This window comes from Sceloporus occidentalis, unplaced genomic scaffold (assembly GCF_023333645.1).
Source record: "Sceloporus occidentalis isolate IW3139 unplaced genomic scaffold, rSceOcc1.0.p SCAF_10, whole genome shotgun sequence".
NCBI classification, from domain to species: Eukaryota; Metazoa; Chordata; class Lepidosauria; order Squamata; family Phrynosomatidae; genus Sceloporus; species Sceloporus occidentalis.
Genome location: NW_028316990.1, coordinates 29,195,067 through 29,339,245, shown reverse-complemented (window position 1 = coordinate 29,339,245; position 144,179 = coordinate 29,195,067). Strand labels below are relative to the sequence as shown.

Below are 144,179 nucleotides of genomic sequence, written 5' to 3'. Positions count from 1 at the left end.
AAGGAGCAAGACCTGGACGACAGGACTTTGAGGAAAAAGCTGGGGAGCAATTTTGACCCTCACTTCATGTCGGTGGTGGCCCCAGCCCCCCAGGTCAACCTCTCCATCTCCGACCCACTGCACAGGCTCAAGGGGCCTTTGCCCAACGAGCTCAAAAAGTTGGACCTTGGGGAGACCCCTTACGGGACCCGGCTCAAGATGGGCAAGAAGGCCCGGCGGAAGTTCTTGCAGTGGCTCTGGGCCTACACCTATTGCCCGGTGCTTTACACCTGGAAGGACCTGGGCGTCCGGTTTTGGCCCCGCTACATCAAGGAAGGGAACTGCTTTGCCGAGAGGTCGTGCTCCTTCCCGGAAGGCATGTACTGTAAGCCGGTCAAGTCGGTCACCAAGACCTTCTTGAGGTGGTACTGCCAAGGATGGTCCAGGCAGAAGTATTGCACTTGGATCCCGGTGCAGTACCCAGTCATTTCTGAATGCAAATGTGCCTGCTAGCCTGAGGGCAGCCCAAGAGACCGCTTCGTTCTTGTCTGTTGCTTGTGGATCTGTGTGGATTACCTTCAGGAGTCCTCAGCCGGAACCCGCTCCAGGGCCTTGAGGCAAGGTGGAGTTGGCCCTTTGTCCACCGATCCCATGAAGGGTCCCATCACAACGGTCTAGGTCTTCTGCTGGTGCCTGGGAACGTTTTGCCACTTTCTTGGCAGATGTGGCAGGTGCTCACCAACGCTTTTGGCAACACCGATGACTAAGGGATTGGATGTTAGAACCCAAGAACTTGGTGGTCTCATGGTAAACCATCTTCCTCTCCCAAGGGACTAAGGGATTGGATGTTGGAACCCAAGAACTTGGTGGTCTCATGATGGTGAACCATCTTCCTCTCCCAAGGTAATGGAGAGACTCACAGAAACACGGACACACCTTCTTCGTAAGGGATTTTTTTGCCTGTTCATTTCTCCATACTCCTTTCCCCCCCCCCCCCCCAGCAGCTCCTTGCACTGTCATATTTTTTCTTCTTCTAATTATTATTTTATCTTATTTGAAAACGGGGGGGGAAGCAAAACCCGAAAGGAGCTGCAGTGCAGGCCAGAGGAAAGCTAAGCACTACGTTAAGATGTTTATTTTTATACCTATATAGCATTCTAACAAAAGGAAAATTACCATCCTTTGTAAATATGGAGAATTTTTAAAAAGGGGGGGTCAGTGGTGTGTGTTTTTTAGTTATTTTTATTGTTGTTAATAATAATAATAATAATAATAATAATAATAATAATAATAAATAATGTGACGATGACGATACAGGACCACATGTTGAACCCAAGAGTTTCCAAACCGATCACTTTCCTTCTGCAAATGGGAAAGGAGCTATTTTTTCCTATCAATATGGTTTATGCCACCCAACCTCCCCAAAATCCTTCAAGATGTTTAATATCTGTTGCCTGGATTTTTTTTTCAGACTAATCTTCAAAACTGTCTAGTTTTTTTTTTAAAAAATATCTGTATATTGATTATAAAAGGGTGGTTCTTTCTCCCCTTCTTGTTCTTGTTTTGGAATACATATAGTAATGTAGAGACGTTAAAAGAATGTTGTTGTTTTTTGTGCACAGTTTATTTATTTTTCATATTTGTGTATAGGAGCTAGAGATTATGCCAGAACATATTGAACATGTTTACTTGAATATTCCTTTTACAACATATCAGTGTACATATCGACCGTGACCGATCAAAACATTTTTAGCAATAAACTCTATCTTTGAAGAAATACTTCCGTGACGTCCGACAGATCTCTGAGAAACGGGGCCAAGTGGGTTATGGACATCTTAAATCTAAATCTGGCGACGGGTCACAAAAACAGAGACCCCACTTTGCAGAAAATCCGAAGGACCCCGTTCATATTAATCCAACTATGCAGTTATGTTAGATGTCAGATAAGCGCTGGGTTCTCAGTGGCCATCATTTGCATTTGGGGTGGCAGAGAAGGATTAAAATATGCTTTAAAAACAAGAAAAAGTGTAGTGATGTTCTTGGTCGTAGGTCTAGCCCCCTGTCATTTGGCAGACTGAGAAGAGATTTTGAGCAGCGTGGATATCCTCCCATCTCATATTTCTCTGGATCTCCCCATGCATTCCCCAGTGTTTGATACTGGAATAGTATAGGCCACATATACTCTTCCCTGGGCCCTTGCACTCTCCGGCGGCTTCATATTTGGTGAAAAAACGCTCCCATCGTCGGTATCGAAGTTACCGCTCCAGCTGTCTTCTTTATTGGTGATGGGGGAGCCTTTCTCTTTGCTTCAGACAGCAAAATGCCGCGGGCCATTCCTGTCTAGAAAATTAGCCATGGTCTGAAATATTACCGGCGCACTTCGTTCTTCCTTGCAGCCGGTGTTAGAGCGGTACATTCTGAAGTACCATCCTGACAGATTTTATAGTTAATGGTTGGATTCGGAGGGTCTGGAAATGCAAGCAGCTGCACTGATCAGTATCACTATCTAGTGCTGGCAGACTTCAGTTCTACTAGGTGCAGGTCTTTAGTAAAGTTAATGGGTCTCGATGGCTCATTTAAGACCAGACCGCTGCATAATACTTGGCCTTATAACAAGGGCAGCTCACAATAGGAAAATCTTTTTCCCTCTCCTCAAATAAACTAGGAGGGAGCAGAAAAGCGGCTGGAAGTGGATAGGTTATGGCAGCTGCCGCACTGCAGAATTAATGCAGTTTGACACCACTTGAACTGTCATAGTTTCATTGGATGGAATCCTAGGTTTGTTGTAGCACCAAAACTCTCAGCCAGAGAAGGCTCGATATCTCACAAAACTACAGATCTCAGAATTCATTGCTACCATGGCTCCATCCTATGGGATGCTGGGATTTGTAGGAGGACAAAAGCTCTCTGGCAGAGAAGGCTCAATATCCCGCAAAACTACAGATCCCAGAATACATTGGCATTGAGCCATGGCAGTTAAAGAGGTGTCAAACTGCATTAATTCTACAGTGTAAATGGAGCTGATGCCAAAGGGTTCTGACACTCATCTGACCCTGTAAGCCCCTTCTCCAGCATAACCTTGCTTCCTGCACATTCTCCATGACCTGGATAGATTATATACCTGAATAAATAACTTATGGGCATTAAGACCCACTGAACACACAAAAACTCAGGAAACATGCTTAGGAGGATTATGGTGTGTGCCTGTCTCATGTGGCATTGCTTGGAAAAGTTTCTTTTTTGGACTACATCTCCCAGAATGTCTGTGCTTCTGGGACCTGTAGTCTGAAAAGGTAGCATTCAAGCTCTAGGCAGGTGCCTCAACAAACTACAAATCCCAGGTTTCCATAAAGCTGAGCCATGCCAGTTCAAGCGGTGTCAACCTGCATTATTTCTGCAGCATGGAATGCTCCCACTTTGTATTTTTCATATTGCAATGCAGGAAGTATAAAAGTGTGAAGTTGAAGGCTTTCATGGCTGGCATACATAGTTTTTTGTGGGTTTTTCGGACTATGTGGCCATGGTATAAAAAGTGATCATTAAAATACCTGAGCAAAATCTCCAGAGCCCATGTGCCAAAGATTAAACAACCAGAAGAGCAACTATTAGCATCTTTGGTCCTGGAAAAGAAATGGCCCCGTGGATATTCTTCCAAACAATTGCTTCTAATCTAATATATAGCTTTTTTGTGTGTTATAATAACTTGTGTTTGCCTTTTAAGGAAGAAAGTTTGTATAATTAATTATAATTATATAAGAGAATAGTTTTTGTTAAATCAGATCCCAAGAATATGTTATATATATATATATATCCTAACCTTTGGGTACCAAGATGGTGGGCTGTCATGTGAAGGATGAAGGAAGCATCTTTTCTATTGTTCCACAGTGTAGGACCCAGAGCAATGGATTCAAACCATAAGGGGAAAAAATCATCTGAATATTAGGAAGAACGTCCCAATAGTAAGAGATGTTCAACAGACAGTTGTGGAAGGAGTATTTTACCAAGACACGTATGGAGTTGCACACAAAAACATATCACAAAAGGCATCCTGTGATAGCGTGATTGGTCACCCTAGTAATTCTTTTTCAGATGTCGTATTTCCCCAACCATACCTCGTTCGAACGTTATCGGATAAGATTCTTGACCTGGTTGTATTATGAGCAAATAAAGTTTAATTTTTAATGTATTTTAAAAAAAAACATGGCTGTGTGCAACAGAGGAGGTAGCACAAGCTATACACATTTTGGTTTTGGAGTCAAATTAAAGCACACTGAAGCCCTAAACTAATAGACCCCATGGCATTACCAAAATGTGGAAATATGAGTGAGTATGCTCCTTTGTATGTAGAGGCCCCCATAGGTCATCATAAGTCGACAGGTGACTTGAAGGCAGACACAAAATCTGGTGAGATGCAGTCTAACTATTTTGTGCATTGCTGAGGAATAACAGTGGGGTAGGACTGCATCCACACTGCAGAAATAATGCAAGTCGATGCCACTTTAACTGGCATGGCTCAATGCTATGGAATCCTGGGATTTGTAGTTTGTTGCAGCACCAGTGCCCTCTACCAGAGAAGACTAAGAGGCTGTGCAGACTGCCCCAAGAAGCAGCCTGCAGATGCCCCGTTTACAGCCAGATCAGGGCTGCATCACCTGCATGCTGCAGCCCCGATCTGGTCTTCCCAGAGCTGCTTTTTGCAGATCCTTTTTGCTCCCTGGAAAAGGCATTTTCATGCTGGCGCCACAGCTTTACGGCACTCCTTTGGCACAGCGTCATGCAGATGCAGTGCCAGAGGAGCGCCATGACACCGTGCATCGTGTGGCTCACATGCTGCATACCTTGTTCTGACCTCAGAATGGGACCCATGGAGGCAGTGGGCATGCCAGGGATGGGAGATCTGGAGCAAGAGGTAAGTTTTTTTTCACTCCCTTGTAAGCCTGTTATATCCCAGTTCTGGTGTCAGGCATGCTCAATGTGGTCCAGACTGCCATACCAGAACTGGGGTTTGGGCCAAGTGTTGTCCAAACAGGGCATGGGCCTTTTGGCTTTTTGGCTCATGCAATCAAAGCCTAAGCCAATTTTATCTGAATTGGAAGCAGTGGCCTGTGGACCTGAGAAGATGCCTCAACAGGTAGGATGTCTCCCAGGGCCAAAGATCCATCATGCAACAGAGAGGCTGACAAGATTCATCCAGCCCAGAAACCATTACCTCTTCTTTCTTCAACATAACGTAAAGGACTATGAGGCTTTGACTAGGAAGCTGAAGGATCTTGCTGCACAGGTTGTTATTTCATCTCTCCTTCCTGTCAGGAAGAGAGAAAAGAGGGCTAAAATGTAACAAGTATCTCCGCAGATGGTGCGCTCAGGAAAGGTTAAGGTTGTTAGACCCTGGGCTGCACTTTCATGAAGAAGGGCTTCTGGCAAGAGATGGGCAGCACATCATCACAGTGGTTAGTAAGGATGCATTTGCTAGGAGCCTTGCAAACATGATCAAGAGATAGGATCCAAACTATTTGACTACATTATTACAAACATCCACATAATCATCTCATTTGTATGAATCTTACTATATCTTCAGAGTACCCTAAACTTCTGTTCCTTCCTGCTCCATCTTATATCTTCTTTTACTCTTCTTATTCTATTTCCCTTACATTCCCTAATTCTCATTTTCCTTTCTCATTCTTTTCCTTCCCTAGTCATTGAAGATGCCAGCCAAAGATGCTGGCGAAACGTCAGGAATAAACTCTTCTAGAACATGGCCACATAGCCTGAAAAACCCACAATAAACTATGTATGCCAGCCATGAAAGCCTTCGACTTCGCAATAATAATAATCTTCCCCCCCCCCCCATCCCTATTCTGCCCCATCCAAAGAAAGCAACAGCCATAGACTGTGTAAACGGTGTAAAGTGGAGGGAAGGCATAAGTGTGTCTAAGCAGGGCTGTCACCATGCCCTCTGCTGGCAGTGCCCTCCTGAAGAGCCCATCCTTCTTCCACTATCATGTCAGATTGGAGACAAGTTGAAACGGGGTCAGATCCTCTGAGAGCACAGTGTCAGACACAGTTTTCTTTGTGTTTGTGTGTGTTTTCATTGGCTTGGCTGGTTAGGATCTGATCCAGTTCAAATCGTTCCAACACAGCATTAGGAGCTGATCTTTCGTTGTCCCCAGAGAATGGAAAAATTACTTTTTGGACTAAAACTCCCAAATCTCCAACAGGAGAATCTGGGAGTTGTTGTGCAAAAGTGTAACTTTTCCAAACCCGGACTATAGCTTTTGGAGCACTGGGGTATGATGAAACAATATAAAATAGACATTGCAATATAACATTGCAAAAACTGCAGGCAAACCTATTTCTAAGAGAAATGGGAAGCGGCACAATATACCAAATAAGAGAAAAAATGGTCACTGTTCTTAATCTTTAACCCTTCTCTGTCTTCTAAGTAGTATCTCAGCTTGCTTAGTCTCAGTTGCGACACAGTCCTCTTGGGAAAAGGTGGAGAGGGGAGTTAAAATGACCTTTCTATGCAATGCAATGTATGGTTTGTGTTGGAAAGGAAAAGGGAAGCTTGTCTCTTGTCTTGTAGAGGAACAACATCTGTGGGGTGGACGCTGAACATCTGTAGGAGGGCGCTTTTTCCCCCCCATCGAGGGAGGGTATTCTGGGAAAATATTTCTGACCTAATCCCAGCAGTATCTGGTGTGGTGGGATTTGGTTACAAATGGCCCCTTAATGTCTTAGTGTGTTTTGTTCTGCTAGGTTTCGGGGGCACGCAGAGACCCCTTGCATTGTGCTAACCTGGGAAATAAACCTTGGACAGAATCAATGGCGAAATTTTATTTAATGGGGGATGGTGGAGGATTTCTATTACCAACCCCGGCCCCCCCTCTCTGGTGCAAAGCAAATTCAGGAAAGAACGGCAGACTCAATCGCCTAAGCAGTTCTCGAGAGAGGTGCCTCAACCCCACCTATGTTGCCTTACCCCTCAAGTTACAAGGAGCCAAGAAATATATATATATATATATATATATATATATATATATTCATATAACAGAGGGAAGAAACTTGGGTGATTATTGTTAATAATCATTATTTATGTCTATTTAAGTCTAGACGTGCAACAACTGGTGCAGAGAGTAAGACCTGTTTATCTCCGTGCCATCGCTGTGCATTTGCAAGAATACACAACTGAAACTTTGCTCTCTCTGTGTGTGTATGTTAAAGCATCATCATCATCATCATCATTAATGCTATATTTCACTTTTCCCCAATCGGGACACAAAGCAGCTTACAAATTAAAAATAAATACAATTAAAAACATACAAAAGCAGGATGGTCACCCTTCGGTAATTGCAAGGGTGGAATCTGTGACTTATGCTGGCAATAGGGTTGCCAAGGAAAATAAGGATTCACTGTAGTTGTTTTTTGGTTTTGTGTGCTTTCAAGTGATTTCCAACTTACGGTGACCGTAAAGCAAACCTATCATGGGGGTTTCTTGGCAAGATTGTGCAAAAGGGAAATTTCGACAGGTGCTGCTTGTCAGGCAGGCTTCCCCAACTTAAATTTCCCTTTCTACACAACCATATAGGAACCCTATCCCTTTTTTCACATTGCAACCCTAGCTGGCAAATTCAGCCATGAGGCCAGTGTGCAACACTTTTGGAAGTGCCCAGTGGTGATGGGAGGACAAAAGATAAATCTGTCTGTATTGCCACAGTGCAAAGGTGCACTGTTTGGTTTGTGACCAGCTCCAGAGTCAGCAGGGCACTTTTCTCTCCTGACAGAGGGTGCATCTACACTGTAGAAATAATGCAGTTCAACCCCACTTTCAGTGCTGTATACCCATCCTATGGTATCCTAGGATGTGTAGTTTCACAAGGCCTTAGCCTTCTCTGCCAAAGGCTGGTGCCTCACAAAACTGCAAATCCCGGGTTTCTGTAGGACGGTGCCATCATGGAAGTTAAAGTGGTGTCAAACTGCATTATTTGCACAGTGCAGATGCACTTAGAGATGACTTTCACTGCTGCTGCACCCTCCAGCAGTCATTGAAGCACCCACAACCATTTTACCCCTGCATTATGTTGTTGTCTTGTCAACTACTGGCGAGTTGTCTCCAACTTACAGTAACCCTATGAATGAGAGGCCTCTAATCTTTTGCTCCTATCTTGCAGACTCAGGACTTGGCATCTTTGACTGAGTCTATCCTTCTGTGATTTTCCTATTTCCTTCTATCTTACCAAGTGTTACTGACTTTTCTAGTGAGTCATGTCTTTTCATGATGTGTCCAAAGTCAGGCTCAGTTTAGTCATCTTGTCTTCGACCAAGAGGTCAGGCTTGATCTGCTCTGCTGTTGTTGTGTGCCTTCAAGTCGATATACTGAAGCCCTAAGGTGAACCTATCACAGGGGTTTCTGGGGCTTAGAGTGCGTGACTCACCCAAGGTCACCCAGTGGGATTCCATGGCTGAGCAGGGATTCGAACCCTGGTCTCCAGAATACCAATCCATCTATTTGTCTTTTTAGCAGTCCACAGTGTCCATAAAACTCTTCTGCAGTGCCACATCAATTAGTTGATTTTCGATCTACCTGCTTTCCTCATTGTCCAGCTTTCACACCTATACATAGAAATGGAAAAATGATGCTGTAGGCAAGCCTCACTTCAGTATCAATAATATTCCTCCATAATCTTTTTCCATCATGTAATGGTTTGAGTGCTGGGCTATGACTCTGGAGACCAAGGTTCGATTTCCCGCTTGGTCACGAAACCTATTGGGTGACCTTGGGCAAGTCATACTCTCTCAGCCTCAGGGCATGGCAATGGCAAATCTCCTCTGAACAAATCTTCCTAAGAAAACCTTGTGATAGTTTGGCCTTAGGGTCGCCATAAGTCAGAAATGATTTGAGGGCACACAACGGCAACAATAATCATACTGAGGATGGAGCAAGCTTGTTTTCTGATGCTCTGGAGATTAGAACATGGAGCAATGGATGCAAACTACAGGAAAAGAGATTCCATCTCAACATGAGGAAGGACTTCCTGGTGGTAAGGACTGTTCAACAGTGGAACACACTCTTTTGGCGTGTGGTGGAGTCTCTTTCTTTGGAGGTCTTTAAACAGAAATTGGATGGCCATTTGTCGGGGGGTGCTTTAATTGTGTATTCCTGCAAGGCAGAGGGTTCACTAGATCACCCTCGGGTTCTCTTCCAATTCTATCTTTTGCTACCTGTTGAGAAGGCTCCTGCCCTGCTCCTCTGCCTCTCTGACACTCCAGTCTGGGTCATGAATTCCCCAGAAACTACCTGCTTGGCATCTTGTCTCTGCCCACCCCTCTCCAACTGCTGCCCCCCTTTCTCCAGCCCAAGAGTTTTTCTACACACTGTCCCATTTGAGGATGAAAGGCAGCTTGGTGCATATGCCCTCTCTGTGGTTTCAAAGTGTGTCTTCTGCAGTAGCAACAGCAACAACAGAAGTGGCCAAGGAGAGAGCTGGCTGGCTGGCTGGCTCTCCTGGCAAAGTCTCTGGGGGTTTTGGAAGCCCCCTCGCCATCACCGGCGCCACTTAGCTGACAGAACAGGATGAGGCAGTTAGCCAGCGGATCAGCAGCTTAACCCCTTCTCCATTGCAAGGAGAAAGAAAGGGGGGGGGGGAGAGGCTAAGAGGGGCCTCCCTGCACCCCCAGGAGCCACAGCATGGGAAAGTCCTTTTTGGATTGCAAGTTGCATCAACCAGCATTGCAATCCCAAAGTCTCTGCCAAGAGGGGTGGGTGGGAATCGCTTGTTTAAAGCAAGGTTTCTACCTATGGCCAGGGTTCCCACATTTGTTGTTGTTGCATGCCTCCAAGTCACTTTGGACTTAAAGAATCATATAAGTTTATCACACAAAGGAGATCGGGAGTTTATTGTCGCTGAAATCCCGAAAGTAAAAAAGATGTAAAATAGTTATGCAAAATGATTTCACTTGACGTTGCACAAAAACCCGCCATTAAAGTGGTCACAAAGAAGCATTAACGCACATCTTTTTACTTTCAGGATTTCAGCGACAATACATTTCTGATATCACTTTATTTGCACAATTGAGTGTGATAATCATTCGCGTAAATACTTGCCAATTTCGGTTTGTTAGTGATTTTGCACCTGGCTTTGGTTAATGCAGTGCTTCTTGGACTCTGGCCTTTCAGGTGTTTTGGGCTTCAACTCTCAGATCCCAGACTATTGGCCAAGATGGCTAAGGCTTCTTTAATGGCGGGTTTTGTGCAACGTCATGTGAAATCATTGGGCTACTGGATCTTGTGTTTCTCATAAAACTGAAACCCAGTAGATTCCCAAGCTTGGATTTTGCCCACCCCTTCTCTGATATGCCCAAATGCAAATGGATGCAGAAATGAAGTGTGTAATATGCCCAGTTCCCATAAATGGATCTTTGCCTAAGGCAATGGTATCTGAAATGCAGGGATGAGCCGTCTCCTTATTGGTCCACAAACTACTCACAGACCAGGTCCTTTCTGGAACATCATCACTGCATATCACTGTATTGCAGCAGCTGTGTGTGGCATTCATTTACTTTGCCATTGCCTCACTTTAGCTGGGGCTGTTTGTTCTAGGAATTACAGGCATACAAGGCAGGAGCGAACAAATAAAACAATTGTCCGACATCAGGCACATTGGATTCACTCCTGTCATCCCTGGCCATTGTCCATGCTATCTGGGGCTGATGGGAGTTGAACTCCAGCACTATCCAGAGGCCCATTGGTTCTCCACCTCTGTCCTACATAATGCCGTTAACATTTGGAATGGCTGCAGTGTGGTGCATGCGCATGTCAGGACTTGTGTATGTGCTCTATGGATGGGTTATAGGTGCAACAACCACCCAGCTCAGATATTAGGTTCGATACCAAACTCCCTTAACCTACCTCCCATGTTGAGCAACAACATCCTTGCTGATAGGGACTAATGGGAATTATAGTGCAGCAAACATACTTTGAGGGTGAGAGCCAGTATGGTGTTGTGGTTTAAGTATTGGGCTACAACTCTGAAGACCAGGGTTCAGTTTCTTGCTCAACCATTAAACTCACTGGGTGACCTTAGACAAGTCACACTTTCTCAGCCTCAGGGGAAGGCAAAGGTAAATTTTCCCGGACAAATCTTGCCAAGAAACCCCATGATAGGCTTGCCTTAGGTCTTGACTTGAAGGCACACAACAACAACAACAACAACAACAACAACAAGTTGGAAATGACTTAAAGTCACAACAACAACACTTTGAGAGTGCCATATGGAAGGCTGTGGCATATCCAGTGGGACTGAGACCCATCCAATGATAACATGAATAACTAATTAAATAAGCATTATATTCATAGAACATAATTGCAGCAAGTGTAAACAGCGACGGGGAAATCAGGGCTGTTTCTTGTAAGCAGCAACAGCTTAAGCATGTGTTAAGGGAGCCCATAGATCCCCCCCAAAAAACCCCTTTGCAATCTTACAGCAGTTTTTAAATTGACAGTTGTTATGCCACTGGCCATGCTGGTTACGGATTCTGGAAGCTGTAGTCCAGAAGGCAACTTTCCCACACTCGGGCTAGGACAGGGCATTTCAGTGTTCCAGATGCGAGTTTTTCCCTTGCATCATGAGACTAATTTCCAAGGCTCTGTGCAAGTAATCCAGCTGCTAAAAGTAATCTGTCCCCTCTGTCACAGCCAGATGGAAAAGGAGGAGGGGGAGAAAGAAAGAGCGGCAAAGGGAGTGGGGGATGACAGAAAGAGAAAATGCAAAGGGATATCCCCACATACTTCTGGGTCCGGCTTTTTGCACCATTCAAATCGCCAAGGTTCCACCTTTCTGCTTTAAATCTTTAGGAACAACTAGAAATCCCATACATTTTTGGACATGGCTCATTATCAAGCCTAGGGCCAGTTAAAACAGCCAAGCAGAGACAGAAAGGGAACCAACCCTATCAGGATCCATTCCCTACATAATACATAATACACGATAAGAATGACTTCTTGTTGTTGTGGGCCTTCAAGTAATTTATGGTTTATGGCCACGCTAAGGCAACTCTATCACGGGGTTTTCTTGGCAAGTTTCTGCAGAGCAGTGTTGCCATTACCATCTTCTGAGGCTTGAAAAAGTGTGACTTGCCCATGGTCACCCAGTAAGGTTCAATGGCCAAGCCAGGATTCAAACACTAGTCTCCAAAGTAGTAGTCCAACACTCAAACCACTATGCCATGCTCGATCTCTATGCAGAATAACCCTTCCCTCCATATTAAACCCTTTACTCTTTGGCATCTAGTTATTAGTGATGGGCAAACATTCCCAGCTTGGCATTGACTCATGTTCTTGTTGAGCACTTGGAAAAAAAATCTACCAATGTCCCAAGAGATCTTTCCTGACTTGTAACATATGTGGAGGAGGCTTGTAGCATGCTTGCCTGAGCCATATTGTATTGCTATCTGGAAATACTCGCTTGAGTTCACCTGTCCTGCACTTATTCAGGAAGACCGTTCATGACACAAAGCTGCTTTGAAATTCAACATTCCTACAATCAAACCTGGAGATAAGAGAATGCCTTTGAACTGGATGGAGGGGGGGAACAACAACATTTACTATAAATGTTCAAGAGAACGGGTTGAGTTAAAAAAAGGAGGAAATATTCAGCCAAACCAAAGATAGGATGTGTAATCATGTAAGCGTGGGCAGAGGGTTGGTGAGGGTTGTGATAGAAAAACAGATACACAAGGCATCATCAGCCACAACACAACCTCACAAACATGACCAAAAGAAATTCTTAAATGTCGAAAAATGAGGCAGAAAAGTGGAAGCATCTGTCATGGGAATGAACTTACAGAAACTCCAGGACAGCTTTTGTATCATCATCATCATCATCATCATCATCATCATCATCATCTTATATGTCAACATTATCCCATATAGGAATTCAAGGTGGCAATACACCTAGAACGAGACAGACATGGATCTAGTATATCCATGTACTAGATACAAATGGAAACCAGTTCCATAATTTTTTGCCAACTGCCTTGCTGTGTTCAAGTTGTTTCTGACTTATGGTGACCCTAATGTGAACCTATTGTGGGGGTTTCTTGAAAGGATTTGTACAGAGGGGTTTTGTCTTTGCTTTCCTCTGAGGCTGAGAGAGTGTGACTTGCTCAAAACCACCCAGTGGGTTTCCATGGCCGAGAAGGATTTGAACCCTCATCTCCAGAGTTGTTGTCTGGTGCGCAAATACTACATTACACAGGCTCTCTTTTTACCAACTGCAACCCATAAAAGAATTATCTCCTCTTATGGCAAAAATCCCCAGGCCTAAATGTAAGTTTTCATGAGGCATCCTATAAAGTTATAGGACAGAGAAAATGCAGCCTGTGGCCCCAGTCCCTTCCTGCAGTCCCAAGTTCTCCAAGAAACTCTCAACGCCTTGGTTGATGCTTTTTCACCCTTCAAATTGCAAGAATACAGCAATAACAAACTCCAAAGCCCATGAAAACATAACAATTTTCCATCATTTGTGTTTTCCAAAACCCAAACAGCAGGAAATAAATCAAAAATCAAACTGGAAGTGGTGTCATGTCACTTCTGGATCACTGCTAACACAGTTTTGCAATGTGCGAGGTGGGATAAGGCAAAACTGGTCTTCACTGCCCTATTGCCAGCAGGAAATGCTATGTTCAAATCAGGGGCTGAAGCTAAAACAAGATTAGAAAAATTCTCCACTATCAGTCACGGGGAGGAAATTTCTCTTGGATAATTCCGCATTGCTCCAAATATATATATGAGATCAAGTAGGGCTTGAATTTTGGAAGAAAATTCAGAATTTGTTAGTACAGGACAGGAGCCAAATGAGGGAAGACTGCAGTCTGCAAATGTAGGTAAGAAAAATCAATGGAGGGATAAGGTGAGGCAGGGCATTTGCATTTGTGTTATCATTATTAAGCAAAGAGATCCTGCGATTATTGTTTCCAACCTCTATTCTCTTCATTAATGCTAATTGCCTCTGCTTAATATGCTTCATTAACTTGAGGCCTTGAAGCTATCCAACAACAACAACCAGCACCTGTACAAGGTGCTGTTCTGCGCATCATATTATGACTGTCTTGTCCGCTCCTATCCAGATTTCTATACAAGAATATATGCATAATGTCCTCTTTGTGGGAAGATTCCTTCCTTCCTTCCTTCCTTCCTTCCTTCCTTCCTTCCTTCCTGCCTTCCTGTGGTTAAATGACCATCTAAGCCAGCTCCCATGAGACACAATATGAGGCTTCTTTGCTCATCTTCTGAAATCATTGTGAAGAGGGGCCTCCATTTCACCCTTTTAATGTCAGTTTTGTCTTAGTTGGTCCCTGGTTCACATCTGGTGCCCCCTTAAAGATCTGAGACCCAGTGTGGCATAGGGATTTCAGCATAGGATTAGGACTCTGGCGATTAGGGTTCGATTGCCTCCTTGGCCATGGAAACCTGTTGGATAACCTTGGCCAAGTTACACCCTTTCAGCCCCAGAAAACCCCATGCTAGGTTTGCTTTAGGGTCACCATAAGTCAGAAACAACCTGAAGACACACAACAACAACATTTGGCTTAAAGCCCCCAACCCACACAGCCAGGCCTGGCCCAAGATATTTTGTTCCTGGAGGGAAATGACTCTGAGTTGCCATTTCCTCCACTCCGTGTACAGAAACTGTTGGAAATGCCAGTTTAATATTGGCAGTGGAAAAGGATCCACCATCACGCATCTCTGACCTTTTCTGTGGTATTGTCTTCCAACAGAGGGAAATGCTCAGTGGGCTCACAAGGATCAACCAAGAGGCGGCCAAGGTTGTCCTTGTCTTGTTCTCCATACAGGTAGGACCCTGATATGGAATTAGGTGGCATTCATGTGATAACAGTATATGGAATGATCTCAATACACTCAGATGTTCAGGGCAGAGTAATTTTAGAAGGGAGAAGGTCAAACAAAAAAGCAAATCACAATACTCCACTGAGAAATGAAGATCCTTGCACTTGGTGTGACATCTTAAATTGTCCCCCATCTGGATTTAGGTGCAAGTTAATTCTCACACATTTTATTTGCTGGGTTTATGGTGGGCTAATGGGGCCATGCAAATTGCCAGCTATGGGAAAAACTTGCTAGAAGAGTGGAATCCTAAATTATTACTCTAAAATATGATGGTTTGCTCTCTGGAAGCTACTCTTGGAACAGCAGAGGAGTAAAGAACTTCCCAAACCTGAGATAAATCTCCCATCTAGCGGCTAAATGCTAAATTACACCAACATGGGGACCACCTTGCCTCTCTGCTGCACATTTCATATATTAATGTATTGAATGTATAAGTATGCTGCACATGGAGGTACATTGCCAGATGTGTGATGAAGGGGAAGGGACAAGAGATGGATTGAGTGACCCTTTGTGAATCCATGCAAAAATAACTTCTCACTGAGGGCCTGATGATACAAACCTGGGAGTTGAAGGGAAACAGAGAAGCAGTTCACCTTTCCATAAACTGAAGAACAATCTCTCAGTCTAAGACTGGAGTCGGGATCTGGGGCCAAATATGGTTTTACTGGGGTCCTGTTATCTGAGGAACACCAAAGGGCCACATCTTCTTGTGTAGGAGAAACTCATTTGGTTGCTACCGCATTCTTTCTTCTATTTTAAGCAACAGAAGTGCTTCTTCTAAGGTTTAGCTAATGGATGGAAACGAAGTCAGAATTCCACCTGTGGAGCTTGCAGTGTGATGGTTCAAGAGGTAAATCACTGAAGAGCATGACTTCGGGGACCCATTAAAGTGTCCCTTAGTGTGTTGGGAAAGGCAGGTGTGAGGAGTAATGTCCAAACTTTCCCTTGTAACTTTGGAGTTTATCACTTGGTGTTTTTATGTACATTTCTGCATCTCTATCTGTATCTCTCTTTGGATCTGCAGAAATGGAGGTGTCAGATTAAATGTTTTCTTGAAGACACTTGCTGTGAAAAAAGTCTTGCTGACATCTGTTTGATGTATGTACCATTTATTATCAGATTTCACACCCTGCAAAAGAGGTCAGGGAAAGAACACCTTGGGAACATCTCGGCTCTCCCAGAAATGTCAGATTAGTCCAATGTGGGCAGAGGGCCCCCTCTAAGGATGCTCCAGAGATTTTTGTCTTGGAATGCAGACAGCAGTAGGTTCCAATAGCTCTTTCACACCCAAAGGTTTATATTAGGTTGACACCCAGACTTTCTCTGGATTGATTAAGTCGTTTTTTTCTTCTGGACATTAAAGTTGGTAATGCTTGGACAGTTTGCACAGTAAAACACACACAACCCGGTTCTACAAGATGTTGTTGTAAGTTTGCAGTAAGGTGTGAGAACCTGAAACATGGAATGGCATTTGTTGTTTTTAGCTGCCCTTGAGGTGTCCTCGAGTCATGGCAACCCTACGGATGAAACATTTCCAAGATCCCCTGTATTCTACTGCCCTGGTCAGGTCCTGTAGGCTCAAGTCCATTGCCTGGGCCTCATGGAGTCTAACCGTCTGGAATATAGTTTTCCTTTATTTCTACTGCCCTCTTTCCCAGCATCATTGTTTTGTCTAGTGAATCATGCCTTCTCATGATGTGGGTAACAGCATTCTAATATAACAAATTCACAAGCAATGGTAAAATAGCAATATCAACATCGTGCAATACACACAGTTGCAGGAAGTTTGCAACTAAGATTTGGAACAAATCCATTTTTTGCCGAAGTGACCATCAGGAGAGGCAATGGATAGGTGAGTAGTTCTAGTGCCACAATGTTTCTGCCAAAATAATAATAATATTTATTTGTATTCCGCTTTTTCACAAAGGAATCAAAGCGGATTCCAACAGTATAATTAAAACATCAAACAATTAAAAATTACAATTAAAAAACCCCAAAACCCCAACCCTTCCCCAATCATAAAAACAGTGATCAATCACTAAAAAAAGATTAAATTTAAAACTGTCCAAAATTTAAAACTGTCCAATATGAATACACTAAAATTTCGGGCAGATTAGCGCTAGAAATGAGTCTTCCTCTAGAGGAGGGGAGGACGAGGGCGATGGTATCAATTAATTTTGATATCAGTATCAATAGAGGGGGAGGCAAGTCTAATGGAGCTAACGTAGTCTGGAAAGGCCTGCCGGAAGAGATCAGTCTTAATAGCCTTTTTAAAGGCTTCCAAGGTGGTAATCTGACAGATCTCATCCAGCAGATCGTTCCAGAGCTTGGGAGCAGCTGATGAGAAGATCCTGTGGGTCACCGTTGAAAGTCTGGTCTTCTTAGGTTGTAGCAGATTCTTCCCAGAGGACCGAAGTGTGCAAGGTGGATTGTATGGAAGTAGGCGCTCCTGCAAGTAGTCGGTACCCAGGCCATGTAGGGTTTTAAAGGTTAGAACCAACACCTTGTACCTTGCCCAGAAAATATAGGTGTTTGAGCAGAAGTAGTGTCACTTGCTGTGCTCTGCACCCCCTAGTGATGCCACTGTAATTGACCACTATACAAATGTGGGATCAGGCAGGTTCTTCATCTGATTTGGCACACTGGAGCAAAAAAAAAGTTGCTAGTCTCCCATATGACACAACCTTTGAAGCCCTGGCTTACAGCATGTAGCAAGATGAAAATATGCTCCCTATGTCTGCCAAAGCAATGTCCTGCCCCACTTTAAAGTACCATCTCACTCTTTTCTGTTTGGGGATGGGGGGAAGAAACAGCAATTCTACCTGTCAACATAAAGCCACCCAGACATATAAACACCCTTCTTTTCATTCTTTTTCTTTTACACCCATTTGTCTGGAGCATCAGCAACAGCAAGCTCCAGGAAAAGAGATTCCACCTCAACATCAGGAGTAACTTCCTGACAGTAAGGGCTGTTTGACAGAGGAACAAACTCCCTCGGAGCGTAGTGGAGTCTCTTTCCTTGGAGGTCTTTAAACAGAGGCTGGATGGCCATCTGTTGGGGTTGCTTTGGTTGAGAGTTCCTGCATGGCAGAATGGGGTTGGACTGGATGGCCTTGGGGTCTCTTCCAACTCTATGATTTTATGGTTCTGTGATTCTATGGAAAGGAAGAGGATGGGTTTGACTATGCCTTTTGTTGCCTACGTTACATCATCAGTCTGAAAATAGCTGCTCAGCCCTTGCTTGTGTACAAGCAACTGATATTAAGCTCCTGTACGTTTTCCAAGACACATATCCTTGGGGCACCTTGATGTGTATGTGTTTCTTCTGGGCTGATCAAAAATTCCTGGAGGAGCCAAAATGTTCTAAAGAGGTGTGCCATCTCTCTCTCTCTCTCTCTCTCTCTCTCTCTTCCCCTCTCCATAATCTTTTTGCAGAACTGAAATCTGAGAATGGATGGCGTTCAGCAAGCAGCCATTAAACTATGGGAGAATAAGCTCAACAAGTGCATGCCGGTTTGGTGATACCATAGAACTAAGTTCATTTACTGATCCTTCTTTGAGCCAGACACTTGAATCAAAGCAACTGATGTGTGTGGATATGACTGGAGGAGTTTGGAAGAATGTCAGTAGAGGTTTGCAAATATGAGGGACGCCAGGGTTTGAACTTTGACCACAGCTTGGGAAAAATATATATTTTTATGAACTACAACTCCAAGAATCCACAAGCCATGTGTATTTATTCATATGTTTGGGTTTCTGCACCAAGGACCTTGCAGTGCGACAGGAGGAGAATCATATGGACTGGTTCTTAGTTTCTTTGACCATTTGGCAGGTCGTGCGACTCTCCTATGTTTGGATTTTCTTTCCCAGTTTATTTTTTAGGTACAGCTCATTTTGGAAGCGCAGACTATAAGTCCGGTCCTTGGAGTACTCTTAACTCCACAGTTCTAAGATTCGATGCCCAAAGTAAACATCTTTCGGTCTATTTGTCTATTGTTCGTCTGTGCCTTGTGTAGCAAGCCTGAGAAGAAGTTATTTGTGACCACACAGCTTTCATCCTGCATCTTTATATAAGTCATAATATACATCATTGCAGTTAAAAATATTTCATCTCCATGGCTCTTCAGTTTTGCAGCATATAGGTACTCACTACTTTAGGTAAAACAGAACATCATTTAAGTTCTGGTGCTTCTGGTACTGACTCAACAAGGGAAACTGGACCTCCATAGCTCTTGGAAGCACTTTCTCTGAACTCTCTCCTTTCATATTTTAGGAGACTGGAGTTTACTAATAGATCTTGTTCTTGGAAGACTGCCGAGATGCATTTGTAGGACATCACAGCTTGTACTTGCAGTGGGGACCCAGCTCACGGCTTGTGCTATAAATCTGCCAGAACTGAAAGCTGGTGTCTCCATTGTTAAGGATCTAAGCTTGACTCACCTCACAGGGTCATTGTAATGATAAAGCATGCCACCACCTATGCCACCTTAACTTAGCTGGAGTAAAGGTGGGGTACAAATATAACACACACACACACAGTCTCTTACATAGTATACTGGGTTGGGGGGACATGTTCTAGGCCCCCCTCATGTTATTGGACTATAGCTCTATTAGCTATCATAGCTAAAGATGGTGGGAGTTGTAGACCAGCTCATCTGGCGGACCACAGTTGCCTGTTCTTCTACTAAAGGAAGAATACTTGGCCATATTTGAAAGGGAAATGTCGATGGAAGAGAAATTTATTCGGTCCATGTTCTTAACCAAATTGACTTAATTTGTGCTTCGTGGCTAATACATGTGTTAGAAAAATCCTCTGAATTTTGCAAGGCAATTCTCTGCTCACATACTGAATATATGCCATTGATTTCTGTCTACTGTCCGCTCTCAATGGTTTTTTGGAAGATGGGAGTGGGACCTTCTGATAGCAAAGTATGTGCACTTTGTCACACAACTATGACATTTGTTTGTATTTTCCATGAGTTTATGATATAACTATATAACTTTGTTGTTAACTCCTAACAAGTTGACTTCAACATATGGCAACTCCATGAATGAGAGTTCTCCAGGTAACCCTATCATCCACAGCTCTGGTCAGGTCTCTCAAGCTCAGGGCACCTGTGGCTTCCTTGACTGAGTCTATCCACTTGTTTTAAATCTTCACACCAGATATTGCCTTTGGGGCTTATTTTGTGCTACTTCCTCTATGTGTGAATGTAAATCAGGTTTTGGCATCTGCTAATCTTAACATCTTTTTTTCTCTTTGCACATGCTTTGCTTCCATAAGATTTTCCCCTTAACCTCTAGCTGGAAGAAGCCTTCTATGAAGCACAAAAGTTTGGACCTAATGAAAGAACTGACTTGATGATATGTTTGGTAGCCAGTGCGAATTTCGGTTTGTGTTAAAGACTGATTTAAGGAAAAGTGAATTCATTCAGGCCTCTAGTATGACAATCCCCTTTGCTTTCAAAAGAGAGAGTGAAATTTTGCAGCCCAATTCTGCTGACTGCAGAGTCACAGGGCCATCTAGTGACCAGAGTTCTCACTACTGGCCAAACCATGCTTTGTAGCAGCTGCTTTCTGATGGGTGGCTGCGCTGTGTTGGTGGGTAATTCTAGCAATAGAGTCCTATTCCTCTGACCAGGTACCCTATCCCACATTTTTCTGGGTTTAAGTGTGGCCAGGATAGATTAGGGATTCTCATAGAATCATAGAATCGAAGAGTTGGAAGAGACCACAAGGACCATCCAGTCCAGCCCCATTCTGCCATGCAGGAACTCTCAGTTAAAGTATGCCCATTGACAGATGGCCATCCAGCCTCTGTTTAAAGACCTCCAAGGAAGGAGACTCCACTACACTCCAAGGAAGGAGTGTGTTCCACTGTCAAACTGCCCTTACTGTCAGGAACCATAAATCAAATTATTTGGTTCCATCCCATTGGGTTAGATCAGTGGTTCCCAACCTGTGGGTCGGGACCCCTTTGGGGGTCGAATGACCCTTTCATGGGGGTTGCCTAAGACCATTGGAAAACACCTATTTAATTACAGTTATGAATTAGCAATGAAAATAATTTCATGGGTTTGGGTCACCACAACATGCGGAACTGTATTAAAGGGTCGCGGCATTAGGAAGGTTGGGAACCACTGGGTTAGATTAAAGTAGTTCAGTTTGGGTGCATCTACGCCAGCAATTCCCAAACTTTGGTCTTCCAGGAATTTTGGGCTTCATCTCCCAGGAGCCCTAGCCAGCTTGGAATTCTGGGAGCTGAAGTCCAAAACATCTGGAGGACCAAAGTTTGGGAACCACTGATCTACACTGTAGAAATAATAAAGACTGACCCCACTTTAACTGCCATGGTTCTATCCTACAAATATGTAGGATATGTGGTTTTGTGAGGCACCAGCATGCTTTGGCAGAAGAGCCTAAAGACCTTATAAAATTACAAATCCCAGGCTTCCATAAGATGTATCTACAGCACTTAAAGTGGGACCACACTGCATTATTTATACAATGTAGATGCACCCTTTGAATGTTTTGTGTCTCATACAGCATGTGAAATGGACACATAGGATTGTTTCACAGACTGCTCACTGACCAATCCCATCTTCATGACCTGCATATATGAGGGTTCAGATGTCCCCTTGCAAATAGACACAGGCAACTGATCTGCCACACACATTGTTGTTGCTAACTGTCCTCGAGTCAACTCCAATTCATGGATGTTGTGCATGCCCACTAGTTTCAGACCATACTTTGCAGTTTTCCAAGTTAAAATGATCTCAATACAACAACCTGCAGGGGGCAAGCGAAGCTTACAGAAGCCCCGTCACAGATATTATTTTGGCAGTGACTAGGTAAAAGTGGACTTCTCTCCCTGTTGCAGGAGCCTCTATCACAGTCATCACTTAGATGCTTACCATAATTCAAATCTACCCGTTTAATCTCCCCGGTGTTGTTTGCACTGGACTGCAAACCTGTATTACACAGTCTCCCGTCTTGGCCAAAGCCTGGGAAAGCTCAGACATTTCTCCAGACATCATGACCAATGGTTATGGGATTCTGGAAGTTGTTGTCCAAAGAAATAGCTCTGGTCTTATGGGTAGTGATTTGAGTTTTGGACTACGACTCTGGAGGTCAGGGTTCGATTCTCCAGTCCGCCACGAAACCCTTGGGAAGTCACACTCTCTCAGCCTCAGTCAATGGCAAACTTCCTCTGGACAAATCTTGCAGGAAAACAACATGTTAAGTAGGCAAGCTTCCCATCGCTGGACTTTTAATTCTCTTAAGTAATTTCTTGATTCTTTTTTTTTCTCGGGGAGGTGCAGCCTGGAAAATGTGAAAGTGCACAAGCGCCCCTCCAGGTTTTTGCCTTGTTGTGTAGTGAATTTAAAATGTCAAGAAGAATTCCGAATAACCTTTCCTAAAAGAAGGAGGAGAGAACTACCGGGTGCAGAATTTTTCCATTGCCACAAATACGTTTGCTGGCATTACCATGGGTGTGCACATATACACATGCATCTTTTCCCAGATATCGGGGTGTGTTTCACATTAGACCTGTTGACATCTTTAAAGACTGGTGTGCCAGTCATTTTTGGGAGTCCCTGGAAGCCCCAGCTTCTTGTTTGAAAAACAAAGCAAAATACTAGCCTATGGAGTGGGACCTAGAGATGAATCCAGAATCAAGTCCCATCCATTTCTGCATCAAAAGAGCCAGCTCCTTTGAAGAAATTGGGGAGAGGGATTGTTTCGCCATGGAGAGAGCAGATTTATCAACTCTTGCAGGCCTTTGTACACTAGAACAGATTATGTGCATTTTTAATCCATAGAGCTGGTGGTGCCAGCACCTTCTGTGTTTTCCAACGGCTATTTCCATGTGATCCTGATCGCAAGGGGTTTGTGTCTTATGTGGGATTTGGGAGGCAAGGGGTGCCGAGTTGGAACTGGCACTGACACACAGAGCTTACTGCAAAAATGACCCAAGGGTACAGTTGGAAAGTGTGCATGGGTGTCGGTCTGTGTTTGTATTCCCTTGTGTATATCTTCTGTGCATTAAATTACTTTCCAGAGCCAACCCTGCTGTGGGGCAGAGGGAGGCAGCTACCTCAGACAATGGAAGAGCAGCACATTATTTATTGTGTGGCCATTGTGTTGTTGCCCCTACTCTCGCCTTCTGCTGCATCCATGGGGATCCTATTAATATTTGTGCAGGTTGCTCATAGATAAAAAGAAGGGGGAAATGTGGATCAGGGTCCACTAGAGGGGGCCATTTGGATTCTAAATATGATTCAAACCTGGAAATGTTAGAAATAGTTTGGAGGAATGCCTTCCCCTGCTTTGCTCCAAAGCACAGCTTGTGGCTGTTGTTTGCCTTTAAGTCATTGCTGACTTATGGCGACCCTAAGGCACTGGGTTTTCTTGGCAAGTTTCTTTAGCAGGGGTTTGCCATTGCCACCCTCTGAGATGGAGAGATTGTAACTTGCCCAGGGTCACCCAGTGGGTTTTCATGGCCAAGAGCGAATTTGAACCCTGGTCTCCAGATTCATAGTCCAATCTTCAAACCACTGCACCATGTTAGCAGATCATTTGCTTTACATGCTGGACTGACCTAAGACAGCTTCTAGAAGCAAGGAATAAGATGGCAATACGCTGCCTGCCTGCCATGAAAGAAGTCAATATGACCAACAAGTGACTCTTTCTGGGATACTGCCAATGAGACACCATCTGTCGCCACACCAGAAGGTCACAGACTTGGTCTTTGAAGGTGCAGGATAATCCATGTGCCACAGCTCCCATCACCTGATCGCCAGGACAATGTCTCCACTCTGGCTAATGCCAGAGCTCTGTTTTCATGCAGATGTTCAGACTCTCACATCTCTAGTTTAAAATGTATTTTATTGGTAATTGTAATGTTTTATCAGTTTCATATATCTATTGCATTTGTTTTTATATATTGTACTGTTTTATAATTTTCTTGTACACCGCTATTATCTATTTGGAATAGTGGTTTATAAATAAAACTATTATTATTATTATTATTATTATTATTATTATTATTATTATTAAAAGGCCTCTGATAATACAAGGATGGGAAATACCTTGAGGAACCATTCTAGATGGTCTACTTAATCAGGGGCAGCCTTGCAGCCAAATACAAAAAAACCTCACAATCCACAAAACAGTGAAATCTTTGTGAAGTCGAAGACACAAAAAAACTATATTGATATCTTAACTGGACCAACGAAAAAGCACAAAAGACATCATGCAACACTTCGCCTGATTAAGAAGCCAGGAAAGCTTTGAAAGCTTGCATGGTGTATTTTGTGCTTTTTACTTGGCCCAGTAAAGGTGTCACTGTTTTGTGGGTTTAGGCTTTTGTTGTATTGTACTTGTCTACATAGTTTGTTTCAGTATAAGGCAGTGTAAGAAACCAGAAAGGTTGCTCCTACTAGAATCCCTCCGCTAGCATGGGAGGTGAAGTCCACATATCCTAGTAAGGGACTCATAGCCCAAAATGTTATTTTTTCCAAGATCTTACATCATCATCATCATCATCATCATCATCATCATCATCATCATCATCATCTCACCTTTCTTCCAATATATGGACTCAAGGCGACTCAAGGTAATAAGAAACTACTTTATATAGAAACAGAACTTTTTTTCCAGCCTCTTCAAATACAGTCACATAGTTCATCAGGACTTGCACTAGTACTGAGCACCTTTGGGCAGGTGGCAAGGCCCCAGGACCCTGTGAGGTACCCACTGTCACTGTTATTGCCCTCTCTGGTGTAATGCTCTGAGATGCACCAGTCTTGCTGCAGTTTACATTTCCCACAATGTCCCCAGATCATTCAGAGGCATTGTGTGAAAGCAGGGCATGTTCTCAGCCAGCAGCAGGTAAGCAGGTGATGGGCATAGAGGAAAGGGGCTACATTAGTCTCATCCCCCCCCCCCCTCAAAAAGAACCCTTGGTACCAACTCTACAGTTCACTTTGAACTTTGTGGGATCATGCTGTTCTTACTTGGAAAGTCACTTTTTAAAAAGGAGCTAGTTGTTCTAATTTGAAATCATGAATTTTAATTGGTATATGAGTGCTCATGAATGTATTTGGAATGGTTTCATAGTGTTGTGCTTCAACTGTGGCTTAAGGGTTTTTAATTGTGTTTTGTATTTTAACATGTGTCACCCTGCATTTAGCATGCAGCCTTGAGGAGAGGTGGGAAGGAAATAAAATTTATTATCATTGTTGTTGTTGTTGCTGTTGTTATTATTATTATTATTATTCTCGGGCAAAAGAGGTGACTAGGATAGTTACAGTTTCAAAAAGCAAGGCTTTGATTAACTGGATGTAAGGTAATGGCATAGTGGTTTGAGTGTTAAACGGTGACTCTGGAGACCTGGGTGCAATTCCTCACTTGGCCACAAAATCCCCTGGGTGTCCTTAGAGAAGCTACATACTCTCAGCCTCAGAGGAAAGTGACAGCAAACCTCCTTTGAATAAATCTCACCAAGTAAATAGGGTCGCCATTGGTCAGAAAGGACTTGAAGACACATGACGACACACTAGCTATTTGGCCATTAGTTACTTCAAAGCTGTGCCTGTAAGAAAATGGGTAAAGGAGTTTGTCGCTGAATGGCAACTCCCAGGTTCCTTGCAGGTTAAGGCTGCTGGGACGTGCACCTCCAGAACACCTCCAGGGTTTCACAACTCCCATTCCTGATTTCAAACATACTGTACTATGAGCACAAGTTCTGTCCCTGCCCCTATGACAATCCTCAATGGATTTTTGTCCAGCTATTTCACAATGAAAGCTAGCTTTCAACTTCTTTTGCTCATCAATCTTATCTAGAATACAGTGGGTCATTGCTGTCCAATAAAGGAATATATCATATTGAAAGATGAGCAGGTGCATAAACTGCTGACATTGTGGATGAACATATAGATTTCTCTGTTGCTAAAATGTATTAGTGATGTTAGAGTAGATGTGGGAACATGGTAAGCATGCAAGGGGTTTCAGGGTGTGTATCTCCGTTGCAAGGTCTGTTATCACAGATTGAGTCTTCCTTAATTTTGGGTTTAGATTTGGATCCCATGTCCAAGATAATTAGGTTTTATTTGCTTATTTATTTATCAGCCACTTTTATATCTTGCCTTTCCCCCAACGAGTTCAAGGTCTCTCACATGGACTTTGTTCTTTCCACCACAGCCAGGTTGACCAAGTGTCCTGGAGGGCAACACACCTCAAAATGGAGGGCATTCCAGAAAAATGGAGGACATGACCGAAGAAAAGCTAGCAATGCTCACAGAAAAAGACATGTCTTGAAAAAGGAGGACCTCTGGTCACCCTGGCAATGATCTTATTAGTTAGGCCACAGTGAGAGAGAATGACTGACCAGGACATCCCATGACTTTCATAATTCAGCAGAGACTTGAACATGGATGTTCCAAGCCTCAGTCTAAGCAAGACGCTACAATGAATGATGAACCACATTTTATCTTCTCACAGCATCTTGGATGCAGGCCTCAGTATGAAAGCCTGCATTTTCTGTACCCACAAAGTCATACAGCAAATGCTACACATGGGCTGCATCCACACTGGAGAAATAACCCAGTTTGGCACCACTTTAACTGCCCTGGCTCAAGGCTTTGCAATTCTGGGAGTTGGAGTTTGTTGTTGAGCCAGGGCAGTTAAAGTTGTGCCAAACTGGGTTATTTCTCCAGTATAGATGCAGCCTTGGTGTTTCAGAACATGATGGACATTTTGAAAAGGTGGTCCATCTTTGCCCGCTTGGTACTCAATTCCTGACTGCTGCTTAAAGATGTCAAGTGCTGGTTGAAACAGAGCAATCCTTAGACTTGGCCTCCAACATCTGGTAATCCAAAGGGCAGACTGCATCTGAATGTGGAAGCAACATTCCTAGCTGATGTAATAGTTATAGGAGTTCATCAAGGAAAGATGCTCTCTGCCAGCAATTGAAATGCAAAGCAGAAACAGGAGAGACACTAGGTTATGTGATAAGTATCTGCCAAAGACCCTGCAGCTTTACTAGCCTCATGTAATAAACTACTTGAGAATTTTTGTGACCCTCTAAGAATTCTTGCCTATGTTAGCGGCTGTTATATCTTGTAGCTGTGTGTTGTAGAAAAGTCCTTTATGGAATAGATGCCCCAGAATCCCAGCCCCAGCATAGCCACTGGGGATTCTGGGGATGATAGTAAAAAAGGAAAAGCAACTTCCCCAAACTATAATGAAATCCAAAATCCACAAAACAATGGGCCAATACAGACAGGCCAAAATAAAGCTGCTTCGGGTCACTTTGGAGGTATGCTGTTTAAATGATGCATGCGTTCTAAGAGTCCAGAAGCTGTGCCAAAGCTGTGTTCTAGTCTTTATGGCTGGAGAGTGGCTTTGGTGTGGCTTCCGGCCTCTTAGGATGCATGCATCATTTAAACAGCATACCTCCAAAGTGACCCAAAACAGCTTTATTTTGGCCTGTCTGTATGGGCCCAAAGGTGGGTTATAGACCGCCGCTTTGAGGAGGTCTGCCACCGCCGCCGTTTGCTCCGTGCGGGAGCCGCAGCAGCCACACCGCATGGCTCCCGTGCAGAGCAAAAAAGGAGCTCCAAAATGGAGCTCCTTCTTGCAGCGCCTCTGTGACATCACGAGGCGCCACTGGCGCATTCGCGACGTCATAGGCACCGCGACACATCTGGACGCTATGCGTCCGATATGTAAACATGGCGGCCCCCATGTGGAAGGGGCGCCGCCATATTGTACGTATGGAATACGTACTAGGGTTAGGGGGGTGCGGAAGCACCGCCCCTTCCTAACCCTAATACGTATTTTTTGGCGGTCTGTAACCCGCCACTGATACCATTATTGGTACCAACCAAAATGCATAAAATACATTGTGCAAGCTTTTGAAGCTCTGTTGGCTTCTTCATTAGGCAAAGGTGTTAAATATCACACATGGGAAAGAAAATGCGACATGTTAGTCACAAGCCTATATTTTGTAAATCATGACAAAACATCATCATGGTTTTTCTTTCTCCTATGTGGTGTTTAACACCTTTGCCAGTGGCACCTTGAAAACTTGCATGATGTATTTTGTGCATTTTGGTTATTCCAGTAAAGGTAGTGCTGTTATGTGATTTTGGATGTTACTGTACTTTCCGGTATGACCAACACAGCTAACCCTAGATATGTTTTCTCTTCCTCTTATGTGGAAGACATAAACTTCTGGCTGCTGATTCTAGACTGTTAGTGCACAGTAAGACAGAAGATGGGACAAATCACTAGATCTTGCACTTCATTCTTAAATGTACTCTATGTGCTCAGCTCATTTCAGAGGGCCAGCTGAAGTCCTGCAGGAATGGGAGGTCATGCCATATTAAATTTCCACGTTTCAGAGAGAGGCCAATAAAAATAGAATGGCCTTCTGAATCCTGGCAACATGTTGAAATACAGATATATGTCCAGATCATCTTGTTTAATGTCCCATTGCTATTAAAGACCCAGCTGCCAGTCCAGTCAAGTTGTAGCTATGGAGTGGGTATGGAGGCACCACTTTGCTTCAGATAGTACAGTGCCTTGGACCCCATTTTCTCTTTAATTTATTTGTTCAAATGGTGATTATGATTATGAACAGTGTAGCTTTGCCTATGGATTAGCAAAGGATGGAGAACATTGGGCTTGCTAGATGTTTTGGACTTCAGCTCCCAAAAGCCCTGGCCAACATGGCTAATAGTAAAGCATTATGGGAATTGTAGCCTCAAGAACCTGGAGGGCCAAATGTCCTCTAGCTCTGGATTGTTGTTGTTAACTGCCATCAAGGCGACTTTGAATTACTGCGATCCTATGAATGAGAGACCTCCAAATCACCCTATCATCAATAAACATAGGGCAATAAACACCAGGACTATCACTTATTGTGGCACACCCATTTCTTTAAGAGCTATCCATATCTTTTAATAATCTACACAACCAAAGGCTTTGCTATAATCTATAAGGTAGACACTGGTTTTCTTTGAAAATTCTTTTGGTGCACTCCAATCTCACATGTTTGCAATATGATCCCTAGTGCTTCTTCCTTTCCTGGACATCTGGCATTTCTTGCTCCATTTACGGTAAAAGGTTTTGAGCATCACATTGTTTGCATAGAAATTAATGCAATGGCTCTGAGACTACTGCAATCTCTGGTGTACCTTTTGTTGGGGACTGGAATGTATATCACACAATTCCAATCTTGTTTTCCAGATTTGTTGAAAGATTATAGTTAGAACTAGAATAGATTCTGTGTCTGCATCTTGAAGCAGCTCTATTGATATGCCATCTGTTGCTGGTGATGTATTTCCCCGAAGTGCTGCTTCCACTTCACTTTAAAATTGCAGGTCCATCTTCAAATGGTTTTACCTTGAATTAACCTGTCATCCTTTCACCTCTTTTATATGGTTCTTCAGTGTATTGTTTCCATCGCCTTTTAATTTTTACTTGGTCATGTAATGTGTTCCCCTGCTGGTCGTAAAGCATCCCCACTCTTGGTTTAAACTCTGGATCAAGCAATACCAAATGGAAATGCAACACATAAGAATAGAAGGTTGGATTTTGATATTATTTGTCTTCTAAAGCAAGTGGTACTTTAAAAGACAAGTTGCTGAACAATTCTTTCCTAGAAGAACAGGGTAACAAGTGCATATTGCAGTGATAGTAGTTCAGTATTTCAGCAGCAGAGCAAGTATTTTTGCATGACAAAGGTCCAAGGTTCAGTCCTCAGCATCTCCAAATAGGAAGATCCTGCTCTGAAAACTTGAAGAGCAACTATCAATCAGTTTAGAAACATTCATCTTGTGACCCCAAGATCCAACAACCTAAATCAGCAGAGCCCTAAACTGAACTGTTATACTCAACTAGAGTAGATTCCTTAATAAATGGCATGCCAATTTATCAAATTCCCATCGATTCAGTGTGCCTAGTTGGGAATAACAAGCAGATTTAGGTAACACGATTAAGGAATTCTGAGCCAAGGAATGCGTCTAGAGTACTAGAACTGAGTGAGGTTGGCAGTCCTTCTGAACAAAACTCCTTGCCTGCATAACCCAGCCGGTAAAATTATTGGTGAGAGCTAGCGTGGTTTGACTACAACTCCGGACAACAAGGTTCAAATCTCTGCTTAGCCATGAAAACCTACTTGGTGATCTTGGGCAAGTCGCACTCTCTCAGCCTCAGAGGATGGCCAAGGCAAATGCCCTCTGATAGATTAGCCTTAGAGACACCAAAAGTCAGAAATAACTTGAAAGCAGACAACAACATTTCTGCAAAATTTCTCCAAGTAGAGGAGAAGTTCCTTGATGTTTTCTCTGGCTTGCCCAGAGTAGCATGAGTAATACAATTTCTTTTGACCTCCTCCTACTTTGTGTGTCCTCCTTTGGCAGAGGAATGCTTTCCTTCCCTATATTCGTGTCCTATGCTGGTGTTCATGGTTGGGGTGGGGACTGCCATGAGTGAGGATTGCCATAAAAATGGGGGAGAAGATTTGAAGAAGATCAGCAAACTTGCCTCTGTTTTCTAGGAAGATGAAGAAAAGGAAATCTTCAGGGAAACGTATGCTGAGAAATTTCCATTCAGCTCTAGCTAAAACAAGTTCCAGGTGTTGCTTCTTAGGTAACCTGACATCCTGAATTTAATACAGTCTTAATCTAGTAACCAAGGCGACCATCCTGCAGAAAATACTGTCTAGATATATGTTTAATGAGGGCAACATTTGCCATCAAATTGCCTATAGGGGTACATTAGTATTTTGTTGTTGTTGTGCACCTTTAGGTCGGTTCCAACTTATGGCAACCCTAAGGTGAACCTGACAACCAGTGTGGTGTAATGGTCTGAATTTTGGACTAGGTTCTAGTAGGCCAGGGTTCAATTCCCAGTCTGTCCTTGAAACCCATTGGGTGACCTTGGGCAAGTCACATTCTCTCAGCCTCAGGGGAAGGCAATGGCAAACCTCCTCTAAACAAACCATGCCAAGAAAACCCCATGATAGGTTTGTCTTAGAGTTGCCAGAAGTTGGAAACAACTTGAAGGCATACCACCCCCACAATAACAAAGGCAAATCTATCACAGAGTTTTCTTGGCAAGATTTGTTCAGGGTGAGAGAGTGTGACTTGCCCAAGGTCACCCAGTGGATCTCCATGGCCAAGTAGGGAATTGAACGCTGGTGCCCAGAGTCGTAGTCCAACGCTTAAACCATTACACCATGCTGGCTCCCTGACAGTGTTTGAAATGTCTGTTCTTCCACCTCCCCGCTTTTTTTTCCTTCTTCTAGTTTGTTTGGGTTTTTTTGAAAGGCCATTGCAACTTGCTCACATCTGGTGTTAGTTGTAGGAGTGACTCCTGAGTGTTTGCGCAAGAGGCATTGACCATGGCTGCTTATGGATCGGATGTTAGAACTTAACTGCATTCCTTGGGATGGTGGAGCTGCGATGATGAGCATCCTGGACTAATTTGTCTGCCACATGGAGATGTTGCCGGCTGGCCTGCTTACTGCTGGCTGAAGAAGGGATGCTGCTGGGTTAAGAGCAGGTCTCAGAATCCTGGGACAGAGCTATAAACCCAGGACAGGTTGCTTGAATAAAGCCTGGGAGCTTAAAGGAGAGAGCTCAGGCCTCCCCGCCTCTGAGCAGCGTTCTCTGGCTGGGTGGCCCTGCCATGGGCAACTTCCATTTTTCCAGCCTCAGTTTGTCCATCTGCAGTGGGAAAATGATGAGCCCGCATGATGTAGTGGTTTGAGGTTGGACTATGACTCTGGAGACTAGGGTTCGAATTCCAGCTTGGCCATGTAAACTCACTGGGTGACCCTGAGCAACTCTCTCTCAGCCCCAGAAGATGACGAGAAGAAATATGTCAAGAAAACCCCGTGATACATTCACCTTAGGCTCTCCATAAGTTGGAGCTGACTTGAAGGCATGCAACAACAACAGGGGGGAAATATAAACCAAGCACTGTTGTTAGGTGAAGAATGAGTATGGGGATTCTAAGAAAATGCAAAGAACTCTTAATGCAGTTTGACACCACTTTAACTGCCATGGTTCCATCCTACAGAATCCTGGGATTAGTAGTTGTTGAGGCACCAGCACTCCAAGAAAGCTAAAGGTCTTGTAAAACTACAAATTTCATAATTGCATACAATGGAGCCTGTGTGGCCTAGTGGTTTGAGTGTTGGATTGTGCCTATGGAGACCAGGGTTGCAATCCTAGCTTGGCCATGAAACAGAGTGGGTGATCTTGGGTGAGTCAAACTCTTTCAGCCTCTGCTTCTAGTTTCGCTGCTTCTAAATTAAGATTTTATTTTTTAATCATGAGACACTGGATATGCCAGTGTCCCAGATGTGCTAGCTTTCCAACCAAAGAAAGGATAATTTCTCCTTTGCATCCATTTTCAGGAAATGTGCCTCTTTCTGAAGCACTCACAGAATGGGTGACCCTGGGTAAGTCACACTCTCTCAGCCTCAGAGGATGGCAATAGCAAACCCACTCTAAATAAAACCCCATGATAGGTTCGTCTTAGGGTTGTCTGAAAGGACTTGAAGGCACACAACAACAACCAAGAGGTATGAAAAGTGGCACCAAACAGCATTATGTCTACATCTGGGAAGATTTTGATTTTTAATAATGAGACACTGGAGATGCCAGTGTCCCAGGTGTACAAGCTTTCCAACAGAGGAAAGAAACGTTTCTCCCTCACATCCCCCTTTATAAAGGAAATGTGCCCTTCTCCGAGACAATCCCAAACTGAGTGATCCTGGGCAAGTCACACTCTCTCAGCCTCAGAGAAGTCACTTGCCAAGAGGACCCCAGGACAAGGTCACCTTGGGGTCTCCAGAAATCAGAAACCACTTGAAGGCCTTCAACACCCCTTATAACCCCTGCCCCATCCTCTCTCTCTCTCTCTTTCTCCCTCCACAGCTGGCATTACCTTACCTATGCACCCTAGCTTTCGCTGGAGGCCAAAATTAAAACTTAGAAAACCCTCCCCCAGCTGACCCCTCCTTTTTCAATTTCCTAGAACCTCCAAGAACCAAACAGCCAAAAAGGAAAGAAAGAAAGAAAGAAAGAAAGAAAGAAGAAAAAGAAAGGTGGTGGGGGAAGGAAAGAAAGAGATTCCCTGTCTTCCTTTGCCTGTCCAAACCAACTGAAAGGACAGCAGTGCTTGATCTCCCCCCAAACTTTGCACCCCCCCAAATCCAGTGGAGAAGGGAAAGGGGGGACCCCACTTTCTTTTCTGCTTTCTCCCCTCCTTGGGCTCCCTTCCTCCTTTCCTAGCCCCCCTGCGTCCTTCTTTGGAATAGAAACAAGATCTGCAACTGGAGTCACTGGAGGGTTAATGGAGTCACTGGAGGGTTAATGGTGAGCTACTGAGAATACAGATGATCATCAGCTATGTAGGTACAACTTTGGAGCCTTCAGAAGGCTGGCTCTAGTGGTGAGTCTCTCTTCCTCTTTTACTCCCTCTGTTTTATGCCTCCTTTTCTGCTGTATTACAGTTGTGTGACTTGCTTCGATGCAGTTTGTAAGGTTTGCTATTTTGTTGCATGATCACTCTGGTTTAGTATGTATCCTTTGCCTATAGGGGTTTGGTACACTTTGGTAGTGCATACATTGTTTCTCAGAAACAAATGCAGATGAAGCTTATTTAGGGTACCTTTTGTGTTTTGGGTTTTTGGAAATGCATTGTTCCAATGGATTCCCTTTCATGGTTGTGAAGGGGGGGGCGGGGGAGAAAGAGAAAGGAGGTGGTCTCCCTTTTAAAAAGTGCCCAAGAGAGGCGCTCCAAGGAGGCAAGGCAAGGCGAGGCGCACTTGGGCTCCTTTTTTGCGCACACCTCCCTGGCTGGGATTAAAGGGCTGGCAATCTGCTTCTCATTTCCTCGGGGAGACCAGGGCCCCCTTTCTGTTCCCCCCCTCCGATCCCCCTCTTTGGATTTATTAAAACCCTTTTTCCCCTCCCTCCAAAGGCAGCCCCTTTGGCATCCCAGCCCCGCGCGCGCAAAGAGTGCGCTTTGCTCCTTGCCAGCCTTCTTCTTCCTCTTCTTCTTCTTTCTCCAAAAGCAAAGGCAAACCCTGTGGATCTGGCAGGGAAAAGAAAGAGGCAAGGCTGGGAAGGGCTGGATCTCCTCTCTGGAGGAGGAGGAGGAGGAGGAGGAGGAGGAGGAGGAGAGAATTGGGATTTTATTTCTTCCACTTCTCCCCCCTTTTTCCTTTTTTTGCAAAAGCAGCCTCCAGCTTGATTTTTGTCTTCTTCCCTTGCTCCTTCCAGCCAAGGCGATCTGGGATTTACTCTTCTTTTTGACATCTCTCCGGCTGAGTCTTTGGAAGTGGGACTCTTGCAACCTGTTCGCAGTAAGTCTCCCCCTTCCCCCCTCCCTTTTACTCCAAGTCCTTCATGCACATGAAGAACTGATGCCACTTTCTCCCCTATTCTTCCTCCCTGCTTGCTTTCTAACTCTGGACATGATTTTATGGAGGGAAGTCTAGAAAAGCTCAAAGGTGCCACAAGATCTCTCTACTTACTGATTCCACAGACTAACAGAGCTATTGCATTCTTTCTTTCAGTGAGTCTCAAAGGTGCTACAAAATCTCTCTACATACCGACTCCACAGACTCACACAGCTATATCTTTGCATTCTTTCTTTCAGTGAGTCTCAAAGGTGCTACAAGAGCTGTCTACATACCGATTCCACAGACTAACATGGCTATATCTTTGATTTCCTCCCCTCTGTTTTCCTTTGCATGGATTGAACATCTGATTTTACACAGAGAGAGACATGCAGACACACACTGCTACTTCTGCCTCCTCCAAGTGAAAGAGTATTTAACAGGGTTTTTAAAGAAATGACTTTCCATCCCTCCATGGCTCTCTTGTTTCTTTCCCTCTCCCCACTGGCTTTCCCTTTTCTTATTTCCTGTTTAATCCTTTCATAGCTTCATCTTGGAATGTCAGTTAAAAGGCACAAGTTGGAAGGCACTTTCCGTAGTTAAGCCTGCCTTAACTCCAAGGGATCTTGGAGGACCTCTGAGACCGGTGCTACAAGATCCCCCTTTGCACACTGATCCCCCAGAGTAACAGGGCTACTATGTCTTTGAATTTCACATACTGTGTGTAGAGAGATCATCTGAGGAAGTAGATTTAAGTCTTGGAAAGCTCCTGCTGCCAATTTCTTTCTTTCAGTTAGTCTCAAAGGTGCGACAAGATCTCTCTACATACTGATTCCACAAACTCTTTGCATTCCACCTACTGTGTGTATGTGTGTGTATGTGTGAGGGAGAGAAATAGTGTGTGTGTGTGTGTGTGTATTATTGTGTAATAGGCTGGCACTTATAAGCATGTAGTCTTTTAAAATAAATGCTCTGCTGCACAGTTTTGATAGGCGGCTTTTCTGCCAGGCGTCCAGGTGCTTTAAGATGGTTGGAACAACAACTTGGTCCTGAAATGAGTTTGGGGGAAGCCAGGAAGGAAAAAAAGCAGGATGGATGTGTGTTCAGAAGAAGAGCTCCAGTAAGTGGGATAGGACCTGTCCTGGCTTTCGGTAGCCACAGGAGATGCTCAGGGCTAGAGATGAGTTGCTCTTTCAAGGACGAATCCTGAACCGAGGTCTGTGCAGATGGTGAAAGCGTGCACGTGCATGCACACACCATCTTGCTCTCGCGCACTTTCTGTTCTTGACTGCATGTGTGAAATTTGCAGCAGGGACACCAGATGTCTCTGGAAAGGTTGCTCCTGGCACTCACGAGTCTGAAATAAAAGAAATGAGCAATCCAGCGAGAGCATTCTCTGCCCTGGTGAGGAGAAGGGGGCTTGGGGTAGACTAGAGCACAGGTGGATTTGTGGACAAACTCCAGCCATTTCTCCTGCAGACAGACCTGATGGCTGCACCCAATAATAGACACCCCTTGGATCTGAACAATAGACACCCCTTATTTCTCCAGCAGAGTAGACATTGCAGACAATGGAGAGAGTATCCTTCTCTAGTATACAATTGTCGTTATCCAGAGCTCTGGAGGTTGTCACTTTTGACTGCATTCTTAACAATTGGGTGCACGCAAAATGTCTTGAATCTGTCTTCAACCCTCCCTCCCCATGGTTGGTGGGGTATTCTGGGAGTTGTAGTCCTAAAAGTAACTTTTCCAAGGTCTGACCTGACTGTCAACAGTCCAGTACAACATGGAACAGCTGGGTCTTCCATCAAACAGTGAGGTCCCTATGCTTGGTGCCATCCATTGAAGGGGGAGGGGGCAGGTTGCCCTGCCACCCTCCCTCCCCTGATGCCTCATTTGTCTGTCCCCAGAACCTGCTGCTTGGGGTGAGGGTGTTGCTGCTTCCAATGTCCATTTGGGATCTGACATACTAAGGCCACTACTTGGGTGGTGGTGCTGTGGCTCCAGATGGCTGTTTGGGGTCTCACATGGCTGCTGGGCAAGTGAGAAAAGGATACAGTCCTCTTACTTGCTTGCCCAATTGCTGCACCAGCCCTTCTGGGATGTCATCCAGTGCGGTCCACATCCCCCACACTCCCTTAGTGATGCCACTGCCGTCTAAGTTTCCCTGGAAAGCAGATGCTTCTCCATCTTGTTCCATTTGCAGATTCCTTGAACTACTGCGCCTGTTATCCCCAGCCAGCTGGGCTGTTTGACATATGGGGCAGAGAAGAAGGGAGTTGTCAGCTTCTTTATTTGGAAGGTGTGGGATGGTGATGTCTATGCTGAGGGGTGGATTCAGTCATATGCATGCATCCTGGTGTATGGTACATGCTTCCTGGTTTATTTGACCAGTGGCTACTGGATTCTTTCCACCTCTGCAGCTCAGCTCTTGTGAGATTTTTAGTCTTTATTTCCAGGCAAGGTAAAACACTGATACAATAAAAGCTCTCTACCATTTGTAATTTGACCTAAGAAAGTTTGCAGATCGCACACATACACATGTATGGTTAACACAGGGTCAGCTTTTGAAGTCGCGGTCTCTTGACAGAAAGAAAAAAACACCTACTATAAAGTCTTGATGCAACCTCCTTGAGAGGTAGTCCCTTGCCTTCTCCTTAAAAAACACTAGCTTCAGAGGTAGTCTGTTCTGCTGTCAAACAACTCATACCATCAGCATGTTTTTCCTAATGCTTTGCCCCAAACACCTTCCTTTGAATTGGATCCCAATCCCATTCTAGCCTTACCCTCTGGGGCAAAAGAAAAGGCATCTGCTCCATCTTCTGTGTGTGGGCCTTTCAAAGAGCTGAGGATGGCTATTCTGTTGCTTTTTTATAGTTTCTTCCAGGTAAACATATCAAATTCCTCAGCTTTTCCTCTGAGGACATAAAAGGTCCTATTCCTCTGTGCCCCTCTCCACCAACAACATTTGACAGTCAGGTCAGAGCTTGGAAAAGTTACTTTTTGGACTACACCTCCCAGAATCCCCCAGAAAGCATGGTGAGAGAGGGTTGAAGAGAGATCCAAGGCATTTTGCTTCCTTGGCTGTAAGGCAATAGGGAACGTATTCATTTATAGAAACCAGCTGCGCAGTTCAGTTTTCAATTTTTGTTCAACCCGTCTGATGCGCGAGTGTTCTGGGAAGTATTCAGGATCACAACTTTTCCAAAGGTGGCATGTTTCCTTGTGTGTTTGACCTCAGAAAGCCTCTATATAGTGTTTCTATTTAATGGGCAGGGTAAATGAAGGAGAGATAGAATGAGAGAAGAACAAATTGGTGCAGGAAGCACGAATAGTGTAGTATATGTAGTAGGTTATTTATATATGATTAATAATATCCAGATTAGTAATATCTTCATCCCCCACCTTTCCTTCAGTGAGTGGAAGGTGGTGTGCATGGCTGTCTTCCTAACTTTTCTTTACAACAACCCTGTAAGGTAGGTCATGCTGAGAGAGTGATAGGTCCAAGGGCACTCAATGAAATACATGACTTACAGTAAACCCCCCTCCTAAAAAAAACCCACCGTGTGGCTTACTGAGTATCAATGATGAGGATTTTGTTTTTAGTATATTAATAGATTGTTTTGCTATGTCAGCATTTTATAGCGTCGTGTTTTTACTGATTGTTTTTGATTATGTATGTCTGCCCTTTGGTGAAACTGTTGTTGTGTGCCTTCAAGTCATTTCCAACTTATGGCAACCTTATTATAAGGTTTTCTTGGCAACTTCTTTGGAGGGGGTTTGCCATTGCCATCCTTTGAGGCTGAGAGAGTGTGACTTGCCCAGGGTCACCCAGTGGGTTTATATGGCCAAATCAGGATATGAATCCTGGTTTCCAGAGTCGTAGTCCAATGCTCAAATCAAACCACGCAGTCAAATAAACATGATTACATCTGAAGAAGTAATATGCATGAAAAGTTGTTGCAGGGGTATTCCACCTGTTCAGTATTTTATTTTATTTAGTAGTCTGTATTTGTTTTAAAACTTTTGGAAGTCCACATATCCATTTCACAACTATCAGGCTCTTTGGGAAACTGTGCGTGACTTCCATACGTATATGCTTTTTAATAACAAAGGAGTGATTTCTCATAGTGTGGGTAAAGGGATAGCGCATGTTCATTGGTATATAAGCATGCACCTGCTTTCCTCCCACATGAGTATCTGAAGCGATGATTGCAAAGATAACGGTGCTTCTGGGTGCATGCAGATGGCATTTCTTTCTCCACTGAGCAATAGCAGAAAAATTCTCAAGACACCTGGGGTTAGGGGCTGGATTTTCAGATCAGAGAGTTTGACATCATAGCAGGTGATGTTAAGGCTTCCAGCTGCCTTAAACAGCAATTGTTCAACAATGGTGTGGCTTTTTGCATAAGGCAATGCAGCTCTGAAGCCATATGACTTTGGAGGCTCTTCTATTCTATTCTCTTTTTAGTTACACTTGCACTTTACTTTTCCTCCAGTGAGCTCAGGGACATACATGGCTCCACTCACCTCTTCCACAAGAGGCCTGTGAAACGTTAGGTTTTGAGTTCACCCAGTGAGTTTCTTTGGTTGAGTTAAGTCCCAGTACAGCTCCCAAACCATGGCACCACACTAGCTCCCCAGTCTATACTGGTGCAATTGACAACCAAGCTCTATTTTCTGGTAACTGTTAAAACAGGTGCCCTCATGGGATACATTTTTCTTTGTGTGTTGCTTTGCGTCACCCTTTGTACAACAGTCCTTGTGCTGCTGACTTACTGTACTGCAACCATTGCATATCTGTAAGCCCCTGTTGGTCTCATTCACAAAAACAACCTGTTTCCCTCATTTAGGAAGCGTCTCTCTGAGTTTTGACTGGGGATGTGCTATTTTTCCCCGTTTCAGTTTCTGACATGTGTGAATATTCTGGAGAGTGAACAATTGTGCCATGACAAAAAGAGACTATTGTATCAAAATGAAAGCAGGCTTTCCATGGCAGGGGTGGGTACAACATGGATCAGGATCTACTGGTAGTTATCTGGGTGATTTGCACTGTGTTGCCAAACTCATCAGAAAGCCCAAACAGACAGGCCAAAATAAAGCTGCTTTGGGTCACTTTGGAGGTATGCTGTTTAAATGGTGCATGCATCCTAAGAGGCCAGAAGCCGCCCCAAAGCAGCTTTGGTTCAGCTTCTGGCCTCTTAAGATGTGTGTGTCATTTAAACAGCATGCTTCCAAAGTGACCCGAAGCAGCTTTATTTTGGCCTGTCTGTTTGGGCTCCAAGTCCCAGGCTTAAACTCATGCTGCCAACTTTTTTATTTCAGTTAGTCTCAAAGGTGCTACAAGATCTCTCTATATACTGGAATTATTAGTTTATGTGGAAACCTTTTTAAAATTATCTCACAAGAAAGAAAAGAAGTTTGAGGTGAGATAGTTTTCAAGAATGAGCATAGCTCAGGGGAAGGTGCATCACTAGGGGGATGCAAGGAGTGCAGTCTGCACTAGGTGACACCTCCTGCACCTCTTGCTGCCACTGAAGTGGAAAAATGCAGAGGCACTGGAGGAGAGGGCCAAGGGACCTTGCACCTCACTGCCACTATGTTTTCTTACTCTTAAGTAGGACAATGGGGAAACACTGAAGGAGACAACTGGGTCCCTTCAACCTTGCTCTGCCACTGTGTCATCCTGCTCATGACATGGGCAACGCAGAGCCACTGAGAGAGAAGGCTGGGCTTCCCTGCACCTCCCTGCCACCACATCTTCCTACTCATAAGTAGGATGATGGGGAAATATTGAGGAAGAGGGCTGGGCCCCTTCAATCTCACTGCCACTGTGTCATCCTACTCACATGTAGAACAATGTAGAGGCACAAGGGAGTGGGCCAGCCTCCCTGGCACCTCACTGCCACTGCACTGTCATACTCTTAAGTAAGATGGCACGGAAGCACTGAGAAAGAGGGCTGGTCCCCCTTCCACCTCGCTGCCATTGTGGCATCTTATTCATGAGTAGGACAATTCAGAGACATCAAGGGAGAGGGCCGGACCTTCCTGCACCACTGCATCTTCCTAGTCATAGGAAGGATGATGGGGAATCACAGAGAGAGGGCAAGGCTGCCTTTAGTGGTTTGACATAGGACCTAAGACTCTGGAGGTCAAGGTTTGCTTCCCTGCTCTGCCATGGAAACCCAGTGAGTGACCTTAGGGTGAATCACACTCTCTCAGCCCCAGGAAACCTCATCTTTCAAGAAGGAATGTGAATCTTCATCTAATTTATTTATGCATGCAAGAATGGAGCTGCAAAAGAGCATGAAGTTTTCTGCACAGTTTCCAAGGACTATTGATACTTTGAGATGTCTTTCATGGATTTATTTTCCTTTGTTTGTGGAGAGATGAATATGCCTTTTTCTGGGCAGGAATTTTTTTGCACATGAAAGAGTGTTATTTTTTCTACAAAACACATGATTTTCTGTACATGTTTCCTGTGCAAAAGAATTCCCCCAAAGACATCCCAAAACACAAAGAAAGTTGTGGCTGTTCTATTTTTCCCAGGAGAGTGTCCTAAGTATTGGGACAGACTCTCCCCCCCCCCCCCCCCATGAGTAAATGAATATTAGCAAATATTATTTTCATTGCTTGTTTCCGGCTTCCCAAGGTGCAACAGACAAGACTGAACATGGGTCTTGAATGACAGCCATCTTGGAAAATTTTGCATGTGAAACGTTCTGAGAGTTTAGGCTGGCGTCAGGTATAGGAAACCATAAGGCCAATTCTGGCATTTGGGCCAAGCTAATGTTACGAGGAAGATGCAGCGCCTGTGATGAGCATGTCTTTGCTTTCACCAGGGTTGATTTGGAAGCTATTTTGTAAGGGATTAAGAATCCGAATGTCTCTGATCATCGTCTGTGGAAGTCTTAACTTCAAAGGTGAATTTCCCGACCATTGAGGAAATGTGGCGTGTGTGTTTTTTCCATATGCCATTACCACACATCTGGATACGCTTCATTGCAGCGCACAAATTTAAGACCCAAATACTGCAGTCTTCGGGATTTTAAAACGCACATGTGCAGAGCAAGATGTTTGGTTTAGCTCTCTCTGGAGTAAATTGGCACCTTATGCATAGCCAAAGGAAGAGTATTCATATTGCTGTGGGGGGATTCTGGGAGTTGCAGTCTTTTTTTTTTTTGGTATAACATGTTTCATATACACCTTGTACGCATAGCCTGAAGGTAATTTCCTACACAACATTTAAAATAATTTTGTGCATGAAACAAATTCGGTGTACAATGAACCATCAGAAAGCAAAGATGCCACTATCTCAGCCATCCAAGGTGGAGAATGTGTGGCCTTCCAGACACAGTTCCCATCAGCTCCTATCATCCTGGTCAATGGTGATGGCTGATGGGAATAGCAGTTCATTAACATCTGCAGGCCTAGAGTGGCTTTACCCCTTATGTAGACAGTCTAGATGGGAACAAGGTAGACAGAGAACATGGGTTTGTTCAGGGAAGAGATTGAACATACTCGACTTTAAGTTGACCTCATGTATAAGTTGAGGGCAGGTTTTGGGGCCAAAATTAGGTATTTTGATATGGTCCATGGATAAGTCGAGGGTAAAATTGAAGAGCATGTAACAAACAATATACAGGATGATGCAAACAAAAACAGTGTCAAAGAACAAAATTCCAGCAGATATTAACTGTTTGTGCTCATACTAAAGACTATATGGATGAGATAATGGTAGAGGGTCGGTGCTTCCAGGACAGTTCTTGCCTTTCACCAGCATATGGTTCCTTTTAAAAATAACTATTAAAGTATAGTATTTATATTATCCCGTGGATAAGTCAACACAGGTTTTGCGGGTCAATATTTCGACTAAAATTTCTAGAGTATATACAATATACTTTGCCTCCCAGTTTTGGGACTAGGGTAGTATGTGCATGTACATCTACATGTACATAGAGTATGTACATGATGGATCATTTCCAGGTGGTGCACCATTGGACACATTTCTTCACTAGAATGGTTATAAATGCATGTTTTCTCTGTGAATGTATTCTAGATATTATAAGCATAGCTGTCATGGAGGTACAGTGATAAGATACAGTGACTATCACCCTGGAGACGGGGTTCGAATCCCTGCTTGGCAATAAAAAACCACTTGTGATCTTGGGCAAGTCATATTCTTTCAGCTTCAGAACATGGCAATAGCAATGGCAATCCCAACCCCACTGAAGAAACTTGCAAAGAAAACTACATGGTAGGTTTGCCTTTGGGGCGCCATAAGTCGGAAATGGCTTGAAGGCACACAACAACAACAACAACAACAACAACAACATTTAATGATACCAGACCATGGAAATGTTACTTTATTTGGACAACAGCTACCAGACCACCCCAGTTCACAGCTAGCTTGGCTACTGTGTTAAGATCATTTATCAGCCCAGTGCCGTGATTTGTATATGTGTGTTTAAAATAGCCAAAAGACTCATCCTAAGAGAGTATATTTTATAGAAGAGTAAAGACCTCCTTCCCTGGAGGTCTTTAAACAGAGGCTGGATGGCCATCTGTCAATGCTTTGATTGAGAGTTCCTGCATGGCAGAATGGGGTTGGACTGGATGGCCTTTGGGGTCTCTTCCAACTCTATGATTCTATAAGAAGAGCATATTTTAAAAATACTTTTACTTCTATCATGCCTTTGAAAGCACACAACACAATTAAAAGAACAGAAACGACTACAGAACACAATTGCTGATCATATTTAGAACACAAAGAGATCCTCACATTCCGACTGTTCGGTCCAAAGTAAATCTCAGAGCGCAACAGCAACAGAAGTTAGTTGGTTTTAAAAGAAAAATCTGTTGGCGCAATTTGCAAAACAGAAACAAGGAGCTTTCACAGAAAGCAGATAGCTTTCATCTGGGCCGGGGCTGGGTGAAAAACAGGGCTTGCGCTGTAAGGCGGCATGAAAAAACAGCCGACAAACCCACACACAGCCACTCTGTGTGGGATCAGATCAGTGGTAATCAAGCTCTGCGCATACCAAGTACTGTTCTTAAGAACACGTGAGGCAGCCAAACAATGCGGCAGGAATGTGTGAAGGGGTTTAGGATGGCTAGGCCGGGATTAAAGTTTTGCAAAGCCACTAGTTGCATACTATTAAACATTAATAAAAGGCTTAGGCTGGGAAGGCTGCTCCATTCCACATAACTCTTTTCATACTGTAGCCCAGCACAGGTCTCTTCTTGATAGGATGCCAGTGGACTTCGTAAACTGGTTGAGCCAAAGCACTTAGGTGTAAGCTTTCTTTGCAAAGGCATATCTTGCATCCAGACCTTCACTAGGACTAATGTAGATCACAAAGGGAAGGAAAAGTCTCAAAGCTGACCCTACCATTGGCTGTCTCAGGCAAGAGAGTATGGATGGCAGGACAATGTAGTGATTTCTTAGTCCAGTCGGCCCTCCGTATCCACAGGTTCCTTGTCCACAGAGTCAACCATGCAGGGCTTAAAAATATTCCCCAAAAATATAAAGTCCTAAAAGCAAATCTTGATTTTGGCATTTTATATGAGGGACACCATTTTACTACCTCGACGTATATGTGATGGGACTTGAGCATCCATGGATTTTGGTATCCAGAGGGCATCCTGGAACCAAACCCCAGTGGATACCAAGGGCCCGCTGTCCTTTAATCTTTTTAACATTACATTTTTACTGCCAGTGATAGAGGGAGACTTTTATGGGATTTTCTGCCACAGGTGCCAGGATAAATTGACTGGTTTGGGTAATATGTATTTTGACTTGAGTAGCAAAGGGCCTCAACAGACAGGCCAAAATAAAGCTGCTTCAGGTCACTTTGGAGGTATGATGTCTTAAGAGGCCAGAAGCTGCACCAAAGCTGCACTCCAGTCCTTAGGAATGGAGCATGGCTTTGGTGTGGCTTCCGGCCTCTTAGGGCTCATGCAGCATTTAAACAGCATACATCCAAAGTGACCTGAAGCAGCTTTATTTTGGCCTGTCTGTTCAGGCCCAAGGTGTGTGTGTCTGTGTGCATGCTGTCTCTCACACAGACATGTGCACATGTTATTTACTGCTCCACCTTGGGTAGCAAAATCTCTTTGGTTCACCTGCTAAAACTTCCCTGCATATTTTCTCATCAGGAGGCAGTGGATCCACTCCTTGTTTTATTCTGAATTGAAAAGGAGTTATCCAAGGAACTAAGCCATATCCTTAGAACAGATTCCGGTCGCTGGATATTTCTTTGGAAGCATAGATGGAAACCTAGAGCAAATTCCCCATTCCACTGATATCAGTGCCACCAACTGTCATTCTAAGCACCTCTTTGTATAATAGCTTCCAGCTTGTAGGAGGCTATCTTCCAGAGAAGTGTTCTTTCCTATCTGTATTTCTATACTGAAGGAAAGATAGAAAGGACAGGATGAGGCTTTTTCTAAAGTGTATCTGCTCACCATTCTCCAGAAAGAAGAAAGTTATTCTCCTAAGGAAGGACACAACTGCAGATCTTGAAAACATTGGCTTTTTGAATTTCAAAGTATACTGTATATACTCATGTAGTCTAGACTTTTTGATCAAAAACTGACCCAAAAAACTTGAGTCGACTTATCTATGAGTCAGTGTAAGTACTGTACTTTAACTCTTATATATAAAAAAGAATATAATCTGTCCTAGAAGCATGAATCTCCCCTTTATTCTCTCATCCAGCCTTTAGCGTGGCCACAAACAGTTATAACTGCTGGCATTTTGTGGGTTCTTTGGCATTGTTTTCCTTTGCTTCATTATTTAGATCCAGTGTTTTATGCCCCTAAGTTTTACCCTTGACTTATCCACGGGTCATATCTAAATCCATAATTTCACCCCCAAAACCTGCCGACGATTTATACAAGAGGCTGACTTATAGTCGAGTATATATGGTATATGAATCAAAGAATGATTAGCAGAATGGTATCCTGTTATTGATTATTAAATTGGGTAGAATGATATACATATAAATACAAGGGGATGTAGAATGAAGATGGACAAGTCAGAAGTACACAGTTGTAAATGAACCTATCACAGAGTTTTCTTGGCAAGATTTGTTCAGAGGTTTGCCACTGCCTTCCCCTGAGGCTGAGAGAGTGTGACTTGCCCAAGGTCCCCCAGTGGGTTTCCATGGCCAAGTTGGGAACCGAACCCTGGTCTCCAGAGTTGTAGTCCACCACTGAATCCACTATGGGGCAGTACAGACCGGCCCTTTGTGCCGGCCTGACCGCGAACTAGGGCTGCGGTAGGGCCAAGCGTTCACATGCTCCCAAACCTACCGCACATCCCAGGCCCCATCTTGGCACACACCTGTCCAGATAGTGTGCACCATGATGATGTCCGTCATGCGCAGTGTCCAAACGGCACTGTCTACAATGGGCGTCATAAGGCCATGTCGCAGCCCTTATGGCTCTCCTTTTAGGGCGCAAATAGGAGCCATGTTTTGCGACCAGATTTGGGCTGTGGCGGGCAGCTGCCATGTCCCCAACCCAGCTCTTCCAGGGCCCTATGTCACACTGGCTTACATGAGACATACTAAGCAACTTCTTTAAATGCAATTTAGCATCAGGTTGTGATGATCTTATTTAGTTGTATGTTGTACAAAAAATGTATTTGGAACCAGTTCATTTGTGGCTTAATTCTGGCTGCTCTTCATTATTATCCTGCTGGCAATGTATTTGCTTGTTTTTAATTGTTTTGTTTTATAGTGCTTTTGACTGAGGGCCTCCCTAATGGCCCCATATGAAATGGAAGATGTGGGATGAAAATATTTTTATTAGACCAAAAAAATAAAGAAATGTCCTACCCCCCCAACAGGAACCAAATATGCATTTAACATATTTGCATAGTGTAGATATCCTCACAGTCTCTTTTCCATTGACCGTTGGAAACTGCCTTGAGAATATAATCTATCCTGAAAAACAGTTGAAATATTAAACAACAACAATGCAAAGTGATCTTGTAGCACCTTGGAAACTAACTGTGGGAAACAAGTTGTGGCATAATTTTTTTTGTAGGCTTGGGCTTCTCCACACTGCAGAAATAATCCAGGTTGATATCACCTGAACTGCCACGGATCCATGCTTTGGAATTCTGGGATTTGTAGTTTTGTGAGACATTTGGCCTTCTTTGTCAGAGAGCTCTGGTGCCACAACAAATGACTATTCCCAGAATTCCCTAGTATTGAACCATGGCAATTAAAGCAGTGTCAGGATGGATTCTTTCTGCAGTGCGGATGCAGCCTTGGTCTACTTCTTCAGATGCATAGAGTGAACATCTGTACAGGATGAAGGACCTTCATATTCAGACTGCATGAATAGATATACGAATGCAAAACCTGTGGATATAGTGATGAGATGGCAAGTTTACTCTGGTCGCTCTAGTCCTGTTATGGTACCAATAAAATGAAGAAATGTGCTTCTCATTCTAAAGATTTTACCTAGCAGCAACCACACATCACTCTCCCTAAAGTTGAGTAAGTTTACCTCCAAGTAATGAAGTGCTATGAGCACATTTTTATCAATTCGATGCCCGGTCACCATTGTGTTGGTGGAAATCATGGGGGCCCAAACTGTTCAATAGCTGGAACTGCTGCCGTATCCATTGCATACATTTACTATGGAGTCAGAGACCTTCATGTCTTCTCTTGTGATGTTCTCTAAAGTTTCTGGGAAGGCTGACATTGGGAGTCTTCTGAAATATATTCGTTTATGTATTGTACTTTGACTTTTCTATTTTGAATTGGGAATATTTTGAAAGACCATAGTTTCTGTCATTTGCATAATTCCCTCTTTGTTGCTGTTCTTACACATGAATGCTTTACATTGCATAGGAATCATTTCATATATTCCATATGTTCTCCTTTAATGAAAGCAGTTTCTATTTTTTTTTGGGGGGGGGGGGCTCCTAGCTATGATAAGTTGCAGCTCCTGTTTTCTCTCTTTTTTGTCTTTTTGGTAGGAGACGAGAAATTGTGGCTTTCTGGTTATCTTTTTGGAAGAGGTGCAGTGGTGTTATAAGAACATTACTATTTTTGCTTGCGGAATATCATTGGACTGCATTCTGCATTCCCAATGCAGAACTAATCCAGTTTGACACCACTTTTAATTGCTATGGCTTAATGCTGTGGAATTTTGGGAATTATAGTTTGTTTTGTGGCACCAGAGCACTCTGGCAGAGAAGGCTAGATGTCTCACAAAACTACAGTTCCCAGAACTCCATAGCATTGAGTCATAGCAGTTTAAGCAATGTCAAACTGGATGCAATCTCAGTGTGGATGCAATCTCAGTAGACTAGACTTTTAATTATTTCTAGCTACCCAAAATGCCAATTCTTGTATTCTTTCCACCTCTGACTAACCAGTTTAAATCCCACTAAGTGTTCCAGCAAAACTGGGCAGTAGGCTGTTTGCATCAAGTCAACAGAGCATGAATAGGGAGGAATAAATCCAACTCATCGGGCATCAAAGCAGAACAATTTGGCATTGGGGTGGGCCCACATTGTACAGAGCAGATAAATCATATCTCAATGCGCCATATATGGAGGTGTTTTTGGCTTGGGATGAGCAAAACCTGAGTCAGGCGACCCTGGATTCATGGCGGAGATTGTGGTCTGTATGTCAGCATGTTTGTATGTATCCATAAAATGCTGCTACAAGAAACAGATAACCAAAGGTTGTGCGTGGCGAGTGATTCATTTGGGGACTTCCCTTGTGCAGGCCCTCATGGAGATAGACAAGCGCTGCATCTAAATTGTGGCTTCATTGGAGAGAGAGAGAGGAAAAAAATGTTCCTAACAGGATAAAGTGAAGAATGGAGAGTAGCTTCTCCTTGACAGTCCTTTCTGACGCATCTCTTCTTAATGCCTTTGTGCTCATTCTGGTTTCTTTCCATTGTGTTTCGTAACTTAAGAAATCTGGCCTCTTTTTCAGAAGATGCTAATTTCCACCCCTTCCATTGGGGGTGGCTGGGTGGGTTGTCTGACATTAATTTAAGTCAGGTCCTAAAACAATAGGGTTGGATTGTGATTGATTGTGCATCGGTCAACTGAATTTTAAAAGTCTGCTTTTGTCACGGTGGTTTGCATTAAAATTTAGTGATGGGTCAGTTGCGGCTGAAGCAACATCATATATAAATTTGCAAGGGCCTCTGGGTGTATCTGGTGTTCTTTTGTTGCTAGAAGCTTACCAATGTTGCAAGGAGTGGCGCCGTTGTACAGATTTGGGTCCAGTTCTGTCACCAAGGCAGATGTGCAATTGCTAACCAAATGCCCCGGGAAATGGAACTGGTAAGAGCCAACACGATATAGCAGTCTGAACGTCAACTAGGACTTCATCTGCACTGCAGAAATGATCCAGTTTAACATTGCTTTAACTCCCATGGCTCCACCTTATTGAAGCAAGGGATTTGTCGTTTGTTGTGAACTTGTGTGGTGTAGTGGTTTGAGCGTTGGACTATGAGTCTGGCAATCTGCTCAGCCATGAAAACCCACTGGATGGCCTGGAGCAAGTTATAATCTCTCAGTTTCAGAGGATAATAATGGTAGGATTGCAGAGAATCATCCTTAGAAATGAAAGGATGGATCCTAGACAGGGTCGGATGGAGAGGCCCACCAGAAGAGCTCTGTCTTGACTGCCTTCTTAAAAGTGTCCAAGGTGCTAATAAGATGGACCTTTTCCAGCAAGTCATTCCATAATTTAGGGGCAGTGGCAGTAAAAGTTCTTTGGGAAGTCATAGTCAATCTAGTCGTGTGGCAACGTCAAACCTCCTCTGAAGACACATGCCAAGAAAACCCTATGATAGGTTCACCTTAGGGTCACCATAAGGAAAAAATGACTTGGAGGCACACAACAAACAACATGGCACCAGAGCTCTCTGACAGAGGGGGCTAAATGTCTCATAAAACTACAGACCTCAAAATTCTAGAGCATTGAGCCATGGCAGTTAAAGTGGTGTCAATCTGCATTATTTCTGCAGTGCAGATGCAACCTGGGTCTCCAGCGAATTAGGTTTCAGATCGTCACTCCATATTTTCATAGGATCACCATAAATCAGAGTCAACTTGAAGGCACACAGCTAGATGGAGAGTTGTGATCTAACTATATCTGGATCGGGTTGCTAGACTGAATGTGGGATGGGGCTCTTCTTTTTACTGCTTGACAAATCTTGGAACGGGAAGAAGTACCATAAAGCTCCATCAAGTGGGACAAAGGTACATGTCCTTCCTCACCTTCCAAACCCAATTCTCAGGCACAACCATTCCCTCATAACATGGCTATTGGAGGAGTGCCCAGCTCTGTTTGTTCTTCTTGCTTGTTCTCCTATGTACCCATCCTGGATCATAGAATCATAGAGTTGGAAGAGAGAGCTAAAGAGCCATCCAGTCCTACCCTGCTGCCATATAGAAAGATACAATCCAAGCACTGCTGACAGATGGCCATCCAGTCTCTGTTTAAAAAACTCCAACAGAAGGAGATTCCACTACATTCCAAGGCAGTGTATTCCACTTTTTCTCTTCCTAATATTGAGGTGGAATCTCTTTTCCTGTAGCTTGAATCCATTGCTCTATGTCTTGTTCTCTGGAGCAGCAGTATGGCACCCCTTCAGATGTTTAAACGGGGCTATTATGACAACTCTTAACCATCTCTTCTCTATGTTAAACATACCCAGCTCCCTAGTTCTCTCTTCAGAAGGCATGGTTTCTAGATCCTTCATCATTTTGCTTGCTCTCTTCTGGACACGCTCCAGCTTCTCAACATCCTTTTTAAATCGTGGTGCCCAGAACTGGACACAGTATGAGGTGAGGCCTGACCGAAGCAAAATAGAGGGCTTCTATTACTTCACTCGATCTAGAATCCAGTCTGGCAACTCCATATCTTGAGGCATCCACTTCTAGATCAGTGTCTAGGTTGAGGGAAGTGATGGCACCACTCTATTCTGCTTCTGCCACAGTACCATGGGCTCCTGGCCTGACTATTGATCCTTCTTTGCTGCCATTGAGTCATCCTGCTGTCTATACAGCTCTCCTACCTTTCCCAGGTTTTGTCTGTACAGAACACTTTTCTTGTCCGTTTCAAAGGTTCTCTGTCTGTTTTGGCTTTGCTTCCTAGACTTTCAGCAAGCCCTTTCCTCTGGTTTCCTGACCTTGTCAGTTTTGTTTTCAGACCTTTCTCCATGCTTTCCTCTAGAGTTTGACCTGGAGTTTATTATTTGGCCAGCAATTCTACTTCACCCTTCAGCTGCATTCCAGGACCCCTCCAGTTCTTAGTGTGTTGTAATATGCCTTTTAATGGACTATAGTTGTGAAGTTCAAATTGGCTAGAAGGAGAAGAGTCCCCAAGGAAATGCTTCCATTTCTGTCTTTTGTGTTGCTGTCCTCCATGGGCTGCATTTGTTTTGTCTGGAGTGTGATCTAAATGCTATTAGTATACCCGCCATTGTGATGACAACACTGCGTAATGGCATTTTGGGCAAGGATGAGAGAGAATTCAATTTGGTTCAGAGGATTTTTTTTAAACAAACTTCCCCAATTTTAAAAAAAATCTTCAAGACTTTGATGGAAATAATGTGAGATTTTAAAAACAAATATAGGAGAAAGTGAAACTAACAGATTTGTGCATCAAAGAGCTGTTTGACAATGGAATACAATGCCCACCAGGACATCCAGTCCAAACACTTGCCATGCAGGAATACACCATCAAAACACTTCCGACAGATGGCCATCCAGCCTCTGTTTAAAAAACTCCCTAGAAGGAGACATTTCGAGGCATTGTGCCCTCCTTATCCACAGATGTTTTATCCACGGATTCAAGCAACACGGCTTGAAAATATTCAAGAAAAGTATAAATTCCAAATCGCAAACCTTGATTTTCCATTTTATATAAGGGACAACATTTTCCTCAGTCATTATATTTAATAGGACTTGAGCATCCACGGATTTTGTTATCCACAGAGGTTCCTGGAACCAAACCTCAGCAGATAACCAGGTCCCACTGTATTCCATTGTCATACAGCTCTTACCATTAGGAAGCCAACTGGTGAATTCTTGTTTCCTGTAGTGTGAATCCATTTCTCTGGGTCCTATTCTCTGGAGCAGCAGAAAACAAGCTTGCGCCATCCTCAATATGAGATTCCTTCAAATATTTAAACAGGGCTGACATATCATATCAACCTTCTGTTCTCCAGGCTAAACATAACCAGAACTCTAAAAACCTTATTGCACACATTTTGGTGAACTTTCTGGGCATGGGTAGGGGATGCTCAGGGATGCGCACAGCTGGGAGAAAATGGATTTTACTGCACACCGAAGTGTCCTCAAAATGGCCCCATTCCATCACCTGGCGCCAAGCCGTTCCCATTCAGTATTGAGGCACACCTCTTTAAAATTGTAGCTCAGTTGCAAATTCTTTAGACATCCATCCTGGTTTCTTTAGACACCTCCCATTTTTCCTCCTCATTGGAACTTTTTGAAATTGTGCCATCAGTATCTCACTCTTAAGAAACTCCTATTCCTCGTGAACTCCTTTCTCTATTAGGATCACACTCAGGATTTCTCTAAATTTAATGAAATCAATGTTTTTAAAGTCTTGAACGTGTGTCTGGCTATGCTTAGCTTCCCCTTTCCACTGTATAACAAACTCCAGGCGAAAATGGTCACTCCCATCTAGGGATCCCACCACTTCCACCCCATTAACCAGGTCATCCCTCTTGGCTAGATCCAAAATAGCTGATCCCTTTGTTGACTCTTCCACCTTCTGGACAATGAAATTGTCTGCAAGACAAGTTCTGGACAGAGTTTGACTTCCAACAAGTATCAGGGTAGTTGAAATCTCCCGTTACTTCTACATCTCCTCCTTGTGAATGCGTGATCATCTGTTCCAGGAAGGCATAATCCAAGTCCGCAGTCTGTCTTGGCTGTGTGTTGTAGTGTAGACCTCCCACAATGACATCTCTGTTGTTTCTTCTCTCCCTCCCTAAGCGTTTCACCCAATCTGACTTCCAAGATTTAAGTCTTGGATCTCTTCACAGGTGTAAACATCCTTGACATATAATGCTACTCCTCCTCCCTTCCTGTTTGGTCTATTTCTCTGAAATGGGTTATTCCCCTCTATTACTACATTCCAATCGTCAGACTCATCCTGCCAGGTTTCAGTGATGCCTATTATATCATATTTGCTTTGTTGTGTTAAGAGTTCAAATCCATAGTGTTTATTTCCATGCTCTGTGCAGTAGTTTAGAGACATCTAAGACCATGGATCGTTCCCACTAGCTGCTTATTTAAGCCCCCCCCCCCAACCGTTGGGTTCTTGTACTATTCATCCAGTTCTCTCTATAACATTCAGGCTATTATCTCCAGCACTTGATGAACTCCTGTCCTTCAACAATACTGTCTCCCTCTCTCACACTTAAAGCTCTCCTAGTCAGGTTTTGAGACTCCTAGCAAAAACATTCCTGCCAACTGCTGTGAGATGCAACCCATTACTTATCATCTTAATAATAATAATAATAATAATAATAGGATTTATTTATATACCACCCAATCACTGGGAATCCGAATGGTTTATAACAGAGGGGATAATAGACGGTCCCCTGCCCTCGGGCTTACAATCTAAAAGACACGACACAAAAGGAGAAGGGAATGGTGAGGGAGGGAGGGGATACTTATCATCTTCATAAATCCACAGACTATGATCCAAGAAGCCAAATCATTCCTCTGAGCCAGATTTTCACCTACACTTCCAGGGCCATGTCCTTCAACTGGAAGGAGAGACGAAGCGACAACCTGTGCATCCAGGTCCTTCATCTTTCTACCCAGAGCCTAAAAATCCCATATGATATTTTGAAGGCTATCCCTTGCAGTGTCATTGGCTCCCACGCAGACCAAAAGGAAGGTATAATGGTCAATTGGCTTGGCAAGTCTTGTCATCCTCTCTGTTACATCATAGACTTTTACACCAAGGAGACAACACATGGTTCAAGACATGTTGCAGAATAGTGCCACTCTATTCAGCTTTGGTCAGGCCTCACCTGGAATATTTTGGCCAGTTCTGGGCACTACAATTCAAAAAAGATGTTGAGAAACTGGAGCGTGTCCAAAGGAGAGCGATTAAAATGGTGAAGGGTCTGGAAACCATGCCCTATGAGGAGCGACTCAAGGAGCTGGGGATGTTTAGCCTGGAGAAGAGAAGGTTAAGAAGTGATATGATAGCCCTGTTTAAACATTTGAAGGGATGCCATCTTGAGGGGGGAGCAAGTTTGTTTTTTGCTGCTCCAGAGAATAGGACCCAGACAGAGGTTTCTGCTGCCTTCCCTTGGAGCCATTGCTCAGCCATTCACAAAGTGCGCCATACTAGCATAGCAGACCATTATGCTAGTGTAATGTCTCAGCATGATGCTTGCACATTTTGTCTGAATTTTTTAACTCCAGCTGTTAGTAGCTGTCCAAGGTCTCCAATTCTGAGAATGTGTGTAAGCTGGTCCATGGAATCCATGGCAATGACCCTTAAGTAATAACGGGGGAAGTTTAATATAAGAACTGCATCTGGAGATAGAGAGATAAGATTAGTTCATGTGCAGGAAACATATTTCGAGAAGAGGAGGAAATGAAGTCATCTGGAGAGTTTCAGTCCAGGTAGGGAAGAGATAGATGAAGCAAAAGAAGGAGGAGGGACATCATGTAGCTGCTGGTAATTTGTGAAGTCGAAGGCTTTCATGGCCAGCATCCATAGTTTTTGTGGTTTTTCAGGCTATGTGGCCATGTTCTAGAAGAGTTTGTTCCTGACCTTTCAGAGAACTGAAGATCTGAAGATGCCAGCCACAAATGCTGGCGAAACATCGGGAATAAACTCTTCTGGAGCATGGCCAGAGAGCCCAAAAAAACCCACAAAAAACTATGCAGCTAGTTTGTCTTTACTAATATTCTTTTACTAATACCTCTTTACTAATATTAGGTAGGATTTTTCTTCTTCTTCTCATGATTATCTGAAAACCATTTAATTGCAGAAGCCAGGGATTCATCTTTTGGCCTTCTGGCACGCTATTATTTCCCTGGGTTTGTTCCCGCTGCTTTGTTGTTTGTGGGATTCTTCATCACTTCATTTTTAAATATTTGTCTATTTGTGCGGGTTTTTTGTTTATATCCCCATGACACATGGATTGGTTTATCCATGTCCGGAGCTGATTTTGGGCTCTTGGCTTATTCTGCTTGTCTGATGAAGACAGAAACATTTCATAGTTGGTGCCGGGCTCAACATGTAAAGGAGACAGAGCTGAAAGTGTATCTCAGCCAACAGAAAGCCTGTCCCTGGTGCTGGAATGGGCTAGAGACATCCTATGAGATGGAGTGCAAACAAGAAAACAAAAGGGCTATCTCTTTTGTGTAAATGGCTATATGGCAAGTGTATGATAACGTTGGTGTCCTGTTTTGCTTTGCTCTCCATTCCCTCTTCCTCATGTAAAACTTTCCACGGACTCTTACAGTTGTAAGTCTGGCTGATCAATTTTAAGGCTTTTAAAAAATTATCTTTAGGACCAGCCCTATCAGAGAATCTGGGCAGGTAGACAGACAGATGCATGCAAAGCAATGGCAAGGTGGTGGATGACAGAGCCTTGCGTTCTGCACGGCCTGTTTTTCCTCTCCTCAGATAGGTACAGCACTTAGGTGCATTAGAGAATGCTATACTTTGACTGTTCAAGTAATGTCATCTCCGAGTCGTGTTGGCTTCTCTGAATGGAATATTGAAGGATGCACCTTGTCCTTTGCCACAGAGTTTGTGGTTAATGGGTTAGAAGTAAGTTATGAAACAGTCTTAAAGCTATGGAAGTGCCTTTAGATTAGAAATCTGTACTTAAGACAAGAGGCTACCCGACTTCTCTGAAACAAATCAAGAAAAATGTGACTCTCTGTCACCAGACTTTTGTTACATATTTATCCTCCCTTCCTTACGTGCAATTCAAAGTACAATATTGGGCAGGGATAGAGGACATATGGCCATAATTTCTGAGTGGTATATTTTGTATCAAAAAGCCATAGACTTACACAAAAGAGAGAGAGAGAAAGAGAGAGAGAGAGAGATCCTGAAATGTGAAAAATAATTTGAAACATCTGCATCGACTCTTGTATTGTTGTCCAGTCGGAAGGAGCGTTCTAACATTTTGTGTCCTTGTTTGTGATTATGAAATAGGCAAAGATTGATATCCCTAATGAAGAGTTGCGCGTCCAAGAGACGTCACGGTGTTCTCTACACAAAGGCAGCACTTAATACTCCATTAAAGACCTTGGACCCTCTCAACCTCCCCTTTGCACCTGATGTCCTGCTCTCATATTTGAGGCCCCACTTAAATATCTGAAATGGGGGCTAAGTGCCTTGCTGGCAATGAATGGCTGTGTCTCTTGGAAGATACAGGGGTTGATCTTCAGCAACATAGCGTCTCCTCATCCCCATAAAACGGAGTCTGCCATCATTCAGAGAGCAATTTAATTCACATCCATTGTTGTTCTTTATAAATTAATATTCTACTTGGTATGTGTGGGAAGGGGGGAATATGGGAGCACACTGCAGGAGAAAGTGCCACTTCATTTATTTATTTAGCTTCATCTGTATCAGTTCCAAAAGAGGCATTCCCAAGGGCAACATGCAGAGAAGATAGATGTGGAAATGCTCTGCAAACTGAACTTTCCTCCCCAGCTGCTTAGGAAGAAAAGGAGATGGCGGTGACTATCAGACTCTTAAGGCATTCAAAGTGGTCTTGTAGGACATAATCCTGAGCCACTGGGATGGATGGAGTTCACCAAATTCTCCATTTGGAATCTCTTTTGGCTGACATTGTGTGCAGTGCTGTTATAGTTCTCATTGTCTTGTATTATTATTGTTGTTGTTATTACAAATCAGCCACAAACACTTTTTTTACTTGTTTGGAAAAGTCTTACGATTAGTATTTTTGCCTTAACAACATAACTGGGGGTGATGAAGAATCCGTTCCACCTCTAACTTGAGTACCTGTTTGAAGAATAGCTATTTTCTCACCAGGATGCTGGTTATAAATGATGCCTTCAGAAACTATAGCAAGTGCTGACATCTTCTTGACCTTAGTGCAATCCTTCTTGAAAAATGTTTGCCGTTACAAAATAATGACTTTTTTTGGCATTTCAGGCACATTAATCGGTGCAACGATGCACACATTAAAGAGTCTCCAGGAGGTCTCAAGTCGGGTGCCACAGAATTCTGTCCTGAGACTGACACTCAATAACTTAGATGATGGGTTAGAAATCCCTACCAAGCTTGCAGATGATACAAAATTGAAGGTAATACATTAGAAGATAGGAAAAGAATCCAAAAAGGCCCTAGAGAAACTAGAAAATTGGACTGAAACTAATAGAATGAATTTTGATAGTGATTCCCAAAACTACAGTTCCTAGAATTCCAAAGCATTGAGCCATGGCAATTAAAGTAGTGTCAAACTGGATTATTTTTGTAGTGCAGAAGCACCCTGTCTCTTCCATCCATTTTCGAGAAAGCAGCAGTGAAGAAATCCTGGAGAAGTCAATGTGTTTGTGGTGATGGTGGTGGGGGGATCTGGCCTTGCGACTGCCTAAGAGTGCAATGAAATAAGTTTTTTGCATTTATAAAGTCTGTTCAAGGGAGTAGGAGTGTAACAAAACAGGGAGAGAAAGCCAATTCTGTTGCAGTTGAACTGCTGCCTGACCCAGTCTCTTATTTCTGATTTCCATTTCCAGCCATTAAAAATAATAAGGAGACCTGTGTTCTGGGCTCCGAGCCCAAATTCCTGGTCCAGCTCTGATTGATGTGGCCAGTTCCACTCATGGAGGACCAGGATTCCCAGTATGATTGTGGAAAGGGGTGTGGGTAAGACAGCGAAACTGTAACGGGATGCAGGCTGTCCATGTTTGCCCAGGAAGCAGAGATATGGGAGAACCTAGGTGTGTCTGCTATACATTAAGCAAGCTAGGGATTAATAACACAGGAATGGACAAACCAGATGCCTTTTCCATGAGGTCCAGTGACATGCTCTGCCAAATATCTTGTGAACTATTGATGGGATGGTGTGTATGTGTCTGTGTTTCCCAGTGGTCTACAAAGAACGTTTTTCAAATGTAGATACCCCAGATTTGCACATCTTCTGTGGTTGCAAACCCTCCCCCTCAAACCCTCAAATCCTGTCCTTTCCTTAATTCACCAAGTCTGTACATACTGGAAAAATCTGTCAGATCTAACTCCCAAGTAAGGCAGACACTACTTGGAACCGAGGGTATCTTTTATCATTGTATTTACAAATGGGACTGCATTGAGTTTTGTAATAGAATTTCTCCATTTAAAATGCAGAGCTGGGGAAAGTTATTTGCTTAGACAACAGCATTGTTGGACTTTCAGCCCTACCTATCTCACAGGATTTGTGTCAGGATAAAGTGGCAAGGGAGGTGAGAGCCATGTCAGCCCTTTGTATCCATGGGAGATCCATACTAGACCAGCCATGGATAAGAAAAAACATGGGACCTCATGTCATGTTGTCCCCAATTGAAAACAATGGGGCTTGCTGTCCACAGATGGCAAAGTCCCACTGTACTTGGGTTCACTGTATAGAATGGCATACATTAGGAAAATGTGAATATTAGTGACATCCATTAATCCTTGGCCTAAATCCAGTTACTAGTCCCATCTTCAGTAGACTCATTGAACATAGGATAAAATAATGCAGGTTTGAAAATTTGCTATTACATTCCATTTAACTAAAGCGAGTGCACTTTTTGGCTGCATCTGCAGTGCAGAATTAATGCAGTTTGACCCTATTTTAACTGCCATAGCTCAGTGCTATGGAATTCCAGTATTTTTAGTTTCCTGAGACATTTAGCCTTCGCTCTTAGAGAGCTGTGCTGCCAAAACAAACCATGAACCCCAGGATTCCTAGGATGGAGCCATGCCAATTAAAGCCATATCAAACTGCATTCATTCTGCAGTGTGGCAGGAGCCTATGGAGCAAAGAAAGCTGCACAAGAGAAGACCCAAAGAAACAAAAGTTTGTTGGGTCCATGTTAGACACTTTGTTGTAATGTGTCATCTATTTCAGTATTCAGCTTCTATAGTCAGTATTTGTTGTTGTTGTTCCTGTGTGCCTTCAAGTCTTTTCTGACGCATGGCATCCCTAAAGCTCAACTATCATGGCGTTTTCTTGGTAAGTTTCTTCAGAGGAGGTTTGCCGCTGCCATCCTCTGAGGCTGAGAGTGTGTGACTTGTGCAAGATCACCCAAAGTGCTTCCATGGTCAAGCCGGGATTTGAACCCTGGTCTCCAGAGTTGTAGTCCAGTGCTCAAATCATGCGAGTTCAATAGTCAGTATATCCATGCCCAGTTTTCTTTGGAATTTAGAATCTTTTTGGTTTGGATAGACTAACCTGTCAGTTTTGCCTTTTCCCTTTCTCCAAAAGTTGTGTTCTTTTCCTCCTCTTTGAAAAGTAATTTGCAACTTCTAGTAAGTTCTTATAAAATGACCCTTTCTCAAAGATCTGAACTAGCCATATTCAATAGGACAGGTATTCCCAGTATGCAGAGGATCCTGTTCCATTTCTAGCTTGGAAAGATGAGGAACCTACGAGGGAAAAGGGAAATGCCAGCTTTAATTCATCACCACAAACATGGCTGAATAGAGATGTATTCAACCCCAGGTTTTAAGAGCTAAGAATCCTGAGACCTCTGGTCTGTCAGTTCCAGTTTCTGTAATATGCACCTTTTAAAAAAGCCCCTCATACAGTGGGCCCTTGGTTTCCGCTGGGGTTTGGTTCCAGGACCCCCCCCCCCCATGGATAACAAAATATGTGGATGCACAAGTCCCATTATATACTATGGCATGGTAAAATGGTGTCCCTTACACAAAATGGCAAAATCAAGGTTAGCTTTTTAGAATTTATATGTTTTTGAAATATAGTATAAAGTAGTCTTGAGCATACTTTTGCCTAATATATGCACATTGTGCATAGTTTTTTTCATGTTGAAACTTGATCATAATGCGTCTGGCCTAGCTGCACATTTTGGTTCATGTACATGTTCGCTCAGTGTGGATTTGATAAGCTCGCTTTAAAATGTGAGTTAAGCCAAATTCTCCCTATCGTTACTTCGGATGTTATATGTATGAGGATTTCATGGCTCACGGCCATAATGCACATCTGTGTGCAATGAAACTGTAAGGGTCTTTATAAAGAAAAACACAGAAAGGCCCTTTGGGGAGAAGCCATTTAAAGCACAGAAGTGATGGAAGAGCATATGCTCCTTCTGCACCTGCTGCTTCAAGGGATCCAAACAGCTATCTGTAAGTATAGGCTAGGCATCCCATGGGGGCTGAAGTGAAGGGTGTAGAGAGGGCAAGAGAAAAGATTCAGAACCAATATCGTAGCAATAAAATTTTACATGCAGGTTCTCATCATGATAGTCCCCATAGCCCTACCCAAAAGAGAGTTGAAAGATGCAGATAGCTTTGTTGAGCAGTATCTGTATATGTCTCTAAAATCAGGAGTATCAGAAACGCATCAAGACCAGTCCACTCCAAAATACTTTGACTTTTAAGAAGGATAGCTCTGAACAGCTATTGTTGCTGGGAAAAGTCAATTTTCCATGACAGCTGCTGAAGTTAAGCAAAGACGGAAGAGGAAAGCTGGAGATAGGGTGAAAGCAGGTGAAATAATAGAATTAGATTGTAGGAAGGGATCAGAAGGGGCATCTGTTCCATCCCCTTGCCATGCAGGAATACAAAACTAAAGCACTCCAGAGAACGTGTCATTCAACCTTTGTTTAAAAGTCTACAAAGGAGGAGAGTTCACCATCCTCCAAGGCAATCCATTCCAATTCTGAATAGCTCTTACAATATCATAGAATCATAGAATCATAGAGTTGGAAGAGACCACAAGGACCATCCAGTCCAACTCCATTCTGCCATGCAGGAACTCTCAATCAAAGCATCCCCAACAGATGGCCATCCAGCCTCTGCTTAAAGACTTCCAAGGAAGGAGACTCCAAGAAAGTGTGTTCCACTGTCGAACAGCCCTTAATATCAGTAGGTTCCTCCTAATGTTGAGGTGGAATCTCTTTTCCTGGAGCTTGCATCCATTGCTCCATGTCCTGTTCTCTGGAGCAGCAGAAAACAAGCTTGTTTCCTCCTCAATATGACATCCCTTCAAATATTTCATCAGGGCTATCATATCACCTCTTAACCTTCTCATCTCCAAGCTAAATACCCCCAGCTCCCTATGTTGTTCCTCATAGGGCATGGTTTCCAAACCCTTCATCATTTTAGCCCCCCACCCCTTTGAACATGTTCCAGTTTCTCAACATCTTTTTTGAATTGTGGTGCCTAGAACTAGACGTAGTATTCCAGGTGGGGCCTGACCAAAACAAAATAGAATAGCACTATTATCACTTGATCTAGACACTATACTTCTGTTGATGCAGCATAAAATCGCATTGGCCACATCTCACCATTGACTCATGTTCAGCTTGTGGTCTGCTTGGACTCCTAGATCCATTTCACATGTAAAGAAGTTCTTCCTCATGTTTAGGTGGAATCTCTTTCCTTGCAATTTGTTTTGTGTTCTAGAGCAGCAAAAAACAAGCCTGTTCCATTCTCTATGTGACATCCCTTCAGGTACATAAATATGGCCATCATATTTACATCAAGTCTTCTCTTCTCCATACTGAACATACTCAGCTCCCCAAACTGTTCCTTTACCAACTTGGTCACCATCCTCTGGACATATTCCAGCTTGTCGATATCTTTCTTGAACTGTGATGCCCAGAACAGAACACAGTATTCCAGGTGAAATCTGACAAAAGCAGAATACAAAGGGATCTTGTAGCACCTTTGAGACTAATTGGAAGAAAGAAGTTGGTAGCATGAGCTTTCGTAGACTTCAGCCTACTTCTTCAGATGCATGTTTTTGGAGCGGAGAGTCCAGAGACAGACCTTTATAAGTCATCTGTGTGTGAAAACTTCAATTCAAATTCAAAATCTATGGGTATGGAGATGATTTGGCAAGGGCAGTTTAACAATGGTCATTGGGTGGTCAATAATTTCCATACCCATAGGTTTTGAATTTGAATTGAAGTGATCCCACACAGTTGCCTTATACAGATCTGTCTCTGGATTCTCCATTCCAAAAACATGCATCTGAAGAAGTAGGCTGAAGTCTACAAAAGCTCATGCTACCAACTTCTTTCTTTCAGTTAGTCTCAAAGGTGCTACAAGATCCCTTTGCATACTGATTTTCCAGACTAACATGGCCATATCTTTGAATTCTACCAAAACAGAATAGTTAGACCTCACCTGGAATACTGGACTGGACTGTAACATGGTATGCTCTGTTCGTGAAAAATCCCAGTCCTTTGAGTCTACAAGTGCTGGCTCCACGACAAAATGGGTTAAAACACAAATCACTGCCACCCACAACCACTTCTTCTTCGTAAATAATTCCCTCTGAAAGCCACTTTCCTCTTAGAATGCCGCCCGCTTCTTCCAAAAGGTCTTTGGGATTTGGTTACACACCAGTGTTTATGTAGGCCCTTAGATGTGTACCTAGACCTCTTTCAAAGCCCCACCCGAGGAAAATACAGCCAGAGATGGTTTAAGCTTATGCTGCATGTTGGCAGTGCTGATCTGTTGGCCCCCATCTGTTGGATCAGTGGCCAAGACCTGGGTAATATAAACAGGAGTGGGAATCAAAACAGCAGGAATTATTTGGGCCCCAAGGCCTCAATGTCTGTTGCTGATTCATCACCCTTCTACAGAGGGATTCCAAAAAATGCCACTGCTTTCTTAACAGAGAAAATATTGATTTAGCATGACTCAACCAAAGGAGCGAGAAAACAGGAGAGAGCAGAAGGGATATGCATTGACCTCCTTGAGGGTCACACCGCTACTCTGGAGGTAAAAGCGTCTGCCACAACTCCTGGAAAGGATACCTCCCAGAAAAATGCTGCTTCCTTGCTTGCTTATCCTTGGGGGCCACTTTCCACATAACATAGAATCATAGAATTGCATTTCTTACACAATTCGGGCAGAGAAGCATGTTTTTTAAAAAATGTCATTAGTTTTAGCAAGAGCTTTGCCATAGCTTCTGATCTTGTTCCACCATGCACAGCGTGATATTGTCGGCAGAATGCTTGAGTCAAGGCAATGGAAATCTAGGTTCAAATTCCTGTTCAAAGAGCTCACTGGGTGATTCTGGGGACCATCAATCTCTCTTAGCCTAAGCAACCTCAAATGACTGTTGTGAGGATAAAATAGGCAGTGGGAATGCTATATCCATCGTCCTCAGTCCCTTGGAGAAAGGGTAGGTTCATTGTTCTTTCTAACAGAGAATTCAGGTGGTAATTGCTGATGGCTTGTTGTTGTTGTTGTTAACTGCCCTCGACTCAATCTTGACCCATCACAAACCTGTGGATGAGACATCTCCAAGACCCCCTGTTCTCTACTGCTCTGCTTAAGTCCTGTAAACTAGACCCATGACCTCCCTGGTTGCATCTATCCATGTAGCATGTGGCCTTCCTCTCTTTCTACTACTCACTACTTTTCCTAGCATCAGCATCTTTTCTAATGAGTTGTGCCTTCTCATGATGTGGCCAAAGTCTGACAGCCTCAGTTTGATCATCCTGGCTTCCAGGAAGATTTCAGGTATCATCTGTTCGAGGACCCATTTGTTTGTCTTACTGGCTGTCCATGGTATTCTCAGCACTCTTCTCCAGCAGCACGTCTCAAATGAATTGATTTTCTTCTTATCTGCTTTTTTCACTGTCCAGCTCTCACATCCATGCATGGTAATAAAGAATACAGTGGCTTGGGTGATAGTCACTTTAGTGCTCAGTTGTATGTCTTTACTCTTTAGGCCAAAAGAGGAGAGGCCTCAGCAAGACAGTGCAGCAAGAGAGCCACATATCCCCGATGTCCACTCACCATGCTTGTGGTCTCTTTATACTAAATTGCAGTTTCTGGAATAGCCACAGTGTTTTGCACAATCATTCATTTCTCGAGGTTGAGATAAATATACAATGGCACTTTGTATCCGCTGCAATCTGGTTCCAGGACTACTACCAGCCTTTGGATAATAAAATCCGTGAATGCTCAAATCCCATTAATATGACGGCATAGTGCAATGGTGCGCCTTACACAAAATGACACATTCAGGGTTTGCATTTTGGAATTAGTATTTAAAAAAATATTTTCACGCTTTGAATGTTTGAATATATGGATAAAGCATCTGTGGATATGGAAGACTGGCCATAACAGTGGAGATCTATGATACAATCTGCTCCTCCTCCTTTCTCTTCCCTCCTCCTGCTCTATGATTCTATGATTCTTACTCCTTAGTAAAATCCAATAGAACATAGACAAGCCTAGAAGATTTAAGGAAAAACAGCAGCAACTACAAGAAACACTTTCCAATAAAAATCCAGGAAAACAAAAAAGTTGACTTTCAGAGCCCTCTTGAAAGCCTTTCTATGGCTGCCAGGGACAGCTATATATTTCTTGAGAGGGAATCTCCCAGGGTAGAGGTAGAAGCTGGGAAAGCTACCCTTTTGTACTACAACTCCCAGAATCCCCACATGGCTACTACCAGGGGAATTCTGCAAGCTCTATATTAAAAGACGAACATTTCCAAACTCTAAGCAGATACCATGTAATTTCTTGATGCTTTGAGCATTGCAACAAGTGGGAAAGCCCTGTCTCTGGTGTCACAGAAGATGGGTCAATGACTTCTGCAGTTGCTTTCGAAACATGTTGCTATCTCTCTGCTGTGAGAGTCTGGGAGAAGGGATGCAGAGCAGACAAAGAGTGAATCAGATGGTTTCCTTAGCTGCCAGGGAAGCACACTTAAGCTGGTCATGAGCCAGGCGCGGTTCCTGCAAAACCACAGATTGACCTCCTCCGACAGAGACGGTCAAAAGCATCTCCTCTCCAGCCTGGTTAAAGGGGACAGATCTGCTGGCCTAGCTTTCCGCAGTGTCCTGGGGGTTATGATTCAGCACTGATCTCCGGTGCTTTTTTGCTGGACAGTTCCCAGCACACCCTGGACAGAAAAAGCTGAAGCAACCACTGCCCACTTTGACACTGCTTTGCATTCAAGTGCGAGAAGGAAAGGCCAAGAACATAATTGTCTATCTTGTACCTTGCTGCTTTCCCTGCGCTCCCTCTGCAGCCCAGTGACCCCAAAGTGACTGAAACAAATGTCCTTTTGTCGGAACTTGACAAGCAATTGAAATCTCATTATGGGTAATTCTGTTACTACGGTTCAACAGCATGGAGACAATGATTTACCTGGCCTTTTGGAAGCAGTCATTAGTTGGAGTACACCTGGAACAGAAGAAGAGTAATTGACCTTTCTGCAAGGCTGCTGGCACTGAAGTTTTGTAACTTTCCCAGGGCATAAAAATTGCACAATGTAGCAGCACACTGAGGACTTGAAAATTCTGTTTTCCCATGGTCTATACTTTTAGAGCCATTCATGCATATACATGAAACAGCATGCATATACATGAAATAGCAGGCAAGGGCCTAAAAGGCCATTTCGCTCAAGCCCTGAATATTTTAGTGTATTTTGGTTATAGTTACAAATAGTTCTGCCTCTTTTTGTTTTTGTCTTGGCTGGTACATTTAGTTTGTTGTAGATGTACCTTACATTTACTTTACTGAGAGCCAGAATGCTATAGTGGTTTGAGCATTGGACTAGGACTCTGGGGAACAGGACTCGAATCCATGCATGGCCATGGAAATCCACTAGGCAACCCTGGGCAAGTCACGGCCTCTCAGCCTCAGAGGATGGCAATGGCAAAGAAACGTGCCAAGAAAACCATGAAACGACTTGAAGGCACCCAACAACATCAAGAAGAACAAATGTACTTGAAAGATCGGCTATTGTTTTTATGCTTTTTTAAATTTTGCAAATCACTTTGAAAAAGTAGGGGGAAATAGAGTATAATTGTGAAGTTGAAGGTTTTCATGGCTGGCATCCATAGTTTTTTGTGGGGATTTTCGGGCTATGTGGCCATATTCTAGAAGAGTTTGTTCCTGACGTTTCACCAGCATCTGTGGCTAGAATGAGGATATAGGGTCACACAGTGTGTGTGTGTGTGTGTGTGTGTGTGTGTGTGTGTGTGTGTGTGTGTGTGTATTCTCTATCTATCTATCTATCTATCTATCTATCTATCTATCTATCTCTTTTCCAGGCCAGCATCAGGAATAAACTCTTCTAGAACATGGCCACAGAGCCCGAAAAACCCACCAAAAACTATAGAGTATAAATATTTGTATGCAAAATCTGAACAGGCAAAAATGACATAGTGGTTATTCAATAGAGGAGCAATTGATCACAGCACAACTTTCCCAGCTTTGAGTTGGTGGTCTGACACTCACAGCAGGGAAGAAATCTCGTGTCTCAGCTGCCTCCAAAATGACTAGACTCCACTTGCTGAAGTGTTGCTCCCAACTTCAAACTGCTGACCACCAATTGATTCTCGCTTGTGCAATATGTACAGTCTTCTCCTTCGCCTCCCGTGTGTGTGTGTGTGTCTGTGTCACCATGTCCATTGTTTTGGAAAACTGATAAAATCACTTGCAGATTATTTTGGCTTTGCCTCATCTGATCTAAGAGGCCCAGCTGTACTGTTCCTACATCCAGGATTGGCACAATCTTTCTAGCTTTTTCCCTTCTTACTGCAAACATTTATATCACCTGGTCAAGTCTTCCCTTTATTATAACCCACTAACCAAGGCAAGTTTCTTCACTAAATTTTATCGACATCAAACCTCTTTCTGACTATGCATGAATCATATCTCTACTGCTTATCATAAATCTTCTTATCTATTTCTTTTTAGAGAAGTACTGAATTTAGTAAACTAAGGTGTTTGGTCTGTTACAGTTGGCCCATGGTATCTGTGGGGCATCAGTTTCGGACTCCTTTGTAGGTTAAAAACAATGCAGGACAAGCCCCATTTTTCCCAATGGTGGCATGGCATGCACACTGCTGCTAGCATTGCTGTGTCCATGCGCTGCCATTGAGAATGACAGGGCTTGCCATCTGCGGATGCTCAGATCCATGGATGGCAAGCCTGCGGCTGGTGAAAGCCCACTGTCTCACCATCTCTTTCCAGTATTTTATCCTTACATCTCCACTGTTACTCCAAATTCTTCAGTAAGTTTTCTTTAAATATGGTAATAATAATAATAATAATAATAATAATAAGATGATGATGATGATGATGATGATGATGATGATGATGATGATGATTGGTCTTCACAGGCCATTGAGTAAAGTAAGGGGAGCTGTTCCTTGCAGTACAGGGATGTCTGGCTTCTTGGCGAAGTTTTGTCTTAATCAATGTTGCAATCTTTGTTGCAGCATTTAGTGCCACAACAAACTCAGTTCCCAGAATTCCATAGCATTGAGCCATGGCAGTTAAAGTACAGTCGGCCCTCCTTATCCACGGTTTTTTTATATACAGATTCAAACATCCACAGCTAGAAAATATTCCAAAAAAGTATAAATCCCAAATAGCAAACCTTGATTTTCCATTTTATAGAAGGGACACCATTTTACTCTTCCATTGTATTTAATGGGAGTTGAGCATCCACGGATTTTGTTATCCACAGGGGATCCTGAAACCAAACCCCAGTGGATAACAAGATCCCACTGTAATGTCAAACTGGATTATTTCTGCAGTGTGGATGCAGCCCCAGTTGTACTCTCTGCACACCTAAAGAACACAACCAACCAGACACCCATTGCAATCTCTTCTCTTTCGTAACAGCTTGAAGCTTTTGTCCCTTACAGCATAGACACAAACACGTAATTAAAAGGTTGGTGAAAACTTGTCTGTTTTCTTCCCCCTTTCACTTTCTCTCTCTCTCTCTCTCAATCTCTGACACACACTATTAATTAAAAGGTTGGTGAAAATGTACCTGTTCAGCCAAGTCTTGGGTAAATTATTGCTACAGCTACTGCTGTTGTGATATAGTTTATTATGAATTTCTGGCTTTTAGACGGAGTATTTTTTTTAAAAAAATGCTGAATTAATTTGAATTTTGCTTTGAAAAAATGTTTCACGTTTGTGAAGCATAAATTGCACAAGTACAATCCAGCTGTATTTGGACCCCCAACCCTTTCATTGCAAAGGACAGTATCATCCAAAATCCACAAAACAGGAATACTTTTATTGGGTCAGCCAAAATGCACACTGTACATGTTGCATGCTTTCAAAGCTCCTTGGGCTTCTTCATCAGACAAAAGTGTTTAAAATCATACATAATGTGCATATATACAGACATCATTTGCCTGACGAAGAAGCCTCTGAAGGCTTGCAACATGTATAATATGCATTTCGGTTGGCCCAATGAAGGCATCACAGTTTGGTGGATTTTGGATGACACTGTACTTTGCTGTATGGTTAACATGGCTACCCCTGGATATACTTATGTATGAACATGCTAATTCTAATAGCCTTTCTCCACTAGGTAAGCACTATGTTTGCCCTGTCCTCCTGTAATGTAGGTCTAATCTGCACTGCAGAAATAATCTAGTTTGACACTGTTTTAAATGCCATGGCTCCATGCTATGGGATCCTGGGATTTGTAGTTTGTTGCAGCACCAGAGCCATCTGACTATGTATCTCACAAAATTACACATCTCAGAGTTCTATAGCATTGAGCCATAGCAGTTAAAGCAGCATCAAACTGCATCATTTCTGCAGGGCAGATTAGACCATAGTCATGAAGCTATGAAATAATCATAGCAGCAAAATAATCGCAGTGGGCACAAAAGCCGATGCAGAAATGTCAAGAACGCTTCCCACAGTGTCCCTGGAAAGTGCATGACTCCTTGCCAAGTTGTGATCTCCCTCCCTGATGAAAGCCTGCCATCTTTAAGTAAGTGCGGAAAACACCAATCAACATGTGGTAATTGAGGATGTGAGAGCTGCCGAACCCAAGTGCGCTCATGCTCTCCTGAGCGAAACTGCAGCTCCTAACTTTTTGCACCTGCCATAGCCCACTGTCAGTCACTGACATGATGGACAGTGGGGTGTAGTGAATTACGGTTGATGAGACCTGGGCACAACTCTCAGCTTTGGCCACATATGTCCCTGTGTGACCTTCCTTCCCATGACCTCCCTGATTGAGTCTCTCCATCCATCTTCTCTTACCAGTCATTGATATTATTTGGTGTTTTGGTGCCTGCCCTGTTGTTTTCCCAAGAAGCCAACCCAGATGGCATGCCCACATCTAGGTCTAGAATAAGATGAGCTTTCCATCTAAAGCTATTATTGTGGCAAAGAGAAGAAAGCAAGCCTGCACCCCAAATTAAACACTTTTTCCATTGCAAACAACTCTGCAGGCAGACTTCCCGGCTTTCTAACCCAGGTGGCATGTTCTAGAAGAGTATCTTCCTGACGTCTTGCCAGCATCTGTGGCTGGCATCTTCAGAGAATCTTCAGGAAGCTTGGCCATGTTCCTGCAAGATCCACTGGGACCCTTGTAATGGGATTTGGGTGGCTAAGACTGCCATTTTATTATTCAAAATGCCCTAAAGTGATGAGGACTCTAAGCATCAAAAAAATTGAAAATGACACCCCAAAGCCACAAAACAGTGATACCTTTATGGGGCCAAGCAAAATGTGCAATATGCATGTTGCAACCTTTCGAAGCTCCACTGACTTCATCATCAGATATACATGTTAAAGGGGAAAATAAGGTGATGAGATTAGTCCTAGTCTGGCATTTTGTCAAGATAGTGTGGTTTTTGTCATCAGTTCAGATGGTATGGAAGGGTAGTCATGCAACCAGGCCCCTCTTCCTTCTGGCCATGTGGATACTGGGAGATTCAAGACATACATTTTAAATTCCACTCTTTTATTTATTTCCTGGACTTCCCGCACCAAAGACTTCCTTGCCTACCGCTTTGACCCACAGAGAGCACGGAAAAGTTATTTTCTTGGGCTGTAGGTCTCAGATTTTGGTGCCCCATACTGTTCCAAATGTGGGTACACTCAGTCTCAAAACATGTATTCGCCAATTTGTATATTTCATGTTTCCAAGTTTAAAACAACAACAACAACATCGATTTGGGAGCCTGACATGTATATTATGCCACAGATGAAAACAGGGCCATGCCAGCATCATTCTGTCTGTCATACCAGGAAGCATTTTCTTCAGCTCTGGCCCCAGGACACAATGGTGACAGCTGTTCTCTCTGTGGGAAGGCAGTGAAAGCTGAAAGAATAACAATGTCAGGCTCTCCCTGTAACCATTCATAAAGCAGTGCTCATAATAACACAAATATCCTGGCAGTGGTAAAGGAACTGGCAACTGCAGTGGGACATCAAACACCTTTTCTCTATTCTGGAAATCGCTGTTAAAATTAAATTGCTCAATATCTTGCAATGCAGCCAAAGGATATTGCTTTAGCAAAGATGCAAAGGCCAGCAAATAGTGTAAAGCAGAACATTCGGAGCACATGACTTTATGGAAAATGGTCCCCTGAGAATAACAAGTGTATGGGACTGAAAAAGCAGCAGCAATCTGACAAATATCTTTTGCTGTTGACCCATCGCTTTAGGGATCATGCATATGTGAGCATGCGCTTTCAGGTCTCCTGTTGACTTATGGTGCCCCCTGCTTAGCTTCCAATATGGAATTGGATGCCTTTGGGTATTTAGGCTCTACCATGCATGGCTTTGACAGATTCTGTTTCAACGATGATGCAACAGCGAACCCTGCCCAGTGGATGTTTGAAGAAGAGCTTGGAAAAGTTACTTTTGGGGGGGGGGGGAAATCCTAGAATAACCTAGACTTTTCTTTCTTTTTAAAGTTTTACTCCAAAAAAAGTAACTTTTCCTAAACCTGGCTTGCCGTCAATCCTAATTATATGATTTCTGGTAGGCTTGTGTACATCCTGCTTTGCCATTCTCTATTTTATTGCAGTCTTTTGAGCACAGGGCAGGAGCTCCTTTCCACATCAGATATCAAGTTAAGGACAAGTATCAGAGGCTGCTTCTGCCTTATCAATTGTCATCTCAAAGGAGGAGAGCCAGCTCAAAAGAGAAGCAACAGGAGGATGAAGGCAGGAGGCGAGCGGGAAATTGCCTGATTAACATCTCATTCAGAGACTAAACTCTTGCCCTGGCTTTGCAGTGGGTGGGAACAAGGGTTGCTCCTTGGAGAGAATAGCTGCCTATTGGGGTCGGATCAGTCCTGCTGGGCTTGAACCTTCCCTCTCTGCCTTTGATGTTAGGATGCAGGGTTTGCAGGCTGCCCTTATCCCCATTGAGGGCATTAGGAGCGAATTAAACCATTGAATTTTCACCCGGCATGGGGCAGGAACCCACTGTCCTCAGAGAAGAGGACACCTGAAGCTCTGACATAATTGGAAGGAGAGGGGGTGAGGTCAGGAGAATTTGAGAAAATGAAGAAAGATCAAATGCCGATGGGAAAGGGGACGCAGAGGGAAACATGTAACTGGGATTCCATGCAAACGCTGGGCCAGATGCAAACTGCAGGCACTGGCTATTCGAAGCCCAGTGCACAGAACTCAACTACGTTTCAGGCATCTGCTACAAGGGTTGTTCATCAAGGCAGCAAAAGACAAGATGGCATGCTCTTGCCGTTCCATGTATCAAAGCGGAACATTTGGAGCACATGACTTTATGGGAAATGGTCCCCTAAGAATAACAGGTGTACAGGACCGAAAAAGCAACAGCAATCTTATGTCACAGAATTTTATGTCATGGTGATTTTCAGTGGGCTAGCATCCTCCTTGAGAGACCAGGCTAGGGTGCTCTGGCAAGACATGTGCTCTGTCTTCCAACAAAGAGGAATGCAGGCCCCTAGGAAGGATCTTGGGAGAAACAGCAGGGAAGTTGCCTCATTGCCCCCAATTATATTACTCCCTGAAGTAGTCCTTGTGAAAGGACCACCCCTTCTGATCACACAGCAAAGGCTTATCTAGCTTATCTAGCTGTGTCTCTCTATGACTCCTCCAGTATCCCCATCATTTTACAAGTTTTGCCTTGTGACTTTAACATCATGGGGGACCATGTCCCCTTTTCCCCTCTGCTAGGTTTGTTGCTTTTAATCCAGGATGATGAAGAGTTCTGGAGAACTCAAAGGTTCATTATTTTATAACTATTTGGTTGGTCCAAATGAAGGGGATTTCCCTCCTGTTGTTGTTGTTGTTGTTGTTGTTTCCTTTTCTTTACCTAACAGACCATCACCAATGTCTTGTCTCGTCACACATATCAGGACAGATCGTCTATGCCACTGGCATACAGTTGTGAAGTCATACAATGGGATACTCTTTTCCTTTTGCATGGCGGAGTTTCTTTTGCACAACTCCATATCCCATGTGTGTGCTTGCATCAACGTTCAAAGCAAAGCTGGATTTTTCTTCTTAAAGCTGAGCAAGGAAAACTCTTTGGCTGAAGGACAACTTCTGTTTGACTGTTAAAAGCAATATTCTCAAGGATATTAAAAACAGAGCTGAGCAAAGTTTGTTCTGTTTAGTGTAAATCTTGAAAATTTAATTTCTAGGCAGACAAACGTTTTCTCCTTGGGGTAAAATTCAGAGGCATCACTCTGTTAGTCTGGAATATCAGTACGCAAAGGGATCTTGTGGCAAAAGACTAACTGTGCAGAAGAAGTTGCAGCATAAGCTTTGGTAGAATTGGTCTGCTTCCTCAGATGCATGGAGTTCCTGCTCCCTCGGGTGCAATGTTCTATTGCAAGACTGCAAAATGGCAGAGGAGCCAAAGGGTAGAGCAAGGGCAGAGACAGTACAAGGAAACTGTTTTTCAGACAGCAGTCTTCCTCAGTCCTATCTGAGATACTTGGAACTGGGACTCCCACATCCAAAGCACATACTCTGCCAAATAAGACATGACCGGGAGACTGAAGGAAGCATGCAAAATAGCTATATTCTGAAACCATCTAGAGAAGGTCCATCACTCATTGGGGTTATTCACACTGTGAAAATAATCCAGGATGAATCTGGGTTGAATCTCCATTGTTTATATGCATCCCGAACGCACCTGATTAAATTGGGGGGAGGGGGGGGGAGCTGCCAAAAAGCCCCTTAATCCAGGATAATTGGTTTTTAAAAGATCCGCATTGTCAGTAGTGTGAATAACCAATGCAAATAGAACCGAATAGATCCGGGATAAAACACTGCATGCCTTGAATGTGTTCTGAATGCAATTGTATCATTGGCTACATGTTTAATTGAATGATTGCACGTGTGAGCAACTGAACTCTCAGAGATGCGCATCGATCCGGTCCCATAGTGTGAATAACAAATCCAGAATCCATGAGTGAGATGATTTGCATTGTCACGCTAAAAAAAAAACAATGATGTCTGAATGACCCCAGTGACAAAGCATGTGTTTTGTATGCTGGAAAGCCCAGGTTCAATTGCCCAAATTGCCAGAAGAAGCTGGGAAGGATCACATTTAAAACCCTAGAGAGTTGCTGCCAGTCAGTGGAGCAAAAAACACTGAGCATTATGGATCAATGAGCTGCACAGGTGACCCTACTGTTAGACAGAATGACGTAGGATAATATTGTGTTAATACTGTATACCAGGCTAGTATCGTTGTATTAAGTGGCAAAACCACCTCTGAGTATTCCTTGCCTAAGAAAAATCTATGACTGTGACTTGAAGACACAGTTGAACAACACGCAGCTCATGGACCATTTGTGGCCATCTCTTGTAATTTGTTAATCCTGCTTGCTGCCTCTGTTTGCTGCTGCGGATAAAAGCACATTGCTGAAAGTGCCACTGTGTGCATGTACAAACTCACACACACATGCATACACTCGATGCATTTTCTTATGTTCCTTCACTTCTAGAAGGCGAGACACACTGTCTTGCCAGTCTCCATGTTTCTGTTATAAAAGAAGGCGCTCTGGTACTCTCATGTTCAATAGAAAGCCATTGAAGTTGGCATCACATTTGGCAGCAACTTTGACTGTGGTGGGAACCTCAATGGCAGCCAAACAAAATGGAGCCCCACTCCTTTCTTTGGTTGGGGGTCCAGTGCTGTCCCCAAAACACCCAAACATATATTTTCAAGCAGTCTGCCTTTTCCCATTCTAATCGACATTCCCCTTCTTGAAACTTGGCTTGAGCATCTGTTCCCTAGCCCCTGGGTGCCAGACACCTGGAAGCATTCTCATATTATATTTCTTTTTCATTTATAGAGAAATTGGTTTCTGTGGCTTCAGAAGACCTTGGACCATGAAGATGGACCCTTTGCCTATCTTCTGGTTGCTCCTGGTGGCCTGGCGGCTCAGCCTTTCTTTGGCTGTGAACCCCTTTGCAGTGCAACAGATCCCCCCTGACCCTTGCTATGATGAAAAAGGAGCACCCCGTCGTTGCATCCCAGAGTTTGTCAATGCTGCCTTTGGGAAGGAGGTTCACGCCTCCAGCACCTGTGGCAAGCCTCCCACCCGCCATTGTGATTCTTCAGACCCCCGGAAGGCTCACCCTGCATCCTACCTCACCGACCTCAACACTGCGGCCAATATGACCTGTTGGCGCTCGGAGACCTTGCACCATTCGCCCCAGAACATCAGCCTCACTCTCTCCTTGGGCAAAAAGTTTGAGGTCATCTATGTGAGCCTGCAGTTCTGCTCGCCGCGTCCTGAGTCAGCTGCCGTTTTCAAGTCCATGGATTATGGCAAGACGTGGGTGCCTTACCAGTACTATTCTTCCCAGTGTCGGAAGATCTATGGCAAGCCCAACAAAGCCACGGTCACCAAGCAGAATGAGCAGGAGGCCCTGTGCACAGATGGGCACACTGACCTCTACCCACTGACTGGAGGACTTATTGCCTTCAGCACTCTGGACGGGCGTCCTTCAGCCCAGGATTTTGACAACAGCCCTGTGCTTCAGGACTGGGTGACGGCCACTGACATCCGGGTGATTTTCAGCCGTCCCCATTTGTTCCGGGAGCTAGGGGCTCGTGACCATGAGGATGAGGATGGTGGGGTGAGCTCTTCATCCTACTACTATGCTGTGGGCGAGTTTCAGGTTGGAGGACGCTGCAAATGCAATGGGCATGCTTCTCGCTGTGTGAAAGACAAAGAAGGCAAGCTGGTGTGCGACTGCAAGCACAACACCGAAGGTCCTGAGTGTGACCGCTGCAAACCTTTCCACTACGATCGTCCATGGCAGAGGGCCACTGCCAGGGAGGCCAATGAGTGCCTAGGTAAGAATGTGTTCTGTCTTTCTTCTATGGGCTGGTCTTCTAGTGCCTGGCAGAGAACAGGTTTTTACCTGTTATGCCTGCTGTCCTTCCAATAAAAACACAATGAAACTGAAAAAAGGCCAACTATTGCAATGGGAAGAAATATTGTTGACCTTTTTTGCAACAGGCTCTTGCATAACTGACACACTCTGACGCGAGTTTGCAGAAGCAAGAGTCCTCAGCCGACTGTTTCCTCAGACAAATTAAACAGCCTTGAGAAAGCAGTGGGTAGATGTGGAGAGGTAGAAGCAGGGTACAAGGGAGGAGAAGTCAAATACAGTAACCAGTTTTACAGAAACAATGCAGAGACACAGACTGGTATTTATCCGTTGACATTCCAGCAAATAGAGAGGACGTTTAGACTGGCAAGAGAGCCAGTGTGGGGTAGTGTTTGCAGCATTAGACAATGACGACTCTGAAGAACAGGGTTCGAATCCCCACTTGTCCATGTAAACCCATCTTGGCAAGTCATGCTCTTTCAGTCTCAGAGGAAAGCAAAGGCAATCTCCATCTGAACCAATCTTGCAAAAAAAAAAAAAAAAAAAAACCCATGATAGAGTTACCATAGAGTCACCGTAGGTCAGAAATAACTTGAAGGCACACAACAACAACAGTTAGACTGACAAATGTCCTGTCGGTAGTGTTAGACCTGGTTCAGGTTTGAGGAGACCCTCAGAGGCCCGCGTCTTGGGCTCTCTTAAAGTTCACAGGGAAGGAGTACCTTGCAATTCAGCATTACCCTTTTTAATTTTAGTTCTTTTAAAATGAAAATCTAAAATCACACACACCCTTTTAAATAGAAAGCCTCTTTGGAGACAGCTGTTTTGCTTGCCCCATAATGTGTTATGGTTAGGGTTGCCAGAGTGAAACTTGGAGAGACTCCTGTACCTTGAATGCTTATGCAGAAGAAAGAATTCCAGCTGGCGTTGCTTATTACCTGGCTAGGCAACAAGCAAGACCTGCTGAAATTCCTTCATTTCCACAATCATTAAGGGAACAGGAGGCCTCTCAATTTTACAGTCTGGTAGCCTTGGTTATAATGTTACAGCCTCAAGTGCACTGTAGAAAAACAAAAATAAATGGAAGCCACCAGCAAAACTGCAACCGCTCAAGTGGCATCACTAGAGTTGGTGTCACTCGGTGCAGTGGAACACACTCCTTCAGAGTGTAGTGGAGTCTCCTTCTTTGGAGGTTTTAAAACAGGGGATGGATGGCCATCTGTTGGGGATGCTCTGAGTGAGAGTTCCTGCATGGCAGGGGGTTGGACTGGATGGCCCTTGCGGTCTCTTCCAACTATTCTATGGTTCAGTTCAAACCTGACCTGGTTGGTATTTCCATCTAATGCCCGCCTCACTGGCCGAACAAACACTCTGGGGATCTTAGCATGCATAGCCCTTTGGTATATGTGTGCGTGTGCGTGTCAGTGTGTCAACCCTTTGGCAGATGGAACCGAAAAGATGAACAAGAGGATAGAAAAGGCATGAAGGCCGAGGGGTTGGGGGAGGGAGGCAGTGTCCCTTTAAGACATCCCTGATGGGCCCAGCCTCACAAAGGCGGCTTAGCAGAGCTGCCGTGTGAAAGTTTTCCCTGTCGGCTCCATCTCCTCTTTCCCCCTTTCCTCTTGCAGGCTTTGTGCCTTCTGTGAAAGAGCCCCTCCGTCACACGCCTCCAAGGGGGCTTAGCAGCTGAAAGCCGGATTAGCTCCCCAAGCATTCCCCCCTGTGCCTTTCAAGCGTGACATCTCCCCGGCCGGCAGGAACAGACGCAGCAATTAGTACCAATTAAAGGGAGAGGGCCCGCCTGGGAAGTCCCCTCTTGCACAGCTAGGCGAGGCGGGCTTCTTCTCGCCCTAGGCATGCACACCTTGCACAGTTCTAGTTGCTTCCGCCATAGTGCTGCAGACCATCCTGAAAACCCCTTTGGTAGGAAGCATGTTTGCTTTGGCTTCCACACTTGAGTGGAAGGGGTTGGTTATTACTTTGAAAGCCCTACATGGTTTGGGCCCAGCTTACTGACAGGATTCGCCTTCTGCCATACAATCTCCCTGTACATTCAGGGATCTCCTCTGGAGAATGTTGATCCAGCCAGCCAGGGCTAGGATCTTATTGCTTGGCATTTTAAATCAGCTCCAGCCTCCCAAGCTGCAGCTAGGACACGGGATGGAGGCAGGGATTACCGCACACTAAATCGCCACCGAATCACTAGCCGCCATCAGCCCAGGTCCAAGCCGCACTCTGACAGCACTTTTTAGAAGTCAGAAAGCTTTCCAACTTCTAAAAAATTCTGGAGGAGAGTGGCTTGGACCCTGCTGGCACCCAGGTGGATGGTGGCTGGCGATTCAGCAGCGATTTAGTGTGCGATAATCCCTGCCTCCATCCCATGTCCCGGCTGCAGCCCATGCGGCTGGAGCTGATTTAAAACACCACCAAGCAATAAGATCTCTAGACTGGCAACAGTTTCCCAGAGGACTTTTCCATCTGCTGCCCTCAGGTTGTGGAGTGACCCGTCAGAAGAGATATGTGCCAAAACACTGGCACAATAAGGGTCAGGAAACTATGCCTTATGAGGAGAGACATAGGGAGCTGGATTATGTTCAGCCTGGAGAAGAGATGGTTAAGAGGTTATATGCTAGCCCTGTTTAAGTATTTGAAGGGATGTCATATTGAGGCTGGATCAAGCTTGTTTTCTGCTGCTCCAGAAAATAAGACCCAGAGCAATGGATTCAAACTAGAGGAAAAGAAGTTCCACCTAAACATTAGGAAGAATTTCATGACAGTAAGGGCTGTTCGACAGTGAAACACCTTCCGTCAGAGAGCGGTGGAGCCTCCTTCTTTGAAGGTCTTTAAATGGAGGCAGGATGGCCATCTGTCAATGGGGATGCTTTGATTGAGAGTTCTTGCATGGCAGAGGGTTGGACTGGATGGCTCTTGGGGTCTCTTCCAACCCTATGATTCTATGATTCTGGGATTTAAATTGTAATTTAAAATAACATTATAAAGGCATATCTCTTCCAGCAGGCCTAGCCAGTCAATTTTAAATAATGACTTTTAAATTGGTTTATTTTAAAGAGTGCATTTATATAAGTGTATTTTAATGTTTTTATAGTATTGTATTTTAACTGTTGGATTTATGTGTTTTGTTTTGTATTTTAACAAGTTACACCCCACCTTGATCCTTGAGGAGAGGAGGAAAATAAATATATTATTATTATTATTATTATTAAAGTTCCCAGACTGAGAGCAGAAGATTGTATTAAACATGGCTGGGCTAGAGGAGAGGGCAGGGTGATGAGATGTCCTAACTGCAAAAAAGGACAAGTCATTGTAAATGTAGGACATTCCAGAAAGCAAATGTAGGCCATGATTAAATCAAAGCTAAAAACTCAAATAAAAATATAAATTCAGGCTTCTTAGTTATGCCCAAAATGAAAGGCATTTTGGAAGGCATTTGGAATTCATAAACTTTAGGAAGAACTTCTTGGCAGTAAGAGCTGTTCGACAGTGGAGCACATTGCCTTGGAGAGTGGTGGAGTCTCCTTGTTTGGAGGTTGGAATGTAGGACATGTCCTGGAAAAGGAGGATATCTGGTCACCCTGGAAGAGGGACAGAATGGCAGATGATTTTGTTCCTGTCCATCACCTGGGTCTATTGCCTTTTGGAATACAGCTGAGATATTCTAGAAGTTGCTGTCTTTAAAAAGGACTGCTTCCCCTTGCTCTGCCCATCAGTTCTCAAAATCTTCCTTTGCAAAGGCCAGCTCCATCCTGGAAGGAGCTGCCCTTTTCAGCACCACTTCAGATACCCTCCGAGAGGTTTTCAATGGCCATGGTTCACCTCCATCGTCACTAAGAAGGGTTGCCAAGTGCTTATGGTGCCTGTACTTTTAAAGCACTGATGGAGAACCTGCAGTCCTCTGTCTAATTTCAGAAGCTCTCTGTAGGCAATCAATACAGACTTTTGCCAAAACTAGTCTGCTCCTTTTCTGGCAACCTGCTGGCACAATGGGGAGTGAGTACACACAAGAGAAAGGCAGAGAGACCGAGAGACCAAGAGAGACAGACAGAGAGACAGAGACAGAGAAATGGTGTCTGTGCTTCCTGAGTGCTACTACTGCCTTGTAATCTGAAGCACAACTACCTTGAAATTCCAGCTTCCAGAAACATCTCCAACTTCAGCTTGAGAGGCTGGCTTATCAGTAGTCAAATTCTGCATGGTCCTCTCCACATGCCACATAATGCAAAACATCTTTAAGCGACATAAAGGTTTCTATGCTAGTAGGCCTTATGATGGGGACATAAGAGGAAACATTCAGTATGGCGAAGAAGCTAATGGAGGTACTTGGGGCTTAGATCCCCTCCTCAGAAGTCATGGCATGGCTTTGCACATTTTTTCTGCCTTTTAGTTTGATTGGGAAAGAATTTCACAAAGTGAGCCCCTGTGTGGAGTGGCCCATTGTGTTAGTTGTGTGGTGGTAGTAGGTACTGGTATGTCTTCCATTATGGAGCTGATGACCACTAAGCATCTGAACTGGGTAACCTTTATAATCTTGTTGCTGTGGACATCCAGGGTGCATCCAGGGTGGAGAAATAATGGTGTCTGGTGCCATTTTGATTGCCATGGTGCCATCCTACAGATTCCTGAGATTGGTAATTTGGTGAGGCACTAGCACTCTTTGGCAGAGAAGGCCTTGTAAAACTACATTCCATAGGATGGAGCTACAGCATTTCAAGTGGTATCAAACTGCATTATTTCTACAGTGTAGATGAGCCTTCAGATGAGAGAGGGCTGAAATGTTTTGCATTATCATTACGTATGGATTGAGCTGACACATGCCATGACAGTGGGGTTGGCCCTCCCATTAAGGAAAGTGAGAAATACTTTGGAATATAATTGTGAATATTCATTTCATCTCTGCTATTGCAGTTGTAATGTCGGAGTGACTTTCAGCTGCTAGTGGAAGGGCAGCTTTTGTACATGAAGTGGAAGAGATGTCATTTTTCCCTTTGATTCAGTCCAAAACATGTTTTCAGCTCTGCCTGTGCAGTTGGGCTTCTATATGGGGTCTTGCAGGCTCTATGAATCATGAATTTTAGCATTTAGTACTCATATTTTGCATTTTATAATATTTTATTTTATAGGGCTGATACCAGTGGAAGTGTGAGCTTGCTTCCTCTGTCCCCATTTTCTCTGTCTAGCCCCCCCCCTTTTTTTTTTTTATTTGTGTATATTATTGTGACTGTTAGATCATAAGCCTGCAGGCAGAGACTGTGTTGTTTTTCTTAACTTTTGTACAGCACTTAGAACATTTAAGCACTTTTAAAATAATGATACTAAGGGTGGGCAAATGGGTTGAGGCATCCTGTCAACACGGTTAGGATTGCCATCATGGATAGCATCACCACTCCTCTATGCTGCCTTTGTCACACACGCCCTCTCTGTCTACATTTGATTTACTATAATTGTCTCAGCGCAGTTGCAAAACTCTGAGTTGCTGGACCTGTGGAACATCTTCCTTCCTTCACTGTGCCACCAAAAGAACATAGGAATATAGGAAGCTGCCTTTTCCCAGGCCAAGGGTTCTCACCTTTTGGTCCTCCAAATGTTTTGGACTTCATCTCCCATAATCCCTAGCTATTGGCTGTGATGTGTGTGGCTTGTGGAAGTTGCAGTCCCAAACATCTGGAAAATAAGAAACTAAGCAGCCGCTTTCCATGATTTCAGACAAGGTTTTTTCTCAGTCTTCCCAGAAGCAGCAAGGATTGGACCTGGGTCTTCTGCATGCTCAGCACAACCTCTGCCACTGAGCATTGCTGTTGTTGAAGGCTTTCATGGCCGGCAGCCCGAAAAAACCCAAAAAACTATTGCTGTTGTTAACTGCCTTTGAGTTGACTCCAACTCATGGTGACCCTGTGGCTGAGACATCTTCTAAACCTTCTGTCCTCCACTGCTCTACTAAGGTCCTCTAAATGCAGGCCGGTGACCTCCATAATAGAGTCTACCTATCTACCGTGTGGTCTTCCTCTGTTTCTACAAACCTCTACTTTCCTAGCATTATTGTCTTTTCGAATGAGTCGTGCCTCCTCATGATGTGTTCAAAGTATGACAGCCTCAGTTTGATCATCTTGGCTTCCAGGGAGATTTCAGCTTGATCTGTTCAAGGACCCATTGGTTTGTCCTTTTGGCTCTCCATGGTATCCTCAGCACTCCTCTCCAGCGCTACATCTCAAATGAACTGATTTTCTTTCTATCCGCTTTCTTCAGTGTCCATTGAGCTGCAGCCTCTGAAATGACTCTCACCATAATTAATGACAGGGCACTAGTGCAGCAGTCCTTATAGCTTCTGTCATCTGGGGAGATAGGCTTTGGTTGTTAAGCTTTCTAGGATGGCATTGGCTGTGATTACTTAGGATTTCTAGGCCTTTGGGATGGTATTTGGATTAAATATTCAGAAGGAAGAGAACACAATTAGTTTTTACTTCTCTTCTGGGATAGCATAGTGAACTTTGCTGCCAAGGAGAGAATGCACCATTTAATGAAAGACTAGTGCGCAGCATGGATGAATTTTATGTGTATGTTTTTCTAAAAAGAATTTGTGCATTGTTACTGGGGGGAAAATCCAACAAGACTTTAAGATCTCAACGCTTTCAGGGTTCAGTGCATTTTGGGTTTGGGGCACATGTCAAAGTTGTGGGTTTTGCGTGTTTGGCACAAAAGGTTGGTTTGTCTGCAATTTAATTGTTTTTTGGGGGATTAGGAAAGAAAAAGACAGGATGGATTATTCATCTGGTAGTGCTTTGGGTTTCCCAGTGCACTGGAGGAGATGAGGATGAGGATGATTTTATCTCTCAGTTTTCCCCCAATACAGGGATTCAAGGTGACTTACAAAATTTAAACAGATATAAAGAAAAATCCACATTGCTAAAAACATGCAAAAAAAAAAACCCTTAACAAAAAACCAACCCAACCAATAGAATTAAAGCAATTTAAAAACATATTCACTAAAAAGCAGCAAATCTGCCAATACAGCACATTTTTGTTAAAAGCTCTTTCCCCATATTAGTCAGTTTCCAAAGTCCTGTCAAAATAAAAAGTTTTCATAGGGAGCATAACCCCATCTAACACTAGCTAAATCCCTCTTCCCTCATCTGTTTTGACTGACCAGAAGCACTTTTCTCTGATTCTGGATTAACCTACAGTTTGTAAGCCCCATCCAGTCCATTACCAATGACAGTCACCAGTTAAGAACTGAAACAGCTTCCTTGGATTGAGATGAAAAGGAATGATAGAGTCAGTGTCATCAACGTATGAACAGCATCAGGTCCTAAAACTCCAGACATTACTCCCAACAGTTTTATGTACATGTTAAATAGGATGAGGGACAAAACTGACCCTTGAAGGACCTCAATGGCCAATAGCCAACAGGTCAAGCAGGAGTCCCCCAGCACACTTTCTGGAGTTACCTCCTGAGGAGGGAATGGAGGCACCCCAAAAGACCTCTTCCAAGTCCTATGTGAGCAAGGAAGCCCAGAAGAATACTACGGCTGAGGGTACTGAGAGTAACATACTTTCTGAGTCCAGTTCCCTGTATAGGTTGTCCTCTGAGGTCTTCCATAGGTAAGACTGAGGATACTGAGAGTTACATACTTTCTGAGTCCAGTTCCCTGTATAGGTTGTCCTCTGAGGTCTTCCATAGATAAGACTGAGACCACTTTGAAATAGTAGCCCATCACCTCCAGAAACGCCTGGAGCGTAGAGGCCATCACACACTCTTACACCATACTCCAAAAATGAAATGTTAGAAACTGGCCAATGGCTGTCTAATACAGAGGAATCCGTGGAGGGTGTTTACAACAATGGTCTCATAACTGCTTCCTTTAGACATGATGGGATTCTTCCTTGTTTTAGTGACCACTCTGTCTACTCACTCAGCCAGTGCTCTCTGGCCTTTTCAATGAACCAAGAAGCACAAGGGTCTACCATGAATGTGGTGGCTCTCATCCCTCCAAGAATTGTGTCCATATTCTCATGCTGTTCAAATTGAAACATTACATGGATCATTGCTTCTTAAACTTTCTGATGTGGGGAACTGGCAGTGTTTTCCCTGATGTGTCAGAAACTGGTTTCATATTTGGGCCCATTGGCTACAACTCTTTCTTTCTTTCTTTCCTGGAAACTCTCCCGAGTGGCCCAATGTGCCCAATGGGCTATAGGACATCTTAGAGGACAACCTATACTGGCACAGGTCCATGACCATCCCTCTGAATAGCACTTGTCTAGATGATCTTCATGTTTCTTCAAGTCCAAAAGCTTGACCTATTTAGGATTTTTGTTAAAGAAACTTTTCCATGCCTTCAATCCAAATCGCTCGCAAATATGTTCCAGCTGAATATGATGGTGGCTTTCCCCCCTAAAGCACTCTTATTTTTGCTCCATAAATTTTAGCTGGCTCTCAGCTTTACAATGGAAGTTTTATATTTTTGGTTGGTTTTTTTTTTAACATTTATTGATCAAGGACACCAAATTCAAATGGCTATTGCTATAAAAACATGGAGCACACAGAGGAAGTTCTACCACAATGAGCTGAGCACCACAGTACCACAGATATGGCTACACAGAACTGGCACTAGCACCCAGCATCTTATGGAACTGTGAGTCGCTAGATCCATTTTTGGGCCGACTGCTAGTACCTATTATGGAATCTCTTTTTTAAAAGGACGTGGCTTGGTGTAGCCATCACTTATGGACCTAAGCTAGAATTCCTCACAGGCTCCCTTGTAAATTTCTCACCGTTTCAATGGAAGCCATTGGTGGTGTTTGGAACAGTGCTCAAAATGGTTGTTCAGCAGTGACCACCAGATTCCAATAAGGTCTGGCAGCAGCTGAGATCAGGGTCCACCAGAGAGCACTTTGCCAGGGAGAGATGGTCTTAAGATCTGAGTCTGGCCATGTGTGGCCCATCTTCACCTAGAAAGATGGTCTTTATTTACCAAGCACTCCCTCTATTAGAAGATCCTTCATCTCTTATAATGATGATGCTCTTCCCTCTCTCCCATCTTCTCAGAACTAGTAGTCTGGGAGGGAATAGGTGAGCAGGCAATCTGAAAATAGTTCTGTCTCTACCTGAGCAACAAGTTACTTGGGGTCCAATGCCTTCTAGGGTCAGAAGCCTGGTAGGACTATGAGGAACCATATTGATTGTGCTTTTCATCTGACGGCAGCACTAGTGGCTACAGCACTGGCGTCTGGCTATCCAGGGGTGGTACTGCAGAGACCAGTCTACAGTATTAGCTTCTTTTCTGACAAGCTACTGAGGAGTGATCCCATCTGCCCAAAGCCTTTGAAGGCCAGCAGTGCTGTAGTGGTTTGAATGTTGGAGTACCACCCCAGAGACAAGAGTTTGAATCCCTGCTGGGACGTGAAACCCACTGGGTGATCTTTGGCAACTCATACTCTCTCAGCCTCTGAGGGAGGTAAAGGCAAATCCGCTCTGAACAAAGCTTGCCAAGAAAACACTGCGATAGGTTCGCCTTAGGGTCACCACGAGTTGGAAACAACTTGAAGACACGACAACAACCGTGCTGAAAGAGGGCTGACACAGAGAGAGGCAAGGGGCGCTTTTTAAATTCCGAAAATGAAAATGTCACAGCATGATTGGCTCAAACTTAGATTTCATTATTTATATGGGGATTAGTAACATGTTAGATCCAACATAGACACTGACTAATTCTGGGTGTGGGCGGAAATGGATCGTCTCTCTCAATGGTCTTGTTTGTACTTTTGATGAAACGGTTGCAGCTCAAATGCAGGCAGCAATATTTACTTTCTGGGGAGTCAGTTATGGAGAGATTCATGATGGGTGGGTGGGTGGATAGCAACTGAACACTATAGGACAAGTATATATGCGGGATGGAGGGAAATGTTGGTATATTTTACATTCACTTCATCTGGCCAAATTTGCACATCTTAAATTAATATAATCACTGCCAACAGTTATCCTTTGGAATCTACATTGCTGTGATGTAAACAAAAGGCATATTCACTGTAGCTGTGTGACTTCAATTCATTTCCAACTTATGACAACCTTATCAAGGGCTTTTCTTGGCAAGATTTGTTCAGAGGGGGTTTGCCTTTGCTTTTCTCTGAGGTTTAGAGAGTGGGATTTGTCCAAGGTTACCCAGTAGGTTTCCATGGCTGAGCGGGGATTTGAACTCTGGTCTGCATAGTCCAGCGCCCAAACCAGTACAGTACAATGGCTCTCAAAATGCATGTTATGGTGTGAATATTAGAGTAGATACAAAACTGTGTGTTGGGGAAAGTTCACACAGAATGCCTGTAATTGTGAAATTGCCACACAAAAGTTTATATTGAGCAATACTGTTAACAAAAATAGACATACTGCAGAAATCTGTTTTCAAAAATGCACATATAATTCAAACTGCATATAAAAATGGGCATATTAGGCAAAATATGGACAGTCGGCATGGCATAGTGGTTGGAGCGTTGAACTGCAGCTCTTCATTTCCCTGCAGAAAGGATTTTGAATTTGAACTGACATTCTCACATACCAATGGTATATATACATCTGTCCCTGGTTTCTGCTCTACTAAATGCACCTGAAGAAGTAGACTGTAGTCTACGAAAGCTCATGCTGCCAACTTCTTTCTTTCAGTCAGTCTAAAAGGTGCTGCAAGATCTCTTTGCATACACAGGTCACAAAAGTGTTGAACGCAAGCAGTACTCTGAAAATTTCCCAGAAGGCAAAATAGGAAGCAAGGCTCACCAGCAGCTAGTAGCAGAAAATCTGAATTATCTGAGAGGTGGGGACTAGATTATAATACACCTCCCTAAACCAAGGACTCATCTAACACCCAATAATGTACCTGGAAGTCTTGTGAGGACTTGCTTCCCTCCTCCACAATTATGGCACAAACCAGATATGTATCAAAAGATGCATCCTTTCCTGGTGTGGTTTAATGTTTCCTGTGTTCTGCTGAAGAGGGATTTGTGGATAGATTGCAAAACGTGGAATTATAAAAACAAAACTCCAGCTTTCCTATCCTCCAACATTCCACACATATGACAGTAAAAAAATTTATAGCTAAGGCCTTCGGAAATGACAGGACTGGCCTTACAACTTGGCAAAGCGAGGCAATTACCTAAGTAGGCAGTTGCTGGGGACATTAAAAAGCTGGCAAATAATGTATAACCAACCTTTTGCCACTCTGGTTTTGGATGTTGTTGTTGTGTAGCTTCAAATCATGCCCGACTTATGGCGACCCTACGGCAAACCTATCGCAGGGTTTTCTTGGCATGATTTGTTCATGGGGGGGTTACGTTTGCCTTGCTCTGAAGCAGACAAAGACTTTTAGAGTACCACTTTGACCCGCAGGGAGAGGCGGGATATATTATTATTATTATTATTATTATTATTATTATTATTATTATTTGCCCAAGGTCACTGAGTGGATTTCCATGGCTGAGCAGATATTCAAATCCTGGTCTCCAGGGCCGTAGTCCAACACTCAAACCACTACACCACACTGGCTCTCAACTAGGGTTGAATACATAAGGACTATTGCTTATGGGACTGAGGGAAACTAGAGTTTGAATCCCAGGATTCTGTAGGATAGAGTCCTGGTACTTAAAGTGGTAGTCAAACTGCATTATTTCTACTGTGCAGATGTACCCAGTCTCCCCAAAAAAGAATTGCTAGTTGAAGCTGCCACTTGGGTTGCGTGTATAATCCAGCCATGCTCAAGTAGTGGCTAAGGTAAACATGGTGGGGACATGCCAAAACTATTCCATTAGGGTGGTTTTTTGTGGCATAGAGGAGTGCCAGTGCTTTCAAGACCTGGATTCCCCTCCTACACAATGGAAGTAGCCCTACCCTGGAGGGAATGTGTCTGGGCCCTTTTCCAGTGAAGGCACCGGGTGCAGCTCCAATCTGTTGTGGGTTTGGCACTGCGGCATGCACTAGAATTTCACCAAGACTGTTCGACTGGCTAATTGCTCCCAGCCAATTCCCAGACAGTATCCTCGATGCGCCGCTTGCTTGCAGGAAGAAGGCAGAGTTACACTTACAGCATGATGGGGGGAATTTCAGTGGCCTTTGGAAAGAGAACAGAGAGCTGCCGTGTTATGTAATTGGGTCTTTATTTACAAATTAATTGAAACTGTGATTGTTTAATTGCTCATGTGATTTTTCCTTCAAGGAGCAGGCATAGCAAAATTGGCGGCTCTTCAGCAAGGAAGGAAACAAGCTCCTATATAATTAGCCTGAAACTATGCAATTAAATTCTTATTAATACCCTCAAACAGCAGGGACCAATTCAGGCCTTTAATTAGTGATTAACATGAGACAGGGCGAGATTGAGCTGTAACAAAAACTGCCTTGGCGGCTCATGGTTACGGTGCAAGTTTTTAGATGCTCTTCCTCCCCTCAACTTGGGAGGGAAGGCAAAGAATATGCAAAGGACGTGTTTGGTGGTAGGAGATCAAGCACAGTCATGTTGAGGAAGGAGTCAAGGCAGCCTTGCCAATCCCCCTGCTTAGGATGGTAGACTAGTTGCTGTGGTGCTTCTTCAGGCTGCCTTCGCGTTTGCTTTTATCACAGAAGATGCCATCTCCCAACCTGGGGTTATGCAGTGATCCGTGAGTCAGGCACACAGCTGACCTGGGTACTTCTTTATTTAATTTGTATCACACCTTGAAAAACTAAGAGGAACAGGGTAGTAAATGAGGACAATGGTCCTGAACAGACAGGCCAAAATAAAGCTGCTTTGGGTCACTTTGGAGGTATGCTGTTTAAATGACACACGCATCTTAAGAGTCCAGAAGCCTTGCCAAAGCTGCACTCCAGTCCTTAGGCCTGGAGCGTAGCTTTGGGGCGGCTTCCAGCCTCTTAAGACGCATGCATCATTTAAACAGCATACCTCCAAAGTGACCCAAAGCAGCTTTATTTTGACCTGTCTGTTCAGGCCCAAGCAGCTGGAAAATAGCCATTCATAGAACAGTCGGCCTCCACATTTGCGGCTTTGACTTTTGATTATTTGCGGATTTGATTAGTAAGTTCTTTCTAGGAATGTCTTGGTCCTCTAAGTCTATGACCAACTTTCACCAGAAGTCGCACTGGGAGACCTAGAGATTCCTAGAGAGAACATTTCTCTAGGCATTTCTGCTGCTGCTATGTGCCTTCAAGTCATTTCTGACTTATGGCAACCCTAAGGCGAACCTAAGATGGGGTTTTCTCAGCAAGATTTATTCAGAAAGGGGTTGCCTTTGTCTTCCTCTGAGGCTGAGAATATGTAACTTGCCCAAGGTGCTGCTGATTGTGGATGGCCTCTGGATTCTCCTTTCTTTGCCTCTTTCCATTTAGACTTCATTTGGCTTGGAGAGTCTCTTTGGACACAGGGTGCCTTCAAACAGTGGATTGTCCTTTTTGGAGCAAAGACACACGGTCACCTAGTTTTGAGTCTGTCTCCTTGGTTGAAAAAATAGTTTTAAAATGATGGTTTGTAGACTTTTCCTGGATATTTGGTGTGCATATGGGTGCCTTATAGAAATGTAAGTATTGCTACTGCTCTGAGGCTAGGATGCAGCAAGGGCCTTTTTGGAAGGGATGTGGAGAACATTACTCCAGCCATCAGAAAGCTGTTTAAACTTTCCCCATGGGCTTTGCAGCTGTTTGATCTCCAAGCAGTTTGCCGCCACCTCCCCAAGCTTTCTTCTCTTACAAGAGAAAGATGCTTAAAGGGAGCAGAAGTCTCCCTGCTGCAAGCCATACAGGGATAGGGTGCGGAGTAAGAGTTGAGTTAGAGAGAGGAAATTTCGTGCAAATGGTAAGCAAGCAGGACTGGCTGTTAAATCGTAGGTTGACACATTAATGAATTTTGCAGCATGCCTGGAAAAACTCTCACCTAAGCCTGGAGTTGACCAGAGAAGAGAAAGGAAGGAAAGAGGTGATGCGAGGGCAAAGGAGGACATTGTTAGGTATTTCTGGAGGGGACCTTGTTCCCGTTACCTTTTTGTGACGGTATGTGACCAGGAGCTGGCAATGCTCTCTCTGATTCTATATAAAAGAGGGGGAAACATCATCAAGTGTAGATCCCTCCATTGTTTTTTGTGGCCAATCTGAGGCGGGGGGAGAGACCTGGGATGGGGAGGAGGGAAAGCCAGCAAAATGGCTTTAACAGCTCCTGCTATTTCTCCCCCACCTCTCTCTGCTTCATAACTTGGCCACAGCTGGTACTGTTAATAGCTCTGGCAGCAGCAAATAACTGAAAGAGCATCCCTGCCCCCTCGCTTGGTCCCAGACCCATTCAAGGCGGGTGGTCTTTGCATGGGCATGGGGCAGGGTCTGCAGATGAAACAGGCTGCCTGGAGAAGAAGCAGGAGCCCATACGAATCAGGAATCATTTTCCCCCATTTCTTTGGGGGTCTGTGCTTCTTTGGCCAAGGTGAGCCAGTGCTCCTATCCATACTGTGACTTAGGATGCATCCACACTGTAGAAATACAGTAAGCCCTCTGCATCCACTGATTTTTTTTATCAATAGATTCCATCATCCACAGCTTCAGAATATTAAAAAAATATGCAGATTCCAAAAAGCAAACCTTGGTTTTGCCATTTTATATTAGGGATATTATTTTACTATGTAATTGCATTTAATGGGACTTGAGCATCCACAGGTTTTGGTATCCAAGAGGGTCCTGGAGCCAAACCCTGGCAGATACCAAGGGACCACTGTAATGCCATTTGATACCACTTAACTGCCATGTACAGAATTTGCAGCCTTGGGAGGCATGGCACTCTTTGGCAGAGACCTTGTAAGACCAGGGTGACCAGGCATCCTCCTTTTCCTGGACACTCCTACATTGCAACCTGCCACAACAAACTACATTTCCCAGAATCCCATTGCCTTGAGTTAAAATTTGTCAAACCAGATTATTTCAGTTGTGTGGATGCATCCAGAGCTTAAGCCAGCCAACTGTGGTTTGCTATGTTGACCAAATTGGGCAAACTAAGATTACTCCAAGCTGGTTTTTCACCTAAACACAACTGGGAACTACGCAGGGAAATGAAGGCAAATTACAGTTGGCCCTTCTTATACACAGATTTCTTATACACGGATTTAAGCATACACGGTTTGAAAATGTTCCAAAAAAGTATAAATTTACCTTGATGTTCCATTTTTTATTAGGGACACCATTTTGCTATGTCATTATATTTAATGGGACTTGAGCATACACAGATTTTGTTATACACGGGGGATCTTGGAACCAAACCCCAGCGTATAACAAGGGTCCACTGTATAGTCTACCTAAGCCATTGTTTCCCTGATTTGTATGTCATGGTAACTGGAGAGGTTTGTGAAGTTTATGCAAGGAATTTATGCCAAATCAGAGTTCAATGTGAAGTCGAAGGCTTTCACGTCCAAGCTTCCATTGTTTTTTGTGGAGTTTTAGGGCTATGCAACCGTGTTCTAGAAGAGATTTTTCCTGACATTTCAGGGTTCATTAGGGGAAGAGGGAATACAGTAGCTTCAGTCATGCCCTGATAGCAATAGCATTTATGTTTTTATACCGCTTAGTAGTGAAATCACTAAGTGGTTTACAATCTGTAAGCCAGTTACCCCCAACAAGCTGGGCACTCATTTTTTCGACCTACGAAAGGATGGAAGGATGAGTCAACCTGGAGCCCTCTTGGACTGAACTCACAATGTTGTGGCTGCAGTACCAGCATTTAACTATTGTGCCATCAGGGCTTCCTGATGACCAGCCAATAGTTTGACAATGAGATAAACCATTGTTTCATGCTCCATCTGCAAATTATTAGATAAAAGAAAACTTCCTTGTGACTTACTGGTATGACCTGACCTCAGAGCATAGAATAATTACTTGTAGATGTGCCAGCTGACAGAGTCTTGGTATTGTGGTCCAAAAAAGTAATTTATCTATGTTTTGACCTCCCATGTAATTTATTCATATTTTGACCCCATCCACATATCTATTTTTAATCCAGAATTTGAGAAGCCTGGATGGTAAAAGCACTTTTTTTGCTTATTTCTTTCTTCCTTTCCTTCTCTTCCCTGTAGCCTGCAACTGTAATCTTCATGCCCGCCGCTGCCGTTTCAACATGGAGCTCTACAAACTCTCAGGGCGGAAGAGCGGAGGTGTCTGCCTTAACTGTCGCCACAATACTGCTGGGCGGCATTGCCATTACTGCAAAGAGGGATTCTACCGGGACATGAGCAAATCCATCACTGACCGTAAGGCCTGCAAAGGTAAAAAGCCATAAACTCTCCTCATCCTTCTGATGATCATCTTTCTTAGGTGGCCATGATGTTCAGAGGGGGTGATCAGGTTCATAGAATCACAGAAGCATAGGATTGGAAGGGACCCATTGGACCATCGAGTCAATGCAGAATTTCCAACTAGAGCATTCCCAGCAAGCATCTATCCAGGCTCTTTTTGAAGATGTCAGAGACCCCACCACTTCTCATGTGCATTTGGTGGGAACATGGGAGAAGGCCTTTTCAGTGGCTGACCCCAGGTTAGAGTGGCACCCTCCCTACTTTCTTTACACAGACAAGCATTTCACAGATGGACTGATGATATAAGGCCCATCTTACACATGCACTGGATATTGCTAATTCCTCTCTCTCTCTCTTTGTCTGTGTGTTTTAATGTATGTTTTAACCTGGTTTAAATTTTTTCTGATTGTGTAATTTAACTTTTGTATTCTGTGGATTTTTAAAAATGATTTTTAATCACTGTAAATCGTTTTGAGTCGCAAACTGGGGGAAAGGCAGGGTAGTAGTACAGTGGACCCTTGTTACACGCTGGGGTTTGGTTCCAAGATCACCCGTGGATAATAAAATCCATGTATGCTCAAGTCCCATTATATATAATGACATAACAAAATAGTGTCCCTTATACAAAATGGAAAATCAAGGTTTGATATTTGAAATTTATACTTTTTTTTAACATTTTCAAACCGTGGATGCTTGAATCCATGTATAAAAAAATCCATGTATAAGATGGGCCGACTGTCGTAGTAGTACAATGCGCCCTTTGTTTATGCGAGGGATCCGTTCCGGACTCCCCTATTTAAAACAATAATGCGTATGCTCAAGCCCCATTTAAATGAATGGAGCTCGTGCACACGGCGGCAAGGTGGCACAGTGGTGCGCATGCACCACCTGAATGCGCCCATTCATTCCTATGGGATGCGCCACCCATTCCTCCCTGCGCGGCTTTCAGCCTATGCTGAAAGCTGCGTAAAGTGTGCCCGCGTATGACATGGACACACTGTAATAATAGCAGCTTGCCAAATTGCTCTTACTATCAAGATGTTCAATCGAAATCTACCCTCCTGTAACTTAACACTGTTAAAAAGTCTGCTCCCTTCTCTTTGTGGTAGATCAGGAAGGGAGATCAGTATGTAACAGATAATTTGAAAATATTAAAATGCTTTGAGGAATTCTGTATGAGTTATTTCAGGTATTTAAATACTACAATCATACAGTGGCATCAGAAGGGTTGGCATCACCCAGTGTGGCAACTCATAAATGCTTGAAGCCATGTCTCCATTCTCAAACTACTTCAGAACCAAAAATGCAAAGTGAGACAGACTGAACACTGCCTTCAAGTCATTTCCAACTTATGGAGACCCTATCATGGGGTTTTCTTGTCAAGATTGGTTCAGAAGAGGTTAGCAATTGCCTTCACCTGAGGCTGAGAGCATGCAACTTGCCCAAGGTCACCCAGTGGGTTTCCTGGTGGAGCTGGAAATTGAACCCTGGTCTCCAGAGTTGGACTACGACTCCAGAGTTGGATTATGGCCTGACTTCCCCTGAGCCTAGTCTACCTCACAGAGTTGTTGGGAGGACAAGGTGAGGAAGCATGGCATAGTAGTTTGAGTGTTGGACTAGGTAGGAAGAACTGCACAAGGCAGTTCTCTATTTTGAGTTATTCGGAGGTTGACCAAACCTCGAGCGGCCCATCCGCTAGTTTAAGGTCGGTGTCATAGTGACGTCACATGACTCCTGAGTCCCCACTCAGATGACATAGCAGGGATCAGGGTAGTAATCATCACAAGATTCCCACGTCCGAAGGTAAAAACCTTCGTGATGTTCCGTTCCCTGTCCAGTCAATAAAAGGGAGAGGCCATCCGTACCTTCATCCCACGTCACATCCAGTAAGGCCCTCTGTACCTTGTCTGAAGTCCAGTCCGATAATTTGTCACATCCGTACCCGCAATTGGGTAAGCCCAGTCCGCCTTAAGGTCACCGCATACATGACACCAGTTATCGTGTCATCCAGACATGGTGCCAAATGGCTTCTTGGGCGATCTAGCGCACACACGAGCACTAGTTTCAGAGCTTACAAGCTCTATTGGTGTTAAAAGGGGGCTGACACGGTCTCACTCTTAGCCAAGCTATGAAACATAGCTTGTTACCGGCGGGGTCACGCGGAGGTGGTGAGACCCTTATTGATGCCAGCCCGTAACTATGAGAGTCATAGTTACTCCCGCCAACACTATGCCACACTTTCTCACTCTACCCTCCCAACAACTCTGGCATAGGAGAAGTCAGGTCCAAGATCCCCAAGTAGTTTCATGGCACAGTTGGGACTTGAAGCTGGATCTCCCAAGTCTCAGCACTACAAGTCCAACACTCTAACCAGTATACTACATAGGCTTCCATTCATGTTATTGTGCCGTTGTATTATAGATTCTTCCCAGAGCAGAGCAGCTATTTTTGATGAGGAGAAAAGAGACCAATAAAGGCCAATAATAATGCAATCCTATGGATATTTACTCAAATGCAAGTCTCAGTTCAGTAGGATGTGACCTTTACTAAGCCTAAATTGTGCAGCTTTGTGTGTTTTTAAATAGTGTGCCCTAAATCTCTCTTAGAATAGACCCATTGGATCAATTGTTGAATGGTGACTCAACACTAGGGTAAAATACATTGGACTAAAGGGTATAGTTTAGTAGGAACTATGGTTAAGATTCAGGCCTAGATCTGAATGAATTCAAAATGTTCCTTGGAAATTATTTTTATTGGAACACATGCACATATTTCTAAGATGTCACAACTTGCTCGCATGCACTACTTTGATATTATTTTGATCTTTAGAAGGGGGAAAACACATGGCGCTGAAAAGTGTTAACATGCTAATTTTAGTGTGCCTGAAGAGCTGTGGACATAAGTATGCGCACTTTTCAGGGATAGTTCCTTGGGGAAAAATTCAACAGCAGCTTTGATTTTAATATTGCCCTGGTATTGTAGCCTTTCCAGTTGCTCAGTTTGGCTTGCATTGTGTTCACTCATTATGTTACTAATTAATTTTATGAAATCAGTCGTTTCTCAAAATAGGAGATTTTCCGTGGAAAAATACACCAGTGGCTTCAATAGCAATTTTCCAGAAAATTTAATTTTCCACCCCGCGTCACTCATATCAGGGCCAGGGCCATGGACAGCAGGAGGGGGAACCAGCGCATGGCCTATGTTCCCCCAACAGCCTTCTGATGTAGCCAGGAGCTTCTGCTGGGGTCCAGAATATTGCAGGCAATGGTTTCATTCTGCTTGAAAGCCAAGACAAGGTTCTTCGCTTTCTGGTATGGATCCAATATCACAGCTTGAAAAACTGAACGTTGGGGACCACAAACCCCAGAATAACCCAGCCGGCATGGCCATTCTGGGAGCTGTAAACCAAAAAAAGTAACTTTTCTAAATTCTGTTCATGATGTATCCATTTTTCAATCTAGGATGGTCAGTTTTTACCCCTAAAATGTTCTATGGGCCAAACCCAGCCTAGAAATGCTTTTGAAAAGCTTAAACTTTGGAAAACCTCCAACTGGAAGTGAGCAGCACACACTTTCTAACTGTAACCGCTCGACATGGAATAGTCCTGATTTAATCCTTTGTTACCCTACTTTTTTCAACTGCTTTAAAATGTCCCAATTTCTCTCTTCCTCCTGCTTTCCTCCTTTGACTTGGGTTACTTCGATTGCTACTAAGTGAGCTAAAACTGCAAAGTAGTTTGCACTCTTACTCAGCAGGGAGGAGAGGAGAGGACAGGAATTTTGCCCTTCCCAGTAGAGTCAGGCAAAAGCAAACTGCTGCAGTGCCTCCTAGCTTCTGTGTTCTTCCTCATTAATAGCTTTCACCACCTTGACCATACCTCTGATGTTTCTTGGTCATATATGTCCCAGTTTTCATCTGTGTATTATTGGAGGCTATGGATAAGACATTCTTTTCAGGGTTTGACAAGTTGGATTTGGGAAGTCCTGCAAACTTCTCCCATGCTTAAAAAACACTACTTCTAGTTACCTCCAGGAGAAAGAGGACTCCTGAGGGGTCTTGGGAATTGCAGGGCTGCAAAAAGAGCTTTGGGCCCCCCTAAGGGCCACTTAAGCCTTTGGAGGAAGTAATATTTGACGTCACATACTGTATTACCTGTTTTACAGAGGCAAAGAAGTTGCCCAGTTTGCCTTGAGGAAAGCAAAGAAATAATTGTATATGGAGATTTACAATGGACCTTCCACATTTACTTGGCTTAAGGGTACAGGACCCCCATGAAAGTGGAAAGAGCCACAAATAAAATAACTCTATTTTTTTTTAATCTGAGAGAATACTTCTATTGGAGTCTCTAGGTCCTCCAGCACTACTCTATGGTCAACACCTGCCAGAGGTTAACCATAGAATTGTGCTGGAAAACCTACAAATGTTGCCCTCCAGTGCAACTTCTGGTCAAGGTTGGCCATTGGCCACAGAGTCACACTGGAGGACCTAGAGATTCCTAGAGAGAACATATTAGTCAAATCCACTAATAATCAAATTCACAAACGTCAAAGCTGCAAATGGGAGGGGAACTGTATTCTTTATCTATTATAAAGGGGGCAATTATTTCTCAATGTGCCTCTATAAATTAGCATGTGCAAAAAGTTAGGGATATTAGTGCCTTCTTTTTTGTTTAGCAATGGCCCAAGATGGCCAGCCTAGCAGGTTAGTTGCCTTCAAGCAATTTAATGTAATCTGTAATCTATGCTAGTTTGAGCTACTTGGCATAAATCAGTGGATATTTACTCGAGAGTAATCTATACTTCATTCTGTAGACCTTACTCTCCAGCATGTGTGTTTGGCCTTTTTGCCTTAATGCAGTGCTCCCCAATTTAGTATCTCTCAACATGTTGTTGAACAAGAGTTGCCATCAGCCCCAGCTAACTTGGCCAGTGGTGGAGGAATCATGGAAGTTGAAGTGCAAAACATCTGGCGTTCATTAGTTTGGGGACAACTGTCTTAATGTCTCATCCTCCATGTAGGTTCCAACTGTTGCAGACGGGGCCCAGTGATGTTCATCTTAGCAAAACCAGCTGTGACATTCCAGTCTTTGCACTAAGCTGGTTGTCACTAATTCCCAGCCTGAGGAAAGCGCTTGGAGAATCTGATTCATTCCCTTTCAAAGATCACGACTGGGACGTTGTTGGATGTTTTCCTTGTTTTCCAATCTTGATGCCCATGCCAGAGCAGGGCAGCCATAAACAAACTGAGGTGACCTCAGCTGTACTCCTTCTTCTTTGGCTTCAGGTTTCTTTCATGCTATTAGCCAAGCTGGGTGATTATTTCCATATAACAAATTTCTGGTGTTGCCCCTTATGTTCAGTCTTACACATGTCAACTCACAAGTCAGCTCTACTGGGTTAAATGGGGTCTAATTCCTATTGAATGCAATAAGAATTATTTCCATCCCCCAAAAAGCATACTTCCAGGCCCCATTTCTATGCAACTTTAAACAGACTTGACCAATTACTGTATATACTCATGTATAAGTTTAGAAACTTAGGTCAAAAATATTTACCCGGAAAACCTAAGTACTGTATCTTAATGTTGATTTAAAAGAAGGAACCATCCCCTGGTGAAAGGTCAGAATATAATCTGTCCTGGAAGCACTGTTCCCTTCTACTCTCTCATCCATCGAACTTTTAGAGTAAGCACAAATAGTTACGTCTGCTGGAATTTTGTAAGTTCTTTGACATTGTTTCCCTTTGCTTCATCCTTTAGATCTTTTGTTACACAGCCCTAGGTTTTACCTTCGAGTCACATCAAAATGCTTAATGTTGGCCCCAAAACAACCTTACATGAGGTTGATTTATAGTCGAGTGTATATGGTTACTGAAACTTCCTAACTCATGCTCTAATGCTGGGGTGAATTTCATCTCCTATCAACCCAACCAGTTTGTACAGCCTTTCATTTCAGAGCTGTGGATCAGACCAGTTTGTGTCCTGAAGTACAAATGTCACACTTCTCAGTTATCTCTAGCAAAAGCAGGGTGTTGGGTCTGTATAAACTTAGGCACTGCTCAAAATTCCACCATCTTCATAATTGTATAATATACAGAGGCTCTCATGCTGAAGGTTTGTCCCCAAGATTTGTGTGCTACTGAAAGATACAGATAAATAACCCTAAACTGAATTAGACTGCTGGTCCACCTAGTCCAGTATGGTCTATGGAAAGTTTGGAAACATTTTTTAAAAGTTTATTATTACTTTTTTGGAGTAAAATTCCCAAAACCCTGAAGCCAACTTAGCTGTTAAAAAATTCCCTTTCACCTGTCAAATTGTTTCATGATGTCCATTTTTATTACCATTTCTCCAAAACAGAAATCAGAGTCCAAGGTGCATTTTCTCACCCAAGGACAAGGCCATATCGAGTGCTATATTTCTCTTGTGTAATAAGGGAAGTCAGCAAGGTGAGGTGGGTAGAGCATTTGGATGGCCCCAGAGCTCTCTTTCCCGGTTTCTATGGCCGTGGCTATTCCTGGAACCACTTGTAATAGCGGTATATAAATAAAACAAATTATTATTCCCATCTTCTGAACAGGGCCTGAGGTCTAAGGTGGCCATTTTTGCATGATCATAAAAATGTGAAACCTTATCACCAAAAAGAGAGAGTGCCAATCGGCATCAAGTGTATCTAATGAATTATATCCCTAGTACATGCATATTTAGGCTGACATTCTACTGGGTCACTATACCAATGAGCAAGAGAGAAAAGGCCACAGGGGCAGTGGCAGTGAAATACAGAGCCAACATAGCCAATGACCGATCAGGGAATTCTGGAAATTGTAGTCCAAAAAAGTAACTTTTCCAACTTCATCTTTCTTGAGGTGAAGTATAGAGTTGGAAAGTTGCAGTGCCGCAGAGAGGCTGGCCTTTTAAAGCCAAAACTGACAAGGAGAGAACATTTCAGTCAGGATCCAAACCTTGGCAAGGTATAGAAACTAAATGTCAAAATGGGGGCATTTTTTCCTTTTGACTCTGACTATATGAACTTGGGGCAAGGTGCTGCTTCTTTTTATCTGACTGAACAAAGGATAACCAATGCTCATGTTTTCCGTATACATATTTTTGACCTAAATTTCTAGACTTATACATAAGTATATACAGTATTTTAAGTCCCAAAGTATTGTTCAACCCCACCCACAAGTCAAACTGCAAATAACCAATATTCAAAGCATGAAGTTGTCAAAAAATACCAGTTCAGCTTTTGTTTTTGTTCATGCTTTCAATTTATCAGCATGTAGGTTGTGATATCAGCACTGGGGAGTTGCTGGTTTGGGCTGCGTTGTGTTGCTGCTTTATTTTTGCAGTAATTGTATCTGCTTTAGTTTATTAACATTTTGCACCTGGAAGAAATTCTCTGGCAGATCATAACAGCCTGTAGCCGGGCCACACGATCGGGCAGAAGGAGCCAAACGTTTCTCTTTGAAGGAGCGATTGGCGTTGGGTGCCGTGGATGGAAAGCCTTTTCCCGGTGCCTTCTTGCATTACCTTGAAAAATCCCAATCTGCCCTAAGGGAGTAGATGGAACGTGGATGGTGCAGCAAGGAGAAACTTCACAATTTTAACAAGGTTCTCATAAAGTGCAAGGCAGCAGTGGCAGATGGAGTGTAGCCAGAGTCTGGCATGGCTAGGCAAGTGAGCCCTGCGTCCCAGCCAGACCATTAGGAAATGGAGAACTAATCATTTTAAATCACCCAAGCAGGTGAGTTGGCAGGGCTTCGCTCTTGTGTGCCTCATTTCTATACTATCCTGTCTCCAACAGCTTAAAGATTTCAAGCTCTTCCCCCACCTGCCAGTGCTGGGGTGCCTTTATAAAGCTCTGCCATGATCGTTGCATTGGAAATGGGGGCCGCCAATTTCTCCCAGAGCCAAGTGGTTAAGAGCATCAGAAGGGCTGCTTAAAACTTTTGATGGCACCAGGAGGATTGGCCTTTGCGGCAAAGTGGTAAGCCATCTCATACTCAGCGAGAGGGCAGACAGCGTTTCCCAGATCCAGTTTGAATGATCATTGTGGAGAAAAGATAAGAGCAGGAGCTGTGAGTATTCCTGGATCAATCTGGTCAATGTAGCCAAGTTAAGCAATCTGAACCCAAGTCTTTGTAATTCAACAAAGTTTTTATATAATCATTTTTAGCTTTTTTTCTTCTTTTTTTTTGCTTTCACAAAAAATTTCTCGCTCCCATGGCTGAGCAGGGATTCAAACCCTGGTCTCCAGAGTCATCGTCCAATGCCCAAATTCAAATACTATGCCAAATAGGATTCAGCCATGGCCTCTCTTTTCCTGGAGCTTGCATCCATTGTTCCGGGTCCTGTTCTCTGGAGCAGCAGAAAACAAGCTTGCTCCCTCCTCAATATGACATCCCTTCAAATATTTAAACAAGGCTATCATATCACCCCTTAACCTTCTCTTCTCCAGGCTAAACATCCCCATCTTGAGATTCCACCTCAACATTAGGAGGAACTTCCTGACAGTAAGGGCTGTCCGACAGTGGAACACACTCCTTCCTCGGTGGGTAGTGGAGTCTCCTTCCTTAGAGGTCTTTAAACGGAGGCTGGATAGCCATCTGTCTGGGATGTTTTGATTTAGATTTCCTGCATGGCAGAATGGGGTTGGACTGGATGGCCCTTGCGGTCCCTTCCAACTCTGTGATTCTATGATTGTATTCTTTAGGTCCTTTGTTATATGCCCCTAAGTTTTAGCCTCCGTTTATCCACAGATTGTATCAAAACCCATAATTTTAACCTCAAAACCTGCCCTTGACTTATACATGGGGTCGACTTATAGTTGAGTATATACAGTACTGCTCACCCCTCTCTTTAAACATTCTTCCTTGGGGAGGTGGTCTATAAACAATATTGCAGAGAGGATTCTGGCCCACCAAACTGAGAACTTGGTATAATGAATTTTTTGAATTACAACTCGCAGAACCAAGTGGTCATACTGAGTAGAAGAATCCAAGAGCTGTAGCCCAAAAAGTAACTCTTTTTGTACTCTTCTCCTACCCTGATGGCGTAATGGTTCCATTTTTTACTCTCTTGGGTACCACTATAACTACTGTGTTCCCATCACAAATATTCATTCCCTGTTTCTTGATCTTATCAACCTCGGCAGATATGCTGAAGCTGCGTTTCATTCTACCAGACGCTGGTCATTGCTAGGGCAGCCTTCTCCCTAACCCGCTTTCCTTCAATCCACACAGATTCCTCAAAAGCAGCTGTGAGTGAGAAATATGCCCTGAATAGTGCAACCCAGCACAAAAGAAAAATGGCAGGGCAGGTTGTGAACTTGTCAGTTTGTGGTTTCATGGGGGGGGGGGGGGGGGGACCCTGAGTCATATCCTCTGTGGGGCTGGGAAGGAATTTCTGGAGCTGCTTCTACTGTGAAAGTTTCCCTCCCTCTTTCCCTTTCCTATACTCTCTCTCTCACACACACCTTTCAACGTCTTGAGTTTTTTGAAGCTTGCTGGCACAGGTCCTTCTTACTCTGGCCTGTTTTTCCATCCCTTCAAACATGTTGTTTCTCTCCAGGGGCCAAGAACTGTGGTCCCATTGTCTGCCGATGATGCTACAACAGAACCCATGTTTTGCAGAGTCAGGGATGGGCAATTGTGCGCAAGATACATATACGATATAAAAGAGTTTTCACAGCTCCACATATAACAAAAGGAATGTTCCCAGAGAGATTTTTGAACCCTAGAAAACTGACTTTTGGTAAACAGATGTGTTGCTTTCATGCATCCACACTAATGGAAATCTGTAAAGATATGAAAAACTGTATTGCCTCACCTTTGAAAATTTAGAGCAAGGAACACGATTTGCATCTTTCTGGATCCTATTACATTACATTCTGCTCCCACGATAGTATAAATATGCATTAAACATGAGGCCTTAATGTCATTCTGTACTGCATCTGAAGAAGGGGGTTTATATTTGCAGAAGCTCATGCTAAAATAAAACCAGTTAGTCTTAAAGGTGCTGCCACATTTCCTTTTTCCCACTCCTTCTCTTTCTTCCTCCTTTTTATGCTGCAAGAGACCACATCTTAGAAAAATTCTTAGTGGAAAGTTTCAATAAAACGGTTTTCATGTGTGCTGTTATCCACACTCTGCACTTTTAAAGGGCATCTATGGCTCTTTACAGACCGCCCAAAAGGGGCGGTCTCACACAGCTGCTGGTTGCAGTGCGGAGGAGTCACAGCAGCCAAACCGCGTGACTCCTCCGTGCTGCAAAGAAGAAGCGCCAAAATGGCACTTCTCTTTGTGGTGCAGTTATGACGCCGCGAGGCGCCAATGGCGCACTCGCAGCGTCATATGCGCTGTGAGATGTGCGGACGCAGTGCGTCCACTACGTAAATATGGCACCTGTGTGGAACGGGCGCCGCCATTTTGTACAGACTGGGTCCGTATTAGGGTTAGGGGCGTCCAGAAGGGACGCCCCTTTCTAACTCTAATACGGACCCAGTCCGTACTTTATGCCCGTTTGTAACGGGCCTACGTTAAGAATCACTTATCCTTTCATATGGCAACACAAAATATTAGATTTTTGAAAACATTGCAAACTGCTTCAGGATTCACCAGGAATTTTTGAGATGGTGTGGTGGGAGTGAGGGGACTGTTGTGTGCATTATTGATCAGCACTTTGGAAGGTGTGACCACAGTGTTCACACATGTAGAGCCATAGGATCTTTTGGCTTTTGGATCTGCATTTTGGATGCTATGTAAGTCTTCAAAAACCTGGTCAGCAAAAAATACAATAGGGCCCAAAAATGAACCGTAGCAGAGAAAACTTGGTGGTAACTGACTCTGCTTTCAAGGCTACTTTTCAACAGTGGAAGAGGAGAAAAGGCAGAATAATGAGAAGCAGAAACCATTTCTTTTCCTTGAGAGATCCAATCACTTTTCTACTTTCATAGAAGAGTTAGAGTGTGCTAGTCCAGTGGCCATGCTGGTTGGGAGGATATCCGTATAAGGAACTTTTCCACATTCTAGGATTGTCTAACACATAAACAAAAAAGTAAGAATACATGAAGAGACCTGCCAGATCAGGCCTATTTTGTCCAGATCCTGTTTTTTATGATGGCCAAAGCATATGCCTCTGGGAAGCCCATCATCAGGAAATTGAAAACAGCACTTTCCTAGTCATGAAAGTAGTATATGTGCTACCTCTGATCCTGGTGTTTGCATACAACATTCAAGGCCAGTACCCATCAATATACTTACCATCCATGAATTTGTCTGACAATCTTTTAAAACCACATAACGGCCCATGTTTGAAAGGTAGCTGTGCATTCAGAGGGACAGGAACATGGAGATAACATAAACCAGAAGTAACCTGGACAGACACAAAGGTGGAGGACCCAGCAGCGCTAACAGAGAACCATTGGAGGGGCAACAGTGGACAGCTATAAACCTTTGTACTGAAGATACTGGTGACCCCTGACACCTTGTGCCTGAGATACTGGACTCTGGACCAACACTGATGACTTTTGAGTATAGGTTGGGGCTTCAAGAGAATTACTGTCCATGGAGTCAGTGTGCCAACACCAGCAGTATGTCCACCATGAGCTGTTGAAGAGATTATGTGAGCCCCCCCAATCAAATGCCTGCCACTTAAAGGCTTGTCTTTTTGTGTTAAGGTATTGAACATGAGAGGAACACCCTTGCCTAAGGGTTTACTTAAGCTTCAAGTCTCGTTGGTGCAGGTTGCTCACTCGGAGCATTCCCAGGTACCATCCAGGTCATCATGCTCTCCATTGTCATCATGCTCTCCATTACTGGCATGATAATGGCAGGAATGTCTGAGCAAGAGAAGCTGACAACAGCATAAACTGTGCAAAGTCAGTGATCTAACTTCCACAGAAGCCCTGGGTCCCAGAGGTCTCTGCACATGGGTCATGCAGCCAGGGCGAAATCGCCAACAGCAGAAGCCCACCAACCCTTTCAGACATCAGGCCCCTTTACGAGAAAAGGACTTCAGTTTGGATCTGCCACCACATCTCATGGCAATGAAACCCTTAAATTATGTGATGCAAAGGAGGTCCTCCCTGTTGTCTCTTCTGAATCTGCTGCCAAACAGCTCCATTGGATGACCACAATATGGCGAGGAAAATGTGCTTGCTAGGAAGTTAAGTCTCCTGACTCCACACGTGATTACCCTAACTTGAATGTGAGTTAGCCAGATATTTTCTGGCCCGACTTCTTTCAGTAATGTTCTGAACCAGTTATTTACCTTTCCCCCATATTTCTTGGCATTGCTATAGCCAGGCACAGTGGAAACAGAAGCTCTTGTTACTTAGCGTATGTTCTTTGCTCAGGATTTAGGAGTCTTCCTTGAAGATATCCTTCTTTATCCTATGCCACACATGCACACGCAAGCTGCCAATTGTGGGGAAGGGGTGGGAGGGGAATTAGGAACTTACCCAGGAAGACTTTAGGCTGTCTGTGTAGGAAGAGTCAAAGGGAAGAAGACTGGGTACATTCCCACCCACTCACACTCCCTGCTCCAATACTGGCGCTCATTCCATCTTCTAGAGGCACTTTCCCTCCCTTTTCTCAATTGAAATATATTCTGGCTTCCAGTCTCTAATCTGTACAGGCAAAGCGGAATCAGCTTGAAGTCTGTCGAGGCAAGCCCTGCTTTGCGATGTTCCCAGAATGTAATTGCAGAGCATGAGGAGGTCACAATGCGCTACCATTAAGAGTTGATATGGCTGTGAAGGACAGCCAAACCACAAGCCTTCATGTCCCTGGGTGGGATAATGGTGGCACAGCTGATGCACTCTTTCTCGACCAGAAGAAATCGGTCAACCCTACATAGCAGTGCAATCTCTTGTTACCTGTCCATAGAGACAAATAAGTATGTTCCTCTCACCCAACTCCCATTTCTTCTGTGGCACTCAGTGTCATTTTCTATGAGCTCCATGCAGCTGACAGGAGTGTTGCTCACTGTTCCAGGCTGAATGGCAGTCTCTGGTGTCCCGAAGGTGAGGAAGGGATTGGAGTCTGTAAATATATCCTGTGGGCACTGGTGCTGCCTAAGTAACAGCACAGAGGGGTGCATTGTTCCAAGAGGAAGGATTGGGAGACACAGAGGAGCCTTCCTGGAGGATCCCCTAAGAATGTGGTCTTGGAAGCACCCTTCAAACTGGGCCAAAGAAGAAAGATTCAATGCAGATGGCACAGGGTTACTCATCTTGATGCTAGGCAGGAGATGTCCCCACTGGCACCTGACTAGGTGAACATCTAGCCAAGGATGCTGCCAGCCATGCACTGCCACCTACTGCCTCTGTGTCAACTGTAAACCAATGAACTGCAGATGACAGCTTTCTCAGTCAAATACCAGCTGGCTCTTTTCTGACCTCATCCACCTCAGGCCTGAAGCAGAGCTTGAAAAAAAATCACTTTTTGGAACATCTCCCAGAAACCATGCCCAACACATTTCCTGATTTCTTGGGTTCCTCACTTCCCTTAGGCTGTTGCCCATGTCACTGTCCCAATAAAGAGATGCCCCATGGACAGCTCTCAGAATCTCCTCTTGGCCAGGCCTCTGCTGTTGGAGTAATCCTGTCATTACTATGCAAGATTTTGAGGTGGTGTATCTGAAACCCAAGGAGGATTCCTTCCTTCGGCCAAACAGCTGCCATGCTAGTTCACAAGGAAACACAAAAAACAATGAAATCATCATACTGTCATAGTAAAATCAAATAAAATTAACACACAATGAAGACCAGCAATTAAATGTAGCAGTTAGAACTATTTAAAATCTCAGAACTTAAAAAACACGGGAAAGCCAAGGAGTATTTGCTTGGTAATGAAAAGTCAGCATAGTAGAGAAGTCTCTCTGAAGAGGGAATTCCCAATACTGTGTCAGGAAAATAGCTGATCCATGTTCCCAGATAGGCCCAGACACCATGTAAGAGGTCCTTCTTCCAAACAGGGCCTTGTGGGTGAAGTGACCCAAGAAAGCACCTGAAGCAGTGAGAGCCATTTTCTTTAGCCACCTTCCGCACTGGGTCTTGTTCTGCGGAAGGCCTCCTTAGATTGGGGCATTGAAAGGGAAGGCAGCAGTGTGTGTTCTTCCACCCGGCCTTGTACCACTGTTATTTTTAATGCCATTAATAGCTTTTCAGACTGCAGCTCTAATGCATTTTCTGTGCCTGAGCCAGGAGCTCAATCTAGTCAGGAGATTGTTCCAAACGGCAAGCTCTCCAAAGCGCAGGAGGCAGCATCTTGTCGAAGGCGCTGTCACATCCCAAGGATGTCTGGAAGGAGAAAGCTCTATTAAATCTGACAAATATCCCTAGCGATCCCTCCCCCCCCCCCCCAAGTGGATAAATTATAAAGTGAACCTGATAATATGGAAAAGCTGGGCATATGGAAACACAAGACAAATGCTCAGACTGGGTTAATTGAATGCTTGTAACTGAAAAGCTATCTAAGGCATGTCTGGATATTAATCCCCATAACTTAACCAAAGCCATAAATGTGCACAGTATCCACTGAAGGCTGGCAAAGGAGCAGCAGCTAAGCTCTTAGAAGCAAAAATATTCTCAGCTCAAGGTGCAAGACAGGCTCTTTGGCAAATAGAACGTGATGATTTAAGTTTGGTGATGGCAGCTGTCAGCCCCATCTAAGATGGATCTGCTGCTCTGGCAAATAAGGGTGTATCCAGAAAATGTAGGGTGGCAGCACCCTATGAAGAGTTTTAGCTTCATCCTCATGATTAGAGCTGGAGAAGAAATCTGTTGGGTATGTAGAGTCAGTATGGTGTAGTGCTTTGAGTTTTGGACTATGACACTGGAGACCAGAGTCTGATTCCCGCTTGGCCATGAAACATACTGAGTGACTTTGGGCAAGTCACCCAGTAAGGCCTTTGATAAGGTCTACCATTATATTCTGGCAATGATGCTAATAAAATGTGAGCTAGGCAATCAACTATTAGGTGGATTTGTAATTGGTTGATCTGTCGGGCCCAAAGGGTGCTTGGCAATGGCTGCCCTTCATCCTGGAGAGAAGTGCCACAGGATTCTGTCCTAGGCCCAGTGCTAGTCAACATCTTGGAGGAAGGAATAGAGGTCATGCTTATCAAATTTGCAGATGACATTAAATTAGGCAGAGTAACAAATACCCCAGAAGACAGGATCAAAATTCAAAACAATATTAATAGATTATAAAGCTGAGCCAGAGCTAAAAAAAATGAATTTCTATGCTTTGGGTGAAAAAAATGAAATGCACAGATATAAGATGCGGGACGCCTGGCTTGACAACAGTACACTGGAAAGGGATCTAAGAGACCTAGTAGGAAAAGGCGACCAAAATGGTGAAGGGTCTGGAAATATTGTTTTATTTTTTGTATAATTTTAATAAATTAAAACATCATAATAATACTATATTAGATCACCAGGAGTCATTCCTAGGTGTCAGGTTTTGGCCAAGAAACCTCAGATCTGGGATGATCATGAAGTGGCCACCTCATAAGTCAAAACATGGTTGTTTACTAAAGCATGTGGGTCCTTATGCAAATCTGCCACATGTGTGTGGTTTCAAATTGTTTTAAACTATCTTAATGTTTTTAAACCTGTTTTCTGTTAAGTCATTTAATGTGCTTTTAGCCTTTTAAAATTATTGTTCTTGGTTACATTGTTTTCACTTTGTCAGGTTGATCATATTGTTGTTAACCTGAGATCTTTAGATAGAGGGTGGGATATGATTTCTTTAACAAAAAAGAGCTGATATTAGTCCTGTTGAAATATTTGAAGGGTGTCATACTGAGGATGGAGCAAGCTTGTTTTCTTCTGCTCCAAAGAACAGGACCTGGAGCAGTGGATGCAAAGAACAGGAAAAGGGATTCCACTGCAACATTAGGAAGAATGTCCTGACAGTAAGAGCTGTTTGACGGTGTAAAATGATGGTGTTTGCTTCTTTAGAGGTTTTGAAGAAAGTCTGGATGGACATATGTTAAGAGTTCTTTGATTGTGTATTACTGCATGGCAGGGCACTGAACTGGCCTTTGAGGTCTGTTCCAACTCAATGATTCTATGAATCTGTGATTATAAGTCACACGCTCTCAGCCTCAGGGGAAGGTCATGGCAAACCTCCTCCAAATAAATTTTGCCAAGAAAATCCCATGATAGGTTCACCTTGTGGTCACCATAAGTTGGAAATGACTTGTGCGCACACGCACACATGCATTTCCCTACTCAAACATCTGTTCTGTGCACTGAATTCAGGAAAGGTAAGCCACTGTTTTAACCCCATGCGATGTGGTCCATAGAGTTGGTAGAGTTGTAGAGTTGGAAGACACAATCTAAGCACTTCTGACAGATGGTCGTCCAGCCTCTGTACAAAACCCTCCAAAGAAGGAGACTCCACCACACTTACCATCCACTACATTCTTACCATCAGGGATTTCTTCCTAACGTTTCAGTGGAACCTCTTTTCCTGTAGTTTGAATCAATTGCTGAATTTCCTGCTCTCAGGAACAGCAGAAAACCAGTGTGCTCCTTCTTCAATCTGACATCCTTTCAAATATCAAAACATGGCTATCATATCATCTCTTAACCTTCTCTTATCGAGGCTAAATATTCCCAATTCCCTAAGATGCTCCTCATAAGTTTGGCTTGTTTATGATTAAACAGGTTTTAGAAGGTAAGTCAATGAATGGCTTCTAGTCATCATGATGAATGTATTTTACCGTCAGGATTACCAGTCAACATGCCTTTGAATATTTGTGGTTGGGGAAAGACACAGGGCATAATTCATTCATGCCCTGCATGAGGATGTCTAATATAATAAAGAGGATGCTGGACTTGATAGACCTTTTAGTCTGATTCAGCAAATCTCTTCTTACATCCATAGTCAAGTGTGAGTAGTGGGGTGTTACTACAATTGTGATGTTGATTGAACTAAAAGAAAGTACTTCTTTACACAGTGCATTGTTAAACTATGGAAATCACTATTGCATGATATAAGGATGCTCTTTGACTGTAAAATTAGATTAGAAGCATATGTGGAGGATACAGCTATCAAAGGCTACTATTCATGGTGGCTATATTATTTCCTCCGTAATTATAAAATACAAGGTGAAAGCTGCAATAAGAGAAACGTCAAAAAACAAGTCACCAGGAACAGATGATCTTCCAATTGAGCTGCTGCAATCCACAGTGGCAGAGCCAACTATAGTGCTAACTAATATGTCAACAGATATGGAAAACAAAATGATGGCTAACAGAATGGAAATGATTCATATACATCTCAATCCACAAAAAAGGAGACACAAAAGACTGCAGCAACTATAGGACCATAGCACTAATATCCCATGCAAGCAAAATTATGCTCAAATTTCTACAACATTAGACTCTAGCCATACATGGAGAGAGATGTCCAAACAGGAAAGGAAGAGGCACAAGGGACCACATTGCAAACATACAAGGGCTAATGGAGCGCACCAGGGAATGCCAAAAGAAAATCAGCATGTGCTTTATAGATTACAGCAAAGCCTTTGACTATATAGATCACAAAAGGCTATGGACATGGACATTAAAGAGATGGGAGTGCCAACACATCTGATGGTCCTGATGAGGAATCTGTGTTCAGGAGAAGAGGCTACTGTCAGAACAGAACATGGAGAAACAGAATGGTTCTCACTTGACAAAGGGATCAGACAAGGCTGCATCTTATCACCTTACTTGTTCAACTTATATGTAGAACATATTGTAAGGAAAGTAGGCTTGGACACAGAAGAAGGAAGAGTGAAAATAGGAGGAAGGAATATCAACAATCTAAGATATGCAGATGACACCATAATACTGGCAGAAAACCTCAAAGACCTAACCATCTACTAAGAAAGATCAAGGAAGAAAGTGCAAAGGCAGGCTTATTGTTGAAAAAAAAAGAGAACAAAATTAATGACCACAGAGAACCTACACAAATTTGAATTGGACAACAAAGAAATAGAAATAGTAAAAGAATTCTCATACATGGGATCAAGCATTGATAGAAATGGAGACTGCAGCCAGGAAATCAGAAGAAGATTAAGAATGGGGAGGGCAGCTATGAAAGAACTAGAGAAGATCCTAAAATGCAAGGATATACAACTGAGCACAAAAGTTAGAATCATACAAGGCATTGTATTCCCTATTGCCATGTATGGATCTGAGAGCTGGACAGTTAAGAAGGAGGATAGAAGGAAAATCAGCTCATTTGAGATGTGGTGCTGGAGAAGAGTGCTGAGGATCCCATGGATAGCCAAGAAGACAAAGAAATGGGTCCTGGAGCAGATCAAGCCAGAAATCTCCTGGAAGCCAAGATCACCAAACTCAGGTTGTCGTACTTTGTATATACCATGAGAAGGCATGAATCATTGGAAAAAACAATAATGCTAGGAAAGGTAGAGGGAAGCAGAAAGAGAGGAAGGCTGCATGTGAGATGGATGGACTGTATTAAAGAGATCACTTTGAGTATGAGTTTGCAGGAGTTGGGCAAAGCAGTGGAGGACAGAGGGTCTTGGAGATGTCTGATCAGCAGGGTTGCCGTAGGTCAAAATTGACTCGAGGGCAGTTAACAACAACAACAAATGCCTCTGAATGCCAATTGGTGGGGAATGACAGTGGGAGGTGTGATTGTCTTCATTCATGTCCGGCTTGTGGGGTTCCAATAGACATCTTGCAGGCCATTGTGTGCAAAAAAAATTCCTGGACTCGATAGGCCTTTTTGATTTAATTCTCATTGCTCTTCTCTGTCTGTTTTGTGACCTTCTTGAACTGCCACCCAAGTGTCAGTAAGACAGCAGTTTCTAACACTCTTCTCATCCGAGGGTGCTGTCTTGCACATGGATGTGGGTTTGGAAAAAAATATCTGTTAATAAAAATATTCCAGAGAATTTTCCACTACCAAAACTTTCCATGAAAAATTTTCCATTTAAATGGAACACATTAGTACATAAACTAATTGGTAACATAAAGGATGGCACCAGTACAATGCCATAGAGATCTGAGGATTGTTAAGCATCTTTGTCAGGTGACGACTGCTAGGAAAAGTGTCTGTTTTCCGCGTGTGCAATGCTTTCGTTTCCCCTTTGAAATTCAAACACATGAGAAGTGCATGCTACCAAGTTGTCGTGTCTCAAAAGCTATTTACAAGCATTCCAATACAAGCAATTTCCAAGTAAAGCTTTGAATTTGTTTGAACAGAACATTTACACCACATTAAGTACACTTTATTGAACTTTATTCCTGATGAAATATTTCCTTTCAACTACTTTTAGGAGTTGAGGGGGATGTACGAGATATTTATACAGTGCATAAAATTAACATGATGTACTTTTTTCCTTCCTTAAAAAATGTTTTGTTTACTGAATATGTCAAACATGTGAAATCAACTCCTAAGTCGGTTCAAGGCATTGAGAAATTTTTCCAATCCAAAACTTTCCAGAAAATGAGTGCCGGCTTTAGGTTTTGGAGAGCTATTGACCAAAATAACCCCAAATGGACCCTCCTTCCTTAATGTGATTGCCTTCTCACCAACATTTTAATAAGCTTCTGCTGCCTTTCCTCCTCTTACTCACTGTTTCCCCACCAACTGCTTCTCCCTCTTCACACCATCAACAGTGTTGTCTGGACCAGAGGGAGAGGAAAGTCAAGAAACACATTGCAATGGTGGTGAAGAGAGTCATATCAGGCGCTGTTGTCCGTTGTAGCCCTGTGCAGTGTGACCTAGCCTAGAGTCCAATCGTTTTAGTCCTTCATACTGGTCCTACAGTGAATTCACACCAGTCCTTTGTATAGAGTTGGTGTATAACAAGAGCTGGTTGGTTAAAACCATGGGCTAATGAGGAAACCAAAGTACAGTGCGCCCGCTTTCAGCGTGGGAGCATACGTGGTGCAAGGGACGGCACACGCTTGCCGCCACACCACCACTCCGCCACGTGCACGAACCCCATTCACTTGAATGGGGCTTGAGCATGTGTGGTATTTGGCTTACGCAGGGGGGTCTGGAACGGATCCCCCTGCATAAGCCAAGGTCAGACTGTAGTTAAAGATTTCCCAAACCTTGGATCAAGCCTTGATCAGAATGGAGACTGCAGTCAAGAAATCAGAAGACTAGGAATGGGAAGAGCAGCTATGAAAGAATGAGACAAGATCCTATAGTGTAAAGATATACCACTGAACACTAAAGTTAGAATCATCCCAGATGCTGCATTCCCCATAACTACGTATGGATGTGAGAGCTAGACATGTATAGATGTGAGAGCTAAGGTTATTTAAGCCTACTACAGGGTATCGAGAGACAGCATGGTGTAGTAGTTTGTGTGCTGGACTAGGACTTTGGAGGCCAGGGTTCAAATCACTGGGCAATGGAAACCCACTGGGTTATCTTGGCCAAGTCACACTCTCTCAGCCTCAGACAAAAGCAATGGCAGACTCACTCTGAACAAGTCTTGCCAAGAAAATTCCATGACAGGTTCACTTTAAGATCACATAAGTTGGAAATGACTTGAAGACATACTAGAGCAATGTATACATGGCTTCCCTGTCCCAATACATAATTTAATGAAGAATAGTAAATCGTACATAAGTTAAACACAACCCGTGAGTAAGCACAGAACGGACATTGCTGTAAATAGCTAATTCATGCCCCATGATAAAGACATTTTGAGTTGCATGCAGCAGAAGCTTGCTCTTGGCCTGAAGTTAAGGCCAACCTAAGATATTATGTTCCCTGAGGCAGAGCAGCAAAGGGGGCACTTTGTTGTTGTTGTTGTTGTTGTTGTGTGCCTTGAAGTAATTTCTAACTTACGGATACCCTAAGGTGAACCTATCACAGGTTTTCTGGGGCTGAGACTATGTGACTTGCCCAAGGTCACTCAGTGGGTTTCCATGGCTGAGAGGGGAATCAAACCCTGGTCTTCAGGGTCATAGTCCAACACTCAAACCACTACACCACACTGCTTCTCAAAGAGCATGCTGCCCCTTCCCAAAGCTAAAGTGCATAATAATAATAATAATAATAATAATAATAATATAAGAATTTGCTGCCCTTTCATGACACTCCAAATGCACTGCCTGAAAAGATTGCCTCATTCTACCTGAAACAGTGCAGTCCATCAACCACATCAGAATACATATAGGAAGCTGTTTCATACCAGATCAGGCTATTGGTTCATTTTGCTCAGTATTATCTACCCCGACTGGCAACAGCATTGTATGATTTCAGGCAGAAAGAGGTTTCTCCTATCAGTTGCTACCTGATCTTTCTAGCCAGTGTTGCTGGGGACTGAACTGGGGCACCTGTGCTTGCGCAGCATGCTCTGTAACCTAGCAAAGTACAGTTTTGGACTACAGCTCCCATTGGTTATGCTGGCTTGGGGAGTCTAGAAATTACAGTACAAAAAGGTCTGTGTTTGTATAACTGAGATCAATGCCTTCTGTCTTTCACTGTTTGGGGGATCCTTGTTGCACTGAGATGTCTTCTGAATCATTTGGAAGCTAAACACAAAGCTAAGAAATTCACAACCTTGAATCCAGATTGGGAACCATTACTTTTGGCAGAAGTCTTTAGTGGATGAAAGAATCCATCTTGGACCCAGGCCTGTTTCAAAGACAGATGGGAGGGGGGGAGATGTATCATGGTTTCCATCAGTGTAACAGTCAAACATGATTCCAAAGCCAAACAAACACACACACATGCACATATCCCCCCAAAAGAGATGTTATCGTTTCCCTAATTTTCACCAGATGGGATCTAGTTAGAGCTCCATGTCCCAGTGCAATGGGCCTTTCCTAACTCAGCGAGAACTGCGCATACAGCATCTAATGGGGACCAGATGCAGTAGGCCTTATCAGATCTTGGCCAGGATTGGAAACGGACGTGTTTCTGATGGGAGTATTTGGCGGGCTCAGCTGTGATAACACATGGCAGCGGGTGGCGGAGTCCTTGGATGATGTCGAGCTTTCTTTCAGTCACAACATGCTTTGATGCTGGGGAATTTTGCGTAAGGGTTCTCTTGCTGAGCTAGACTGTTCCCTTCCTCATGTGGAAGGACCACATGTCCTGCTTTAAAGAGGATGGACCTGGTTCGGACAGGTTGTCACAGAACGATCCTCTCTTTGGATGTGTTCTCTATCCGTTTCTCATTGCCAGCTATACCAAGTTTAATGTGCTAGAGAAGAAATTACAGCACATGGCAAAGAGGAGACATACTGATGGTAACCATGTGTCCTGCTTACAGAATTGGACAGTCCTCTGTTTGAACTGCTACCAGAGGACAGAGCTCTTCTTTGAAAGCTTCCTCTGTTTGATGGGTTGCCCAATCTAGATCTGAGTTAAAGACAACGAAGGGACAACCATAGGACCGTACTTGCAGCAGTCACGCTTGTAAAAATAAAATGGGAACATACTGAACATAGAGAAGCCTTCACCCCACTTCCTCGCAATTGCACAACCAGGGCTGCTGCCCCCATTGTGCTCTCTTCCTGGCGATACTTAACGAACATAACGACACTTTTGACCTGTAGCTGTTCTGTCCCCAAACTGTCCCAGTTCATTGATGGGGGAACCCCATCAATAACCTGGCAAGCATGCAAGTCTCCAGGTGCGAATCGTCAGTCTCAGGGCAGTTGCTGGGTAGGGTAGGGTACAAGGCAGGGGGTGGGGTTAAGGGAGCATCAGAAAGAGAGCGCAATGGGGGCAGCAATTCCGGTTGCGCAATTGAGAAGAGGTGCAGTAATGGCTTCTTTACAAGCAGTATGTTCCCGTATTATTTTTACTAGCATGACTGCCACGAGCAGAAGGTGCATGCGGTAAAGTCCGAAGTCTTAAGCCATTTCTCATTTGGTACATATGTGATCCTATAATTAACATTCAAATTGTTATTTTTGTAACGTTAACATATTATTTTTAATGTACAGTTTCCTCGTGGGGAGAATGAGGGCTCCAGCATCTTCTGGGCCAAAAACTGTCAAGAATGGTTAATTGGCCTCTCACTCATGGTTGAAGAAACTATCCTCACTGTTTGCATCTTTGATAATAAAAATGAGCCACACATTGTAAATAAATTTACCCCCTTTTCCCCATGACATAAATCGGACCATCTTGGCTACTTTTTTCCAAAGTTAAAAAATTCTCCACCATCATCTTTCTCTTTTATTCCCTTCCTACCTCCTCCCAAGCTATAATTTGCTACCTTTAATGATCCTTAACACACATTCCTTTTTTAATATACACTACCTTTTACTCTGGCCTGTCACTTGCTGGTGATGGGCTCACAGCTGAAGTTAACGTGGAAATTCTTGCTGCTTTCCGTATGAGACTGACAACTCCTTTGCCAAGCCCCAGCAGCGAATGAACCCTGTTTCTGGGAAGAGCTTCACATTAGAAGGCAGCTGTGTGTTGCTGCCTCGAAGGTTAACCAAAGGAGCTCAGGCTTGGGGCATGTCTACATGGGCCATTTGCATCAGTTTCCCCCTGCCCTGTCCAGATGATGCATGGTCAAAGGCCCAGTTTGACTATAGATTGTCTACACATGCAAAGGGCAGTGCCGCAGTGAATCTAGGCCATCCCTGCTATAAAGCAAATTTAACTCACCCTTTGCTTTTGATCTTCACAGAAAATCTAGAGCACTCCAGAGTGATGCCAGGTAGCAGTAGCATCACTGGAGGGGGTGCAGACTGCACAAGGTGACACCCCAGTGGTGTCCTCCTCTTTTCCTCTCCTCCTCGCCCTAAACCTTTTGTGTTTAAAATTGACACATGTCTTGATTTCAAATGTTGAAATGTGAATATACATCAATATGTGAATGAAAATATGCACGCTAAAGAAATAAAATATTTTTATTCATATACTGCATCGCGTGGGGAAGGGGCAACCTCTGCATGTAAATTTAAAGGGGGTCCCAAGGGTAAAAACTTTGAGTAACAGTGTTATAGCCCATAGGAAGCCCCAGAAACCTCATGTTTGCTATTCCCCTCCATGTTTGCTGTTCCCATCTGAGAAAGGCGCCCTGCACTTTGGGGACAAGCCTTGCCTGCTGCTCCTACGAAAAGCTTTAGAAGGCTCCTCCATTGCTGAGTAAACCTCATTTTTCTGAAATCCAATCTTGATAAATTGCCTATGATAACTTAATTTTGTGCATGCCTTCTTGATGCACACCAACTTTTGTGCATTTCTTTGTGATTTTTTAGTTATTGAAACTCCACATTCCCCACACACACCCTACATGTTGTTGTTGTTGTTGTTGTTGTTGTTGTTGTTGTTGTTGTTGTTGTTAAAGTGGGCTCCCAGACTTGAGGCTCAGCTTGAGACAACTTCCTCAAGCAAGGATTTGAGGCTCAGCTTGAGACTTGGAGTAAAAGACGTGAATGTGCCAAACACTTCGCCCTTTGCAAATCTTTGTGCTATGAAGATACCACATCACTCTGCTGCATAGTGCATTTGCAGCTGAGTTCCAGTTTCAGGGTTTGGAAAAGCATTTGCTTTCTGTTAACATGTGTTTATCATGTGGATTTATGAAATGTGAGTGTATGTGTGTTTGCAGCTTACAGCCTTTCTCCTCTTTCTCTGTTCTTTTCTCTATTTTGCCCCTCACCAGCCTGTGACTGCCACCCTGTCGGTGCAGCTGGAAAGACCTGCAACCAGACAACTGGTCAGTGTCCGTGCAAAGACGGTGTGACAGGGCTGACCTGCAATCGCTGCGCCAAAGGCTACCAACAAAGCCGTTCTCCAGTGGCTCCCTGCATCAGTGAGTAAAGCTGTTAGGTTTTTATACCTGCTTGTAGTGTATGTATCAGGGTGTAACAAGTGTTTCCACAGGTTGGATCCAATTAGAAGATGATGCCACTTTTGGACACAAACATTCAGCCAAACCCTGGGATTATTCAGTATACAGTATTATTATCGGTAACACCAAAGTTCATTATGCAAAGGTTCTTGCAGCACCTTTGAGACTAACTGGAAGATAGAAGTTGGCTAGCATGAGATTTTGTAGACTTGAGCCTACTTGGAAGTAGGCTCAAGTCTACAAAAGCTCATGCTTCCAACTTGTATCTTCCAGTTAGTCTCAAAGGTGCTGCAAGATCCCCTTGCATACTGATTTTCCAGACCACCATGGCTATGTCTTTGAACAAAATTCATATCCATCTGCAAATCAATTAAATTTAAATTCTTTAGACTTCATAACCAAAGAGAGCAGAAACTATTTGGCTTTGTGAGAGGGATCTAGTTAAGTAGATCCTCTCTGCCCCATTCCCTAAAACAACCAAGCAATGCGTACTGCTAGAGATCAATCCCTTGATGTTTGTGTATATGTATTTCCTCTGTATGTGAATACTTATATGTGGGCTTTGCTTCCCCTATAAACTTAGGTGAGGGACTAACATTCAGTGGAAGAGCACTGACTTCTGTTGCATGTAAGAAGTCTGTGGCTGAACCCCTGGTATCAGAAGTATAAAAAGAACCAGGTAGCAGGTGATGGACAGCATTCAAATGCTACTGTCAAAGAAAATAATATTGGATAAATGTTGTTGTCTGACCTTATGCTCATTTCTATAAGCAAAGAGTAAACAAGCCAAGGAGTATAGAAACTCTCCAGGTGGGAAAGTTTTTCCTAGGACATGCTTATTTCAATCTTTCTATCTGCCAGCTGTGGAAAGTGTAGCAAGAGAGGAACATAAATGTACATGCTCAAGCCAACTAAGAAAATTCACCTTTCATTTCCAGAGATTCCTGCCATCAACCCAACCTCTGTGGTCACCAGCACAGAAGAACCAGCAGGTGAGCAGTTGCTATACTGGGAATTCAAATGGAGAACCTTGTGTCTTTCTAATGTGTCACTTTAACAGCACTTCTAAAGTTCTCCTTATACTACTTTCTTACCTGAACTTCAAATGACCTGGTCTTATTTCCAAAGTAAAACCAATGCATTCAGGGTCTGCCGTTGTTGTTATGTCTGTGTATAGATAGCCACTTGTGTATTTTCTTGTAGTTTTCTGTACCTTCGGGTTGCTTGTATCTTTCAACACCCTTCTGCATTATAAGTAGATGTTATGTGGTGTCTTACTGCCTGGGTAAAGCACCACTTCTAAAGAAATTCAGTACAATGGTATGTATGCTTACATCTAGTGAGCTTTTTTGTAGTGTTTTGTTGTTGTTGTTGTTGTTGCTGTCGAGTCAACCTTGACTTATGGAAGCCCTATGAATGAGAGACTTACAAGTCACCCTGTCGTCGACAGCCCTGCTCAGTCAGGTCTTGCAGACTTGAGGCCATGGCTTCCTTGCTTGGGTCTATCCATCTGGATAGATGTGATGGACAGATGGACAGATACGGCAGTCTCAGTTTAGGCATGGAGAGTTCAGGCTTGATTTGCTCTAGGACCCATTTATTTATCTGTTTAGCAGTCAACCCTATCCATAGAACTCTTCTCCAGCACCACATTTCAAATGAGTTGATTTTCTTCCTATCTGCTTTCTTCAGCTTTCAGATCCATACATAGAAATGGGAGATACCATGGTATGGACAATCAACTATATATCTTGACACTTCAGAAACTAGTCATTCCTTCATAGCTGCCCTTCATAGTCCTAGGAGATTATCGCACTTCATTTTGCATCCGATTTGGGCACGGGCTGGGAACGGGCTTGAACATATGAAAATGGATGTTATCACACAGCAAAACACTGCTGATGCCACCGGGAGACGTCAAGTCATCCCGCAGCTGCGCTTAGCCCACCAATTTTGAAGTATGGAACCTTTTCGTCTTTGCAAAACCGGTGGGATAAGCACAGCTGGAAGATGGCTTGTAGTCTCCCAGTGGCATCAGTGGCATTTTGCTGTGCAATAACTCATGTTTTGACCCATTCAAGCCCGTGCCCGGATCAGGCAAAAAATGAAGTGCGACTTCTCCCTAGTTTTCTGATTTCTCAGACTGCAGTTTCCATTCTGACTAATAACTAATTCATGGGAGTCCCCATAAGTTGACAGGTGACTTGAAGGCACAAACACAGAGACTCAGTACCATTGATTTAAGAGTGACTACTCCACTTGGCACTAGAATTTAATTTAAAATTGAATTAAAGGGGGGGAGGGAACCCAGTATATAGTTGGTGGACACAAGTCAGTAACATAGTTACATTCTTCCAATGATAATGACATAATGACCTTATAGGCTGGTTCTGTGTGAATTCTGGAACTTAACTTGGCTCTGAGGGGTCTGAAATGTCTGTCCTGCCTGGATGAGAGTCTATCCAATTTGTGCTGGGGTGTTCCAGGTGAAACAAAGTGGTAGGACTGAGATGGGGTGTAAAGAAATCACATAACGTTAAATAAATATAATCCTCCTGAGCTATGCTGTCTTTTTTGAGCCAGGTTTGTTCAATCTGGGCACAAAAGAACCCACCTAAATATGTTCCCTCTACCTCACCCTGAAACAACAGAACCAACCAAACAAAAAAATACCACTCGGATTAGCAATCTCTTCTTCTCCTCCACCTTTTCTCTGCGGCCCTTTCAGCACAATTGCTCTTTTGTGCTAGAAAATCAGTGGGAATGTTATTTTGCTTTGCCCCATTACACAGGCTTCTTGACTGAATCGCTCATGAAAACTCTCCCCATGCCCTTCCCCTCTACTGTTTTCCTCCTCTTTCCCATCTTGAGACAAGACTTCACCTCTGAAATCCTTTGGATCTTCTCCTTGCATTTTCTACAACCTGTTTCCAGAGGTCTACAATATAGATACTGCCAACCGTCATCCCATGATGCAGTGATACAGTAAATATTGAAGTGCTGGTGCTCATCGTGATGGCCCCATACCTGTGCCCCAAAGGAGGGTCCAAAATAAGAATATTTGTCATGGTGCACATCAAGAGATAAGCTGAAGCAGCTTAAATCTCCCTCTGGAGCGAGTCTCCCCTGGTGCACCTCCACTGCAGCACCCAAATGGCACAGAGCCATGCCACAACACTTATGATGCCCCTTCCAGGGAGCTGCTTGGGGCGGCCTCTTTTTGCTCCATCCAGGGAGCAGATCGGTCACCCCAATCCGGGGTGAAAAGGGGTGTCTGTATGCCGCCCATCTGTATAGCCCCTAAGATAGTATTTGCCTTCTTTGTTACAGCATCACCCTACTGGCTCATGTTCAAGTTACGATCAACAATAATCCCAAGTTCCTTTTCATATATAGTACTGCTGAGCCAAATATCCCTCATCCTATACCTGTGCATTTAGTGTTCTAAATGTAGGGTTTTGCATTTGTCTCTGCTAAATTTCATTTTATTAATTTCAGCCCAGTTTTCTGCCTTCTTGGGGTCCTTTTGTATTCTGGTCCTTGCAATATGTTAACTACCCCTCTCAGTTTTAGGAGCGTCTGCAAATTTGATAAGGATTCCTTTTACTCATCATCTAAATCAATGGTTCCCAAACTTTGGTCCTCCAGATGTTTTGACCTTCAGCTCCCAGAAATTCTGACTGTTGGCCAAGCGGCTTGCATTGGTTGTCATTCAAAATGTCTATATTTTGAATTTTTGGAAGTGCTGAAGCCCAGAATGCACTAGGTCTGAGACGCCTTGATCCTCAAAATCTGCTTGTTTAGTTCACGACTCCCTTCTTCACTTGTTCTATTTCTGCCTCCATCTGAGGCTGTCCTCTCCTGCTCCCCTTCCCATAATGTACCTACATCATTGACATTTTCTCTGCCCTGCCCCATCACTGTTTTTGACATTTCTGTCTAATACACACCGCAAATATTCTGGACATAAAATTTTAATAGACGTTAGAGTTTCTCTTTGATCAAGGCAGGCAACCAGGCATGGTAAGCAAGTTACTTAGGGAGTAAAATGTGTCCAGGGCAAACTAACTGCCCAAGCCAAAATTGGACATGAGTACATGTCCCTCACACACATTCTCAAATGCTTTGTTATGCCCATGACTCCGCTCTGTATGGCTCTAAAGGAATCCAGCAGTAAAAGATTTGCAGCCGTAACACCTAATTAAGTTACATCTCTTCTAAAACAAAATATTCCTTTACAAGAAAAGAAAAGGAAAAAAAACAGAAAAAAGGCTGGAGAAATAAACCAGATGTGCAAACCCAGTCTTTCATATTATACATCCAGAAAGAGACACACAGAGGGAGTCGATGCCAAATTCGACTGGTGAAAACATTTCATGAAACTTAATGGAAGCGGAGCCCAACAGCTGTCCAGTTTAGCCAACTCCACTTCACTTTCTCTTTCCCATCCACCTACTTTCAACTGCCTTCTAGACACATGCTGAGGCTTTTCCACCTTTCACTCCATTGGTCTACTTCCTTTATATGTACACTCACTTGGGCATGCTACTAACTTACACACTGCTTTGTTTTCACACAATTCTTCACAAGGCAGGGGTCACTAAAAACTAGGATTTTTAGGCCTTAGCAGTGTGCTGTGGAGCTTCATTTTCAAAGGGCATCTGTTGAAATCTGTTGAAAACCAACCCACAGATATTATTTTGAAGACCTGTGATTCCAGCAATGTGAATAAGTCATAGCAACATAGATAGCTGCCTTCTGCTGAGTTAGGCCATTGGTTCATCTAGTCCATTAGTCCAATGTTGCTAACTCTAGTGATGGCAACTTTCCTGGGTTTCAAACAGGATTCCTTCCTAGACCTACCTGGAAATCCTTGGATTCCCTGGATTCCCAAGTCTGCTGTTTCTCTTTCCAATCTTCCTTTGTATTTCTTTTGTTCAAGGACTGCTGTTCTAAGGTCCAAGATGGAATGTCCAGGAAGACTGAACTGTTCTGCAACTGGCTTTTGTATATTCCCATTCCTAATGTCTGACTTAGGTCCATTTATCCTCTGGCACAGAGACTAGCTTGTTTGCCCAGTGAATTTGCCCAAAGGGCATTTCTGGCATAAATCATATTAGAGAATGAGCAAGTGAAAGTCTCTCTAATGCCATCACAACACCTAATGACATCACCCTCCATATAAGAGGGACTTTCACTTGCTCATCCTATACATCAAATGATATGGAGTTCTGCTGTCACTGCATTTTAGATATAGTCTTTAGTTCCAACTGAACTTAAGGAATAGTAGCATGCCATTTTAAAAATTATTATTATTATTATTATTATTATTATTATTATTATTGCTTGTTGACTAACAACTTGGTAGGATTTTTTTAAATCTCATCAATCTGAATCAATCTTTCCCAGGCTGTTGAAAATAAAGGGATTCTGTACAATATTTGGCATTGTGCAAGCACACCCAGCGAAAACTGCCTTTCCATGTTTGCTCTGCCTCTTGTAAGAAAAACTGTTAGCGCCCTCAACCACCAGCCACATCAGATGGATCTGGGCTGGGCTTTTTCCATTTTCTCTTTCTATGTTTTACAGAAATGTGGGGTAAAATTAATTTTATAGCCTGGGAAGTGTACTTTGCACAAAACCTAGCCTTCTAAAAATGTTCCTTAAATTACTAATTCCACAAACCATTTCCTCTCTTTCATAGGCATATTTTTTATTAACCACGTTGTGAAAATTATATGTCTTTTTCTTTCTTTGTCCCTTTACTTCCTTTCTCTCCCATATTCCCCCTCCTTCCTTCCCTTTCTCCCTCCCTCAATCCCCAACTCTTCGATTTATCCAGAGCAGACATAATTGGGAAGCCTAGAGCTTTAGCGCATGAGAAAAGAAAGCAGAAATGGAGCTGGATAGTAGTAGTTTTTTCTGTGCCTTACTGCATGATGTTGTAGCACTTCAGTTCTCTTCTTGCAGGAGATGGTTGTAAAAGTGTGTCTTTTGTCAAACTTTTTTCAGCTAGACAAAAGGCACACTTTTGCAACCATCTCTGTCGGGAAGAGAATTGAAGCACTATGATGCTTCAGATAAATATGGTTTCTTCATTACAAGGCCAGTTAGTGTCAGAAGCAAAGACGTTTGTGTTGCAAGCAGTGCCAAAATGGACTAGCCCTGATTAAGCTTCTGATACCCATTACTTTATTACTTTGCTCCCCTAGTGTACTATTATCTATGCCGGTAGACCCAAGTAGATAAACTTCATGTAGATGGGATTCATTTAATGGCTTTTTACTGTGCCCCAGCATCCACACATGTAAGCCAGGTACATAATGGTAACTTGGAAAGTGGTGCAAGTCACACTCTCTCAGCCTCAGGAGAAGGCAAGGTCATACCTCTTCTGGACAAATCATGCCAAGAAAATCCCGTCATAGGTTCCCCTTAAGGGCCACCATAAGTTGGAAATGACTGGAAGGTACACGGCAATAACAAATGCAAAGCAAACACATTATATATACTCACTCCCCACCACCACACCCTACATATTACCAGGCAAATCAACACCTTGAACCTTTTACAATGGTCTGCAGTTTCTCTTCTTGACCTTTTGAGTAATCTAACACATAAACATACACGCATGTGCACAGAACCAGGCTCCTCCACCTTTAACTTCTGCTTTGTTACATTGCTTGTATTTATATTCTGAACCCCAGCCAAAGGCATATTACAGTCAAATAAGATAAAATACATACAAACGCAGTAAACAGAGCAATGAGACAGCTACCAAAGACAAGATAAAACAACAGCATGAAGGATCACCCAAAAGCCAGCTTCACTAAACAGGCTATAAAAGCCTTCCTAAAAAGGAAGAAGACGGAATGAAGGATCTTTGTCTGTCTCGTTGGACAAATCCAACAAGACAGAAGAAGATCTGCATGTTGTTGTTGTTATAGGGCAAATGCAACCGTGGGGCCTGTAGTTAAGCTTGTAGATCTGAGACTGGAGGAAAGGGAAGATGAAACTTTGTTCCACATGGAATTTCCCTGCTCTATGTTGTCCTCTGTCCACATTCACAGATGTGGAACTCCATGGCAGAGGGAAGGGCAATTATTGTTGTAGTTGTTATTTATTATCCACCTCCTCCCAAGGCTCGAGGTGGGATACAATATAGATTAAAACACATAAGAACACTTAAATACATTACGTTAAAACGTGTAAATATAGGACACATTCAAATCAAATAATAATAATAATAATAATAATAATAATAATGTTTTATTTATATTGTCCCGCCTCTCCCGATGAATCGAGACGGGATTACAACAGCATTATACAAACACAATGATACTAATAACAGTTATTTAAAATCACAATATAAAAATATTTCATCTAAAAATAATTGGTACAATATAAAAATTTATCACAGCCTGAGGTAGACTCCTAATCAGGAGGTAGCAAACTTGTTGAATCTATAAAAGATCAGGAGGGTATGCTTGCCGGAAGAGGTATGTTTTCAGTGCCTTTTTGAAGGCGTCCAAGGTGGGAATGAGTTGAAGCTCTTCGGGAAGATTGTTCCAAATCGTTGGGGCCCTAGCCAAGAATGCTCTCTGGTGAGTAAATGTTAATCTCACCTTGGGGTGTTCAAGTAGGTTCTTCCCAGATGTTCTGAGAGTGCGGGGCGGATTATGTCGGGAGAGGTGTTCCCTTAAGTAACTCGGGCCCAAGCCATATAGGGCTTTAAAGGTGATCACCAACACTTTGTATTGCGCCCAGAAGCTAATTGGCAGCCAGTGTAAGGATTTTAGTACAGGTGTTATGTGGTCTGATCTTGAGGTACCAGTGACCAATCTGGCTGCGGCATTTTGGACTAGCTGAAGCTTCCAAACTTGGTACAAAGGTAGCCCCATGTAGAGCGCATTACAGTAATCTAAACGAGAGGTTACCAGTGTGTGTACTACAGTTTCAAGGTCCTTTCGGTCCAGACAGGGGCGCATTTGGCGTATCAGCCAAAGCTGGTACCAAGCACTCCTGGCCATCGCATCTACTTGAGATGATAACTGTAGGGATGAGTCCAGGAGTACTCCCAAACTGTGAACTTTGTCCTTTAGGGGAAGTGTGACCCCATCCAGGACTGGGTAGCAAATTTCCCTGTCTGGACTTGGGGTGCCTATCATGAGTACCTCCGTTTTCTCTGGATTCAGCTTGAGTTTGTTTTCCCTCATCCAGCCCATTAAAGACTCAGTGCAGGCATTCAGAGGAGAGATGCCATCCCTAGTCACTGCAACAGTCGGAGACATAGAGAAGTGAATTTGGGTGTCATCGGCATATTGATAACACTGCGCCCCATATCTCCGGACGATCTCTCCCAGCGGCTTCATGTAAATGTTAAAAAGCATGGGGGACAGAATAGCGCCCTGAGGGACACCAGATGTCAGTTCCCTTTTGCGAGAACAACTGTCCCCCAGCATTACCATTTGGAATCTGCCCGAGAGATAGGAACTGGAGCGCAGTGCCCCCAATACCTAGCTCCCTCAGGTGCTCCAGAAGGATACCATGGTCAATGGTATCGAATGCTGCTGAGATGTCCAAGAGCACCAACAGGGCCACACTTCCCCTGTCGATGTCCAGACGGAGATCATCGACTAGGGCAACCATGGCAGTTTCAACTCCGTATCCCACCCTAAAGCCAGTTTGAAATGGGTCCAGATAATCGGCTTCATCCAAGACAGCTTGAAGTTGGAAGGCGACTGCCCTCTCAATCACTTTGCCCGAAAAAGGTAGTAAAGAGACTGGCCTATAGTTGTTCCTTATCAGGGGATCTAGAGAGGGTTTCTTTAAGAGTGGCTTAACCACTGCATGCTTAAGTGCTGATGGAAATTTCCCTTCTCTAAGGGATGCATTTATTATAGTCTGAAGCAGTGATGTTACAGCATCTCCTCCCTGAATGGTCAGCCAAGATGGGCAGGGATCGAGGGGGCAAGTCGTCCTCCTTACACATCCAAGGAGCTTGTCCACTTCATTGGTACTCACAAGCTCAAAACGATCCAGTCTAACACAGTCCGCGGAGTCACTGGATACCTCTCTCATAGTCTCTGTTTTAATGCTGTTTTAATGTTTTAATTGGCCTGTAAAGCATCCGTTTTGTTATTTTTTGAAAATGAATCAAAATTTAAAATTTAAAAAGAAGTCATTCAGCATACATTTTAAAATATATCAGTTTAAAATTCAGATAAAATCGACTGGGTAGGCCTGCTGGAAGAGGTAGGTCTTTAATACCATTTTGGGTCCAGGAAGCATACTTAGCTGTCGAATCTCTCCTGGAAGGTCATTCCACAGTCTAGCTGATGAAAATGGCTTCTGGGTGACAGTTGTCAGTCTAATGCTGGCCAGTTGAAGTCAATGTTCCTCAGAGAACCCGAGGGTATGGGGTAAGGAGAGAATTAAAGTATATACCTTGGTGGAATAAGAACACTCAGAGCAATGTACGTATCTGAGGAAGTAGACTGAAGTCTACAAAATCTTATGCTACCAACTTCTTTCTTGCAATTTACTGGTAGTCTCAAAGGTGTTACAAGATCCCAGATCAATGATAAAGTTAATTTTGGAGTTTTTTAAAAAAGTGGCTATGTTGGCTGAGAGACACAAGGAGTTGTACTTCAAAAGAGCAGATTTTCCAAGCTCTGAGCAAAACCAAAGCTAGAGGGTAGCTCTTGATCCGTCACGGTTAAGGGCTCCAGAAGAATGACTGGGAGGCTGTTGCCAGCGTGACCCACAAGAGTTTCCTATGGAATTTGCATCGTTCCACTTAATAGTAGAAGTATCATCTAGTTTGATCTAAAATGTCTCCCAAGAGCAGCAGAATTGGCATGCCAAGCAGATTTCGGGAGTGCTTCTGCCTAGTAAGAAAGCCTGGAGTGCGTTTCAGGACAAGAAGGATTGTGGTGATGAAGTTCACCATTGGTTGGGGTGAATTTAAAGAGCATACAAGTGATGTAAAAAGACATGTGGTCCATGAATGGTCCTGAGCCTTCAGAGGTGTGTGGGTTTTTCAGGCTTTGTTGCCATGTTCTAGAAGAGTTTATTCCTGATGTTTCACCAGCATCTGTGGCTGGCATGGAAGAGAATGCTGGCACGGAAGAGAGTTGGATATATGTGTATACACACACACACACACACACACACACACTGTGTGACCCTGGGTAGGGAGGAGTGATTTCCATGTTAATCTGTGTATTGTTCTGTTGTTGATGGCAGGGCCTCAGGGTGGGAGGATATGCCCATCAGGAATAAAGTCTTCTAGAACATGGCTATGTAGTCCGAAAAACCTGCAAAAAACTATAGATGCTGGCCATGAAAGCCTTCAACTTCACACTGGTGAGAGAACTTTGGCAGATGCTCACTTGTGAGATGTTACAAGTGCATAGGAGCCCCAGTTGTATTGAGTTCTTCATGGAAAAGGCTGGTAGAAACATGTGTCTATCTGGCATTGCAAGTTCTGGAGCTGACGTAGGTTCAGGTGGTGACAGCTCGGATTGAGCCCCTGGTTGCCCAAGGGGTGAAAGTGCCCCCATCCTGATCACCTTCCTAGCTTCTGTCATTCTGTACTCAGTGTCAGGAGGGCCCTTGGGGTTCTTCAGTGCCACATCCCTGCCATCTGCTGGGAAGTCTCCCATGTATCTGGTGGGAGGGTATGAATGCAAAGACTTGGATTGGAGAAGAGGAGGGGGTGGTACACCAGGCAAACTCTCAACGGGGGAAATTTTCTTTATAGCTTGTATAAATAATCTTTGTTGTAATTTCCAGTCCTTTTAAAGAACTTCCCCCTCCTACACTAAAGCCCTTTACCAAAGATTGCTCATATCACCCCCAACCCCTGACTGAGCAGATTAGTTTACATTTTGTGAAACGTCTTTCTTTTAAAAAATATCATGATTGCGTATAACAGGAACAAAGATTTATATTCGCAAATTTTTCTGGCAGCACCTCCTCTGTTTGGAGCCCTGGCAAGTCATTTTGGCATCCTTTTCTATTTCTAAAAGAACTGTTCCAGCTCACCAGGTCTTTTTCTTACTCCCCATATCCATTTTTCAATCCACCTTCCATCCATCATGGAGTACTTGGACAGTATCTGCACATCCTTTCAAACTTTAACAAATCCAGAAGGCAATGATTTGGGGCACATTATTCCATGGAGAACTCAGCATCAACTGTCAAAGTTCCAGTATTCACTTTGATCGACGCCATATGCGGGCAGCTATTCTCAGAGAGGAGCAGGTCTTTGGTCAGATCAATGGGTCTTAATTGTCCAGTCAAAACCAAGCCATCCCCAAATACTTTGCAATATACCTGGTACAACTCACAGTGTAATCTTGCAGAGAAAATTCATCCATTCCACCCTCTACTGAGTTGGTTTCAGCTATGTTCAAAGGAAAAAGGAAAGCCTGAGAATGAGGTGATCTTATCTACTCTGCCATCATCATCATCATCATCGCCTTTATTACAGTTAACAAATCATAAAGCAAAACAACAACAACACAACTACAACAAAATCAACCCAAACACCCCAACAATTATATACATCTTATACCCTATACACCTAATGTGTTTTAAAACAGCTTGCCCTGCAAATCCATGGCCTGAGCCTTTTTCATATTGAGTAATTTGGTGCGCAACTTCCAGTGCTGGTTGCAGCAAAATGGCAGAGAGAAGAGCAAAAGAGACTGTAAGAATTTGGTTCCGCTAAGAAAATGTGGGGCAGGAGAATGCAGAAGACTTGAGGAAACCTCCAGGCTCTGAAAACTGTTATGGTCATATTTTTTTGCTTCTTCAGAGACAACTGAAATAAAGCAATGAAAAATAGTCTCTCTATTTGGGTGTCTTTGGCTTGGAATCTGCCTCTTGCTCCCTTTCCCTTCAAAACTAGACTAAGCAACTCGCTCAGTAACTCCAAATATAGTCAGCCCTTCTCAGAAAAATTTTAGTCATAGCAAATGGAGACTCAACAAAACATAACCTCATCTTCGCAGCGCATACGGCTCCTTTCTTACACTCTTTACTAGGCTTTATTTATGCTATGCGCGTTCTCTCGCCTGGATCAGGCTGTTGCAGTCCAGAACTGAAGGGCGCCACAAACGTATCAACTCATTCATCAATGACTTGGCAGATATGAATAGGTGCAGCTTCGCAAGCCGCAAATCTCTGGTACGGCAAGATGAGTTCTTACTAGCAAAAATGCCGGTTGGCATGATGGGCTGTATTTATGTCCTGCCATAAATCTTCTCATTCTCCTGCACACATTGTCCCATTGTAGGAGGTGAATTTCACAGGCAGATAAACCCATTGTCCCCTCACAATGGTAGCCACTTGCACATTGCCAGGAAAAGAGGAAACGTCTCACCAAAAAAACAGGACAAAAAAGAAGCAGATTTACATAATTTTTTGCATATGCTAATTGTATGTCTGTATGCACATTTAGAAATAATTACTATAATTATAGTAGAAATACGATGCATCTTACTTTAGTGGGAAAGACGGCATCCTTGGCGCCTGTTCAGTATGTGCTACTAATTGTGGAGAGGAAACTGTCCGTTGTGATGAAAATGTTATGAAGTATTTTGTGCATTTTGGGTGGCCCAAGAAAGGCATTGCTGTATTGTGCATTTTGGATGTACTTGTCCGAAATGGTGCTTGTCTACCTTTTAAACCAGATCTGGACTGAAGAGCTGTTCAAAGAAAATATGCCTTCAAACTGTCCTGGCTGAATGAGACTACATGTGAAAGGGATCTAGGAGTCCAAATGGACCACAAGTTGAACATGAGTCAACAGTGCAATGCGGCAACTAAAAAGGCCAATGCAATTTTAGGCTGCATCAATAAAAGTATAGTGTCTAGATTAAGGGAAGTAATAGTGCCACTCTATTCTGCTTTGGTCAGGCCCCACATAGAATATTGTGTCCAGTTCTGGGAACCACCATTCAGAAAGGATGTTGAGAAACTGGAGTGTGTCCAAAGGAGGGTGACTAAAATGGTGAAGGATCTGGAAACCATGCCCTATGAAAAGGACTTAGGGAGCTGGGGATGTTTAGCCTGGAGAAAGGAAGGTTAAGATGTGATATGATAGCCCTGTTTAAATACTTGAAGGGATGTCATATTGAGGCAGGAGCAAGCTTGTTTTCTGCTGCTCTAGAGAACAGGACCCGGAACAATGGATGCATGTTACAGGAAAAGAGATTCCACCTCAACATTAGGAGGAACTTCCTGACAGTAAGGGATGTTTGACAGTGGAACACACTCCCTCGGAGTGTAGTGAAGTCTCCTTCCTTGGAGGTCTTCAAACAGAGGCTGGATGGCCATCTGTCAGGGATGCTTTGATTGAGATTTCCTGCATGGCAGAATGGGGTTGGACTGGATGGCCCTTGCGGTCTCTTCCAACTCTATGATTCTATGATTCTGTATCAACTGGAACTCTAGTTCTGTGAACCAAGGTGAAAGGTGAGGGTTCAGGATTGGATTTTTCCATCCAGTGCCTCCATCTTTCATACACACAGACAAACACATACCAAAGCAGGACCCAGAACCTGGCAATATCTACAGTGAGATGAGTAGAGTGTTGTGCAAAGAGCATGTGAAAAGTGGAGCTGGTGCTGACAACTGAGAATTGTGGCATCCTTTGGGCCACCATAGTTTCCACGTCTCACACAATGAAGTCTTGGCAGGCTGACAGTAACACCTGGCTAAGGAGCACAGGGTGACCAGGCCTCCTCCTTTTCCAAGACATGTCTTACATTTCAACCCCCTGTCCAGGAGGAATTCGAAAATGTCCTCTATTTTGAGCATGACCAAGAAGTCCATTGAGTAACATGTGCTGTTCTCCTTTGAGGAGCAACAACAGACAAGACATGTCCCTAGAGTTCAGGGTGCACTTCCGTTGCCAAATCAAGATGATAGAAGGCTTTGCTTTAGAAGTATCTAAAACAGAATATATGAGAAGCCCAGATAAAGGGTTGAATTGGGAAGAGGTTAGGGAAAGAATTAGAATTGAATGTTGCTCATCTAGATGTCTTATATTTCAAGTTATATTCGTGTACAATGTAAACAATGATGTGTGATGTGTTGGATGCCTAATTTAATAATAATAATAATAATAATAATAATAATAATAATAATAATAAGTATGTGCCCTGAAGCTGCATTTTACCTGATGGAGATCCTGTGGAATTTTCAAAGCTAATGCCCTGTAAACTAGTGGTAGATCTAATAAAAGACATCTCCTTCCTTTCTTTCCAATCAGATCCAATCAGATCTTTCAAAGTATGGTCTTGAATATTCTGTGTGGATGGGATATCAGGTTTTTTGAATGGCCTGGAATCGTGTTGATTTAAGAGAGGCAAAAAAGAAAGGACTACAAGGGAGCGACACATGGACCGAGCCGTCATAAAGCTTGCTGGCGTTTGGCACTGTTCTTTGCCTCATAAAGACAGAATGGGGGTACAACACAAAAAGTTAACAAAGACCTGGCCGTGACAGGCCTGGCTAAGGTGGAAAGGGGCAACCTACCCTCTATTGCTTTCCTCGCTCCCCTTTGGGGCTAAATTAGCTCCATGCTGAGCGTTCTTAGCAATGACAAATTTGGAGCCGGCAGCATAAAAGATGGAATGAAAAGGAAATGGGGTGGAAAGGCAAGAGCAGTTGAATCCCAGCTGGGTTTGTGTTTCTTTTCTGGGATTCATCCCTTTCTCTTCTTTCGAAGTTGGCAGTGTCGAAGAAGGTTGTATATTTTTTCCTTCCTCCCAAGCTCCCTTTCTCCAAAGCCTTTGGCAAGTTGCAAACAAAAAGAGAGCCCCATTGACTGAGTGCCCCATCCCATGGGAGGTGAATCCTGCCCCTGCCAAACTGGACAGAGAACCCAAGAGCGAGGAAGAAAAGAGGGAAGAGTGATAATGGAGTTAGGAGTAGGAGGGGGAAACACGGCCAAAGCAGAATCTTTGGAGAGAGGCAAATTGAGATGTTCAAAGGAAGATGGCAGGGAGCAGCAAAAAGCAGAGTGGGAAAAGCCCCCCTCCTTCTCCCTTTTATTGCTCAAATAAAGTCCATGTGGGAATGAGGGGAGGGACTCTTGGAGGATGGCCAAGGAAGGAGGAGACCTTGGCTCCTGACACAGACAGGCTGTTTTGAAAGTCAGGTGTCTTAAGTTGGTTGGAAGGAAGGAGCATGGCTTGTCAAGACCAGGACATCCATTGTGGATGGCGGCAACAACAACACTCCCCCTGCCTTGCCTTTGTGTTATCCCACCAAAGAGAGAAAGAAGTATTAATCAAGCCCATTTTCCCAGTGGATCGCTGGCCAAAGATGGCTAGCAATTTGCCACTGGGTTATGGCAGGAAGATAAATGCAACTCTGAACAAGTGATGTGCACCAGACCCTACTGGAATCAAATAAAGGTTTTAAACTAGATGAAATGAGTGCATAACTGCATATTCCTGATCATTTGTTTAGTAAATTGCAGCCATTTCGTACTGGTGGTTAATCACCTAGCTTACAACCACAGTGATGGAAGAGAAGGCTTCTGGTTCTCTGGTTAGAACTGCATTAGGAAAGAGAGAATAGTACCACTCTGTTCTGCTTTGGTCAGACCTCACCTGGAATACTGTGTCCAGCTCTAGGTGTCACAATTCAAAAAGGATGATTATCATACCAGGGCCTATTCAGCAATAATTGCGGTAGTGAAAACAAAAAGCAACACTAGCTCTATAGCGCTCAGTATTTTCACACACTCACGCAATTGAGTGATAAGGCGACATACGACCCAAAGAACAGCGCAATTGCTTTCCACACATGAATGAATCATTAGTCCATTGGAATTGATTGTTTTGCCTATGCATCAGTTCAGCACATCACCAAATCATGTTCCCGCCCCGCACAGAGTAAAAAACGACAAATTAAAATTTATTACTTCACCACAGTATTTTAATCCAGTGTAAACAAAACAATGCCCTACACCTCAAACAAGGCTGAAAGCCACTGTAAACCCAATCCTGGCAGTGGAACAAATTGCCTGTGCCGAAATGCAGACCTTTTAAACTTTAAAGGTCCTGGATTGCTTCCCCAATAGCACGAATGAAATGCGATTAGCTCTCGCACCCTGACAATCACGCTCCAATCGCACTATTGAGAAGGCATTCATAGGATTTCCCTGTGAATGTTTTTCTGCTGGTTCTTCCTGGGATGAGTCCTGGATGAGTGTGATGTCGTCTGAAAATCTTCCATGCAATTGTGTGATTTAGCCGGGATTATGCTTTTTCTTCCCCCTTTTCCCCCTGCTTGATAATTTCCGATGTTGACAAGCTGGAGCTGGTGAAGGGTTTGGAAACCATGCCCTGTGAAGAGAGATTTAGGTAGTTGGGTATGTTTAGTCTGGAGAAGAGAAAGTTAAGAGTTGGCATGATAGCCATGTTTAAATATTTGAAGGGATGTCATATTGAGGAGGGAGCAAGCTTGTTTTCTGCTGTTCCAGAGACTAGGAGCAATGGATTCAAGCTACAGGAAAAGAAATCCCACTTCAACATTAAGAAGATCTTCCTAAGAGCTGTTTGACAGTGCAATATGTTGCATATTAGATGTATCTGCCATCATGATATCAGTTATGACATCGAAACTTATCGCACACATTTCCCCCCCGGTATGGGCACTGAAAGGGGACGCTCGGGGCCGCGCACAACCAAGAAAAATTGATTTTATTGCACAGCAAATCATCCTCAAAATGGCCCTGTTCCATTCCCCGGTGCCAAGCCGTCCCCATTCAGTGCTGAGGCACATCATTTTGCTTGGCTGAAAGTCTTCTGACCCGAAAATTTAATGCGCCTCAACACTGAATGGGGACTGCTTGGCTCCAGGGGACAGAATGGGGCCATTTTGAAGATGATTTGCTGTGCGATAAAATCTGTCTTTTCTCGGTCACTGTTGAATAGCACTGGGCCCAGGACAGACCCATGTGGGACCCAACTGGTCACTTCTCTCCAGGATGAAAAGGAGCCATTGTTGAGCACCCTTTGGCTTTAGTCAGTCAACCAATGACAAATCCATGTAACAGTTACTTTGTCTAGCCCACATTTCACTAGCTTGTTTGCAAGAATGTCATGGGGAACCCTGTCAAAGGCCTTACTGAAATCAAGATAAACTATATCCATAGCATTCCCTTCATCTTCCAAGCTGGTAATTTTATCAAAGAAAGAGATCAGGTTTGTCTGGCATGACTTCTTTCTCTGAAACCCATGTTGACTCTTTGTGATTATGGCATTGCCTTCTAGATGTTCACAGACTCTCTGTTTAATGATCTGCTCTAGAATCTTTCCTGGTATTGATGTCAGACTAACTGGACGATAATGGTTGGGATCCTCTTTTTTCCCCTTTTTGAAGATGGGAACAACGTTTGCCCTCCTCCAGTCTGCTGGGATCTCTCCTGTTTTCCAGGAGTTCTCAAAGATTATTGCCAATGGCTCTGATATTACATTTGCCAGCTCTTTTAATACCCTTGGGTGTAGTTCATCTGGTCCTGGAGACTTAGATTCGTTTAGATTAGCCAGGTATTCCTGTACTATCTCTTTCCTTATTCTGTGCTGAAATTCTCCTATTCTGTCCTCTGCTCCATTATCCTCAGGTTGACAATCAGACAAATTCCTATTCCCAGTCATTCTGACTAAATTGCAATATTAATAATAAATCAAATAAGTAACACTTTGATGCCTGAGGCAGCCACTTCATTGTCTAACCTACCTACTGTCTACTGAACTACTGCCAGATGGTGCTTCTTTTCCCTTACCTTCTCATCCACATGAATGTTCCTGTATTTATCCATGAAGTGCTGGAGGAATGTGACTCACCTTCAAGAAGACTAAACTTTAGGACACCCCTTAGTCTTTGTCTGCTCTCCCTTCTTGAGCCGAAATTGTAGTGTCTTTGGACTGTGTCTTTGTACAGTCCCACTTTGGGGATTATATCAACTTCAAGCAAGCAACTCCAACCGATCTCTCTATTGACAAGGCCATTATTCAGAAAGAGATAATGTGTTCTATACTCTGCTCCATTTGTTATGATCTGACAGTTCAGGAAGAATCTTAATGGATTTGTCTTTGAAGAAGAGTCAATATGTCTTTGGCATGCACCTTGCACTTGGGACAGAACAGGAGTTAACATATATCAGTCAAGCCAGACAAAGATTTTTATTGCTTCAGCCATAACAAAATGAGAGTACTGTGCATGCCAATAAAGAACTATATGGCAAAGTAAAATACAATTGTCTTTATAGCATTAATAAACTACAATCATAAAAGAAAACACATCCATTGTTCTCTGTTCTAGTCTCTGGAGCAGCAGAAAACAAGCTTGATCCCTCCTCAATATGACATCCTTTCGAGTATTTAAACAGGGCTCTCATATCACCTCTTAACCTTCTCTTCTCCAGGTTAAACATCCCTAGCTCCCTAAGTCTCTCCTCATAGGGGCTTCATGGTTTCCAGACCCTTCACCATTTTAGTTGCTCTCCTTTGGACATGCTCCAGTTTTTCAACGTCCTTCTCAACATCCTCCACCTGGACATAATATTCCAGGTGGGGCCTGACCAAAGCAGAATAGAGTGGCACTATTACTTCCCTTGATCTAGACACTATATTTCTATTGATGCAGCCTAAAATCGCATTGACCTTGTTAGCTGCTGCATCGCACTGTTGACTCATGTTCAACTTGTGGTCTACTTGGACTCCTACGTCCCTTTCACACGTAGTTTCAGTCAGCCAGGTTTCTCCCATCCTATATCTGTGCATTATTATTATTATTATTATTATTATTATTATTATTATTATCCCCAGTAATGAATTTATTGCTATCCTGGGAGCCTAATAGTGGGGAAAGTGACAGAGGTTGAGTCTCCCTTCTCTGGAATTCCAAAAATCAAAATACTCCAAAAACAAAAACTTGTTTTATGTGTGGCTGAATCTGCACTGCCGAAATAATGGAGTTTGACACAACTTTAACTGCCGTAGCTCAGTGCTATAGACTTCTGAGATATGCAGTTTTGAAGATATTTAGCCTTCTCAGAGAGCTCTGGTGCCATAACAAGCAGTTAAACCCTCTTTTTAAAAAGAGAATTAAGACAAACATGCATATGATCTATATAAAGTTTTGCATGGAGTTTTTTTTTTAAAGTTGCAAACTGAAATGGAAATGAAATTGAGCAAAGGAGTCTTTAAAAAATGAAAAATGGAGAGAAACTTAATAGGTTTGGTCATCCTTCTTGCATTCTCCTACCGACGAACAAGGTGGTGTTGGTGGTGTTGCTATTACTCTATTAGCTTTGTATTTTTCATCTAATTTCATTTCTTTTGTACTCTACAGACTGTGATTCCTACTGCAAGCCAGCCAAGGGCAACTACAAAATCAATATGAAAAAGTACTGCAAGAAAGACTATGGTAAGAAGTGGCTCCCTTGCCTCAAAGGGAAAGATCAGTAGTCAGGGTTTAACTCTTCTCCCTTCCAGTTCTACTCTCTGGTAGACCAGCAAGAGCCCTGTTACTCATATGTTGTGTAATGGTAAAGTCTAAAATGAGCCAGTATGGTGTAGTGATTTGAGTGTTGGACTACAACTCTGGAGATCAGGGTTTGATTCCCCCGACTTTGGGCGAATTGCACACTCTGAGCCCCAGAAAACCCTGTTCACCTTATGGGCACCATAAGTAATGACTTGAAGGCACACAACAGCAAACAACAAAATCTGAAATGCAAGAGCTGATCAGGAATAGCTTAATCATCACCAGACTTAGGCTGCATCTGCACTGCAAAAGTCATTTGACCTTGCTTTAACTGCTATAGTTCAGTGTTATGGAATTCTTGGATCTGTAGTTTTGTGACCTGCTTAGCCTTCTCTGTCAAAGATCTCTGGCACCACAACAAACTGCACAATCCCAGGATTCCATAGCATTCAGCCCTGGCAGTTAAAGTGGTGTTAAACTGGATAATTTCTGCAGTGCAGGATGCAGCCTAAGTCTTTTCTAGTGGATTTTAAGATTCTTCCAGCTCTTTGATGCTGTGAGCCCTGTCTCCACTACAACAAATCTTCCCATAGATTTTATTTGTCCTCTGTTTGTGTGTCGTAAACAAGTTATTAACCAAACCTCTGTGTTGGTGTTACTGGGCTCTCAAAATCTACTCATCATTTCTTGCCTTATGAAGGATTTTCACTAGAGGTACTGGAAAAAGAGATAAGCTTTGAACATTCAATATGTTGATCTTAAAGAAGAGGCAAGTATGATGAAGTGTGTGAACTGTTCTCTGGCTCAGATTAATTTCCAGCCAAAGGGGAACTGCTGGTTTACCTGTTCGCTGGATGACTAGTTCCCACAGTTCCCCAGACACAACATAAGAGAGCTCCATTTTTTTATGGCTGGGATTTTTCGATTCGGGAAAGGCCTGCCGGAGGAGATCCATCTTGACGGCTTTTTAAAAGCTATCTAAGCCGGTAATGTGATGGATCTCTTCCGGCAGGCCATTCCACAATCTGGGAGCAGCCGAAGAAAAGGACCTCTGGGAAGAAACAGTCAGTTTGGTCTTTAATGGCTGCAATAGATTCCTCCCAAGGCGGATTATACAGAAGAAGGCAATCCCATATATAGGTTGGGCCCAAGACATGTAGGACTTTAAAGGTCAAAACCAACACATTGTATTGTGTTTGGAAACCAATAGGCAGCCAGTGGAGTGATTTCAAGATCGGTGTTATGTGGTCACTCCTTGGTTTTCCGGTAACCAACCTGGCTGCCCTATTCTGTACTAATTGAAGTTTCTGGGGTTAAGCACAAAGGTAGCCCCATGTAGAGCGTATTGCAGAAATCGAGTCGTAATTATTATGTATTACAGACCGCCATAGATATTCATGGCACTTCACAAAGTGCAGGACTGCTGCCTGCCCCTAGGACCTTACAATAAAAAACATAACACAGCAGAAACAGCAGAGGGGAAAGTAGAAGCAGAGATGAACATGGAACGGCTATCTGTCTATTTTAGTTACAAGGCAAAGAAAGCAAGCACAACCTCTACCCTGATTTGTTCTTGCTTCACATAGTAATGGGATAGTGGGACTACTGCTCCTGGAATATTCTGGCCCATGTGGACATGGCCTTAGTGGTGAAAGGAGGACACTCTGTATGTATGCCAAGCAAGCAGTAAGCTTTATGCTAAGGTATTTTCCACTGTTACTGATTCGTGCTGCTGTTGTTGTTGCTGTGTGTCTTTGAGTGATTTCTGACTTATGGCAGCCCTAAGGTGACTCTGTCATGGGGCTTTCTTGGCCAGATTTGTTCAGAAGGGGTTTGCCATTGCCATTCTCTAAGGCTGAGAGAGTGTGACTTCCCCAAGGTCGCCCAGTGGGTTCCCATGGCTGAGCCGGGATTCAAACCTGGTCTCCAGAGTCATAGTCCAATGCTCAAACCACTACAACATGTTAGCTCATGATTCCTCCTGGGCAGATTCGAAAGACGAACGTGCAGAACAAGTGAGCAGCGCTAAGTGACATACACACGAAAAATCTGGATTGCCCTAAATTAAGTAAAGATGTTTTCCCCACAGTCTCCATGCCAGTTATGCCACACACAAGTGCCCCCCTTGCCCTCTCTCCTTCCCACAACACACATCTCATTTCATGCCCCAGTTCAAAATTCACGTACCCCAAACCTCAGACAACACTGTGTGCCTTCTCGCTTTCTCACCCCCACTAAGAGACCTTCCCTGTCTGCCAGATATGTTAAAAGGGACATTTTCTCTATCCGCTGGTGTTGCAAGGTGTGCAGACTTGAATGGGATGGGGTGTGTGTGTGTGTGTGAAGTTTGGGCTCAGGACATCCTGACTGCAGTGTTGTTAATCACCCTGACACAAGCGCATTCACTCTTTGGAGCGGAGGGAGGATTGATCTTCCCCAGGAACTCCTTGGCTCCAGCAGAAAAGATGTTTTTGGCAAGGTGGAACGGAATGGGAGTAGAAATAGTTGTCAGATGGCTGTGAGAAGGGGTGGCAGTGGCAGAGTTGAAAGGAGAAGGATAAAAAAGACCTCTTCTGCAGAGGCCCAATTACCCTTCCAGATTGTTGCCATCAGATAGCATTCATTTATTTCCCTTACAGTTTCATAGCCTGCCTTTCCCTCCATCAGATTTTGCAAAGGTTCAGTATAAAGAAAATATATAAAAACCATAATTTTATATATATAAAATGAGAAAGTCATTATGCAGCAAAAACGAAACAGCTGTCGGGCAGAGAAATAGTGGAGATAACAGTAAATGATTTACCATTCTGAAATTTCCTTTGCTTGGAGTACAGACTTCGGCAGAGAGCCTGCATTAGCCAAGCATTTTTTCCCAGTGCTCTTTGTCTACCCATTGCACTGAAAGCAATGTGGCCAGATGGGTCCTCCTTTTTTCAGGACATGTTCTACATTTCAGCTGTCTGTCCAGGAGGAATTTCAAAATAGCCTCCATTTTGAGCATGACTAAGAAGCATGGATTTACATTTCTATTAGTGTTTTCCGCTTTTATTTTGTCATGGCCTACATTTTTCTTGAATCTCCTACATTGTGCGATGCCTTTTCCCGCTTTGGGATTATGACATTGGTCACCCTGACTGAGAGCAGCACTGATCCTGGCGTGCCCAGTTTTCTGCCACAGCTGAGCAAAATAAAAGGTGGTGGGAAAAGAGAGATGGCCCTCTCATGTGCCCTCTGCCACTCCAAAGAAAGCAATGGGGGTGAGTGAAAATTCATGGGTGAGGCTGAAAATAGAGGCAAAAGAATATGTGTTGAGGGACATTGCCTTATTCTGCAGATGAGACTTCAGCTTGCCCAGGGTTACCAAGATTGAGCAGGGATCCAAATCATGGTCTCCTGGGGTCCTAGTGCCGAAACCATTACGCCAACGATTCCCAAACTTTAATCCTCTAGGTGTTTTGGAAGCCCCAACTTGGCCAACATTTAGGAATTTTGGAAGCTGAAGTCTAAAACATCGGGAGGACCAAAGTTTGAGAATCACATGGTTTTAACTTATAGAACTCTAATTACCAGCATAAGAAGAAGGCTCTCAAAACACTTTTGGCTGGGGATGTAATCTCTCTTTAGGGTATTTCCACACCTTCTTAGAATCATAGAGTTGGAAGAGACCTCAAGGGCCATCAAATCCAACTCCCTGCCATGCAGGAAGACACAAATTCTTCTTTTTCTTACAGTGACCTTCCTTTCTGTTTTCTCACCCTCTCTCTTTAGTTGTCCAAGTCAATGTCTTAGACATGGAGACAGTGGGCAGTTGGGCCAAATTCACCGTCAACATCCTTTCAGTCTACAAGGTCCGGGATGAGCGAGTGAAACGAGGCGACAACTTCTTGTGGATCCACATGAAAGACTTGGCTTGCAAGTGCCCCAAGATCCAGATCAGTAGGAAATACTTGGTCATGGGCATTAGTGAAAATCCCACTGATCGACCGGGACTAATGGCCGACAAGAACAGCTTGGTCATCCAATGGCGGGATGCTTGGACTCGGCGCCTTCGGAAACTGCAGAGGCGGGAGAAAAAGGGGAAATGCTTGAAACCGTGATTGGCTTGGGCTCACGTCCGTTCACCATTGCCTCCCGTCTCTCTTGGCCCATTGGCTCCCTGTGCACTCTACTCAACAGACTGTTCCAAGAGACTCTGTACATATACAGGTTATGTGAACGGATGGACTCACCTGTGTATAGTGTATATTTTGGCAAGGATTCCTTTGTATGTGCGCGTGGGCTGGGTGAATGTGTGCATGAGAGCATGGGTTCTTTTTTTTTTAAGTGTTTATTAAAGAGTAACACTATAATGACAAACCTTTAACAAGGAGCAAAGTGAAGGAAACATCAGATAGGGCCAGTTAATTGAAGATGCTTGGAAGAAGACTTCCCAGACCTTCTCTGGGCAGGATTGATTTTCCCATCTTGGGGTTTCATCTTGTTTTAATCTTTCTTTCTTTCTTTCTTTCTTTCTTTCTTTCTTTCTGCCAAATTCCATAGGGAGAGTTTGGCAAACTTATTTTTCAACTGTATCTCCCAGAATTCCAAAAGTCAGAGCTTGGAAAGGTTACTTCTTTGAATTACATCTCCAAATAGCCATGCCAGCAAGGAATTCTTGGGTGCATCTATGCTGTAGAAATAATGCAGTTTGACACCACCTTAACTGCCATGGCTCCATGCTACACAATCTTGGGATTTGTATTTGGTGAGGCACCAGCACTCTTTGGCAGAGAAGGTTAAAGACTTTGTCAAACCACAAACCCCAGGATTCCATAGGAGGGCACTATAGCATTTAAAGTAGTGTCAAATTGCATTGTTTCTGCAATGGAGATGCTCCCATAGACATTTGCGGTCCAAGCCCTGTCCAGAGGGTTCCCTATGTAAAGTCAATTGCAGCAGGGTGGGCAGAAGATAGTTCAGGCTCTATTTTTGTATCTTTAGGTGATCTGCAGTAGATCCAACCAGGATTTCTTACTCCAGACTATATAACAATATCAACAACACACTTTAAATTGTGAAGTCGAAGGCTTTCATGGCCGGCATCCATAGTTTTTTGTGGGTTTTTCAGGCTATGTGGCCATGTTCTAATAGAGTTTCTTCCTGACTTTAAATTATACTGCTGAAATGAAGAAGATTTTAGTGTAACCAAGTGTGGATTTTGGGATAGAAGGAATGTGGGCTGCATTCAGTCCCGGCATTCGAAACAAAATTCTGGGCTCCAAATTCTTTAATTCCAACTGCTTTTTTTTTCCTGCACCAGAATCCAGCAGTGATGGTTGTAATAAAAGCAAGCAGAGAAGAGGCAAAGTACGTAGATCCTACACAACTGAATAATAATCAGACACAAGAGAAATATGTTCAGATATGTGACCCTTCAATTGGCAATCCCACCCACAACCCTCCACTTTATTCTTATGAAATAAATGCAGTGCAAGGAGTGTGTTTGAGGATTTCATCGAGATATAAATTCTCCAACTGTTTCTGGGGCAGTGATGGCTTCCCTTTCTTGTTGCATGAGCACCTTAAATGGGAACAACAAAATTCTTAATATTGGCGGCCTGGCAGCCATTTTGCATCCTCCAAAATGCGCCGGATGCAGCTTTGTTCCAGGGCTTTGGGGGAGAGGAGGAAACGTCTGCCATGTCCAAACAGGGCAGAAAATAATTTAACTTTTTTTTTTAACAAATTGCCCTTTTTTCTTGAAGGCAGGAAGCAAAGTAAATTTTAAAAACTGAAGAAAGACACCTTGATCAATTCATCATAGAGTTTTAATCACTCGGTTGCTTTGCATGTGACAAAAACACTTATTCCAAGGGGCATTTCCTTCCTTTGTAGATCATAAGCAGATGGGTCATAACCTCCTTTTAGACGATTCCTCCCTAGTTCTTTCTTGCATGAGGGGGGAAATTGCTTCTTTTCAAATAGCATTTTCCAACTGCAGCCTTTTTAAAAGAAGTACAGTGGGACTTGGTTACCTGTTTGGGTTAGGTTCCAGGACCCCCCATGGATACCAAAATCCATGGATGCTCAAACCCCATTATATACAATGTCATAGTGAAATAATGTCCCTTATATATAATGGCAAAATCAAACTTTGCTTTTTGGAACTCATATATTTTTGAACATTTTCAAGCCATGCGTGCTTGAATCTGTGAATAAAGAATCTGTGGATAAGGAGAGCTGACTGCACTTGCATTTTTTAAATGGTTGAATTAGTTGGAGGCATCTTTAGAAATGATTAACAAGCTTGGAACTGATCTATCTAACTTGTTGGTCAATGACATTTTCCAGCCCTTCAGTTCATTAAGACTGATATCAAAGTTCTCTCCGGAGAAATCTCAGCTTCATTTTTCCAGAGACGACTCTGGAAAATATACCACACTCCATTAGATCACCATACTTCATCATGTCCCCCCTTTTGCCATGTTGGTGCTTCTTCCAGTTTTGGTACCACTTCTTCTGCCATTTAGGGAATGCTCAGTTTCCACCATTGCAAATTCCCCTTAGAATATTAGCTGTCTTCAGGCTTGTGCCCAAAGACGCTTGGAGACAGGCACATTGACCAGCCACTGATACCCATATGCCCAGCCTACAGTGCTGGCACAAGACCTCCTGCTGCCAGAGGCAAAGAACAAGATCTCTCCCCTTATAAGTACCATAGTCAGCCCTCTGTATCCATGGATTCTGCATCCACAGATTCAACCAACCACAGTTCAAAAATATTCACAAAAAAAAAAAAAAAACCCAAAAGACAAACCTTGATTTTCCTTGGGCAAAGATCCTTTTGCATACCGATTTTCCAGACTAATATGGCTATGTCTTTGAAATCTTGCTTTTCTCATTGTATATAAGGGATGCCATTTTACTCTGCTCCATGTGGTTCCCATTCCCCTGTTTGATTCATGCTCATGTCACCTACAAAAGTAATAGCACATCTGAAGAGGAATAAGTCTGATTTCTAATTTTTCGAGCCACTAATTGAACCACATACAATACTGCGGGTGGACAGGCTGAACTTTAGTAAAATAAACTTTTAACTTGGTGCATAAAATGCAAACCTAAATTGAGCAAATTAAATTCTAATTTATCCCGAAACAAAAATTGAGTCACTCATCACTCAAGGATACAAACCTTTGTTCCACTCCCTGAGATTCTGTCTCTCATCCCAGGTTGGGAACCCCTGCTATAATGGGACTTGTGCATCCTTGGGTGTTGGCATCCACAGGGGGTCCTGCAACCAAACCATATCAGATATCAAAGTCAAATGGCTTATAGTCGTACCGTTCCTCCGCACAGTTGACAGGGCAGCTTCCTGTACCTGAAGGCAGCAGCTTAAGGGATGCAGACCAGGCCACATGGCTCTCTGCTCTTTCCTCTAAGTCTTTGGTGCCACTTCCCAGAAACTGTTGTCTAATGATAAGGATCACCTGAAGGGACTTCTGCTCATATTCGCTTGGATATGATTAGAAGTTGGTGTAAACTGATCAATAACCTGCCTTATCATTCAAGTGAATACAAGTGAAGGCCACCTTGAGACATCATGGCTCAAGATAGTAAAGTTGGGAGTCTGAGGGAGTGTGCCCAGGGTGAGGGAAATGGCATGTTGGTACTGGATCCCAGACATTCTTCTGGCTGAAGCAAAAGACACTATGTTTCCCTCCTCCATAAAGGAACTGTGTCTCAGTATTGCTGGTAGGGCAACATCATCCCCTGTGAGGACAGCAGACTAGGGCAGAAGCACAGAACAGGCTAATGTTCAAGAAGAATGGTGCATGGCTTCTGGTGCGCATGTCATCTGTCACCAAAACCTGATGCTTCACTCCACCTAATCATATGGGCAACCCTGCCCATCTTGGCTGCATGTTTTGATACTCACTATTCAAATGCTTGAGCAAGAATAATGCCACATCATGATGTCTCATCACTCAAAATGGTCAGTTGAAGAGGGGAATATAGTGGCTGCAAGTCACCGACATAAGCACTGCTGGCAACTCCTCCCCCTCTCAGTTTGTGCCCCTTTGGGACTCTGTCGTGATGGCAAGCAAAATGCCCTTTCTTCAGTTCCACTACCTGAAAATGAATGCGAGAGTCAAGTGGAAGCATGCAACTTTTGCTCAGCTCTTTCGTGGGTTCCGAGAAAATGAAGTGTAAACTGTGGGATTAAATGGTTATAGACTATGCATTTCAGGGTCTTTGGTCTCCACAGCCAACAAGAGTTTTTCTCTCTGTGTGTATTACGCATGAGCCTGTATTTGCCATCTGATGCAGTTGGACTCTAATCCTTAAATACAATGCCACAATAAATCGGTTAGTCTCTAAAATGTGGTGAGACTCTTGTATATGTCTATGCCTGGGGTTGTGTGACCCAGCAGAAGGAAGGGGTTTGGGGTGTTATTGTGGTGTGACATCCAGAACTGGATGCTGTTAGATCTTGAGCTTTGTGTGTTTTACAGAAACACTGGAAAATGAACTGGCAAGTGGACTTTCTAGATACACATTTCTCCAAATGTGGATTGCATCGCCTCCAACAGACCCAACTGTGTAGGGATGGTCCCTATTGGTCTTCTGTCATCCCAGTTTTTTCACCAGGTTTTGAAATGTCCCAATTTCTTTCTCTTCCCACTTTCCCCAGTTGCCCTCAGCTTGCTTTGTTTGCTGACAACTGAGTTTGGGATGCAGGGATAGGCTCCACTTAATGAACTCAGTGGTAGGAGAGAAACCATGCCTACTATTAGTACATCTGCTCACATGGCATGGAAAGGCTTGCTTGAAGAGTAATAATAATAATGATAATGATAATGATAATTTATATTTCCCACCTCTTCCTGCGGCTCGAGGCGGGATTACATCAATAAAAATACAAT

The 144,179-nt window shown here is 43.5% G+C and overlaps 2 protein-coding genes across 2 annotated transcripts in view; both read left to right on the top strand.

Moving 5' to 3' along the window:
- Nucleotides 1–985, top strand: part of LOC149306292 (noggin-2-like) — a 1,444-nt gene extending 459 nt beyond the window's left edge. Inside the window, exon 1 of the mRNA XM_089540916.1 lies at nt 1–985. This exon is cut by the window's left edge and continues 459 nt beyond it. Within this exon, the coding sequence (XP_089397042.1) occupies nt 1–492 (492 nt within the window). The 3' untranslated portion in view covers nt 493–985.
- A 33,204-nt stretch (nt 986–34,189) lies between these two features.
- On the top strand, nt 34,190–143,617 carry LOC149306291 (netrin-3). The gene is made up of 7 exons (XM_089476812.1): nt 34,190–34,277; nt 73,590–74,599; nt 90,730–90,918; nt 115,573–115,722; nt 116,700–116,753; nt 135,142–135,216; nt 139,045–143,617. The coding sequence occupies exons 2-7, from the start codon at nt 73,627–73,629 to the stop codon at nt 139,371–139,373; spliced, it is 1,770 nt and encodes a 589-aa protein (XP_089332938.1). The 5' UTR covers nt 34,190–34,277; nt 73,590–73,626; the 3' UTR covers nt 139,374–143,617.
- The last annotated feature ends 562 nt before the right edge of the window (nt 143,618–144,179 follow it).

Excerpts from the sequence above, each read along its gene's own strand:
- LOC149306291 (XM_089476812.1), top strand. The coding sequence starts at position 73,627 with ATGAAGATGGACCCTTTGCCTATCTTCTGGTTGCTCCTGGTGGCCTGG. Across the intron at positions 74,600-90,729 it reads GGAGGCCAATGAGTGCCTAG|CCTGCAACTGTAATCTTCAT; the intron begins GTAAGAATGTGT and ends TCTTCCCTGTAG. Across the intron at positions 115,723-116,699 it reads TCCAGTGGCTCCCTGCATCA|AGATTCCTGCCATCAACCCA; the intron begins GTGAGTAAAGCT and ends TTTCATTTCCAG.